This window comes from Mustela nivalis (genome assembly GCF_964662115.1).
Source record: "Mustela nivalis genome assembly, chromosome: 5".
In the NCBI taxonomy this organism is placed as follows: domain Eukaryota; kingdom Metazoa; phylum Chordata; class Mammalia; order Carnivora; family Mustelidae; genus Mustela; species Mustela nivalis.
In genome coordinates this window covers 44,400,091-44,523,384 of record NC_139024.1, presented here as the reverse complement: position 1 = coordinate 44,523,384, position 123,294 = coordinate 44,400,091, and the positions used below count along the sequence as shown (strand labels likewise).

The window sequence follows — 123,294 nt, the reverse complement described above, 5'->3', positions numbered from 1 at the left end:
TTTTGCAGGAAACAGTTATAAAATATTTAGTAGCTGAATCTGGACTTTTTAAAAAAGGCCTTCATTTTCTCCAGTAATAGAGACTTTTCCCATCTAGTTAAAGGAAAGATAAAAGGCACCTCCCGCAGGAGTGCAGCCAAGGCGATAATTTATACAAGATGCCTTTGAACAATTTCCACATTTTATCACCACCCTAATTTATGCTATCAAATGGCCAAGTTTATTTAGTAAAATGGTTATGTTTTTCCTGAAGTATTTAAAGCAAAGAAATTTCTGTACCTTCCTGAGTAAAAAATTTTATAGGGTCAAACCTAAGGCCTAACTGAAGAATGAAACTATTCTCAGCACATAAATTCTCTTTCACGTAGCAAATGTCTTGCAGGAGGGCTTTTAAGGGCTGAAGCTACTGATTCCTATAAAACAGGCTGTGGAACCATAAATAACCAGGAAGGGATAATTTTTAATTAAAGCAAATTGTTTTATAAAATTAAAAAAAAATCACAAGTCCATGTTTATTTCTTGTCCTGCTTAATTTGCTTATTTCATACGTGGGGAAAAATAAAAACAGTTTATATTGAAAAGTAGTAACAATAACACAACAGACCAAGGGTATTAAAGAAATAAAATGAACTTTTTCTCATGGGCTTTCTTCTCTATTTATATGAAAAAAAAAAAAAAAAATCACTCCTTTCCCAAGCCCTCAACACCAATGTACCATCCAAGTCTTACATATAACTTAACCTTTTTTTTTTAAGGAAAATACATAAGTTAGAAATCTGTAAAGCTGACCAAATTCCCTCTTCTCTATACATGAGTTTTTGAATTTATCAATGGAAAATATGAAAATTAGCTTTCTAAATAGTATTGATATATAAATATTATATAAATATTTAGCCTTCCAAAATGAGCACTGAAGACCTGTCTATCATAAGCAGGAAAACTAACTTTAATGAGACAAAAAGTGAAATTATTCATTTCACTAATAAGAAAACTATATAGAGGCAACATAATTTTCTTGTACTATGATATTGTTTAAACATTTGGAGCAAGACAAAAAATTTAAAATTTAACAAAATTTAAAAAGTGTTAAAACATAATTCCTTATGTTCTGTGTGTCCATTGAAACTTTTAAAAGTTTTAGGGTCAGGAAAAAAATAGTAGCAAGAACCACAGATGCCACACCTTGTAAAACAAACGGAAGGAAAAAGTTCATATCAAACCTAGCATTCTGACCTCATGATACCCAACAAGGGACTTAGTAGTTTATTTTCACCAATCCCACTGATTCTCTTCACTGACCATATTCAAATGCCTTTTCATTATGTTGACATTTCCCGAATTCTTCCTGAAAACTTCTCCTATGCATCTTATCAGCTCACTTCTATTTGTAGGTTTACTCACTATTGGTGTCTAACCAAATACACCTTTTAAAATATTTTTAAACATACTGCTTCAAAACTGAACCCACGGTATCCAAGCAGTGTGATTTCCCCTAGTGTCGAGAGCAGTGAGGTGTCTGCTAGGTCAATCCTACAGGAGAGCCTGGACACAGTTCCTGGCTGTGTATTCCTCAAACCTCAGAGCTGCCTTCATGGAGTTTCAGTGAGCTTTAATAAATGTATTCGCTGCTTAAAAAAAATAATGAAATGAAAGAAATGCTAGACCCTTAACAAATGCTATACTGCTACCACCAAAACCATAAGAAAATTCCATCAAAGCATTTCTCAAGGTAGAAAAGAAATCATCCCAAAGGCTCCCATTAGTCCCTCAGGAGTGACCTTCTCAGTTACTAAATTATTCAGCTTTTAGAAATGCCTCTGGACAGCAAAGTTAACCAAGGGCCAATGGAACATAGCAAAAGCCACGCAGAGTTGTTCTCACATTAAAAACATCTAAAAAAACCAATGATTTCAATATATCAGACAACAGGTATTATAGGAATACCTGCAAATCTTCCTACAGAATAAAGAATTCCAGAGGGAATTATTAGTGCTATTGTTAATCGTTTTGTTGATGTACCTGCACTAAATTAACGGCTACTCTATTCTCAATGCAGTTCAGCTGTATTTGAGTCCTTATGCTTCGTGGTGTTTAAACAATGTCCCTGCCTACAAGAAGATTCTGCAAGCACTTCGCGGTATTCTGAGAAAAGATCTCTGACTGCACCAGCCTTGCCCAAATAATCAGCTAGAAGACTAAAAATCTAGACACCAGCTGACCGTTCTCTCTCTACAATTTTAACTCAAACTGTCCCTAAAACAAAACAGCTGGGGCTTTCGACTTCCTGTAGAGGTAGCCTATACCAAGTTCTTGAGAATACCAAATTTTCGAGAAGTCTTAGAATAATTTCTGGAGGAAAGTAATAAAAATTTCTCAAATATTTCTTTTTAAAAGCTTTAAAAACATTTAAGTCAAAGCTTTACCCTGAAAAGGCATCTGGAGAACGTTAGTCTGTTATTACTCTCTATTACTATCAATACTTATCTTAGAAAATATTGCACCAAACTCTATTGGAATAGAATCACATCCATAAATTAAAAACCCATGGCACACAGACAACAGTGATCTGCTTTTTGATAAAAGTAAGAGTGGAATTCATTATGGTTGCTCTCCCTCCTTGTACAAACACCATAAAACACGACACAGAGAAAATAAACAAGTGTATGGCTGTCAGCACAGCCAAGACAAATTTGGAAATTAAAGAACATCAGCTCCTTTGGTAATGGGGCGTAGTTTAGTATTCTAGTTGGAAATCTGAGGGAACGGAGCCCCATCATATTCCGAAGATAGAATCAATAGATTGTTGTGACATCACTAAGTAAATTGAAGAACAACATCAGGTGTAGCGAGGCTACTGACTTGGAATATTGAAGCCCCAGGACCTGAAAGACAGGTTTCCTTAAGGTCCCTTCAGAAGTAGCATGCACTGTGCACCCTGAGAACTTGCATTTTTCACCCAGCATCCCACATCAAAATTCACCTTAGGAATGGGCAGGCCATGGCACTAAGCTAAAAAATAAGGTACATCCAAGGCCCAGCCATACCAACAAATTTTAATCCTCATCAGAAAATTATTTCAAAACTACGTCAGTGGTTAACTGTTTACCTTGTAATGGAAAATTCACAACAAGAAGTCGAATGTATTTATCAGAACCAGAATGTTCTTCACTAAGTCTTACCTGTTTCGCCCAGAGTCTCGAAAGCCTTTGGCAAATGGATTCCTATCTATCTTCAGACGAGTAATCTGCAGAGTACAAAAAATTCATATCAAATACTGTAAATGTCAAGTAAGGCCATTAAAAACAGAAATGGTGGAAGAACTACAAGTAATTACAAAATTACAAAATTATAAAAGCGTTCCTCTCCCCTATTTCTCAGGTATTTTATTATCTTAGCTGCAAAGCTAGAAGAAAATTTCAGGGGACGCCTGGGTGGCTCAGTTGGTTAAGCAGCTGCCTTCGGCTCAGGTCATGATCCCGGCGTCCTGGGATCGAGTCCCATATTGGGCTCCTTGCTTGGCGGGGAGCCTGCTTCTCCCTCTGCCTCTGCCTGCCATTCTGTCTGCCTGTGCTTGCTCTCTCCCCCCTCTCTCTCTGATAAATAAATAAAATCTTAGAAGAAAATTTCAGAAATCACCTAGAAAAATCACCTAGAAAAAATCCCCACCCCTATTTAAACTCTATAATTAAATCTGTTTTGCATTTAATATCACTAGAGAATGAAATTCTGAATCATCTGTTGATAACCTGTCCTTTTTTTGACAATCCCTCTGAACTAAAAGCTCTTTCCTTTAACTCTGTGATGTGGTTTAATGCCTGTTCCTCTTGGTAATGGGTAGCAGCTAATAACTTGTCAACTTCTACCTTGTCAAGTTCCTTATAACACCTGAATGCCATTAAGCCCCTGAATGCCATTAAGCATCCCTCTCTTCTTCAGAATTAGGTAATATACACTTCTTTAACTTTTCTGCCTCTGTAATTTTTTTTTTTGTCTCTCTTTGTATCATCTTTATGGCTCTCATCTGAAAATTTTATTCTTTCCTCTGTTTTCTGTTGAGTCCTGGACCTGGTCAGAGCCCTACAGTGAACGTCTAACCAGAGCTAATGACTACTGGAAGGCACTAATGAGATTAAATTTTATTCAGGTAATAGAAATAAATGTTTTAATTTAAACAGAAATCTGGCAGTGGGATTTTTACAAGTGGTCTAATCATCTCCATTAAAATATATTTTTAGTTATACCATCTTGTAATTGACACTAATAACATCTCATCTATTTCTTGACAGATCTCCACCTTGCCCCACAGAAGTTACAGCCTGTTCTCCAAGAAGCACATCATACTTTGTTTTCTATGCTCTTTGGTTTAGTGGAATCTACAAAGTTAATGAACATACTTCCGACAGTGCCATTTTGGCTTAGTACAAATGAACACTGTTGGATAACACTGAGGAAAAGAAAGGGTATCTCTGAAAAGTCATTCATAATCCCCCTCTGCTGTCCTGAAGGAATTCTTGTGAGTTCATTATAGCTTCATTCTTTGTTCATTTAAATAATATTTAAATAACATTAAATACTTTAAGTGTTCGTTTAAAATAGGATTTCAAAAAAGAGTAGAGATTTATACAATGGTGCCTTGCCTAAATAGAGATGTGTTACTATTGCCATTATTTTTATTACTGAGTGCATTCTGTGTACGCTGTACTAAGAATTTTATAAGCATATTTCATTTAATTCTCATGGCAACTTATATGTAGTTATTATTCCAATCTTATATTTTCTTTTAAACCAAGGCTTAAGTTTCCTGTGATCATAACGTTACTTGTCCATAGACCTAGGCTGGGACCCTGGGCTTCAGAATCCCCATGCTGTTAAACACCACCAAGCTAAGCTGCTTACCAATTTTCCCCGAGTCCTTAAAATAGGAGGCAGGAAGTTAAAAAATGAACATCATTGCATTTGGTCATTATCAATTTCCCTTCTTCTAATTTTTTTACCCTATTAATAGATTTGTCAGTTTGTCCATTGGTATTAGTCACCAAAATGTACCAACAAGCCCACTGCATCTTGTTTATTATATCGCAGAGGCTAGGAGAAAAATGCACATTTGACATTGTCAATCTGTTTGTGTTTGAGAGACAAAAAAAGAGATAAACTGAGGTTGCTTAAAAGGCACTGAATGTCTCTGCTCTTTTCTCCTCATGTGTTATGTTTTTCCTCAAAGAAAAAATAGTCATTTTTGCATCTAACATATTTTAAGAATATTTTCCTAATTATCCAATCCTTCTAAAGGTTAACTTCATGCTCCTTCCTCAAAGCCTATATAAAAGAATAACAACGTGAGAGAGAGGACTAGACGGCTTCCGGTGTGGGGCTGGCGGCTGCACATAGACGAGAGCAGATGCGCCTCCCAGCCCCCAAGGAAGATGCAGGGGACTGGATCCAAATCTCCTCATAAGCTTTAAAACAACAAAAACCACAGCCGAGAGATTATAAAGCCTTAAATTTTAACTGAGATGTAAATAAATGTAAAGAGAAGTGGAGAACCTAAAATACTTCTTCTGACCACTAAAATTTTAAAAAAAGGAAAAAAAAGTCTACCACAGACCATATCAGCCTCAACTACATCAGTATTTTTTATGAAAACTGGCCTTAATTGCATGGGCTAAATTGCCCTAAATCAGTTTTCCACCTATTTGACTCCGCCTTAAAGAAATACATACACTTACATATATTGGAAAGAAATATTTCACTTTTGAAATTATTATTAATTTTATGAAAAGATTACTCCACCACTGCTGATCTCTCAGGCTATAAACATATGTGTCATCCTCTCACAATTAAAGCGTACTTGAAGAAGTAGCCATTTTTGTATATATACCAAAATGACTATGTAAGATAAATGTTTCTGAAATATTTCTTATAATACATGGGTCACAGTTTTAAGACAATGTGAATTATCAAACCTTATGCTCTATGATACAATCCAGGTTTCATATTCTATATATCTATTTCCTAGCAATATACATTTTTTTTTCGGTTTTTTGTTTGTTTGTTTGTTTTTGTAATGAAAGAGAGAGAGAGAGTGAGTGGAGGGGAGGGGCAGAGGGAGAGGGAGAGAGAGAATCTTAAGCAAGCTCCTTCCCCAGTGCAAAATCTGACTCAAGACTCAATCTCAGACCCTGAGATCACGACCTGAGCCAAAATCAAGAGTCAGATACTCAGCCAACAAAGCCATCCAGGAGCCCCCTCATGATTTTTAATCTTAATTATGACATCATGATTCGACATCCCAAAATGGAAAGCAAACCTATACTATTCGTCACGAGACACATTCTTTTCTAAAGAAATTCTCACTAGAAGTAGCCTTACTTGGAGAATCGTGAATAAAAAAAATTGTTTATACACACACACACACATACACACACACATCCTGGATGTCTTATATGGCAAATGCTTTACTTTATGACACTTCATAACATTTAGATACAGTGAAAAGAATAGCTAGCTTTCCACTGACACCTGAAACAAAAAGTCTAGAAAGATAGTGATTCTGAGAACAATACCTGCTGATTCTGATAGGCAGTAACCGTTGTGAAGACAGTTTCTGGAAAGGAGAATGCCTTTACTCCCTCTCCAGATGGAACAGGTTTGATGGGAGAAAGATCATCCCCGCAGTCTTTACGGATGACATGGACCCGCGGTTGGTATTTGTGCATAGAATGAAGAATGATCTGTGTCAAGGAAAGAAAGCCAAATATATCAACAACTTCTGCCCAATCTCAACACCATGACTAAATATTTAATGTGTAAAATAAATCCCTGTTGGAAATGAAAATTTCCAAGGATGTAAAAGTGTCAATGTAACAAAGTATGTCAAAATTGGAAACGGAGAGCTAAGAAGTTATTTGTAAAATGTGCATGAAAATACAAAAGGAAAAAAATCATTATTTTGGTAGAACACTGTGTACAACCATGAACCCATGAACTTAACATCTAATTTTCTGTTTATGCAAATACAAGAATAAATTCATCAGCATTTTATTTACAGTGAACCACCTGGAACATAGGAGTCCAAACCAGTAAAACTAAAAATGAGATTGAGATGATTATTTAAATTCCATCATACCCATCACCTAAAAACAAGGGTTTCTTCAGATAACATTTTTCTTCCACTGGTGACAACAACATGTCTATTCAAGGGCAAAAGGAATTCTAAGGATACCCAAGAGTCTGCCTTGCGTGTGGCTTACGACATCCCTGGTTTGCCTGGAGAAGCCCAGTGTCCATGTCTGCATCAGAGGGAAACTTCCAAAACCCAGGCACCTAAGCATGGAAAAACTGCTGCACTCAACTCTTCTAGGGAAATCTGACTACTTTCTACCCCATGATTCCTCTTCTGAGAATTTATCCAAGAACGTATTTCAAATCCAAAAAAAAAAAAAAAAAAAAGCACTCCATGCAGAGAGATGGGCAGCGTACCATCTTACAGCAGTGGAGAAACTATAAACCACTTACATGAGTAGATTGGCTAAGTAACTGAAAATCCACACAATGGGAGAGATATTATTCAGCCATTACTAAGTGCTAGTTGGGACATTTTTAACCACAAAATAAAATGCTTCTTTTTAAACTTTAAGTGATCCAAGTTGTTTATAAACAATCACAATGACATGAAGACAGTAAAAAGGACCCACAACAAGATATAGTGATCATCTCTAGATAATGGGATAATGGGTGAATATTTTTCTTTTTTTTTTTATATTTTCAAGATATAGGAGATGGAATTAAAAAATATATATATACCCTTACCCAGTGAAATTGTCTATTTGCTCCTGGGAGTCCACACTGAGGTATTCATCAATGAGTTTAATTAACAGAGCTGTGACTTCCCTGAGTTACACGACTTGAATTGGGGAGTTGGGAGTGTCGAGGTGAGATCCTTAAACAAAGTCTAAAACACAGTGGTTGAACTACCTCATGTTTTTCAGGATTTGGGCAGTTTCACAAAGCCAAATTCTGAATATTTGGTCAGGCCCAAAACAAATAAACCTATATGTGGAGAATGTGTTTGCGGCCACCAGAGGATGTCTTCTCCCCCATCAGGCAGGTCTGGTGGGCACTGTCATTAGATCTGCTATGTGAGTGTCTCTTCCACTAATAGAAAATTTGAGGGTAAAAGAACAAAACAACAGACCACCATGCTCAATGGGAGACAGCAGAAGTATAAGGGAAGGAAGGATAAGAGAATACAATAGCCCTCCTGGTCATCTGCAGGTACACACATGGCTGTGGAACCTCTAGAAGTTTCTTTTCAGGTCTAAAAAAAGGAAAGAACTTCACTAAACCATTAGTGGCTCACAAACATCAATTGAAACGGTTGCACCTGGAAATTTTTTAAATAAACAAAATGATAAAGTAGAAACATAAAGCATGTTCCTTACAGTAAGGATAAGTACTGTTTGTTTGTTTGTTTGAGATTTTTATTTATTTATTTGACAGACGGAGATCACAAGTAGGCAGAGAAGCAGGCAGAGAGAGAGGGGGAAGCAGGCTCCTGCTGAACAGACAGCCCCCATGCGGGGCTCAATCACAGGACCCTGGGATCATGACCTGAGCTGAAGGCAGAGGCTTTAACCCACTGAGCCACCCAGGCGCCCCAGGATAAGTACTGTTTTGCAAAACAGGATCTGTTTTCTTTGTGTGTGTTTACACCAGGTCATAATGTAATATGAACATCTGGTTACGTGTGTCAGGTAAAAAGTCTCAAAAACATAGGTGTAAGATTTATTCTGATGATTCTAGTGATCAGCAAATTCCATAGTAGAAGAGAAACTGGAGAAAGCTACTTGATGTCAAACAAAAATAAGTACATAGCTAGTTTCAGAAAACTAGAATAAATTGACTTGGATTGAGGGAAACAAAAACTGACTTGGGTTTCTGTTTACTTGTCAATGAACACAGGTTCTTGTTTTATGAAGTCTTTGTTCTCTCAAGCAGATTTCTCCATATAGCTATATATACTTAAATTTTATTTCTTTCTGTCCTTACAAAATTTCCAAAATGACATAAGTTGGGGTATACTGAGGTAGGGTATAGAAATAGCTGATGTATGCCTACGTCTGCACATTAAAGGGCAACTGCGGACAGTAATGTGGGGATCTTTCCAGCAAAATAACAGGCTTTCAATATTACGTATAGGAACTTATTTTACCCCAGATGTTTTCTGGGAATGCTAAGCAAGCTTCAGTTCTCCTGTATAAAATGACATTATTTGCTTTTTAATGATCTATCAAACTTGTAATGATGAGTGGTCAATAACATGTCTAATAAAACAAGTAGAACTAGGAGAACTACAGGCCTTATAAATAAGGAGACCACAATGATAACACTGAAACTCAAATAATTTTTCTGATCTGCTTGCTCCATGCTCTCTGTTCCATTTAAAAGAAGGATTTTTTTTTCTTTTTGGCATTACCTCGTAACACAGATAGTCACATAGATTAATGTTTATAAACACAAGAATGCTGTCCCCTGTGCAAGTTAATACATGTTTTATTCACTATAAAGACAGCAGTTTTGAGTCAAAAGAAGCATGATATTATTTGTGCTTTTGGGGTTTTTTTTTTTAAGATTTCATTCATTTTTCCGACAGAGAGGGAAATCACAAGGAGGCAGAGAGGCAGGCAGAGAGAGAGAGAAGCAGGCTCCCCAACGAGCAGAGAGCCCGATGCGAGACTCGATCCCAGAACCCCGAGACCATGACCTGAGCTGAAGGCAGAGGCCTTAACCCACTGAGCCACCCAGGTGCCCCTATATTATTTATGTTTAATGTGAAGGGCCTGAAGTTGACAGACAAACCAGCTGTGCCTTACAGAACAATAAGGAAACATCACTTCCTGACTCTGGAAATTTTCTAGATGTCCTAAACGCCAGTGTGGGAACAAATCAAGCAAAGGGCCAAGGAGGAGCAACTCCCTGGCCTGTATTCTTGATGACACCTGGTGTTGACTCACTGTAAATGGCAGGGGTCAAGACAGTAACACTGGATCACAAGCTCCGTAGCAAGATGGTCTTGGTTTTGTTTCACATGCACTGTGTGTTAAACACTCCTTATACACATGCATGTTCAAGTTCATCAGCTCACCTGATTCACTCAGAATTCTCTGGTTCTAACACAACACATGAGAAAACCAAGCCTCAGAGACCCAAATTGATATGCTCATAAACATGAACATGTTGGATCTCCAAGCTATTACAAGTTCCTTACATCAAGGAGACCTTGGCAATCCCCCCTGTGATATCAACCCTCCCTACCTGATTCTCAAGGAGAAAGGGGAAGACAGTGAGGAAAAACTTAGAGCTGGGATGACTCTATGACACTGACTCCTCAGCAGCTGAGAAAGTCCCCTGACTGTGGCAGACTGGCCATGCCTCCTTCCGAAGCACCCCAGCACTGTATTTCAACCCTATGAGCCCTGCCAAGGTTTAAAGACACCATTAAATGTCTTCTAATTTTTTTAAAGATTTATTTTTTTATTTGAGAGACAGAGAGAGAAGGGTGTGGGGGGTGGGGGGAGATAGAGGCCTCAAGAGGGAGACAGAATTCCAAGCAGACTCCCCGCTGAGCATAGAGCACAACATGGGGCTTGACCTCACAACCCTAAGATCATGACCTGAGCCAAAATGAAGAGTCAGATACTTAATTGACTGAGCCACCCTGGTGCCCTTACTAATTTCTTAGGGAAATGCTCATCTAAATGTTTCCCTCCAGACAACAAATTCCAGATGAAAAGGGAAGCATGCACACGATCAGAAGGAGCTAGCTTATCCAAACATGCTAACTGTCTGTTCACTGGTAGCCCAAGGACCAGGCTTAGATTATATACAATCCAACAGAAAGCTGACTACAGACTCCCCAAGAAGTAAGCAGAGATGTTCAAGTCTTTACAACATTCAGTGGTTAGTTGTGGACTGATAGGACATTCCACTCGAGATTCTCACCAATATTCCTCTCTAAGCAATCCCCGGTATTTGGGAAGATGAAGTCACACTGAGGGAAACGCAATGTCTTATAAGTTCATGTTTCATATAGGTCTAGGTCCAGTCACAGCCCTGTGAGGACTTGATTCCTACATTAAACACATCATGTTTAATAAAAATCCCATGTCTACATGCCATTCTCAGGTCACTATTTTAATGCTTCTGTACCTTTCGCACAACATGGGGCTTGATCTTACAACCCTGAGATCATATCTGAGCCAAAATGAAGAGTCGGATGCTTAACTGACTGAGCCACCCAGGCGCTGAGAACTGGGAACTGAGAGTCCAAAAAAAGTAAGAAAGCAAGTTAGAAAGTAAATTAGAAAATCACTTCTCATTTAAGTCTACAGCTTGATTAATTAGAAATTAGTGGTGATTCCTTTAATATCGGGGGTCAGGAGACCCTCAACCATATGATGGCAGAGGGGTGAGTCCCTGAGAGTTTTCCACATCAGGAAATGATAAAACTGAATTAGAAAGTCCCACCAGAACAGGACTACCGTCTTCCTAGATGCTGAATCACATCAACAGTGGACTAAGAAACAAATTCCTAATCTCGAATCTAACCTCATTGGGGGTCATCAAATGGAGTAAATAAATACAATAGACACATTCCTCGTGAAACCTTCCCAGTCTCTCCTGACTGGGGTAATGTGGCGTCGGTAATTCTCCGAGCCAACAGCAGGATTATCTGAGCGCACGTCTTCTTTCCCCATCTAGACTAGATCACTGAAGGCAGAGACTATGGCTTTTTATGTTATACTACCTTTTACAAAGTCTCAAAAAATACATGTTTTAAATAAATAATGGAAAAGAGCATTTTTCCTCCTACATTCTCCTCTAGCATCAACTGATTCATACATTTTCACCAGTGTAAAAGCAATTTCCTTCCTTCCAAAATGGACAGGTATATATCTGTCTCTCCGTTTCTACACTCATTAATTACCTCCCTGTATTAAAGTATTACAACCTGCACCACAACCTTAAAACAAAAATTTAACTGACAGATGACACATTTCTCTAAATTTTGCCTATTTTCTGCTATGCTTTTTGTTTTTTCTAAAAGCCCAATGCAGGGCTTGATCCCAGGGCACTGGGATCATGACCTGAGTGGAAGGCAGATGCTCAACCAACTGGGCCACCCAGGCACCCCAATTTAAATTATTTAAAGACGTGTACCTTATTTATGACAGGAAAATTTTTTAGTCCCCGTTACCTCTTTAAAAGATAATGTCCTCAAACTGTAGAACTCAGAAAAGTAGAGGATATTTAAGCTTTTGATAATAAATCACATTTAATGGCATTATTTTTAAATTTTCTACTCCAAAAGCAAAAGACCCCCTCAATGAATATGCTGGCAAAATACAGCCAGCTCCCTCAATGAAACAGTAGAAACTAGTGTTCCTTCCCTGAAGTCAAGTGAAAAGCAACTGTTACTACTTGACTATTTACATAAAGAAAAAAAAAAAAAAAGAAATGAAGTAATGTACTAAAATATAGGGTATGGGAGTTGGATTCAGAAATGAAATCTACTTTGATACTTCTGTGATTTCATTTTAAATCATAAAAGGGAACAGACAAAAGCAATGTAAGATAGATGTATCTTAAAAATCCAGATACTGAATTTGTACCACAATGAAATTCATACTTGGATGTTTTTATTAAGGCCAATTGTTTAAGATACTGTCTAGCAACTTGCAAATCATTTCCCATTGTAACTATATTACTAGTTCATGACAGTTTGCATTTTTGTTTTAAAAGATTTGCTCATAAATATACTATATGTCACCCTTCGAGAAATGAACTAGTTGGCATATATGACGTGCACTAACTCTACAAAAGGCATTTCAATCCTGCCTCAACCAAAACCCTCTCAAATAACAAAAGCCTAATAGAAATGCTGGCTTACGATGGAAATCAGCGTGTATCCAGAGTTACTTATATTAACATAATAACGTAGAAATTTTGCCTAGGCATAATATTGCAAAACAAAAAGGGGTTAAAAATCACTCTATTATTGGAATGTCTGACTTTGACTTATAAATCATGTTTCTGCAGGTTTAAGACTAAAAGAAATTGTTATTGTAACATATTTAGACACATCAGATGCCATCACAAAACAGCAGGGAACATGCAGATGAAATACACAAATAGTGTAAGCCTGGGCCATTACTGAGAAGCAATGAGCTTCAACTAGGAAAAGGGCCTAACGCAGGCAGGACACAATAAACCATCCTCCCTGTTAATCCAACTGTCAAGTATTCACATTTGGAGCATAATAATTAGCACCTCATAGCCTTTCAAACAAATGTTTTGGCTAACAATGTCTGCCTGAGATTCTATGATTTCAATACAAACGCAGTATCTAGTTTTAACCTATCACGCATTTCATAGGAGACCCTTGTGGCAACAGTCATGTCTCTGTTGTGAAGACAACCTTGATTTTGCACAGATTAGACACATGCTGATCAACAAACTTCAGAGAGAAATTCATGCCCTTTGGTCAAACAGGGTATAGGTCTGGTGACCCCCCCCTCCATGGGGGCACATGAGGGAGGCCATCTACTCACATGGCCTTGGTCATCCAGTTCATTGTTGGTGAGCTTCAGCTTGTCAAAACTGATCACTTGTCTCATCCAAGTCTCTCCTGAGGCAGGTGAGTCTGGATGGATGTACACCCGTGGCGGCACAGGGGAGTCCGCGTTCCCCGCCACCATCCATTTAGAGCTGTGGTAAACATACCTACAAGGCAATGACAAGGCTCAGTGTACAGACTATTGTTTTCTGGTAATTTCCAAGTCCACTGAATCAGACAAACTGTGTATCTTTTCTTTTTAAGTCTGAAAAACAACAATTTGCTCTTTATATCCAATACATATAAAATAAGATTTTAAGTACTCTTCAAAAACTCTCTGGGGCAGCAGTGGCCTTCTGACCTCTCAGAGTAAGTGATGTGTTAAGGATTTATGCACACTATCACCCCCATAAATTCAAGTACCTTAATTCTTATGAATCACTTATTCACATTAGACATTCCATCTGAATTCTGGGATTTTCCATTTTACATCTGGATATTCCATTGACATGAAGAAACTACTGCTGTCAAGCTTAAAGTTGTCAACCTCACCTTTAAGTAAATCTCAAAAATACTTGAAAGTCATACCTTTAAGTGTCCCACTTCTTTAAGACCACTTTCCATTTTAGGCAATGTACAAACAAATTAGGTAGATGATAGAATGGCAAGGGGAAATTGTCAAAAGTTCCATAACTTTCATTTTCTTAGAAAAAGAGTTTTAGCTATGATCATTTAGAATATTTTTCTGATTCTATCAAAATAAAAATTGGAGATAATACATTAAGTTTAACTTAAAATTTTTGTATAATCCAAAAATGTAGGTCTTTATCTCCTAAATTTCTCTTTCTCAACACTTACAAGAAAAGTCTTTAGTTTGCAAATATCACTAATCAAATATACATCAAACTTTGAAAATGAAGGTATATCTGATTAATATTATTTTTCTAATTAAGGGACCAAACATCCTCTTCTGTTAGTTTATATGTGTCAAATATATTGACTCTACAAGAATAATACATTTAGGGGTGCCTGGGTGGCTCAGTGGGTTAAGGCTCTGCCTTCAACTTAGGTCATGATCTCAGGGTCCTGGGATTGAGCCCCGCATAGGGCTCTCTGCTCGGCAGGGAGCCTACTTCCTCCTCTTTCTCTCTCTCTCTGCCTGCCTCTCTGCCTACTTGTGATCTCTCTCTGTCAAATAAATAAATAAAATCTTTAAAAAAAAAAAAAAAGAATAATACATTTAAATAACAATGTTTCAGGTAATATCGTAATATTTAAATGTATATTCAGGTTATCATTTATTAATTATTAACTTAAAATTCACTAATTCAAAAGCTAGAAACTAGTATATGATGATTCACTTAGAAAAGGGTATAAAATGAAGTTATATACCTAGATGTTTTCCTTCCATTTGTATTTTAAGACATGACATACAATTTAAAGCAATAATCTGTGGATAGTCTCAGAGAATTCTACATATGTCATAGGCAAATTTCTTTTAAAAAACAGCATGAAACATTTTCATAACATCTCTGGTGAGGCCCTCTGTTTCAACTAATGTCACATGGTTCACTCTCTTTTGAGCTCAGTATCCCTTCTATTCTTTAATTCCTTTTCTTGGGGAAAAAATACATAATCACAAAATTGAGAATAATTTTTTAAAAAGCTTCCCTGAATTGCTATGGTGTAATTTCAGTAAATAAGTTCCTAAGTGCACGAGCTCCTGTGAATATTAATTTTGCCTCACAACAAATCACAAGCACTTTTAATTTGACCAAATACCACTCTTTGACAGCAGAGAATAAACCAAAAACTTATTTTTTACTACAGCTAAAAGTTAGAAAATAAAATAAGAATCTTAGAAATGCAAGGAAAAACTGTACTATAGTTATTCCCAAAATAAACAGAGTAAGATGCTCTATCGAAACCTTGAGAAAGTATGCATACTCAACAGTTCGAAAATCCATACCCACCAAGAGAATAAACGCTACATGTTACAAATTCTCTGTGAAACTTTCTAAATACAATTGCTAAAACCAAATTTCTTGGGAAGCATTATAAGTGAAAACAAACTTATGATTTACAGTTTGCTCTTTTAAAATCTGACATCTTAATACCAATACTTGACATTTTTCTTGCATTATGTGAGAATAATAAGAATCAACTATGTAAAATAAACCATCCAAAATACATGAAAGATATTTGGAGAAACAGGAAAGAAATTTGGAAGAGAAAGGACTAATGTCTAACCTCATTAAGAATTACATTATCTTTCGCAACACAAAACCCAGATTAGAATAAAGATTTTTAAACCAAGTATATTTCGAGATTAAACAGTGCCTTCTAGGTTCTGCCTTGTAATAGATAATTTTAGCAAACTCTCTAATGACTTATTTAATTAAAATAAGCAATACAATACAAAACACAAACAATAAAACTGTCTTTTTATTACCCATTTTTTTAGTATTCCATATGTGTCTGTACTAATTAAATCTGTATACTTTTGACACTGGTAAGCCTGTTTCAAACAAGGACCTCCCTAAGTTTTAAAAAGTGATAAAAATCAAATCTGACTTCATTTAAAAACTTACTAAATGCTCTAGCTGTTTATAAAAAGTAAAAAAAAAAAAAAAAGAAAAAAGAAAAAAAGAAAGAAAAAAAAGAAACAAGACCAAAATTTAAAGCAAGCACCTTCTGATCTTCTACTCAAAATTTCCTTTTTTAAATGTCAGCATTCTTAACTCCTCAGGAAAGTAAAAAGCATTGTCCATTGAAAGCTGCTGATTTGCTTACTTGCAAAAGAAAAAGAGCAAAGGTGGGTTTGAAACTGAAGAATGTGTATCTTTTCCAACTTTACTTGATATCCAGATAATACATCCTCTTTCAAAATCTAAATCTGACAATGTTCTTTTTTTTTTAATCTACTGTGGTAACTACTAACCAAAAAACCAACAGTAAATTAACAAATTCATGACCAGTTTAAAGATGTCCTAATAGCTAAATGAATTATGAGATTTTATTTTTCTAAATTCAAGAATTTCCCAAAATTAAAGGAAAAAAAACCTGCCAACAGTTATGATTTTTTAACACAACAAGAAAAAAGGGAATTTATTTAAAGTTCAAAATAATCACAAAAAAATGAAACATATCATTGAATATTACCTATACCTACAAACTTAACATTTCCTCCAAAATTCTAATTGAAAAGTGAATCATTTTAAAAGACACAGTTTAGCAACCCTAAACTAGCTTCTATTTAAAGTTCTCAATACTTAAAGGATATTTCTGTAACCATTAGAAGCAAAATAATAATTAAGTTTCCACATTTACTGCAAGAGAAGGCACCACGTGGGCTACTGGAACTGTCGGGGAGTTGGGTTATAGATCTAGAAATTCTACAGGCTTCTGGAAACAAACATCATGGTTGTCACAGATGAAATAGGCACAGCTTGGAAAATCCTAGCGTATTCTTATGCTGTATCCATCGGATCACTGTACCTGTATCTTTTGTTGTCCACTGGCACTATGTCCATAGCAATGTAATATTGCTGGTGAGGATCTAGTCCTGAGATCTTCACTCTCATTGCTGGAAACATGCGCCTATGCATACAGGGGGAAGGAAACAGGGTATGGGTTTTGTTTTTGTTTGTGATTAAGCAAGGAGAATGAATAAGCAAGCGAAAAAACCTCTGGAAACCTCTCAGTTTTTCATATGGACAAATTTAGAGCATTCACTTTGATAACGTTAATTCAAAGAATCAGAACACAGGATGCATCAAAACTGAGGCTTTTAAATGTAATTTGCTGCACTCTGTCATGCACTGTGTTTACTGAAATGTCAGTACAGCTAAAAAGAATTTTACGCTGAAGGAGTAATAGCATGAAAAAAGCAGTTTGTTTTTTAAATAAAAATCAATGAGCATATTTACTTCAATAATACAAATGATAAAAATGTTCCAAAAGTAGAAATAGAAAATCTGAATTTGTACAAGTGATAAAATATATTATAATGTGAAATTTTAAAAGGGTTATAAAAAACCACAAGGAGCCAATGTGCCATGCTATAACCAAACAATATGTTCTTTATTGAGACAGGACTTCCTGTCTGCAGCATGGTAAAGGTGAAGTGCAAAAGTTGCTCTAAATTTGAAAGGTATAGTAAAACTTCTTTATTGAAAGCAGAAACTAAACACAATGTATATTTACCAAATCATCCCTTCCCCCACTATACCCTGGAAATACTTTCCTATTTAACCACACTTACTCAAAACTTTGCTAATTAAAACAAATAAAAATCCACATTTCTTTAGGCTTCCCAGAGTTGCATATCAAAGGAGATGCTAAAGTACACAGGCTATCTTTTAAAAAAGACTCAGTAGCAAGAATCTAACAGCAAATTATTGTGTATGAAAAACAAATAGAGCAGTTCTTTATTTCTCTAATTTCTATCTAATGATTTATGTCTAGGACCCTTCCAGTTAATTTAATTTTTGCTAATTTAACCTTATAACACAAATTTTAGCACTGTTATTTATCAAAAACTTTTTCTATAACAATAATGCCACTAAAAACCACTTCCAGAGAAAAGAAAGTCCATTATTCCTAACTAGGCATGAGAACAGTTTAATATGCTGGCTGTTTTAGTGTTATTTCAGTGCACCTGTAAGATAAAGAGTAAAGGTCTTTAACTACATCCTTTATAAGACAACTGTTGCTTTGTGTTGTTGAAGACTGAATTTGGATCATTAATAAAAGCTCTGTGAAAACGTAGAAGGTAGCATATGGATTCAATAAAATATGTTTTTGTAATTTCTAATAAGTTTGGATACTTTTATGCTATCCAGGTTTTTGCCATGTGTACTCCCTGAAAGAGTTGCTGTGCATTTTTAAAGCTCCGTTTAAGGAAGATTATTATTCATAGATTTCACTGCACTAAACGAACTAAAAACTTTAAAATGCAAAAATTTCTGTGCTTCCTTCAGATTAATAGTATCTGGCCAACAAACCTATTTTTTACTAACTAATGAATGTGCAAATTTCACAATTTCAAAAAATACATATAACTTCCTACAATTTTTCTTCAGCAAATTGAGACGAATGTGTTGGATTTCATTTAGAAAAAAATAAATATATATAACAACGTAACTGGATCTACAAATGGAATGGTTTTTTAAAAAACGGGTAATTATTTTTGCAGGGATTAAAATGTATTACTGATGATTCCAGTAAGTTTTCATTCTAGTATAATATCAAAATAGCACAAGACATCACGTTCTTACATTGCTAGGAAATCTTTTGATAAAGAACCAGCCTGGAAGTCTGGAATCTAAAAAAAAAAACAAACCATAGTTTTCTAAAGAGTAAACTGAGGTTTCTTTCTTTCTTTCTCTCTCTCTCTCTCTCTTTTTTTTTTTTTTTTTTCCTTAAGGGGTGGGGAAGGTTAAGGGAAGTCATCTGTTCAGTAGTTCCAGAAAAGATAACTAGAGCCTAAACACATGCCTGGACGGACCTATACATAACCACGAATCTGAGATTACCCAGCACACGGAGTATCAGCCGCAGCCTCTGGCGCAGCGGCACCGGCGGCCACGCGGATTTCCCCTGACGTCCAAGACTGCGGCGGGGCTGTGCCCCTCGCCGACTGCACTCTGCTGTAGGCGGGCAACGCCAGTCTCAAAAGTGAACCACACCCCGGGCCTTGTCTTTTCTACACAAAAATGCTAACCAGAGACTCCACAGCTCTGCAGACCCTTCTCCTTCCTAACCCGTCTGGGGGATAAGGTGAGGCCAGGGCCCGAGCGTTGGCGACAGATCACCCTTTACCTGCCCGCCTTGGTGATGATCATCTCCGTGCCGATCTCGTGAAAGCGCTTCCAGAGCTCTGCTCCCTGCAGATCCACCCGCGGGGCCGGCGGCGAGGGCAGCGGGGTCCCCGGCCGTGCCAGGGGAGGCGCTGGGGACCCCTTCGGGGATCCTCCCGGGGACGCCAACGGAGAAGCGCCCTGCAGGAACCCGTCCTCACAGCCGCCTGGGCAGCAAAGGCAAAGAGGGGGTAACGGTGAGGGCTCGTGGAGGAAGTCGGGTGGGGAGACTGACCCCCGAGGGCGGCTGGGGAGACGAAGAAGGACCAGGAGAAAAGGCGAAACTTTCGTGCCTTCGGATTCTTCTAACAAACAGGCCCGGGGTAAACACCCGCTCTGCCAGCCGAAGGGGCTCGACGTGCCAGCGAGGCCTCCAAGGGCCGTGAACCGAGGAGGCATGAGGGCCGCGTCCACCCCTCCCTCCCGGCCTCCGCCGAGTCAAGGCCCCAAATAAGTTTTGCGCCGTCGCCGGCGTCTTGGATACGTGACCAGCTGAGGCTGAGATGGATTCCCGAGTCCAGAGCCCCACTGCAGACCCCGACACACCGGCCACCCGAAGCGCACGCAGAGAAACCGCCTGGCGTCCGGCTCCCCGTGCGAAGTGCCTGGGCCTCCTTTCCCGTTAGGCGTCCGAGGCCCCTCGCTTTGGGCCCGGGCGGAGGCATCCTCCAGAAAATTCTTCAGCCTCCGCTGGCGCCAAACTCCCCGACAGCCCTTAGCTCCCCAGCCAAGCAACGAAGGGGCGAGCAGAGCGCGAAAAGCAAGCCCACCGGGGCCGACGGCCTCGGCAGCGGGAATCCAGAAGGGAAGGGAAGGGCTCAGCTACCCCTCGGGAAACCACGTTTGCAAATACGCCGCCCTCTTCCTGGTTTGCCCAAACTGTTTAGGGCATTCGTTCCGGTTTCGGGGGGGTTATGCCGTCGCTCCCCCCACCCCCTTGCTTTTAAAAGTTAGGAAAGAAAAAAGAGCACCCATTGGCTGGAACCCCAAGGGAGGCAGATGCGGAAGGCGCAGACCTGCACCGCCGAAAGCCTCAAAGAGCCGCGGCCGAAGGCGCGGGTCGCCGAGGGGGCGGCGGCAGCCCGAAAAGCGGGAATAAGAGCGGCATTTTAACCGTCTGGAGGGCGACCTGAGTTGAGCGGCGATAGCGGCCAGGGCGGCTGTGAGCTTCGGGCGCGGACACCCAAGGCCAAAGCGCTGGTGCTGCACTGCCTCGGGCACCGAGGGGCACCGCGCGCGCGCGCGCCCTTAACTCGCAGAAGTTCAGGTTCCCCGCGGCCGTGCGGCCCCGCGGGACCGAGAGGGACGCGCCGGGAAGAAGTTAGGCGGGAAAGGGCCGACTCACCCGCGGCTCCGCGGGAGCCGCAGCTCCGTTCCAAGTCGGCGCAGCTCCGGGCTGGCCCGGATGCCGCCCCGGCCGGTGGCGGGAGTGCAGCGCCTTCGTCTCCCTCGGAGGAGCCCTTTTCCCCGGCGCCACCGCCGCGGCTGCAGCCTCCGTCATCTACCGCCACGGCCGCCTCTTCCGCGCCCAGCTTTCGTCGCTTCTTCTGAAGCTGTTGCTGCTTCTCCGCGCCGATCAGCGCCTCCACGGAGAAGGCGTGCGCCTTAAGGCTTAGCATGCTGCACGGCGAGCCCCTCCGCTTCTCGGCCATCCCCGCCGCCTGGCGCCCGCCCGCCCCTCACGCATATACACTCAAGCGGGCACACGTACACACTCGCTCTACTCTCCCACCAAAATCTGAACGACTCTCGGGGCCTCCCGCAGGCCGATCTGCCCCCTTCCCTGCCGCGGGCAAAAACAAATTTGGCGTTTCCTCTTTCTCGCTTGTGTTGGGATCCGAGGAACCAGCGACGCGCCCGCCAAGTTTCCTTCCCTCGGTCTCTCGCGCGCGCTCTCTCACAGATGCACTCCTTCGTTCCCACCCCCTCCACCTCCTCCTGCTGCTCCAAGATCTGCTTCGACTGATGCGCCAGAGAGGACTAACATGGGTAAAAAACACTCTGCGGACACAAATTAGGGATTGTAATTGAAATTTGTTGCCTTGATCTGTCAGCACTTCCAGGCAGGAGAGCGGTGGGAAGAACTTGCTCATTAGTGTCAATAAAGTGGCGAGGGTGGAGTCTGGGTACCTGTCAATCACCTGGAAGTCCAGCCAATCAGGCGGCGCCGACAGCTCACAGTCCGCGCCCACTTCCTTACAAGGTCTCAAAAGAAAAAAAAAAAAAAAAGAGAGAGAGAGAGAGAGAGAAAAGCGCCGCCGTCTGGCTTGGAAGTGCCAGCCCCGGGCGCTGAACCCGGTCAGTCTCTCTGGCTGCCACATCCCACTCCAGCCCGAGTCTCTAGTTTTCCTCACCCATTCCTAGGAAGGGTGAGGCTCCTGACTTTAAAGCGAGATATCACCAAGTTAGAATATCAAGAATCTTCCAAGAAACTTTAAACTCCAGTCCCACTCCTTTATCACTTAATATTGCTACAACTCAGAACATTTTTGAGTGGGGACAATTTACAGCCACCAGGCCCGTCTTTTCTCATTTAAACATTCCCTCATTTAGTAGCGCCCACTCTGCCAAGAATGGCATTAGACTTGTTTATTTATTTATGTTTCTGTTTTACTTAGTGTCTTTTTCTTGGGAAGGGTGTGGGAATTCACGGTATATTTAAATCCTTTATATTTAAGAGAGCAAAACTTTATATTATCGCTTAGTCCCTCATATTTACTAGTCTGTAAAAGCACACCCTTTTCAGAGCCTCCCTTTCCTTTCAAAGCATGATGATAATTTTAAAACGTTAAATCGTGGGATGTTACTTCTACATGTCTTCAACAATAAAGATTTAGCTTTAAATCTCCTAAAAACTTCGCAAGGTGAAATGTTTTAAGATACAATAAAATTTCTATTGCACTTAAAAAAAAAAAAATGTCTCTGTGACTTAACCTAACTCCATATTTGTCCTCCATTAAACAATTTGCCACTACTTTTCTCAGGCTTTTAAAAAGCCAACTTGTTTCTTTAAAGCAAAATTAAAAAAAAAAAGTTTTAATTGAATAACATCAATCATGCATCCATACAGTTTATAGTTTCAACTCGATTTTTTTTGGGGGGGGGGGTCAGGATTAACCCCCAAAATGGTTTTGGTGTAAATAGAGCAAATATAGTGCAGAAGAAAATTCCTGGTACATATTATTCTTAGATTTTTGGTATAAAAGACAGGATAAGGGTTGTCTTTTTCTTGCGCTCAATTCAACCTCCACAACTTGTTACCTCTGACTTCTCGCTAAGCTTTCAATGGAATGATAAGGAGTAGCCTCGCCACTGTGATCTTTTTACCATAGCTCAGGCGGAGCGCGCCGTTGCTCCGAGGTAAGGAGAAGAGCCCGGACCAAAGCACGAGGTGCCTAGGCGTATATCCACGATCTCGCCTCCCGACCCGGCCCCAGCAGCCTGAGTCAAAAACGCCTCGGTAACACCCTCGAGGAAGACGGCTCTTTTAAACTCTTGAGAAACAGATTCGACTGGAAGGATATGTTTTGCATTTGTAAAAGAAAGCTTTGCAAACAGTTTGGAGCGGGGCAGACCCCGGAGGGCGCCCCAGGCGGGTAACACAGCCTAAAATGTAAGCGCAAACCCGATTTCTGTAGGCTAGCGGAAGGGGAAGCAGGCTTGGGGGAGCAAAGAGACCACCCGGAGGGCTTGGGCTGGGAGTGGGAGTGGAAGGATGTTGGGCGGGGGGTCGGTTGCAAATTTCGCTGGAGGCTGCAGCTAGAGCTCCGCGTGCTGGGCGTCTGAAACCCGCACCAGCAGCCTGCAAGGTCTCAGCGCCCGGCTGCAGGCCCAGACGCGAAGGAGCGAAGCAAAGAGCCTTGGGATAGCCCTTGAGACCTTGGAGAAGGCAGCGAAGCCAATGGGTGGAGTCACCAGGTCCACAGGCCTGCACCGGTCCCGCCGCCCGAGAAGGAGCGGCTCATCCTGAGAAACTTGAGGCCGCCTGGGACGAACGCATTTTCCAGACGTGAGGCTTGCCTCATAGGTGGGTTCTTGTCCATTTATATGCTCTGTAGCTCAAATTGATATACAAGGGACTAGACGGCCTGCAAAGGCGCCCTCAGGATCATGCAGCTCAAAGGTCTCCTCTGTCCCTCTGCCACTTCTTTCACCTTTTCCCAGGGCAGAAGGGACCGCAGATCCCGAGGCTCACAGACACCGAAGTACTTATGTCTACATAGACTACAAGCTGGAAAACTGAGCCTCGCAGACACCCAGGATGTCAGATAGAACGTGACCCTTACGAATAATCCAGATGTGTGCTAGGTGTTCAGGGCAGAAAGAAGCGTTGGTCGGTTTAGTACAGGTCCAGACCAGGATTTGGGAACCCTAGCGATAGAGCCGCACGGCCGCTCGCCGCCCCGGATTCGCGCTTAATCTGTCCGGGCTTCCGGACCTAACAAGACCAGCTGCACCCGACCCCGCAAAACAGCTAGTTGAAGACCTCACCGCACTAGGACCCTTGCTCCAGTACAGGGAGCGCCCCACCCCTCCCAGAAGCCGGAGGGAAGGAAGGCCAGAGTTTGTAGGCAGGAGGATTCTTGGCCTTCGGTGTGAAGGCGAAGCCAACGCCCTTAGAAGGCGTTTTCTCAAAAGCGTGGCTTGCGCGTGTCGGGGCCATTCCAGGGCCTTGCACTTTACTTGTCGACAGAGCAAAAGAAACGGGACGGGACGCGAATTGGCAGAAGAAAAGCTCGGTGGAATACGTGTGCGCCTGTGCACATGTCTGTGCTTGTGTTCACGTGAGTACCCCCGTGCGCACTTGTCTGTGTGTGCACTTCTCTGTATGGGCCTGTGTGCGCGGATGCGCGTGTGTGCACCTGCGCACGTGTAAACGTGGAGGGGTGCCTATGTACAGAGAGCATGCGCCTCCTGTCACTTTAAGAGAGAAAATGTCTTTTCCCAGGTTGTGCTACATTAAGGAAATGATTAAAACTAAATTAAACTGTCAGCCCTCTGGCAAGACTAGCCAGGCTCTATTTCAAATAAAAGCCACCCAGGGAAGAACATTATCAGAGTAGGTCTGTCTCAGAGACTTGGCGAGAAGGGAAAGGAGAATGGTACCTAGTGGGCTGTATCCAAACAGATAGCAAAGTTAACTCTGGGGTGGGGGGTGGCGGAGAGGGAGGATTAAAAGGCATGTCTGGTTCCTCCTGTTTCTTTCTTTTCTCTCTTTTCTTTCGCAGTTTAAAATTGGATTCTTAGAAAGATTCTTTTTTGAAGCTCATTCTTTCTGTAGACTCTGTTATCTATGTTTAGATATAGCTTACCGTTTCTTATCTAGATAACTATTATTTATATTATTGTATTTTGTTTTCTATTTTTTATTTTTGTGTTTTGTTAATAAGCAATTGCTTATTTTTAATTCCAAATTTTAAAGTCCTATGTGCCAGGGTTTCATCCTCTAAATAGACTAATTTTTCTTTTTTGTTTTTCTTTTTTCTTTTGCATTTGACAATCGCTGTAAATTTCCAAACTCGTGTTTGATTTCCCAGAATAACAATTCGTCGCAGGGAGGTTTACCCTGGCATACAGGAGGGTCTGTGCTTTGCTCCCTGAACTCGAGATGCACCATGTAGTCTCTGAATTTCCAAATAGGCAAGATCTGGACTTCCTTCCCACGCATAGAAAGACATTTTATTATTCGCTGAAATACTAGCCTAGCAAGAAATAGAGTTATACATAGGAGAGTCGGGGTGAAGGAAGGCCCAATCCAAGCCCCAAGAGAGATAATTATTTGTCTGTGTTACTTTGTAACTTGATCTGGGAAGGAGCCATATCCTAATTGGGGGCCAGGGATGCCAGAAGCCTCCCCGAATCACAGGACCGCGCCACACACGTGGGCTAGGGCTCGCTGTCTCCTCCCATTCCCTTCCTTCTTGTACATACTCGTCTTCGTGCCTCTCCCTCTGATTTGGGTTAATAAAAATAATAAACTATAATCTGCAAGATTCCAAAGTCTACAGGAATAAATGCAGGCAGGCAGGGTCTGTCTGGCTGCGCTCTCATGGGCTTCTCTGCTGCGGGCTCCAGCTGCAAACCCAGGCCCAACGGAGAAAGCGATACAGAACCGCAATTCCTCACTGCAGCTTCTGTCGCAAATAGCACACACAGACAGCACCTTCGCACGGGTTGGAGCCTGTTTACCATCTTCTCTTCAACAACCAGTCTGTTCCATAATTCTGATCATCTGAGACTTGAGTCTGTCTACAAAAGAACTCCACCAGCCTATGGAAGAGCCCTTCAGGGCTCCAGGAAACCCAGAGAGATTCTCCTGTAGTGTTGGTTTTCAAATCAAGGCTCATTTCTCGCTGAGTCTTAGAGGAGGTGCAAAGGTTTGCTAAAGCCAAGGGAAAGTGTGCTCTGAGGTTAATCTTGTCTTCATTCCCCCTTCCTCCAACCTCCAAGTTCTCCAGCTTGGAGACGGGAAAGGAAGGAAGAGAAGAGAAGGGGCCTCTGACTTACCAAAACCGGGGTTGAGAGGTGCCCAGAACAAACTCACTGCACTGGGCACATGAGCTTCCCCATTCATGTCCTATTTCCAGCAGCATCTGCTCTGCCTCCAGAATATACTGCAACTATTTTTCACCCTGTGTTGAAAAAAATCGCTGCTTCACTTCCTCATTCACTGACCCACACTCCTCCCACAGCCATACAGTTAGGGGTTAGTAACAGAAATGTCCAAGAAGGCCACACTTTTTCTATCACTAAAACCTGATTCAAATATAAGGTGGCTTGAAGGAAGTAATGGAATTAACATCTAGATGCAAATGAATACACAAGGGTAGGTAGTTGGACCTCACTGATATCAACATTGCAACAGATTGATTTAGATATAAATCAAACTGAGACAGTGAGTGGGGAAATTAAATTATATCCTCAGATAGTTAATGGACATTTTAGTAGCTTATGCTATATAAAATTATGTTTAAATTGATTTTTAAATATGTATCTTCATGTTCTTTGAGTTAAATATGTAATACTATTTCCCCATAAACAAAGATTATCTTAGCCTGATGCTTTACTAAAATGAATTGAAAATGGAACTGAGCGTCCCTAACTCTGTTCCATTTAAGAATTACTAGCTAGGGTTTTTAGCTTTTTATAAAACTTATTACATACTCTAATTGGCTGTAAATTGGCCCTGTTCTCATTTTTCACAACTGTAGATACCAAAGTTCTTAGACAGTGGAAATTTTGTGCACATTTATATAATCTGCTGAAAGTATAAACAATGAAGAATGTGACTGGGATTTATTCATATTTTTGTACTGACAGATGAGACATTTCAATTTCAGCTGAATGAAAAGATTTTTAACAGTAATTTAAAGGTAGCACAGGAACTGCCCCCCAAAGAAGTGGGCTATTGAAAAATAGTATTAGCAGTGGGAATGAACCCTGAATTCAAATACGTGAGCAAAAAATTTGACAACAAACTCTGACGTTTCTGCATGAGTTCTGGTTTTGATTTCTTTTCATTTTTAACTGTGTGGACTCTTTCATCCCTTAAGAAGTATATCATGAACAACTGAGATCAATGAAAAAATTATGATCCAGTTCTTTTCCCTCTAAAAATAGAGGGAGAAATACAAAAATATTAAACTTTGTCTTAAATAAAATAATCTTCCCGGAATATATTTCCAACCCGGGTTTTCAGGAAGAACCAAATTGAGAATCTTCAAGCAAAAGCCTAAAGAATGGTATTTACAAGAGGAACTCTACCCAAACATTTTGATGTTTCAGAAATGCTGTTTGTAAAGAATCTTTGGCATGTACAATACTGCATTTCCAAATCCAGCCTCATGAAGAAAGAGGGAGGGAAAAAACCCATCTCAGGCCATTTGTAATAGGTGATGTAAATTCAGAATAACTAGCATTTCTAGAAAGACTTCTGCTTTTTTATGTTAACCTTTAGCCTTTGGTGCGGGTTCCTTCTCATATTACATAAAATGTACTTTAAGAAGCACTCACTACCTGCTACAGATGTCCAGGAAAAACTGAATTATGAAAGTCGGAAACATATGGCAGTTGCCTATTGCACAAGGAAGGTACATATGAAAGTTATAAATTTCTTTCTTTAAGTCAGCATTGTAAACGCATTTTATAGGGTTCACAGTATGTATTACATCTGTAGATTTAATTTTTGAAATATATGTGTTTGGAGATATTTGTGTTTTGGGATTCTAAGAGAAAGAACTCATCTTGATGTGTTAGAAATAAAGGGAAAACAAAAAACAAAAAAATAAACATGTGGAGAAGCAAATACATTTCCTTTAATTTCCCAGCTGGTTATACTGAAAGGACATCAGACCCTCTACTGGCAAAGGATGGCTCACAGCAGGGGTACTGCCCATCAGCAGAGCGTTCTGAATTTACTGACATCCCCCTTCCAAGAAGCAGAGATGTCAACTTGGGGAAATCCGGGTTGGGGTGGATATAAAAACCACCAAATTAAGAACTGAATCACAAATGTCAAAAATGCAGCAGTTCACTTTACTCTTGAGAAAGAAAAAAATGCCCAACTACTTGCTGATCTTTTCCCATCAAAAGCTTAGATTTAATTTAATTTCATTTAATACCTTTAAAGCTACATACATTGATTGCAATCATATTATATATTCAGTATTATCCGTGGACACCAAATACTATCAACTACCAAAGTATCATCCCTTAAGCCTTCAAAGTTATTTTAAAATAATCCTTCCAATTTTCTACCTGTAGCCCCCTGTGGTACCTTTAAATTTAATTTTAATTTGTGAATTTTAAAACTCACTGTTCTCTTGTTCAAGTTTATTTGGAGAAATGTAAAAAGCAAGTTATGAGAAGGACTCAGTCAAAAAAGGAGTTTAAACATACTTGTTTAAATACCCTAAAAGTGGGGCAAGTGCCTACAGGTAAGATCACTGTGGGTCAGGTCAAGAAAACCATCCTCAGAATTTCACTGTGAAAGTGGAAGGCTGATCTACCCTTTGTTGTGCTAGAATGAAATTTACTTGGGTGTAGAGATAATGCAGAATAAAGCAGACGCGCCCTTCCCAGCACAAGTTTTTATTTGGTTGTATTTTGAGTTTCCCTTTACGATCAACTGTTGAGTGGTCGCTTGGATTTTCTCTTCTTTTCCAGTTCCTACCTTACCGAAGGCTAGTCCTGCCTAGGTTTTAAACTACTTAGTCTAAGCGGGGGTGGTAAGAAATTGAGCTTTCATTACTAGGGGCTTGCCCCTATAGGCCGGCGGGGGGGAGGGGGTAGATCTGGAGGCGCAGAAAAGACTATCAGATTCTTTTCCATCTATTTACAGCATTTTGTGAACAAGGAGAGTGCCAGGGTAATTTCTGAGTTCCTTCTTTTCCAAGTGTTGGGTCACTTCTGAGCCCCCACCCAGTCCTTCCCAAACCGTTCGGCGCCCTCCCGTTAACATTTATAATTAGATCTCTTGAAGGAGACCCCCCCCCCAAACAGCATTTATAATTCATTATTGCTTAGTAACAAAAACAGCAATAACGGTTAAAAGGTATAAAGAAATCATTTCAGTTTCCGGGGCACCCTAGAATTTCTGGGACGGATCCAGCTGGTAAAACATTTAGGAATTCACATTCCCGATGAAGTTCCACGCCTAAAATTAAAATCCAGTCTGGGTTTCTAACGCTCATTTTGCTTTGGTCAATATCTGCGTTTTCTTTCATTTTGTTTGCGTTCCCTTCTGGGTTTGGTGCTTTCCCCCCCTTCATTGCCGAAGACAATCTGATTTACAGTTTGACTGAGAGTTGCATTTCTGTTTAGAAGGTGAAACGTCCAAGTCAGTTAGCCAAATTATTCCCCGACGGCTCCAATATTGCGCCAGAGTCCCAGAGTCAGTTATTTTTATGTCTGACTGTATTTCAAATGTGCAGGGTGATAAATAAGACCGGCCTCGAGCTGCAAACTATCTCACTGTCTTGAAGAACAATTGACAAAAATTAACCCAGCCAAAGCGTTGGGGTTTTCGCGAGCCGCTGGAGCATAAATCAGCATCGCCGGCGGCTTCGGGAAGCAGCGCGCTCGGAGCCGCGCGCCCGCAGCATGCGGCGGCGACTTTCAGCAGCCGCTGGGCTCGCCTGACCCGAGTGAGTGGGCTTGGTCTCGAGGATCCGAGCGGGAACAGGACTCGGTCCCAGGTTCAGAGTCATCCCAGAAGGGACACACTGGCGGAGAAAGGCATGGTTACGCCTTAGCGACCTCCTAATTTACCTTCTCGAATTCTCCAGTGGGGTGTGTGTGTGTGTGTGTGTGTGTGCGTCTATTTGTGTACGTAAATATCAAAGAAGACTAAGGGAGGCTAACTTGGCAAGGGTGTGTGGCGGGGAGTAACCTCGACTGTGTCTGGATCCCGGAAGAGCTTCTCTGCTCTAGTCACTTGAAAGGCATATTCGTCTTAGCTATTAACAATTAAACTCTTTCTACGGGAAATCAAGGGTGGAGGAAACTCTGCGGAGGCGCTGTAATTGCTCGGGGTCCAGAGCCCGCCTGCGCATTCACTTCCCAGTGCACACGCCCCATTCCAAAACCCCGGCTCCCGCCGAGCCCGCGCCCTCCTCCTCCGAGCGTGGTGGCAGGTCCTGGCGCCCCCCGGACCTGTAGGTCAGGAAGGCAGGGGGCGCCCGGAGCAGGCGCCGCCTGCCCTCGCCACCTGTTGGAATGGTGAAGCCGGGGACCTCGTACTGCCGGTGGCGGCGACGCGCGGCTACGGGCGGACTCGCGCTCAGCAGCCAAAGTGAATCCCAGCCGCGGTTTCTGTTGATAAGTGGAAAGAACAACCCTCTTGGTGATAAGTGCACAGTAAGTGAGAACAATCAATAGATCATTTCCTGGGGCGTCTGTTCTGAAAAGGCCCCCGCTGTTCAGTGGCTCCGGGAGTTACTGATGAGCGTGTGTGACCGTGGCCCCGCGGCGCCTCCCCTTGCTAGAGAGAACGGTGCGCAACCTCGGCCACCGCCCCGCACGGTCTCGGGCTCCTGGGAGGGAACGAATAGAATAATAAGGATCACTAAGCCCCTCTGAAACCTCCCCAGACCCTTAAAGCCGCACCACCCTACCCGGGCAGCCTTGGAGGCGAGGAGGATCCCAGGGTGAACAGCTATGGCTTGTGTGTCTGTGTGCGTGCGCGCGCCCCTGAGCGCGCACGCGAGCGTGCGTGTGTGGCTTCGTCTCAGGCTCTCCGTCTGGGTAACCGCAGTAAAGCCGAGGAGGGAATGGGGGTGGTAGGGGGAGAAGGCGATTCTTGTCTTCTATTTGAATTAAGAATTCAGTTTAAAAACTGGGTTTCGGAGCAAAATGAGAAAAAAACCTAAACGTCCCACCCACTCCCGCAGGGAGCTTTAATTATGGAGCGGGGCTCCAGAAGAGGCCACTCTTTTCGGCAGACCGCGCCCGGGGGTTGGGCGCCCACCGCACTTGCTGGCGAGGTTCTGCAGCCGTGTCCAGAAGAGCCCGGGCCTAGTGGCTCCGAGGCTCCGCGACGCACGCCCCTTCTCGCGCTCCGCCCCGCGGTTACGGGCCCACGCCGACCTCGGCTGCCGCGCCGCCCACCGCTTCCTCACCCCGGGGTGTAAACCCGAAACCACCGGGTCCTGGGGCATAGGCCTGAGTCCTGGCCGGTGGCCCGCCTTTCCGGAACATTCAGGGACGGGCAGGGGGGTGGCGGCAGACCGAGCTGCGCTCCCGACGCGTTGCCGCCTGTATTTGTTTCGTGACCTTGACCACGTCCCAGCCTTAACCTTCTCAAAGTTACAACTGGGATAGTAAACCTTGCGGGGTTCGCCCGCTGGGTGGTGGAGTAATTAATATATTCCGGTGGGGAGGAAGGGGGCTTGGCGGAGAGACTGTCAACTATCCCGCTGTATGTCTGTTTTCAGCCCTCCCCCCAATTTTGAGGTAATTCAGGCCCTGGCCTGCGACCTCCTCCAGGAAGGGGGCTCATGGGCGTTTAGGCTCCGAGGAGCCGGCGATACTGCAGGCGGGTAGGCGCAGGCGGAGCGCCAGGTGGGGGCACAGGGCGCCCTTGGCAGCGTCGGCTACATCGCCCCATCCCGGCCCGAGGAGGAGCAGCCTCGCCCCGCACTCCCGGAGGCTCGGGCCCAGCTTCGGCCCCGCGCCCGGTACTCCGCTCCGAGCTGACCCCGCCACCTCGCCGCCGCGGGCAGCGGCCGCGGAACTCCGCAGCCCCAGGCGGGAGCAGAAGCTGGGCGCCGGCCGACGCAACTTAGGCTGAGAGGGAAGTCGCGTACGTTGTGCGGATCTGCGGGGCGCGACGAATGCGACCCCGAGTCGCGCAGGAGACCTAGCCTCAGAGAAGGCATTGGCTTCTGAGTCTGTCAAACCTAAACGGAGAGGCTGTAAAGGAAGAAGTCTCCCAACCCTTCGCAAAAATATAAACCATCTGGAAAAGAAAGCATCTACTGGATGGAAGGAGACGATTGCAAATGAAAGGTAATTATAAGGAGGAATCTGAAAGGAAGAGCAGCACATGTTTTCTTTGCACTCAAGTGCAGGTAAACCCTAGTTTTAATTATATAAGGCAACCCTCAAACAGAAGGCTTACGTCTCCCCAAGCCCTGGGGCAGCCAGCAGAGATATCTCAGTCAGCTTCCCATTCCCATGACCTCTTACCAGATATGGGTTAAGAACGCACTTCTCCCCCATGGTCATTGCCATTTAAAACCCAGAGTACATCACCTAATAACTTTCTTGACTTCGCTCATTAATAAGATTCTCTTTTGTTTTGTTTTGTTATTGCTGTTTAGAAAGTCATATTTCACAAGTTTTTAAGTAGGTCAGCTGTTTCAAACGGCCCCATCTTGAATCCTCGCAGACCAAAAAATGAATGCAACCTAACCTGTTTATTGGGTAGTGATCTAAGACGGTTATGGGCTCTCAGTTGCATAGTGAATTCTGAAAAGACTTCATTTAAAAAAATGAAAAACATTTTGGGGCAGTTACAGTTACATTAGTACATATTGTGGAAGTAAGCTTGCAGTTAGAGAAAAACTATTAGAAACAGCTGTGACGTTAATATTTCAAAACCCAGAGTACTCAGTATGCTCAGTATCTACTTTTCATCGTAATTTTTTCTTGGGCATTCACATAATGCACTACTCTCTGTGTATAATATAAGACACTTGTTTAATAAAGCAAGTGATTGTCTGTGTCAGGGAGATTTGGTCCTCTCTCCCTCTCCCAGTCCATGTGCAGAGCAGATCAAAGACCTGAATTACCTCTCTCTTTCCAAAGACAGCCAGATGCTGTCTTGATTTTCTTCTTCTTCTTCTTTTTTTTTTTTTTTTTTTTTTCAGATTCGCTAGCAATAGAATTCAAAGGACTGAAGAATCTGTGTGATGCTACAGATGAAAGCTCTATCCAGGTAACATGTTTTAATTAATATCATGCCTACCTTATCTTATTCCACTTAAGTTTTGAGGAGTCTTGTGAGAATCCATCTAAGAAATAATATGAAAATGATGAATAAGTGATTAGAACAAGATAACATAGAAATCACAATCTTGGGTCAAGAACAGAAGAAAAAAGAACCCTGAGATGTATGTGGAGTACTAGACACGTATTAAAGAGCAACTTTAAATTTGTCTCTGAGCCTCCTAGGAGCAAAGTGAAACATGGTTCTCATTGAGCACAAGGAGAGATCATAGAAGTTCCTTACAATATGCAAGGTATTTTTCTCCAAGGGGGTGGTGGTGATGGTGATCACAATGATACTTGAACTTTCCATTTGTTGTTTTTTTTTTTAATTTTATTTATTTGAGGGGCGCCTGGGTGGCTCAGTGGGTTAAAGCCTCTGCTTTCGGCTCAGGTCATGATCCCAGGGTCCTGGGATCGAGCCCCGCATCGGGCTCTCTGCTCATCGGGGAACCTGCTTCCTCCTCTCTCTCTGCCTGCTTCTCTGCCTGCTTGTGATCTCTGTCAAATAAATAAATAAAATCTTTAAAAAAAAAGATTTTATTTATTTGAGAGAGAGAATGAGAGAGAGAGAGAGAGAGAGAGAGAGAGCATGAGAAGTGGAGGGTCAGAGGGAGAAGCAGACTTCCTGCTGAGCAGGGAGCTGGATGGGGGACTTGATCCAGGGACTTCAGGATCATGACCTGAGTCGAAGGCAGGTGCTTAACTAACTGAGCCACCCCAGGCACCCCTCAAATTTTCCACTTGTGAGACCAATTACCACCCCCCCCCCACTCAGACACTCGGGATATTTTTATTTTGTTACGGTTAAAATAAAGCTGTTTCTCTATATAGAGGCAGTTTGGTGTCTGGAAGAAGCTTGGGAATCAGAAAGACCTGAATTCAGTGCTGGCTTCTGCACTTAGGGTTCTGCTGGAACCCTTGGCAAGGCACTTAATCTCTCTCTCTGAGAGCCAGTTTTCTTTAAAAAACAGGGAAATCTATCCCATAGTCTTATAGAGAGGGTATTCTGGGGCCTGGCACTAAAGCGATTTCTTTTTTAAATAAGTGTTAGGTTATTACTGCTGTTTTATGTTGTCATTAACATAAAACAAATGTTAGTTTCCTTCCTCCTTTTCCACAGCAATATAGTATTCAAAAGTACTACTACTTTTGGCTTCAGATCAAGTTATAATACCAAAGTTTGGACTTGAAGATCTGTTAGTACAGTTAAATGAACAAGGTCTCTGAGCTCCCTTGCCCTCCTTGCTTGCCCATAGTGGGTAAATTTCTGGAAAGAGAAGAGGATGTTGGTAAGATAGGCCTTGCCCTATACCAGTAAGGGTAGGAGTGGGTCAGTCCCTGAAGCTGCAGGTCCCCTGGTGGGTTCTGTACAGCAGTCCCACTACAAATCACCCAGTGAATAGCAGCTGTCAGGATCACTTGATGTTGGGACAAGTCACTACATGATTGAGTTCCAAGAGGAGGTAGATAGATTTCTGAGTATTATGTTGGAGGGGGATGGGAGCATGAAGGTTTTACAGGTCACTACGGAAAGTCAATATTCCATTCAATATTGGGGGTTAGGGCCAGGAGCAAAATACCAAGTGACACTCAGCTTTCCCCCATCTTCCCTCATCCTGTTTCCTACGGTATAGACCTTCTAAACTGAGTACTTGCTGAGAACTCAGCATGTGTTCTAGGTTTTATGGAGACAAGTTCTCTGTCCTAGATCCACCAACTAAGATTATCCAGGTAACTGGCCTCTGAGATCTTCTCTTTCTGTCTGTCCCTCTTCCTTCTTCCCTCTTTCATCTGCTCAATACCCACGAAACTGTCACACTTCTCCTCCTACTAAATCTTGCAGGTTGATAATGGGCTAAATATAATCAATCTAGTGTATCTAAGTGTCTGTGTTTTCTGAAGTTAGTTGTATCTTAGAAGAGTACGGAAATGTACATTATGCGTTTGACCTGCTCTGCTAGATTATAAGCTTGCCAAGCTCATGAACTTCCCCAAGTTGATGCATTGATTGGCTAAATCTAGAACAGCAGGTGATTTGTTTCAGGCAGCCCCTTGACTAAGCTGCCAAGAAGCAGCATGGCACAGCCGGGTGGGCCTATACTCAGATTTGGAAGAAAGGGGCTCAAGGCTTTGTTGGCTCTGTCACTGGCTCTATGAACTTGTGTCATCTTCTAACATCCTTGGCTTTCACCTGAGGTATTTAGATGAAGTAGTCTCAATGATGCCACATGACATACTTTATGATTCTAAATCCAACTGCAAGTGATTTCATCTTCCTTTGAATGAGCCCTCACAGCATTTTGTTTCTCTACCTTTTGGACACATAACAGCCTTCTTGACATTAAACTTATTAGGAACTATTCCTTATCTCTCTATCATACCATAAGCCAGCTCCATGGGTGCAGGGACAATGTCTACATCAGTGTTTCCAAAAGAGCTATTCCAGTGTTTTGCACCACTATACTCGATAAATAATTTTGCATGAATAAGATCTTCCCTTTATGCATAACATCCACTACTTTGGTGTGAAAGAGGGAAAGCCACACCTTTGGAAGGCTGGTGACCATAGGCCTCCTTCTCTGCCAAGTCCTGCTGTCTTACCTTCATGCCAGCCTGGGTGCACAGGGAGCCTTGTGTTTCTCATTTGTGGGGGGACAGGCCAAATGATCTAGAACAAATATCCAGCCCTTGTCCTTGGCAGAAGCACAGACTGCGGCAGAAGGAAAACAGGCTTTATAATGACAAGAGCGAGAGGCATATGAGGAAGAATTTCTCCTCCTCATGATGAGTGTAGGTAGCGGGTATGGAGCAGTGTGGTAGGCAGCCAGCAATGTGGTCTGCCCGTCCCATGAAGTGGGGTGCAGCAAGGCCTGCCTCTTCCTGTGGCATGATTTTCTTGGCCATGTTTGCCAACTCCCTGAAGCTCTCCCAGGGAACGGGAGGTGGGAAGGAGACTGAGAAGACAGCCACCTTCTGCTAGAATGTGTGCATCTGGATTCCTCTTCTGGGTTTAACAGATTCCAGAATATGGCTATAGGCAGAACCAGCAAGCTGTCTTCTAGAACAGTCCTAGTAGGAGAAGGATACAGTAAATTCTCACAGTTTCCTTGAAACTTGCACTGTTTGGATCACTGGGCCTGCAGCCCTGCCCCTTCCTCAGTCCTCAATGCTTACCTTAAACTGGAGCTTCTCCAAGCCACCCTTCACGTGGTGGCCCTCCCAGAGCCTCAGCCTTCCCTAGCTGGCTCAACATTCCTGCTCTTCCACCTTGGAAGTCTGGTGCTTCTGGAACTTCTGCTGCTATTGCTCACTGCCCTCAAGTTACTGCTAGGCTCTCCATGGTCATCCCCACTTCTCATTGCCAGGCTTGGGTACACTCTTGGGTTTTGCACGTTGGAGGCCCTGCTAATGTTTGCCTTCTTATCTCTATTGAACTGAGCTATCGTGGTCCAGATGACTTGCCTTTTCTTCCTGCTGTGAACTCCCCTTCTTCCTTTTCCAGCCCCACCTCCACACAACAGTGAAAGTCCCTTTTCATGAGTTAGTGCCCTCTGGCTATTCCTTCTAAAGGCCTCTTCCTTGACTGGCCAGTCTAAGGGTGCAGAATGGTACTTCCTGTGCACCTCTCCTCTTTTGGGCCTTTGCAGCTGCAAGAAGTCCTCATTTACCCACATATAAAGTCTGGAATCTGTTCCCCTTTGGGCCAGTTAGGTTTCCTTGAGCTCATTTGTGTGCATATTCATCGCCATCCATTTGCGGTGCATTTATTATGTAACCTCACACTTACTTATTTTAGAAAATTTCAACATTCTAGAAGTTGTTTATTAGTCCCAGAAATGAACACTAACTGCAGTCTCAGACAATTCTGAATAACAGTGGGATAAGCCAATACTAGTTTACTTCTCACTTACTTAAGATCCCCATGTGGGTGAGGTGACATCTTTCTTCCAATTGGTGACTCAGGGACCTAGGCTGACCCCTTCTTGTAGCTGTGTCATTTAGAACTTGACTTCCAAGTTTGACGTGCAAAGGAAAGAAAGAATGTGTGGGGAAAGCATACCCATTCTTAATTACCTCAGCCTGGAAATGACTCTTGTGACTTCTGGTCACATTCTGTTGGCTAGAAATCAATCCCATAACACTGTGTACCTGCAGAGGAATCTGGGAAATGTAGTATTTCCTTTTTTTTTTTTTTTTCCAGGAACGTCTACTTGATCTCTAAGTAGCTTTTTCTCTGTCACAAGTTTTGAAGGGCAACTCCTTTCTTTTCTGGGCAAGAGAACTTCCAGACTAGTATGCCCCATACTCAAAGGACAAGGAAAATAGAAAACACCTTTTAATCAGGTTATAAACACTAAAGATGAATACCATAGGCCAATATTTGGATTTTGCTCTATGGAGCTAGTTCAAGGACAAAGTTCTCTTTGAGGTCAGGGAGAATTACATACTGTGAAATTGAAACCAGGTATCTGGAGGGAGATGGGGATATAAGAAGCCAAAGGATATCCCTTTATTGTGGAAACAGCCGTATCAGTGTGAAAAGCCCTAAATCCATCTATTACAGATTTCCATAGTCTTTTTATTACCAGAGTTGTTTCCAGTGCCTTGGAACTTGGGAAGGTTTAGCCAACAATCTGTGGTGATATTCCAAAGTCCAGGAATTAATCATGTCTTTTCTGGCCTTTTACTTTTAGGCCTAATCCATACTATCAGCACTCTCCCTTCCTTCTCCATCTTGGTTAACATTTTATTTGTATCTTTAATGATTTAACAGATGTCAAACTTTGTTACGGATTTGACAAGGGCTGACATTGCTCAAATGTCTTTGCCCAGGCCTGGCCCATTTATGAGGGGATAACAGACCACTGATGTCATTGTCATGTGCTTTGATGGAAGTTTTAGTGTCCTAACTCCCCTGTGGAAGGAGTTTTACACTTCTAAAGTGGCTGCAGGCTTCTTGTTAAGTTCTTTTCCCAACACGCTTTTGCATTTTACCTTCTCACTGAACAGTTTTTATAATACCATTTTAGGATATTTGGTTCAACACCACTCAGCTCAAATTTTCCAGATGAAACGTATAGTTAAGAGAAGAAAACTTGAAATCTTCAGCTTCTATGGGACATGATGGACATTGTACATTGATCTGTATTTCCAGTCTTTAGAGATTAGAAAGAAAAAAAAAAAAACCTTTGTGTTGTCTGTTCTTAGAACAGTTGCATTTATTATAGCCTAACATATTATTTTCATTCCTGAACTTATATGTGAGCAGGTCTTAGAAGTTCTGCCAGAACCTTAAAGAAACCCCTTGCTTAGTTAGTATTCACCAGCCATGTTTAAAGCACCGAAGAAAGGTCTAGCCAAAGAGAGGAACTAAATGGAGATCCATCGAATACCAGAGTTATGTTGTGAACTAGGCTGACCACAGAGAAGCCCTGGCCTTCACCTTCAAGAGTTTATAGCCACATGAACTGTGTGAAAAATTAAAAAAAAAAAAAATAAGTGCATTAAAAGGGCAGGAAAAGCATGGTCTGAGGTGAACCAATGAAAATACCTGAAGGAAACATAGGTAGAAGTATTTGGCTGATATTCTTTTAGGTGGAAGTATAAAGTATGTGCAATTAGGAGTCAGGGCCAAGTAAAGGAGTAAGAGTTGGGAGGTTGTTTCTGGTGCAGATCCTTTCACTACTGCTTGTGTGACTTCGGGGCAGGGTGAGGGGGTGGTTCTTTAACTTTTATGAGCCTTCTTTGCCTCAGCTGAAAAATAGAGCACGGTGGCCCCTGGCAAAACCATTAACTGATGGTGTGGATCTGATGACACAGCGTATTTGAGAATGCGTTAAAATGGTGAGGTGCTCCTTCAAGTAAGGGCAAAAAGAGACCTTCATTCTGCACTTTCAACTCTTCTTCATCTGTCCCCCAGCCATCGTGTACACCCAAACTGCGAGGACTCTTTATTGCAGCACAGGAAACAACACTTTTGGGTGGAAGTGGTATGGATGTCATAGTTTTTTGGTGAGCTATTTGGCACCACAAGTATATGTAAAAAGCATAATTTGGGTAAAGACCTTTTTTTCCCTAAAAATTTGCTTCCAGCTGCTGAAATCATTTACTGTGTGAACGGAAACACAATTTAGCTCCAGTAGTATGCGGCACTTGGTGGAGACACTAGATCATTTGTCTAAAAATCAATTTGCCACATTACCAATCGCAGGAAGCCAGCAGGCCTATATCCTTTACCCCGTGGAGGAGCATTGGTAAAGAGACTTTCCACCGGTACAGGTAGAGGCAGGGGCAGACATTCACTTGCAGAAATAGGAAAGGCTGTAGAGTGTGTTTAAAAGGAAGCTCATCCATTCACATCTGAATGTTGAGCCTTAGGGAATTGCTTCAGCATCTGAGATATGACTCACATGGGAAGTTGACAACTGAGCTACTCTATCAAATCACATATGAAAACTACTGGTGTGAACAATCACCAAAACTAAACTTTAAAAAAAATTCAGCAGTAGCTCAGTGAATTTAACAACTGGGTCAGACCGGTAGAGGGTGACCATCCATTGGTTTAGAAGAAGGTGGGTTGTGTCTGCACTGCTTTCCTCAGTGTGTGTGTGTGTGTGTGTGTGTGTGTGTGTGTGAGAGAGAGAGAGAGAGAGAGAGAAAGAAAGAACATACTGCAGTCGTGATTTTTAGGCAATGGGGATTTTCAAAGCTGGGTGAAAGTTAAGATCATAGTTTTCAATAGTGTATGCAGTTTGGAGAAGGATCCAGAATGGCTTTTAAGGCTAGGACAAGAATGGAGGCAAGTGGTGGGTGTGAAATGGCCCACAGAAGCTAAGTGTGTAGGTTCTATGTCACGAATACTGCGGTCCAGACACAGAGAGGCTGGTCACATTTCAGAAGCACACACAGTAGGTTTAGACCTCTGGTAAGAAGTAGCTCTGGAGCTCCCCAGTTGGTCAGAAATGGGGGTTGATGGCATCAGTGCCAGCATCTGAGAGCTGTGTAGGACCAAGGCAGTTGATGCTGGATCAGAAGCCAGGAACCTCAAGTTCTGGCCCCTGTGCTTCCTTTAAATTGATGTAGACCAGTGCTTCTCAAATTCTATATGAAGGACTCTTTTTTTTTTTTTCCATTTTCAATCCATTTAGGACTGACCCATGATTTGGTGTACATGACATACACTCAGCTTGTGCCACTATGACTTAACCAAATAAATGACATGATACTTGTACTGGTCTACATTCAATTCCGCAAGATGACTATATCAATCCTGGGTTTGCACGTCTCAGAAATGTCAAAGTGTTATAAATCTTAAAGTGTTTATTCTTGATTTTGATCATCTCTCTTTTTGAACTAATAAACAGTTTAGGGACTATCACTAGAATAGGTATTTTCAAACTTTTTTTCTACTTTGACATTTTACTGATGCAGATGTGGGAGGTTAACTCATCTTTCACATACTATGGTGCTTCTTTTATGGGTCACGGTTAGAGGATGAGATTGTGAAACTGCATAATGGGCAATGCTTCAGAAAAGAGAAATTTAAAATGCTGGTTAAGAAGACACTGGTTGTCTTGCCACCTCTATTTGTCCTTCCCCTTTGGTGGCAGAACCACAGTCTCTAGCTCTGGAAGAGAAACTGCATTTCCCAGTTCTTTGCCATAGGTCATTTGTTAAGTTCTGGGCAGTAGCATGTAAGCAGAGATGGTGTGACATCTCCTGGGAAGCCTGAAAGGGAAAGAACCAGAATATGGACATAATTGCTAGGGCTCCATCATTGCTATATGTATCTGCCTTGGGATTGGAAGCCCTGAAAAGCCCACCAAAAGGACAGCTAGAAACTATGTCCCTTTCTTCACGGACTCCATGTGCCACACTGGGCTGTAAGATCAGAATGGGTATATAGGAAAGAAATAAGATTATGTACCTTTTTTTTTTTAGTTTTATTTGCTATTTATTTTTTAAGATTTTATTTATCTGAGAGAGAGGGCATGAGCAAGGGGAGGGGCAGAGGGAGAGGGACATGCAGACTCCCCACTGATTGGGGAGCCTGACCCGCGGCTAGATCCCAGGACCCTGAGATCATGACATGAGCCAAAGTCAGACACTTAACCAACTGAGCCACCCAGGTACCCCAATATTCTGTATATTTAAAGACTATTATTTTGATATTTATTTGCTGAACCCAATCCTAAGCAATGTAAGTACAATTAAAAAGTCCTGATATTTTTATTATTTATTTAACAAACATAGCTTACTTTCTGAATTCTTAAGCTGAGAATTTAAAATGTGATTTAATCTTTGTATGATTAATAAGAATCAGAGCACCTGGCTGGCTCGGTAGGTTTAGCCTCTGCCTTCAGCTCAGGTCATGATCCCAGGACTCTAGGATCAAGTCCTGCATTGGGCTCTCTGCTCACCGGTGTGAGCTCTCTGCTCCCTCTGCCTCTGCCTCTCCTCCTGCTCTTGCTCTCTCTCAAACAAATAAATAAAATCTTAAAAACATAAACAAAAACAAGAATCACCACAAAAAGCTATGAATATATGTGCCAACATCTAGGAGATCACAACTACCTGCTTATTAGGACCGTGTTTATAGGATTGCTTACCTTGTTGGCTCTACCTCTCCCTGCTTTTGATGGGCCTGCATCTAGAAGGTAGAGCAATCTGTTTCACAACTTTTCCTGCCTCCAGATAGCTGCAACATGGAAATCAAACATATTAAAACTGGGTAGATCAATTCCACATCCATTTATTAAACACTTGCTAATGCGCCGAGCACTGAGCTAGATGCCAGGCATACACCGATAAATCAGTAAAATTCTTGCTCTCGAGTTGTTTAAAATCCAGTGGGACATTGTTAGGGACATCAACAAAGTATTTCAGGAGCATGAAAGAGGGAGCCACTACTTTGTCTGGTGTTGGAGTGGGGCTGTTAGGGGGAGTGGGGAAGGCTTCATGGAGAAGGTGACATTGGACCTGGGTCCTGATGTGGGATACTACCACAGGCAGAAGTGCTGATCAAGTCACTTGTAGGGACGCAGCTCAGGAGAGTCATGGCAGAGTGACTTGGCAGAGCATATTGGGACAGTAGCACAGGGAAGCTGGAACATGTAGCTAGAAAGGGAATCTGAAGCCACATTTAGGAGGACTTCAAATGTTTTATTTGAAGATTTTGGTCTTTGTGGGAAGTTGGAAGCATTGAAGTGTGTTATTTGTTTATTTGTGTGATATTTTTTTTGGTAATTTTCATTTTAATTAAATTAAATAACATATAATGTGTTATTGGTTTCAGAGGTAAAGGTCAGTGATTCGTCAGTCTTATTTAACACCCAGTGCTCATTACATCACGTGCCCTCCTTAATGTCCATCCTCCCACCTCCCTGCCCCCCAGCAACCCTCAGTTTCCTGTGATTAAGAGTCCCTTATGGTTATTTGTGTGATTCTAAGCCGGACACTCTAATCTTAGGGAAATAAATCAGACAACACTATGGAAAGATATATTGAATGGGAAAGAATCATAGGAATCTACTGCAGTTTATTATATACAATGATTATATACTATAATCTACTACAATATCAATGAGAACAGGACTCAAAACACTGGCCATGAGGGAGAGAGATGCTTTTGAGATACGTTTTTAAAGAAACATGAAAACTTGGTGGGTGTTGGTTGTATGTGTGGGATGAGGGAAAGGGAGGAGTCCGTTCCAATGTGGGGAATGATACTGATATTAGATTCAAAAGGAAAATCAATTTTAGAGAGAAGAGTGACTTTAGTGCATCAGAGCATGTTAGGATAATGCCTAAGAGACATCAAAGTTTAATGTTTTTTTCCTCTGCTATCCTTAGCAAATGGTGATGCTCAGTGGTGCTCAGTATAGTGGCTTCTGCACAGTAACGAAAGTATGCTGAATTAATGACTAAAGAATTTGACTACTAGAAAGGTCTAGGGAAGATATAGGGATTTGTAGGAGATAGCAACATCTGTGAGGCTTGAACCTGTGGGAGTTGATGGAATGAATAATCAAAAGCATGAACAGAAGTGAAAAGAGAATTTAGGAACCTTAGGAAATCTTACTAAGGAATAAAGAGGAGAGCTAGTGAAGATATCTCAGAAACAGTGATCAGATAAAAATGTGTTCTAGAAAACAAAATAAGACAGTTTCAAGATTAAGATAGTGGTGATTTCTACTAAGTGTCACCAAAGAGGAAAGTTTCATGAGGACTAAGGTCAACAAATTTGAAATTAAGAATGACAGTGATCATATCGATCAACTTCTACAGAGTTATCTCTGTAGAGCAATTTCTATAGCCACATACCCCCACCTTCATTTCTGATTCAGTTGGTGAGGGATATTTACATTTTTAGCAAGTTTGCAGGTAATACTACTGCTGCCAATCCAAGGCATATTAGAGAGAGAAAACAATTGGATTGTTTGAGGATGAAAGAGAAATCATTTCCTCCTAAACTAAAAGTGTCCGAAAAGTGGGAAAAAGGGGGGGGGGCATTCTACTCACTAATTAAGACTTCATCACTTCATCACTTCTCCTGGTGGAGAAGTAACAGAATAGGTTTTCCTTAAATATTTGAAGCTGAAGAATTTTTGTCAAGACACGTGACTTCTTTAAATTTCTGTTTTCTGTTTCGTATATAATAAAAGTAATAATAAACCAACCTCTGTGCATTGTTATTGGGAATAAATGAAATAATATGACAGTGATATGATAGCATTCAGCTCACTGTTTGGTGCTCAAATAAAAAATTGTTGAGTTGGAGCATATACATTATTTTTCCAAAAGCAAGATAGCCTGTAGATACATTAATGTATCTGGTTATAATTAAAATTAACTATACGAATTTATAGCGGCCCTCCAAAATATATTTCTGTAATTGGCTCTCCATTGCTATCTATAAGTTATAAATAGAGCAAGTATAAGGGGCTTGATGTCTGTTTTCAGGGACAGTGGAATTTAATACTACATACCACAAAACTTTTTCCTTCTTTCTCTTTGACCATGTGCTGTTCCAAAACTTCTGTCTCCCGAAATATTTTCATATGGTCACTTTTTAAAATAAAGCTTTAAGTTAATCATTTAATATTTATTAACTTAAGTGAACTTAAGTGATGAGTGAATATAAATCACTAAAATGTGTTTAGTAAAGACTGTGGAAATCTATATAAATAAAAAATGGGAATGTTTACTGAATAATTTAATAGGAAGCCAAAACAAATACTGTCAATATTCTTTATTAAACAAATGAAGTATTCCTTTAAGTCATACTGTGTTTAAGTAATGAATTCACAAGACCAGGTAAACAAACCAAGATCATGAGAAACAAAATTTAAATATGTCTTATAGATATTCTAAGCTAGTACTTTTCTTTAAGTAGGCAATAGTTATTGAATGTGCTTCTTTTGATTATAGAACAATGATATTTTAAAATTGTATATGCATATTAAGAGAAGGAAAATATCGATGATAATATCAACTTCATATAGTTGTTCTGAAGATTAAATTAAAGGATATTTATAAAATATATACATTACTTGGAACAAAGTAAACATGATAATAACAATGATAAACCTAATAGCTGTTGATATTTTTGTCTGAAGTTATGGTTAAGTCATTACTACATTTGCCTAATTTAATCACTATCACTTTACCATAATACATATATGTATTATCCTTAGCCTCATTTTACAGATGAGGAAAATTAAGACTTAGTGAGGTGAAGTAACATCCTAAGTAACACAACTAGTAAGTAGTGGAACCAGTATTAGAACCCAGAACTTCTAGACTCAGAGCTATCCCCCTCCTACCCATTACCACCACAATATAGCATGTCCATGTGATGGCTGTGTACAGGATGCATGAATCTAATAGAAATGTTAATAAGAGACTAATACTAAATATGTATCCAATGCATTTAATTTGAAGTATTTAATCACAAAGCATGCTTGAAGTTAACCTGAATATAGAAAATGTGTCTAAAAAGAGATGGTGATCATGTAGATAAATGGTAAAACTGGCCAAATAAAATGATACACACATTTATCAAATCATGTATCTGATAAGAGGCTTGTATCAAGAATAGATAAATAATTCTAATAACTCAATAACAAAAAGACAATCCAATTAAAACTGGGCAAAGAATCCAAACAGACATATAAATGGCCAGTAAGCACAAGAAAAAGTGCTTAATATCATTAGCCATCAGGAAGATGCAAATCAAAAGCACCATAAGATACCATTTCATATTTACTATGATGGCTAGAATCAAAATGTCAGAAAATAACAAGAGATGGTAAGGATGAGAAAAAATTGGAACTTTTGTAAACAGCTGGCGAGAATGTAAAAGAGCACATAGCCACTTTGGAAAAAAATCTGTCAATTCCTTCAATGACTACACAAGAGTTAACATATGACCCAGCAATTCTACTCCTAGATATGTACCAAAGAGAAATGAAAACATAAGTCATTCAGAAACTTGTATACAAATGTTTATAGCAGCATTATAATGGCCAAAAGGTGGCAATAATCCAAATGTCAATTTATTGATGATTGAATAAAAAGGGTAGATCCACACAGTGGAATATTATTTGGCTGTGAAAAGAAATTAAGTTCTGATACCTGCTACAACATGGATGAAACTTGAAAATACCATATTAAGTGAAAGAAGACACACAAAAATTTGTTTCTATACATGAACAATGAACTATCTGAAAAACAAATTAAAAGTCCATTCATTGTAGTATCAAAAACCATAAAATACTTAGGGATAAATTTAACCAAGGAGGTGAAAAAATAAATAAATTTAACCAAGGAGTTTTGTGTATGCTGAAATCTGAATGATACTGATGAAAGAAATTGAAGAAGACATCAATAAATGGAAGGGTATCCTGTGTTCATGGATTGGAAGAATTGATATTGTTAAAATGTCCATACTACCCAAAACCACCTATAGATTCAATGCATCCTATCAAAATTCCAGTGACACTTCATACATATAATGGAATATTATTCAGCCACAAAAAAGAAGAGGATCCTGCCATTTGTGACCACAAGAATGTACCAGGAAGGCATTAAGCTAAGTGATATAAGTTAGATCTAGAAAGAAACATACTGAATAATTTCACTTGTATGTGGAATCTAAAAAAGCTGAACTCATAGGAAAAAAGAATAGATTGGTGGTTTACAGGGGCTTGTGGAGTAGGAGAAGTGGGGGAAGTGTTAGTCAAAGGGAACAGACTTCCAGGTATAAAATGAGTAAGTTCTGGGGATTTAATGTATAAAAGGGTGACTATACTTAACAGTACTATATGGTATACTTGAAAGTTGCAAAGAGAGTAGATCTTAAATATCCTCACTTCTGCCCACACACACAGAGGTAACTATATGAGGTGATTGATGTAATTAACCTTATTGTGGCAATCATTTCATAATATTTACATATATCAAATCATCATGTTGTACACTTTGAACTTACAGAATGTTATATGTCAATATATCTCAGTGAAGCTGGAAAAAAACCAGTCAAAAAGACCATGTATTACATGCTTCTGTTCATATGAAATGTACAGAACAGGGGTAACTGTAGTGACTGAAATCAGATTAGTAGTTGACTAGGGTCAGAATGTTGAGGGGTTGGTGACTGGGTAGGGAGATGACAGCTAAGAACATGAGTTTCTTTTTGGAGAGATTAAAAGTTTCTAAAATTGACTCTGATGATACTTGTCCATATTTGTGAATATGCTAAAACACATTGAGTTGTACAATTTATATGGGTGAGCTGTATGCAAACTGTATCTCAGTAAAGTTGTTAAAAAATATTTGAAACACTATTTGTGTAGGTGTATGTATGTGTATATTTAAAAATATGTTGAGCTGGGGCACCTGGGAGGCTCAGTGGGTTAAAGCCTCTGCCTTCGGCTTGGGTCATGATCCCAGATCTTGGGATCCAGCCCTGCATCAGGCTCTCTGCTCAGTGGAGAGCCTGCTTCCTCCTCTCTCTCTCTGCCTGCCTCTCTGCCTACTTTGATCTCCGTCTGTCAAATAAATAAATAAAATTTAAAAAATATGTTGAGAGTAAGTAGACAGCACTAGACAGTGCCAAACATTTGACCACAATATTATTAAAACACTAAATACTGGTAAAATAATTTTTAGAATAACAGGATAGAGTAAAAAACCAAAACCTGATATTTAAAACTTAAAATATACTTCAGTCTTACAAGATAATATTTCATAAAGATAATATTTTATTAATTAAGATTTAGAAGAAGAATTCAGAGCCACACGCGAACAAAATAAACTTCAGGTGGAAAGTAGCACTATAAATGGAAAAATGATCAGCAAATATGGTTATTTGTCAGATTTTTAGAAAAATAACTGAAAGCAATAGAATTTAAATTAAAAGCAATAGAATAAATAAAACATAATGCAATAAATTGGATCTTATAAAATGAAACACTTCCTTAAAATAAACAATTTATTCTTTTTATGGCTGAATAATATTTCACTGTGTATTTTTACCACATCCTCTTTATCCATTCATAAATTAGTGAACACTTTGGCACCTTCCATATCCTGGCTACTGTAAATAATGCTACTATAAAGGTAAGGGTGCATGTATCCCTTTGAATTAGTGTTCTTATATTTCTTGGGTAAACACCCAGTAGTATGATGGCTGGATCATAAGGTAGTTCTACTTTTAACTTTTTTTTTTTTAAGATTTTATCTATTTATTTGACAGAGAGAGATCACAAGTAGGCAGAGAGGCCAGCAGAGAGAGACGGAGAAGCAGGCTCCCTGCGGAGCAGAGAGCCCCATGTGGGGCTCGATCCCAGGACCCTGAGATCATGACAGGAGCCGAAGGCAGAGACTTAACCACTGAGTCACCCAGGCACCCCCTACTTTTAACTTTCTGAGGAACTTCACTGTTTCTGCAGTGGCTGCACCAGCTTGCATTCCCACCACCAGTGCACGAGGGTTCCCTTTGCTCCCACGTCCTTGCCAACACCTGCTGTTTCTTACGTTGTTGATGTTAGCCATGCTGAAGAGTTCTTGAGCGAGACTAGAGATGGTACGTAAAACTGAAGAAGTGGATAAGCTCATGTGTGGATGCTGAGCCTAGCAAGCCTGGAGATGGGACCAGAGGGCTGTGAAACCAAAGATGCCAAAGTTGGCTGTGGAAGCAGGAATAAGGGCAAAGGCAAGAAAGCCAGAAGCAACCATCTTGCTTCATAATCATCTGAGATGATTATGTATATGGAGTACATAGAGCAATAGAAAGAGATTCTCTCTCAACCTTACAACAATCAACACACAACATACACATAAAGTTAACATGAAAAAAAATCAGTTTTTATGAAGCTATCATAAATTCTGAGATCACAGGGCAACCAATTAAAACCCTAAGGAAACACAGGTACCTCTAAGGAGAGACAGCACAGGGGCAATTAGGGTTCACTAATGCAGATCTTAGCAGACACTGCTCAAGCTGGTAAGAAAAAGTCTGCCAAAATCTTCAACAAATGGCTTAAGGCCAAGTATGGGAAAGCAAAGGATGCCTGGAAACAGAAGAAAACAGTGGAAGTAGCATCACTTTCAGACTCTGCTCCATAGACCTCAAGATGTGCTCCCCGAAACAGTGACAGCCAAGTGAAAGTCCTGATAGAAGCCATCCTGGGGCCTGGGGAAGGGGAAGAGCAGCCACAGTAGAAAGGTCATGAGGACCTGGCTGGGTCCTTCTTTTCTATTTCCTTTCTAAGGAACGGAACTCTGAAGCTGCTAGGGAGGGCAGCAACCCTGATTGCATTTTAGGGTATAGTGAAGACCCATTACAGCTGGTAGAAGGGAATGAAGAAATCTCTCTGAGGGAGGGGCAAGAACACTCCTATCCTAGACCATTACAGAGGTCTTCCACAGCTGGGAGTTGGGTCTTCTTCATCACCAAGAAGACCCCACCCTTGCAATCCAGTGACTCAGCTCGTGCCTAAAACTGAGGCTTAATTTTAGAGCAAAAGTAAACATTTCTCTCAACCCCTGAAATGCAGCTAGTAGCAGTGCACTGCCTGAAGAGGGACAAGGGTATGCAGAAAGACCTACCTGAGGTACAGGAACAAAGGAAAGACCTATGGTGAGGTTGAGGAAGAGCCTCTGGCAAACTAGCCACCACCCTAAATACAATGTCCTTCTATGGGAATTTGAAACACATGGTGCACTGAGTTGTGACCTTAGCAACAACATCCTCCACAGCTATTTAAATTTCTGACTAAATTCACTCAACGCCCCCCCAACACTAAAGGCCTAGCAGAAGAAAAGGTATGCCCATTTCCATGCATACAATCTATTTCCTTAGTTTTCAACAGAAACTACAGGGCCCACAAAGAAGTGAGAGAAAAATACAACATGATTTAAAGAGAAAAATAATGGACAGACTAGACTAAGATATAACAAAGATGTTGGAACAATTGGGCAGGAAATTTAAAATGATGAATATGTCAAAGGATCTAGCGGAAAAGGTGATAATATGCGTGATAAGATGGATAAATGAGGAGAGAGATGGAAACTAAAAGAACGAAATGGAAATGCTAAGAAAAAAAAAATCACTTCAAGAGAGATGAAGGATGCCTCCAATGCCTGCTTGAGTCATCAGTAGAATCAATACAGCCATGGGAGAAATCAAGGTACTTGAAGATAGATAAAAATCACCCAAACTGAAAAAGGAGGACAAAGAAGAGGAAAAGAGGAAGCAGAACAGAGCACTTAAGATCTGTGGAACAATAACAAAAGTCTAACATATGTGTAATTGGAATCCCAACAGAAAAGAAAGTGAATAGGACCCAAAATACCTGTTCTTAAGAATAAATAAAGACGAGGGTGCCTGGGTGGCTCAGTCAGTTAAGCATCTGACTTTTAATTTCAGTTCAGATCATGCATGATGTCAGGGTCATGAGATCGAGCCCCAGGTGGGCTCCACGTTCAGCGGGGAGTCTGCTGGAAATTCTCTCTTTAGAAATAATATTATTAATATTTTATTAATATTATTGCTAATAATCATATATTAAACAAAACTCTCAGTAAAATGGAGGAATAAACCAAATACATTTTCAAACATTCAGGCTCTGAACAATTTTATCCTGCATATGTTCTTTGTCAGGGAGATATGGAAGAATGTGTTCCATCAAACCAAGAAGCACATCATGAAATAGGGAATACTGAATCCAGCTAACAGATCCAGTAACAGAGGAAGGGAGGATCCCCTTTTAACCCAGAGCAAGAACAGTGCCTAGTAAAGTAACTAGTAAAGATTAGAGCGGGTCAGAAGCCATTGGGATACAATTCTGGTAGAAAGTGTGATGTGTTTTAATGTATTAAAAGGAGAATTTGACATTTGGGAGCAGATAAGCTCTCTTGAAATAACATTTATACGGTCATTATAATGTAACTGACTATGGATCTAACTAAAATATGATATAAATAGACTGCTTGCTTGCATTCTCTCTCTCTCGAATAAATAAATCTTTTTTAAAAAAAGAAATAATAGCCAATAATTTTCCAAAGTTAATCAAAGACTCCAGTTGACAGATCCAAGAAACTCAGAGGATATCAATCAGGTTAAAAACTAATATACTGAGTGCCTGAGTTGTTCAGTCTGTTGAGCCTCCGACTCTATGATTTTGGCTCAGGTCATGATCTCAGGGTTGTGGGATTGAGCCTGGCATTGGGCTTCCCACTCAGTGTTGGATCTGCTTGTCCCTCTCCCTCTGCTCCTCCCTCAACTTGCATGAGCTCGCTCTCTCTCTCTCTCTCAAATAAATAAATATTTTTTAAAAACCCACAAAATACCCCAATATAAATACATTATATTCAAACTACTGGAAACCATGGGCAAAGAGAAAATCTAGGCAGCCAGAGAAAAGAAAGATTATCTACAGAGGAACAAATCTAAGAATAACAGCAGATTTTTATCAGAAACTGCAAATCATGAGGTAAAAAGAGTCATATCTTTAAAATGTTGGAAGAAAAAAAAACTATCAGAATCCTGTACACACACAAATATCTTTAAAATATGAAGAAGAATCAATGACTTTTCCAGAAGACAAAAAATAAGAAAATGCGTTGCCAGAGGTCTGTGCTAAAATAAATCCTAAGGAATGCTATTCAAGCAGAAGGGATGTGACACCAGACAAAAATTTGGATATACATAAAGGAGAGTGCTGTAAATGAAATAAATGACGAAAAATATAATTCACTTTTCTTAATTCCTTTAAGACATAAATGATAGCCTAATGCAAGAACAGTGGCAATATACTATATGTATTATTTAAAAGTATTATATAAAATTAAAATGTATGACAAAAAGAACACCAAGGATGGAAGCTTTAGCCAAAGAATACTGTTGAGAGTGGACTCTGATTAGCTAAATATCTAAATTTTAAACCCTATGGAAACCATTAAAGCATTTTATACAGAGGTATAAAGAAAAAGTCAATAGTGAAGATGAATAGGGAATCACAAAAATTGTTCAATTAATATAAAGGAACAGAGAAAAAATGGAAATAAGAACAAATGAAACAAAAAGTGGCTAGTAGGATGGCAGACTATAATCCAACCATAGCAAAGATTGTATAAATATAAGTCATTTAATCATACCAATTAAAATACAGGATTCTCAGATTGGATACAAAGTAAGATTCAGTTCTATGCAGTCTATAAGAAACCTACTTTAAACAGAAAACATAGATTGAGAGTGAAAGAATGAGAAAAGATATACTGCACAAACTCTAATCAAAAGAAAGAGAGTGGGGGCACCTGTGTGGCTCAGTGAGTAGCGCATGCAGCTCTTGATTTCTGTGTCATGAGTTTGAGCCCTATGTTGGGGGTAGAGTTTACTTTAAAAAAAAAAAAAAGAAGAAGAAGCTGGAATAGTTATATATACATATATTTTTAAAAAGTGATCTCTACAACAAACTTGGGGCTTGAACTCATGACCATGAATTAAGCAGTTGCATGCTCTACCAGCTAAGCCAGTCAGGCACCCCTGGAGTAGCTATTTAATATCAGAGTAGATTTAAGAACAAGTAATATTATCAGGGATAAAGAGAAATAGTTCTTGATAATAAATTAAGGATCACTTCATTAAGAGGACATAATAATGATCAATGTTTATATACTCAATAACAAAGATTCAAAATCCATGCAGTAAAAACTGATAAAACTGAAAGAAGAAGTAAACATTTACAATTATAGTTGAAGACTTGACACTTTTCTTTCAATAATTAACATAACAAGTAGGAAGAAAATCAGTAAGGATATAGATCTGAACAATAGTAAAGACTAACTTATCTTAATTGACTTAAAAAAAAAAACCACTCCATCAACATCAGCAAAATGCAACCAACTACACTTAGAATATTTACCAAGATTGACTATATTCTGGATCAAAAATCAAACCTTAAACAGATTTAACAAAATTGACATTAGGCAAATTATGACCTCAGACCATAAAGAATTAACTAGAAATCAGTAACAAAACCAGATTTTTTAAATGATAATAAATTCTAATCTTTGCTTTGCTTGTTAGAATATTGTCATTTTACCTCATTCCTACTTCTTTTATATTTTAAAACTATTGGTTGAATAAGGTAGAGTCATCCCCTTTATAATGAGGGAGTCAACAACAGTTGGTTGGAAGGATTCCTTGTGTGGATGGAACAGTCGGTGATCAAGGACAAGCAGTTACATTTGGTCAGATAGAACAACAGTTCAGATATCCAGACAGAGGAGGAAAGAACTAAAAAGCATCATCAACCAGAGTTCAGAACTAGAAAGTCAGGACTTAAAATGCTAAGACCAAAGGCAATGGCTTTTTAAGGTTAAAAAGCAAGGTCAACCAACAGATCATCTTCAGGCTTAGCAATTGGATTCTGAGGCAGTGATTTAGCACGTGTCCTACTTTTCTTTAGGAAAAAAAAAAAAAAACTGGTCTCAGAGCTTGGTTTATTTGCCATGCAGCAGTTAATATCATTGGAAGGGAGAGAGTTTGCCTTCTTTTATTATAAATGAAAAGATTAGTGCCTTCTGGAAGTTTTGGTCTTAAAGAATAAACTTTGGGTAGAAGCTTGGACACAATAAATTGCAAGGGTAGTGTAAGAGAATTTTGAATAGTGTCTTCTTCTTATGGGCAAAGGGTCAAGTTACCCAGAGCAGCTAATGGGTTGATAAAGAGAAAACTGATCCTTGTGGGTTCTCTTCCTCCAAGTAAGTCTTCCAGTCCCTCTTCCATTTCCTTATATGTGAATCACCTGGGATCGCTACCATTAGGAGACATCTAAACATGCTTAGGATCTTATAATGGCTTCCCAGTGTCTGCAGAATAATGTCCAACCTGTGACCTGTACCCCACATTCCCATGCAAACATCTCATCAATGAAGGCATTCTTCACTAATGCCTGTATCACTGTCACACCAAAACTTAACACTTTGTTACAAAGATTGTGCTCGTTTAAGCCTCTATATCCTTCTGACCTGCTATTCCCTTTAACTCCTATTCTTTCAACCACTTTTACCCACCAAACTTGTATTTATCTTCAAATTGTTATCAATTGCAAGTTTTCTATGAATGTCATTGCTGCCCCTTTTCCCCAACAGCAATCATTCACTGTTCCTTAGATCTTTGTCCATAACTTATTACACTACATGCTTTTTAGATTTCAGATTTTTATATTCCGTTTGAATTTTTATAAAAGTGAGAAAAGCACATGAGTCAAAGATGCAATAGCTCTACAGGATAGTATGAAAATAGCAATTCACTGTTTTCACTATTTCTAATTCCCCAGTAAAAAAAAAAAAAAAAAAAAAATCAATTTTGGGGCTGATTACTTTGTACTTGCCTTCATCCTGCTAATTCTTTTTTTTTTCTTTTTTTTTAAGCCATTACCCTTTGTTCTTCAGAGTGGAAGATGAGAAATTAGGTCTCTTTCATACCTCTCCCTTCTCACACTTGCACACTTTATATCTCCACTCCTCAGAATATAGTTATATCATAATTTTAGTTAGATCCATAGTCAGTTACATTATTATGACCATATAAATGTTATTTTAAGTGAGCTTATCTGTTCCTAAATGTCAAATTCTCCTACATTTTCTACCACATTTGTATCCCAGAGCCTTCTGACCCGCTCTGATCTTTACTAGTTATTCTCTAAGCACTGTTCTTATTCTGGGTTAAAAGAGAACCCTTCCTCCCTCTATTATTGGATCTGTTAGCTGGATTCAGTATTCCCTATTTCATGGTGTGCTTCTTGGTTTGATGGAACACCTTCCATATCTCTCCGACAAAGAACATATGCAGAATAAAATTGTTCAGAGCCTGAATGTTTGAAAATGTATCTGGTTTATTCCTTCATTTAACTGAGAGTTTTGCTTAATATATTTCAGACTGGAGGGGCACCTGGTTGGCTCAGTAGTTTAAGCATCCAACTCTTGATTTCCGCTAAAATCATCATCTCAGGGCCCTGGGGTTGAGCCCAGAACTGGGCCCTCCACTGGTTGTGGAGTCTGCTTGAGATTCTCTTTTCTCTCCCTCTGCCTCTCCCCAGCTCTCTCTCTCTCTCTCTCTCAAATAAATAAATCTTTAAAAAATATATATGTACTTTCATGTATTTCAGATAGGAAACAAATCTTCCTCGAAATCTGTTATACCCATTGTATCCATTATTTATATCCATTTTCTTCTCTTTTCCATGTCACTCTTGATAAATCTAACTTGTTGATTTTTGATCCTTTGGGTGCAATCTATCTTTTCCCACTGGAAATTCTGTAACGTTTTTATTCCCAGTGTTCTGAAATTTCATGGTTACTTTGGTGTAGGTCTTTTTTTTTTTTTTTTTTTAATGTTGAACATTAGATTGACTCTTTCAATGGAGAAGGTCTAGTCCTTTAAATATGAAAATTTTTCTTGATTGCTTTATGGATTTCCCCCTTACCTTTATGTGCTTTTTGGGGGATCATTTTCTGAAATTCCTTTTGTGTGATAGTTGAACCTCCTAAACTGACCTTTTAACTTTTTCTCATCTTTTACTTCAGTTAATCCTTATGCTCTACTTTCTTGGAAATTTTCTAAATTTTCTTTTCCATCTCTCCTATGTGATTTTTATTTCTGCTATCATATTTTAATTGCTAAAAGTTCTTTACTTTTTTAAAATTTTTTCAATTTATTTATTTTCAGAAAAACAGTATTCATTATTTTTTCACCACACAAAAAAAGTTCTTTACTTTTTCTCTAAATATTTCTTTTAAAAATCCTTCTGTTTTGGTGTATGAATTAACCATCTCCTATTTATTATTATTATTTTTAAGATTCCATTTATTTATTTGACAGAGAGATCACAAGTAGGCAGACAGGCAGGCAGAGGGAGAGGGGAAGCAGGCTTCTGGCTGAGCAGAGAGCCCGATGCGGGGCTCGATCCCATGATCCCTGAGATCATGACATGGGCCGAAGACAGAGGCTTAATCCACTGAAGCACCCAGGCACACCCCCATCTCCTATTTCTTATCTTGTTATAGAATAGTAGTTATGTTCTCTGTGACTGTTAATAATAGATTTTTTTCCTAACGTTTTCATCTCACTGTACTATTTCTTCTAAGATGCTTTTTCCTCCCTGGGTTTACATCTGCTATGGAGGGAATTATGTCCCCCTAAAAATTGTATTTTGAAGCATTAATCCCCAATGGGACTGTATTTGGCTTTTAGGTAATTAAGGTTAAATGAGGTCATAAGGGTGGGGCTCTAATCCAATAGAACTGATGTTCTTATAACAAGACATGTCAAGAGAGTTTTACTTTCTCTCTATGCCATGTGAGGACACAGCTAGTAGGTGACTGTCTGCAAGCCAGGAAGAGAGCTCTCACCAGGAACCGAATTGACTAACACTCTGACCTTAGACTTCCCAGCCTCTAGAACTCTGAAAAATAAATCTCTATTACTTAAACTACCATTTTATGGTATTTTGTTATGGCAGCCAGAGCAGACTAAGACAGCATGTTTCATAACAGAAATTATTCTTGGGTATTTGGTAATCCTTGACTGCTCCAGCACCCAGATATGGTCTAATGGGACTTGATGCTCTGGCTTCCCAAGTAGCTGCACGGAAGGACCTGATAATATATCCAGAAGTGCTGAAAAGTTAACAGCTCTTAGGGCACTCTCTGACCAATGGAAGACAAGAAACAGAAATGAACCAGCAAATAAATTGCTCACTTTTCTCCCTCCTTCCTCTCAATAACAGACTCTTCCAAGTTGTTATGGTTCCGTGTATACGCTGGAGAAATACCATGTGACCAGTTATCCAGCCTGTACTTTCATGAGAAGTTGTGATGAATTAGCAATGCACCTCCTTGCGCTTGCTTTCTTTTTTCTCTGCCTCTTTCCTCAGTGGGATTATACTCTCTGAAAATGTGGCAGCATAGTAGCTTTGCTTCAGGATCTTTTACAGGTTAGGACAAAGGTACTCACATGTTAGTGTTCCTAAGAATTACCTGGGGAATTCAATAAAATTCATTTCTTCAGTATTCTTGGGGTGGGGCCTCAGATTCTGCATTTCTAGCAAGCTTCCCAGTGATGCCATTACTGCTGGTCCATGACCAGATTTTGAGTCACAAAACCATAGAAAGCACAGGATAAAACACCTGCTTTGAGAAATGTTGTAACAACCTCTGGTATGCTGTGGCATTACAATTATTAAATCTTTCATTTCTTGTTAATTGGGCTAAGGTGCAGGTGGATGACATAGCGTTAGGACATCGTGTCTCCTGTACTTTAACATTATGGGAACAATCCATAATTATAAGGATTGTGGTTTGCATGGCTGCTTTTGACATCACCAGAAGCCTTGCAAAAAAAATTATAGGCTAAAGACAATTTTTAACCTATGTCGTGCTGTGATAGCTAGAGGACCTAATTGCAGCTTTAGAGAAACTTTCATCTCCTGCAGCTGTAGGAGTGACTAGGCTGAAAATTGGACCTTTGATCTGAGTATAAGGGTATCAAGAATGCAAAGAAAACTCAATAGTTCTTCTATATCTAAATCTGAGGCCTGATAGAGAAAGAACTGGGATCCTGAGAACTGGAATGAGAATGTTCATGTGAATGACCCCGAGGACCATTAAGTCCCAATTTCTCTGAATGTCCTGGCTTTCTTGCCAGAGGCCAGGAGCCTCCTCTTCCCTGGACAGTATGCGAAGACCTCACCTTACAGATAATACCTCAGAAGATGATGCTGGTTGTCATTAAGGTCAACCCCCTACCATATTTCATTGCCTCCAGATAAGAATCTGGGCTAGCTCTCAGCACAGCCTGAGCAGGGAAGTACAAGGCTGCTTCAGGAAGAAGCATTCACATGCCAGCTGCACCATAGATAGCCACACATACCAGCAGGAGCATGGGAATACATTAGGATTTCTAGGGGACTAACTAGGAGAAGGTGCAGTAGATAAATGGGTAAGACAGAGTTCATTTTCATGGCAATCTCACATATGACTCAGGATTCAGTGTTTTGGTAAGTCTGCCTATCGCTGGTCTTAGTTTGCTGAGATGGCTCCTGAGAGATTTGGGCATGGCAATGGCTTACTGCGAACGAGGTATCAATGCTAGAACAAAGATCATGTCTTAAATCAATGCTCACCAAACTTATTCCATGGAAGGGCCAGATAATAAAAATTTTGTAGGCTATAAGGTCTCTGTTGCAACCGCTCAAGTTTGGTGCTCCAGCAAGAAGCAAAAAAGGTGCTTATTAGCAGAAGCAAACTATAGACTAGATTTTGAGCCCAGGCCTTAGTTTGCTGAACCCTGTATTATAGGAAATTAAAAGCAGCATGTGATAGAAAGAGCTTGAGTTTTACAGAAAAGTAGATCTGATTTGATTCCTAGTTCTACTTGCTACTGTGTAATTGTGCAAGTCATTCTATTTCCCAAGCCTCAATGTTCTCATTTGTTAAAGTGCGCCTTGTAACCTTTTGTATTTTTGTGATAATTAAATGATATGGTGAGATCATTTTTTGCAAAATATTTGACATAGTATAAGTTGAAGAATTATTTTATCTTTTTTTTTCTTTTCTTTCTGAACAGCACCAGGCACATAACCCAGAACATTTTAGATATTCAGTCAGTGCTGTTTAAACTTCTTTCTGCTCATGAAGGACTTTTCTAATATCTTTCCTCTCCTTCCTATAAATTCACAGATCATCTGTGTACGAACTGTATAGTGTACTTCTAATAGTAAATCATTAATTAGGATGTTGCCATAAATCAGTCTCATGGCTTTCAATCAAGTGAATGAGTTTTCCAAAAGTCTGATCACAAAAGAAGTTGATCACTAACTTTCTGCTTGGAGCTCTGCTGCTCAAAGCTATCAGGCTGCCTGAAGATCTTCCCTAGGTCTTCTCCAAGTTTGGGAGAGTCTGGGCTATTTTTGAAGTTTGTGGTATATTAAACAATAAGGAAATGCCAAATGGAGTTAAAATAATGTGATACAATGTATTCTAAATATTTGCATGGAATAAAGCTTTTAACTCTCAAAATTAAATGTATTACACCCCCTTTTTAGTGTAGACTGTCACGGGTCTGAATATGATGTCCATGAAGACTATGGGACTGGGGCATATCAGCTTCAGGATTCCACTTCCCTGAGCTTGACCCTGCTCAACTTGTAAGACTTCTAACTTGTTGGCACTTCAAAGCATTTTCAACAACTGTTTTATGCTTCTGAGAAATAGTTCCTCACTTCCATAAAGTGCATCTGGAAATATTGGTGCTTTTTGGGTAATAGCTTTCATATTTCAAAATTAGATCTGATAACTTACTCTATGCTGGAATGAGAAAAACAGAAGCTCAGCCAGAAGAAATACTATAAAATGCAGTTCAGGTTGATAGACCCAAAACTATGCATAGATAATAAGTATCATCCCACTTGGAGAAAGATGTTTTAGAAATAAATGCTACTCCTTTTATGAAGTTTGAAGAAATGATATATATACAGGCAGCATTAAAAGAAAATATCAGCGGTATTTTTTTAATGTGGGTTGGCATAAATTATCCTGGGAGTCCTCCAGAACTAAAATGCTTTGCAATAATCTTTATGAGTGTTCATGCCATCAAAACTGAGTAATAAAGACTATGGGGGCCCAGGCACAGAATCTTGTTATATACAAGGTGTTCAAGAGATGGCCAGGGAATGTGTCTCCCTTATGGTTACATACACTGAACATCCTTCTGGTTATAGAATTCTATTCTATCAACAACTATTTTTAGAGGATTGTATTGTGTCAGATGCCCTCATGAATGTTCATTTAAGGTCCTTGTCCTTTAGAAGGGTTACTGTTTCTTATTTATCACTGCAGCCATACTGCTGAGGACACAAGTAAGAGCTTGCTAATTATTTGTGGAATGTTTTTGAAGGCATATGCTATTTTATTTGATTCTCACATCAACCCTGTATGAGATACATATTATAAACCCAATTTTATAGAGTAATGCTGAATTTGCTAGTAAGTAGTGAAGATTTCATTTGGTACGAACTGTACTGAGATGTCAGAAAGGCAGAGTAGTGTGATACAAGCATCTGTGAAGCAGGAAAGTGAAGTTCTTGTCTCATGGAGGAGTCGAAGAACAAATCTCAAGGACCAAGAAGAGTGAGTAAAGCCTCCTTTGTACCTCTCCACTGATAATTCTCTGCCCTGTAGAGATCCAGATATGTATAATCTTACATCTCAGACTGATTTCATGTTCAGAGTGGCTCAGTAGGTATCTAGCTAAATTCAAGGGACCAAATGGAAAGGAGTCTCCAACTCCTCCGCCATCTTGAAACTTTGGGTTTTTATTAAGTGAGGATACAGGAAAAACTCTCAGGAGGGAGAGATACTTATCTCAGCCTCACAGGCCCCTTACTCATATGGAATTGGCTTTATGGGGCTTTCTTTGCATATAAAAAAGCACAGTATCAACAAGGGGGAGCTTGCCTCATATGAACTCTTCTTGGGCTAGAAGGATGAGTAAGTGGGTAGTTTTGATCCAATTGAATTTAAATGGTCATGATATTGTTATTCCAGCTAGCTATTCTGTATGAGACACTGGGATAGACAGCACTTTTATGTTGTCTCTAACTCTTGTACCTGTGATGTTTTCCTGGAAACTTGGGCCAAGATTTCAATGAGCAACCTGAAATGTTTAGATTGTTTTGTAATTATTTGCTTTTCTGTCATATTTTTCCTTTTAGAGCCACATCTTCAAGGGCAAAGACCATGTTTTTTTAATTTTATTTGACAGAGAGAAATCACAAGTTGGCAGAGAGGCAGGCAGAGAGAGAGAAGGAAGCAGGCTCCCTGCAGAGCAGAGAGCCTGATGTGGGGCTTGATCCCAGAACTCTGGGATCATGACCTGAGCCAAAGGCAGAGGCTTTAACCCACTGAGCCACCCAGGCACCCAAGGCCATGTTTTTAATGAGAAGCAGCATGATATGATCGAAGGAGGTGAGGTTTTGCAGTTAAATACATTGTCCCATTTTATGGGCAATGAAACCTAGGATGAATCAGATGGAGTAATTTGTCTAGTCACACTGCTGTAAAGCAGCAAAGCCTGGATGAGAATCCTGGTTAGTGTAATTCAATAACTCATAGCATTCCCTTCCTACATATTCCTGAGCAATGACAAAGGATCGAAGTATGTGATGGTAATGTTGTTTGGTGCTAATATATAGTTGGATCCTTTCTGCACTGGTCACAACATACATCTAGATTTATTGATGTCTCATATTCTTATACTTCAGATCTGGGAAGAATAAATCAGACAGTGAAGCACATTCAAAAGAATAACCAACAGATTAGTTGCTGTGTACAAATGCTTGAAGGTTCACTCATGTTAATTGTACTGTAAAGCTTGACTTTCTGTAAGTGGTGTGCTCAAATCCCCATTGTAGCTTTGACTGAAGCAGGTCCTTCTTCCAGATGGCAAAATCAGGCTTGTGTAGTTTGAGAAGTCCTGCAAAAATCCGACCTACAATACTTTCTAATCAGGTTGAGCTATAACTGATCATACTATCTGAAAGCTTTCTTTACCTTTTTAAAAAAATGACTTTATTTATTTATTTATTTGACAATGAGAAAGAGAGAGAGAGCACAAGCAGGGGGAGTAGCAAACAGGGAGAGGGAGAAGCAGGCTCCCTGCTGAGCAGGGATTGCCTCTGAGGGCTCAATCCCAGGACCCTGAAATCATGACTTCAGCTGAGCCACCCACACACCTCTGAGAGCTTTCTTTTCTTTTCTTTTTTTTTTTTTTAAGATTATTTATTTTTTGACAGAGAGAGAGAGAGAGAGAGTTCACAAGTAGGCAGAGAGGCAGGCAAAAAGAGATGGGGAAGGAATCTCCCTGCTGAGCAGAGAACCCAATGCAGAGCTTGATCCCAGGACCCTGAGATCATGACCTGAGCCAAAGGCAGAGGCTTAACCCTCTGAGCCTCCCAGGCGCTCTCTCTGAGAGCTTCTTTTCTCAGGGACATGGCAGGCACAGTTTTGTGGATCCTGTTAAAGGGATGCTTTAGGCTGACATGGAAGAACCACACCAGCTAAAGGAGACCTTTGGTAGAGTGGGCCCTTCTGTGGCAAGCAAGCCAGGTGTGGGGTACTCCCTGCAAGTACTCTAGATCAGTAATTCTGCTGTTGATTACTTTTCTGAACTTCTGTGGAGATGATGTGTGCAAGAATTCTACCCCGAGCGACAGAAGGCTAATGTTTCAATCTTATTGTGGAGCTCTGATCACAGACCTGGGTCCTTGCTGGGTGATCTGGAACAGTATTGTTCCAGTTTAAAAGAATGAATTGGATATTTGTCTGCATACACATTCATGAAGCAGTCTAATGTATTCTGGCAGAACTCACTTATAAAGGGCTGCATTCGGGAAAGCTAGTAGGAAACCCAACATCCAACCAGAATATTTAAATTTATTTAGCCATTTATTCTTTCATTAAATAAGTATTTATGGGCTGGCAACCATGTGCCAGGTGCTATTCTGAACCATCTCAAAGATGAATGAGATACAGTCCCTGTCCTCAAGCTGCTCACAGTCCAGTGAGGAGACAGATGTATTAACAGGCAGTTCTAAAACAAGGCAGGATATTATCGGCAAACAGAAAACTGTAGGAGATGTTATTGGAGCACCAAGAAAGGCCCTCTAAACAAGCCTGGTGTGCAGATGGGGTTTCAGGGAGACTTCTTGGAAAAGGTGGCTCTTAATTTGTCTTAAATTTGATGCTGTACTATAGCCAGCCAAATATAAGGGAGAAGACTAGTCCATGTAGAAAAACTGGGAGCAATTAAGCACCAAGCAGCAATGTGCCTTTTTTGAAAATGTCATGGAGTTTATTGTTGCCAGAGCCCAGTTAGGGTGATTATAATATGCCCGGAAGACATAGTATCTTCTTTGTTTAAATTCATAGCCATATCCGTCCCTCTTAAGTTCTAATCTGGTGTGATCTACAGGTATTCATAACTTGAATGATAAATCAGAGTACAAATAATGAAATTTGAGTGTCCAATAATCATTACCACAAAATAACCTGTGCTCTGTTTCTAGATAAAGATGCCTAAACCTTGGTAGGCCCCATCTGGTTTCTGCAAGGGGCCAGAGTGCTGAATTAAAGAGAGATATAACTGAAACCACCATCCCTGCGTCTTTTAGGTTTTAGGGATGGTACTAATTTTCACCATCCGGGCTGGTATGTGATACTGTTTTTGATTTACTATCTTGGTCCACGAAACAAGAGCAGTTTCAAAGGTTTCCATTTGGTTTTCTCCACGATGATAGCTCTTGCTCCAAAAGCCAAGAACCCAACATGGGGATTACTCAAACTCCCTAATGTGTCAATTCCAAAGATAAGGTAGGGAACTGAGGAAATGGCTACTTGGTGGGTCCATGGATCTTGAAAGTCAGACTTCGGCCATCACATAGCATTTATTACCTGGCATCTAACATGGGGACCATGATGATGTTCTGAGTCTCTGGGACTCAGTGTCACTTGAGACTCTGAATCCAGTAGCCTTGATAAGTTGCTATTTCCCTCTCCTCTGTGTACTCAGTCATCCAAGTATATGACCATAGATCCCATTGGGGAAGAACTGGGGAAAATCATTACATATGTACTTTTCAGAATGTTACAGTGTTCTTCCTTGTAGGGGCATGTTCAGGTCATGGGATTCTGGATCTGAAAACTGAGCAAGGAATTGTAGCTTTTCTTCCTGATTGTAGAAGTTAGGCACCACCCATGTTGACTACTGGTCCACTTTGTCCCTAGGGGTGCCATTAACCATCTCCATATAGATCAAGACCCCATGGAAACTCCTTTAGTCTTGCATGTCATTATCATTATGGCAACTTTTTTTTTCTTTTTTTTTTTTTTTTTAGTGAAGTGTAGTTGACACCTAATGTTACATTAATTTCAGGGGTACAATGTGGTGATTTGAAGACTCTATATGTGATAATATGCTCACTCTAAGTATTACTGCTGATCTGTTACCACAGAATGCTCTTACAATACCATTGACTGTATTCCCTATGCTGTACCTTTTATGTCATGACTTACTCATTCATACCTGGAAGCCTGTATCTCCCAGTTCCCTTAACCCATTCTGCCCATCCCCTTCACTCCTCCTCCCCTTTGGCAATCATCAGTTTGTTCTTTGTATTTATGGGTCTGTTTCTTTTTTTTTTATTTGTTTGTTTTTTTTAGATTTCAAATATAAGTGAAATCATATGGTATCTGACCTATTTCACTTAGCATAATACCCTCTAGGTCCATCCATGTTGCCACAAATGGCAGCGATCTCATCTTTTTAATGGCTGAATAATAGTTCATCGAATATATATACTACATCTTCTTTATCCATTCATCTGTCAATGAACACTTGGCTTGCTTCATCATCTGGCTAAATAATGCTGCAGTAAACGTTATGGTATGCATTTCTTTTTGAATTAGTGTTTTTGTTTTCTTTTGGTAAATACCCAGTAGTGGAATTACTGGATCATATAGTGTTTCTGTCTTTAATTTTTTAAGGAAACTCCACACAGTTTTCCACAGTAGTTGTACCAATTTACAGTCCCACCAGCGGTGCATAAGACTTCCTTTTTCTTTTTGACCTTGTCAGTACTTGTTATTTCTTGTCTTCCTGTTTCTAGCCATTCTCACAGGTATAAGGTGATAGCTCATGTAGTTTTGATTTGCATTTTCCTGAGTGTTAGTGATGTTGAGCATCTTTTCATGTGTTTATATGTCTTCTTTGAAGAAAATTTTTAGTTAGATTATTTATTTATTTATTTATTTTTGGTGTTGAGTTATATAAGTTCTTTTTATTTTTTGGATATTAAGCCTTATCAGATATATTGTTTGCAAATATGTTTCCCTGTTCAGTAGGTTGCCTTTTTGTTTTGTTGATGATTTCCTTCACTATGCAGAAGCTTTTTTATTTTGATGTAGTCCCAATGTTTATTTTTGCTTTTGTTTCCCTTGCCTCAGGAGACATATCTAGAAAGACATTGCTCAGGCTAATGTCAGAGCCTGTCTATGTTTTCTGTCTATGTTTTCTTCTAAGAATTTTATGGCTCCAGGTCTCTCATTTAGGTCTTTTTAAATTTTTTTAATTTATTTTATTTGACAGAGAGAAATCACAAGAAGATGGAGAGGCAGGCAGAGAGAGAGAGAGGGAAGCAGGCTCCCTGCTGAGCAGAGAGCCCAATGCGGGACTCGATCCCAGGACTCCGAGATCATGACTTGAGCCGAAGGCAGCAGCTTAACCCACTGAGCCACCCAGGCGCCCCTCTCATTTAGGTCTTTAATCAATCCATTTTGAGTTTATTTTTGTATATGGTGTAAAAAAGTGGTCTAGTTTCATTCTTTTACATATAGCTGTCCAGTTTCCCAGAATCATTTATTGAAAAGACTGTCTTTCCTCCATTGTATATTCTTGCCTCCTTTGTCATAATTGATTGACCATATATGCATGGGTTTATTTCTGGGCTCTCTATTGTGTTCTATTGATCGATGTGTCTGTTTTTGTACCAGTACTATGCTGTCGTGTTTATTATACCTTTGTAGTATGTCTTGAAATCTGGGAGTTTGACACCTCCTGCTTTGTTCTTCTTTTTCAGTATTGCTTTGGCTATTTGGAATCTTCATTGTGGTAATTGCAACATTTTGGTTTTTGATGGTTAAATACCTAGCCTCCAGTACTTTAAAGCTCCATTATCTCCCATAAATATTAATGAGCTCAGTTCTGTGATTACCTCTTCTTCAATCAGCCGCAGCATACAGAGGAGAGCTACTGTGAATTCCTAGTGATGGTCATGCCCCTTCAAGCACACGTTTTCAATGGCCTTAGTAAATGATATGTTCTCTAGAATACTGTCTTCTGGCCTTCTGATATATTCATTCTAGCATGCTTACTTCCCCAAAATGAGAAGACACACAGTTCCAACAGTCTCAAGAGGGCGCTGCAGAGGCAGTATCCTCAGATGCATCCATCCAGATGGCTCTAACCTATATTTCACGGTCTCAGTTTTTCCCAAGCAGGGTCATTAGCATAACAGACGTGTCCCGGGTAAGCATTCAAGCCATCTCCGAAATTCTGATACTCAATTATCAGAGCTCCAGGATGCTGCTCAGCTGTGTCTGCTCTTCCACTCCGGGAAATAAGGGCCTCTTGGTAAGCTACCAGAGATATGTTCTGGCTCTCATACTTGGCTTTTAACTGTCTTCTAATGGATCCCAGTTTCTCATCATCCCTCTCTAGGACATCAAAACAACCTAGCAGTAAGTGATCACCTCCATAATTCTTGTAGTTACTGCTACCTCACGTCTTTCAAACGCCTGGATTGCTTCCTCTGCAGGGTGTTTACTTCCACTCATTTTCCCAGATAAATAGTTACCTGGGAAACCACTAGTTGAGCTGCTAACTGGTTCAGGGACTATCTGTGCCCTATTTATTAAAGAGGGCATTTGTTGTGATGAGCACAGGGTATTGCATATAAGTGATGAGTCACTGAATTCTACTCTGGAAACCAGTATCAAACTAAAATTTACATTAAAAAAAGAAAAGGATGGCATCCTCTTTGCCCCCAGGTGATGAATTAAGCCAGGCTCCTGTTCTCATCTCACCACTTGTTTTCTCAGACCCCCCCAATACCATTTACATTAGTTCATGCCTATTGAAAGCAGATGCCAGGATGGAATTAGACATGCAAGAGATTTATTGGGAGAAACTGGAGAAGGTGGAGAGAGGCTTCAGACCACATGCAAGTCTGACATCTATGGAATGAAAGAAGGAAAGAGAGAAGGAAATTGGACTGGAAAAGAGTAGTCTTGAACTAATGAAGCTAATGAGGAGTGCTCAAGCAACATCACCCGTGGGGAATCCCCACCTCTTGCTGGGTTGGGCTTGCTTGAGTACCCCCCCTGTGTGCAGTCATCATCAGGGAGGAACCCATGGGAAGTGTGTTCTTGGTGTAGAAACAGCCCAAAGAGCCAACAGTGGAAGGAAGGGCATCAGCCAGTCATGCTCCCAACAGTAGTAGGTTTGAACAGTGCATTTTTTTTTTAATTTTTTATTTTTTATAAACGTATATTTTTATCCCCAGGGGTACAGGTCTGTGAATCACCAGGTTTACACACTTCACAGCACTCACCAAATCACATACCCTCCCCAATGTCCATAATCCCACCCCCTTCTCCCAAACCCCCTCCCCCCAGCAACCCTCAGTTTGTTTTGTGAGATTAAGAGTCACTTATGGTTTGTCTCCCTCCCAATCCCATCTTGTTTCATTTATTCTTCTTCTACCCACTTAAGCCCCCATGTTGCATCACCACTTCCTCATATCTGGGAGATCATATGATAGTTGTCTTTCTCTGCTTGACTTATTTCGCTAAGCATGATACGCTCTAGTTCCATCCATGTTGTTGCAAATGGCAAGATTTCATTTCTTTTGATGGCTGCATAGTATTCCATTGTGTATATATACCACATCTTCTTGATCCATTCATCTGTTGATGGACATCTAGGTTCTTTCCATAGTTTGGCTATTGTGGATATTGCTGCTATAAACATTCGGGTGCATGTGCCCCTTTGGATCACTACATTTGTATCTTTAGGGTAAATACCCAATAGTGCAATTGCTGGGTCATAGGGCAGTTTTATTTTTAACATTCTGAGGAACCTCCATGCTGTTTTCCAGAGTGGCTGCACCAGCTTGCATTCCCACCAACAATGTAGGAGGGTTCCCCTTTCTCCACATCCTCGCCAGCATCTGTCATTTCCTGACTTGTTGATTTTAGCCATTCTGACTGGTGTGAGGTGATATCTCATTGTGGTTTTGATTTGTATTTCCCTGATGCCGAGTGATATGGAGCACTTTTTCATGTGTCTGTTGGCCATCTGGATGTCTTCTTTGCAGAAATGTCTGTTCATGTCCTCTGCCCATTTCTTGATTGGATTATTTGTTCTTTGGGTGTTGAGTTTGCTAAGTTCTTTATAGATTCTGGACACTAGTTCTTTATCTGATGTGTCGTTTGCAAATATCTTCTCCCATTCTGTCAGTTCTCTTTTGGTTTTGTTAACTGTTTCCTTTGCTGTGCAAAAGCTTTTGATCTTGATGAAATCCCAATAGTTCATTTTTGCCCTTGCTTCCCTTGCCTTTTGCGTTGTTCCTAGGAAGATGTTGCTGCGGCAGAGGTCGAAGAGGTTGCTGCCCATGTTCTCCTCAAGGATTTTGATGGATTCCTTTCGTACATTGAGGTCCTTCATCCATTTTGAGTCTATTTTTGTGTGTGGTGTAAGGAAATGGTCCAATTTCATTTTTCTGCATGTGGCTGTCCAATTTTCCCAGCACCATTTATTGAAGAGGCTGTCTTTTTTCCATTGGACATTCTTTCCTGCTTTGTCGAAGATTAGTTGACCATAGATTTGAGGGTCTATTTCTGGGCTCTCTATTCTGTTCCATTGATCTATGTGTCTGTTTTTGTGCCAGTACCATGCTGTCTTGATGATGACAGCTTTGTAATAGAGCTTGAAGTCCGGAATTGTGATGCCACCAACGTTGGCTTTCTTTTTCAATATCCCTTTGGCTATTCGAGGTCTTTTCTGGTTCCATATAAATTTTAGCATTATTTGTTCCATTTCTTTGAAAAAGATGGATGGTACTTTGATAGGAATTGCATTAAATGTGTAGATTGCTTTAGGTAGCATAGACATTTTCACAATATTTATTCTTCCAATCCAGGAGCATGGAACATTTTTCCATTTCTTTGTGTCTTCCTCAATTTCTTTCATGAGTACTTTATAGTTTTCTGAGTATAGATTCTGTGTCTCTTTGGTTAGGTTTATTCCTAGGTATCTTATGGTTTTGGATGCAATTGTAAATGGAATTGACTCCTTAATTTCTCTTTATTCTGTCTTGCTGTTGGTGTAGAGAAATGCAACTTATTTCTGTGCATTGATTTTATATCCTGACACTTTACTGAATTCCTGTATAAGTTCTAACAGTTTTGGAGTGGAGTCTTTTGGGTTTTCCACATATAGTATCATATCATCTGCGAAGAGTGATAATTTGACTTCTTCTTTGCCGATTTGGATCCCTTTAATTTCCTTTTGTTGTCTGATTGCTGAGGCTAGGACCTCTAGTACTATGTTGAAAAGCAGTGGTGATAATGGACATCCCTGCCGTGTTCCTGACCTTAGCGGAAAAGCTTTCAGTTTTTCTCCATTGAGAATGATATTTGCGGTGGGTTTTTCATAGATGGCTTTGATGATATTGAGGTATGTGCCCTCTATCCCTACACTTTGAAGAGTTTTGATCAGGAAGGGATGCTGTATTTTGTCAAATGCTTTTTCAGCATCTATTGAGAGTATCATATGGTTGTTGTTCTTTCTTTTATTGATGTGTTGTATCATATTGACTGATTTGCGGATGTTGAACCAACCTTGCAGCCCTGGAATAAATCCCACTGGGTCGTGGTGAATAATCTTTTTAATGTACTGTTGAATCCTATTGGCTAGTATTTTGTTGAGTATTTTCGCATCTGTGTTCATCAAGGATATCAGTCTATAGCTCTCTTTTTTGGTGGGATCCTTGTCTGGTTTTGGGATCAAGGTGATGCTGGCCTCATAAAATGAGTTTGGAAGTTTTCCTTCCATTTCTATTTTTTGGAACAGTTTCAGGAGAATAGGAATTAGTTCTTCTTTAAATGTTTGGTAGAATTCCCCCGGGATGCCGTCTGGCCCTGGGCTTTTGTTTGTTTGGAGATTTTTAATGACTGTTTCAATCTCCTTACTGGTTATGGGTCTGTTCAGGCTTTCTATTCTTCCTGGTTCAGTTGTGGTAGTTTATATGTTTCTAGGAATGCATCCATTTCTTCCAGATTGTCAAATTTATTGCCGTAGAGTTGCTCATAGTATGTTCTTATAATAGTTTGTATTTCTTTGGTGTTAGTTGTGATCTCTCCTCTTTCATTCATGATTTTATTTATTTGGGTCCTTTCTCTTCTCTTTTTGATAAGTCAGGCCAGGGGTTTATAAATTTTATTAATTCTTTCAAAGAACCAGCTCCTACTTTCGTTGATTTGTTCTATTGTTTTTTTGGTTTCTATTTCATTGATTTCTGCTCTGATCTTTATGATTTCTCTTCTCCTGCTGGGCTTAGGGTTTCTTTCTTGTTCTTTCTCCAGCTCCTTTAGGTGTAGGGTTGTGTTGTGTACCTGAGACCTTTCTTGTTTCTTGAGAAAGGCTTGAACCGCTATATATTTTCCTCTCAGGACTGCCTTTGTTGTGTCCCACAGATTTTGAACCGTTGTATTTTCATTATCATTTGTTTCCATGATTTTTTTCAATTCTTCTTTAATTTCCCGGTTGACCCATTCATTCTTTAGAAGGATACTGTTTAGTCTCCATGTATTTGGGTTCTTTCCAAACTTCCTTTTGTGGTTGAGTTCTAGCTTTAGAGCATTGTGGTCTGAAAATATGCAGGGAATGATCCCAATCTTTTGATACCGGTTGAGTCCTGATTTAGGACCGAGGATGTGATCTATTCTGGAGAATGTTCCATGTGCACTAGAGAAGAATGTGTATTTTGTTGCTTTGGGATAAAATATTCTGAATATATCTGTGATGTCCATCTGGTCCAGTGTGTCGTTTAAGGCCTTTATTGCCTTGCTGATCTTTTGCTTGGATGATCTGTCCATTTCAGTGAGGGGAGTGTTAAAGTCCCCTACTATTATTGTATTATTGTTGATGTGTTTCTTTGATTTTGTTATTAATTGGTTTATATAGTTGGCTGCTCCCACATTGGGGGCATAGATATTTAAAATTGTTAAATCTTCTTGTTGGACAGACCTTTTGAGTATGATATAGTGTCCTTCCTCATCTCTTATTATAGTCTTTGGCTTAAAATCTAATTGATCTGATATAAGGATTGCCACTCCTGCTTTCTTCTGATGTCCATTAGCATGGTAAATTCTTTTCCACCTCCTCACTTTAAATCTGGAGGTGTCTTTGGGCTTAAAATGAGTTTCTTGGAGGCAACATATAGATGGGTTTTGTTTTTTTATCCATTCTGATACCCTGTGTCTTTTGACAGGGGCATTTAGCGCATTAACATTCAGGGTAAGTATTGAGAGATGAATTTAGTGGAATTGTATTGCCTGTAAGGTGACTGTTACTGTATATGGTCTCTGTTCCTTTATGATCTACCACTTGTAGGCTCTCTCTTTGCTTAGAGGACCCCTTTCAATATTTCCTGTAGAGCTGGTTTGGTATTTGCAAATTCTTTCAGTTTTTGTTTGTCCTGGAAGCTTTTAATCTCTCCTTCTATTTTCAATGATAGCCTAGCTGGATATAGTATTCTTGGCTGCATGTTTTTCTCATTTAGTGCTCTGAAAATATCATGCCAGCTCTTTCTGGCCTGCCAGGTCTCTGTGGATAAGTCAGCTGCCAATCTAATATTTTTACCATTGTATGTTACAGACTTCTTTTCCCGGGCTGCTTTCAGGATTTTCTCTTTGTCACTGAGACTTGTAAATTTTACTATTAGGTGACGGGGTGTGGGCCTATTCTTATTGATTTTGAGGGGCGTTCTCTGAACCTCCTGAATTTTGATGCTCATTCCCTTTGCCATATTGGGGAAATTCTCCCCAATAATTCTCTCCAGTATACCTTCTGCTCCCCTCTCTCTTTCTTCTTCTTCTGGAATCCCAATTATTCTAATGTTGTTTCGTCTTATGGTGTCACTTATCTCTCGAATTCTCACCTCGTGGTCCAGTAGCTGTTTGTCCCTCTTTTGCTCAGCTTCTTTATTCTCTGTCATTTGGTCTTCTATATCACTAATTCTTTCTTCTGCCTCATTTATCCTAGCAGTGAGAGCCTCCATTTTTGATTGCACCTCATTAATAGCTTTTTTGATTTCAACTTGTTTAGATTTTAGTTCTTTTATTTCTCCAGAAAGGGCTTTTATATCTCTCGAGAGGGTTTCTCTAATATCTTCCATGCCTTTTTCGAGCCCGGCTAGAACCTTGAGAATTGTCATTCTGAACTCTAGATCTGACATATTACCGATGTCTGTATTGATTAGGTCCCTAGCCTTCGGTACTGCCTCTTGTTCTTTTTTTGTGTGTTGAATTTTTACGTCTTGTCATTTTGTCCAGATAAGAGTAAATGAAGCGGCAAGTAAAATACTAAAAGGGTGGCAACAACCCCAGGAAAATATGCTTTAACCAAATTATAAGAGATCCAAAATCGTGAGTGGGGAGAAAGGGGATAAAAAGAGGTTCAAAAAGGAAGAAATAAAAAAAAAGCAAAAAGAAAAGAAAAGAAAAGAATTTTTAAAAAAAGAAAACACCTTTCAGAAAGTGGTTGTTTTTCTGTTTCCAGAATTGCTGTTCTTCTTCTCTTCGATCTGCCGATGGATTTTCAGGTGTTTGCAATCTTTAGATAAGCTATCTAGCTGATCTCCGGCTAGCTGAAGCAGTCTCAGCTTGCTACTTCTCCGCCATCTTGACTCCTCCTCCTGAACAGTGCATTTTTGTTCCTACCTTGTGCTTTTTACCACAAAGCAAACTTCCAGCAGTCATCAAGGGGGTGGCTGATGAATCAGAGCATTAAGAGTTTGGGGAGACACTAGCTGTTTGGGTTTGAAGTAGCTCAAGTGGCAGGCAAGATAAAGAAGGGATGGGGCTCAGCAGGATCGCAGGACTAATGGTGTCCTGATTTACCTCGGCAGAACTACAGCAGACGTTAGTGGTGGTTGATGAGCCATCAAAGGTGGGCTTAAAGGCCTAGTAGCACCAGGTCTGCCCAGATTTGCATTTTGCCTTCACCCAATGATGAGTAGTTGTATGTCCTGAATAAGTTACTGTGCTGCATAAACACCAATTGCCCCTCCAATCTATTCTGCATTCCACCCTGCTCTGTATCCTAGAGGCTGGCCTCTAGGGACTATATCACCAAGTACTCTTGCCCTCTGGTTTTCCTCTTGGGTCAGCCAAAGGAAAATGCTTTAGGAGATCAGAGAGAGGGAGGAGACAGGTCAGGGTATTTATTTCCAGCCACCTGCCTGCCAGGTCACAGATTGAGCATGATTGTGTCTTTCTGTCAGAGGCTTCAGTTTCTGCTGGCTGGCCTTGTAATATTCCACCCAGGGGTAGTAAAAACTTCCTGATAGGGTTAGGCCCTTACTATTATTTAACTTTGCTCACAATTTTGTCAATAACCTCTTTATTAAGCTCTATTCGCCCCTTTTGAGGATGCCATCTTTCCCTGCTTGGAAGGATCTTAACTGGTACAATCCTTTTTTATCTCTAAATCTATTTCCTCATTTATAAAACAGTGATAATAATAGCACCTATATCACAGAAGTTAAGTGAGGTAATGTAGGTAAAATTCTTGGCAAAGCGCATAACACATAGTAGTAAGTGCTCGATGAATGTTAGCTGTCTTTATCATTATATTATCATTGTAATTATTGTTTTTATTCAGGACCCAGTCATTGGGACCAAGATAAGGATGCTGAAAGTTGGAGTTTCCCACCCAAAGCTGCACTCGAGTCAGGATACTTGGCAACGTATAAGTGCAACAAAAGTTTGGGTCCCGTTAGACCCATTATGCGATAAATTCTTCTTTGCCAATATCTCTGTGACTGATAAAACTCCCAGCAGGATCGTTCTGATCATTATTTCTGAGTGCATTTGTAAGGCCAAAGGTTAGTATTCCTTCCATTTATTAATCCCTTGCTGCAGATTAAGCTAATTTAGAGAAGAAATTCTTTTTTTTTTTTTTTTTAAGATTTTATCCATTTATTTGACAGACAGTGATCACAAGTGGGCAGAGAGGCAGGCAGAGAAAGAGAGGGAAGCAGTCTACCTGCTGAGCAGAGAGCCCAATATGGGGCTTGATCCCTGGGATCATGATCTGAGCCAAAGGCAGAGGCTTAACCCACTGAGCCACCCAGGTGCCCCTAGAGAAGGAATTCTTAATCAATAGCAAGAGATAGAGGAAAAAACTCCTAAAGATATAAAAAGGCACTACTGCAACTTAGGGAAGCAAGGCTTATTTCATCCTAAATACTTTATAATTTCCAAATATGGAATATACGACAGTGGAAAGAAAGCACTATTTAAAAGAAATGCTGCAATTTGTATGATTATTCTCATAGCCTCACTGTGGCTTAGATCAGTTAATTTATTTGGTCATTTAAGAGATAACAGCCTTCATGAAGCTGGGTTACAGATTATATCTCCACATCGGCCTCATAGCACAGAGGAGCATTCTTCTGCATGACTGAAATCTGTACTCATTGCCTGATGTTCCAACTTGCACGTGAATGATGATGATCACAAGAACAATGGAAGGTGGGGGAATGTTTGGTACCAATCAATTCACACGAGAAGAAGAAAAATCCAAGTGCATGGTTTGTCTGAGTGGGTAAATAGTATTTTTTCCTATGCAAAAGGCTGTTTTTTAAAATGTGATTGGACTAAATTGTCATGTGAAGAAAGAGCGATTTAACAAACATACAAGTTCTAGTGATGTACCATTAGTGTTTGTATTAGTTTCTTAGAGCTACCCCAAACTGGGTGGCTTAAAACAACAAAACCCTATTATCCCACAGTTTTGGAGGCTTGAAGTCCAAAATCAAGGTGTCAGCAAGACTATGCTCTCCCTGAAGTTTCCAGTAGAGCATCCTTCCTTGCCTTTTCTTAGCTTCCACTGGTTGCCAGCAATCTTTGCCTTTCCTTGGTTGTGTCTGTCTAAATCCAGTCTCTGCCTCTGTCTTCATGTGGCCATCATCCCTGTATGTCTGTGTCCAAATTTCCCTCTTTTTATAAGGACACCAGTCATATTGGATATGGGCTCACCTTACTCTTTATGACCTCATCTTCCTTGATTCTATCTGCAAAGACTCTGTTTCCAAATAAGGTCATATTCATAGGGTTCTGGTGGACATGGATTTTTTTTTTAAAGATTTTATTTATTTATTTGACAGAGAGAGATCACAAGTAGGCAAAGAGTCAGGCAGAGAGAGAGGAAGGGAAGCAGGCTTCCTGCTGAGCAGAGAGCCCGATGCGGGACTCGATCCTAGGACCCTGGGACCATGACCTGAGCCAAAGGCAGAGGCTTTAACCCACTGAGCCACCCAGGCACCCCTGGGTGGACATGAATTTTAGGGGGACACTATTCAATCTATTGCAGTGTCTGTTGTGCTAACTACTCAAGAGTTGGTTCACATCTAAGTGGCTGTTTTAAGCTATTTTTTTTCTTATCTTCTTTGATAGTTAATTTCTATCTTTTTTAGCCTCTCTTCTTTTCCTTATTTGACTTGCTCATCTGGGGAGAGAAATTTAAGTTACATCATTTTGGCCATTATACAGCAGACAGGATTTGTCTGTGGGACAAGTGGTTTGTCACTCCCCACCCCTTCCCCATGTGGTATAAAGTGATATTTTCACTATCTCTTTGCTACATGAGGGATATGGGTTGTTGAGGAGAGGAGATTGCTGTGAATGATGAGCCATCAGCAGTCTTCTCCACTTAGTGTTTTATAGTCCATAGACCTCAATGAGATGCCCTGCCCAGTAATTCCCAGTTCTTTGCTGCCTACCCCACAACTACCTCCTTCCTTGCATTCTCTTCCTTGAAGTTACTCCTCAGAGGACATCCTTGGCAAACAGACTTCCTTTCAGCCCCACCTAATATATCACTTTAAAAGAATCCCACAGTTCTTTCCCATTTCCCAGCATATGTATTTACCATAAATGAACATGTAGGATGGATGGTTTATTGGGCAGAGAGGAAACATGGAAGCAGAGAGCAGTAGAATCTTACACATTTCCAGCCCTGGAAATGTATAAGGCTGTCTGCTTAGCCTCGTCCCTACCTTTCCCCAAGTGAGGAAGAGTTGCTCAGCTGATTGTTTGGTCTGGGGTGAGTAACTGGTGGTCTAATGATCAGAGTTCTCGTGTTCAGGCTCACACACTCATAGACACTCTTCTTTGGTCCTCCATTGTGCTCCTGGTGCAGTGAGAAGTCCAGACGCTCTTTTGTTGCTCCATCAAATCGTGCCTCTGCTTGCCAGACATTACTTCGATTTCTGGACCAGATGACTGGCCAGAAGATGCTACGAGCCTAATGTGGATTGGTGGTTGGAGCTAAGAAGAAGCTCTACTTAGTTGCTCAGAGGATGCTGCATACACCATCCAACCTAAGTGTATCTTCACTTTGCACTGGAGGTAATTGGCTAAGCTAATGAAAACCAACACTCCTAGCGTTTGCACTTGGCTTCCCTGTTACATATGTGCATGCTAGCACTCGTGTCTCAGCAGGAGGAGTGATTGTTGGAGAAGAATATGCATATTTTGGATCCTTTAGCCAAGTATCCCGAACAACCCAGCAACACCTCTCTAACAAGTCTGTTATAGACAATGTCTAAAATAAGAGAGCTGTATTGTTGAGTTAATATACCTAGGCTGTTTATTAGTTCGAATGATTGGGAACTGGCCACATTGTGGAAGCCCACGCGTGTTCACAGGTAGGCCATTGCAAAGGTGAAACTGTGTTCGTCAGTTATTGAAGATATGCAGCATGTACTTTGGAAGTGGTTTTGCACTAATCTATTGCATGGATGTACAGCAAAAGAGAATATAATTCTTCATGGCTCAGGCTAATGTGTTACTAAGTGGTTATTAGACACTAGTGCTTATGTCTCTGTATAAAAACTTCATTTTTACAGGATCCCATAAGTTTTTATTAAACTTATTCAGTGAGAAGCTTGGAAATTGTGGCAATATTTTAGAACCTGGCATTAATTGACTATATATAGGGATCTAGTTCTTTGTCTTATCAAAGAGAAAGGTTATTATAATTGTGAAGACTATCATTTATGAAAGGTCTGTTACAGGATCATTGGCTAAATCAGAATTTAGAAATGAGGCTCACTTTTTTTTTTTTTTTAAAGATTTATTTATTTATTTATTTATTTGACAGACAGAGATCACTGGTAGGCAGAGAGGCAGACGGTAGGGGGGTGGGGAGCAGGCTCTCTGCTGAGCAGGGAGCCCAGTGCGGGGCTCGATCCCAGGACCCAGAGATCATGACCTAAGCCGAAGGCAGAGGCTTAACCTACTGGGCCACCCAGGTGCCCCAGAAATGAGGCTCACTTTAATTTAAGCTAAAATATACATTTAACTGCAGAAGCCATTAAAACCAGCAGGATTCTTAACCATCTTAAATGGATTGGCTGAACAAACCTAAATTTAAAAATCTTATGGCGCCTGGGGGCTCAGTGGGTTAAACCCTCTGCCTTCAGCTCAGGTCATGATCCCCGGGTCCTGGGATGGAGCCCCACATCGGACTCTCTGCTCAGTGGGGAGCCTGCTTCCCCCGCCCCCGCCTGCCTCTCTGCCTACTTCTGATCTCTGTCTGTCAAATAAATTTTAAAAATCTTTAAATTTAAAAATCTCTATATACAGCTTTGGCCTAATAAAATAATTGTTTGCTCTATTTAATAAGAGTAAGAGTATTATATATATATATATGTTTTTTTTTAAATTCTATTTATTTATTTGACACAGAGAGAGACATCATAAGTAGGCTGAGAGGCAGGCAGAGAGAAGGGGGAAGCAGGCTCCCTGCAGAGCAGAAAGCCTGATGCAGGGCTCGATCCCAGGATCCTGAGATCATGACCTGGGCCAAAGGCAGAGGCTTAACCCACTGAGCCACCCAGGTGCCCCAAGAGTATAATATTTTTAAAAAATTAAAATTTTACTTATATCTAAGTTAGCCAGTTTGTTACTCATTTAACATTTCTTTTGTTCCAAAGGAAGCCAGAGTGATATAAATAAAGATTAAAAAAATATATAAACAAAACTATTAGAAATATTTTGTCACAGATAACATACAGTTATTATTATTATCATGGCTGACAGACACAATATAGGTAAAAATTTTCAGTAAATTCAGAAGGAAGAGATAACTGTGATTTCATGGCGCCATTGTTCCAGAACTTAAGCGTACTCTTTGATGGGACAAACTGCTACTTGTTTTTACCTACAGGACATGAAGATTTGTTGCTCTGATAATTGTTGGTAAAAGTGCATTAGTAATTGCTCATCTATAAAGTTATCTTTGCTGCAACAGACGGCAAAGTTCTTATGTAGCTTTTATTTACAAATATACACGCAACTCCCACAATGTGTCAAAGGCAGCATATCTTTAAGTATATTTTGCTTCTTTATGATTTTGTCAGTGAACTTGCAGGAAATGACAGAGTAGCTTCCTTTTGAGCCCGAGGAAGCAATGTCTATAACCAGAGGCCAAAGAGAGTCCACTGGGGGGAAACTAAAGCCCGCAAAAATTAAATACTTACTCATAGTGACCCAGAAAATCATTAAGCACAAATTCTCTGACTCCCGAGACAAGCTCTTTTTTGACCCTCTTTATGACGTCACATGCCTCCCTGTGGCACCTTCTGAACACGCCTCTCCTGGTGTATGCTTTGGCACAGCTAGCTTTATTGAGGCTGTTAACCAGACCTTGAAATGCGCGTTCCACTTGGCAGTGCTAGGCGGTTTCAGATGTAGGATCTGAACCAGGTCCTTACCACCACATAGCGACTTCAGTCCTTTTGGACAACTTCAGTGGAACAACACTAGAAATTCCTTGCACAGATCATGAGCTACGTGTGACCCCCCAGCTTCTTCTCAGTTCATGTAATCTTTCATCTCTTCTAGGGTATCTGGCCTGGATTGTTGTTCCCATTTATGCTGCCTCATCTCTCAGTGGTTTAAAGAAATGGTTAACTATGCAAACATGAGGATTGCAACAGAGAAATATTCAAAAAGTGTTTGTACCGCTTGCTTTTTTTAAAAAAAATTTTTTGGCTTAATTGCTCAAGGTGAATTAACGAGATGGCTACGAACTCATTGCGAATGAGATCGTGTGAAATCTGTCAACCTAGTCCAGTCTTGCTTCCGGATCCTGTGTTCTTCCCAAGGCCGAGGCATCGTTCTTCCTTGTATCCATGGCTGTGTCTGTTAAGACCTTTCATACAATAGCCTCAGAACTCTGGTTGCAATTAGGGTTTTGATTAGCTGTCAGTGATGTCATAGCCATGGTTATTTTAAATCCACTGTGCTAAGTGTTTTCCTTTTCTTAATGTACTGTAGAAATTCCATTGCTTGACAGCAATAAGACACTTCAGGCACTACATTTCAGGGCCAATATTGCACTTCTCATGGAGTTAAGACACTTGGCCTTCAGCCTCGTGACTTATAACACAATCTGAGTTATGCTATAATCACCCAGATATATACATGGCCTGTTGTGTTTTATGGCTTAAATGGAACCTGTCCCAGCGCCTCATCAACTGACAAGGTGGGAATATAGCCCCGAATGACTATTCAGATTCCCACTGGGAGTTGCTTTTGGTCAGATCTCCTTTTGCTGTTCAGGGGTTACATTGAAACTCTGGAGGCCTTCGGTATATTTACCACACAACAGAAATCAAAACTTCCAGCATCTCAGGTCTCCCTGCCAGACTGCCCAACTTAGGTTGCCAAATATCTCCCTCTCAACACATTTATTGAACTTTAAAACGGCAGAACAGCATTGAATGAAGTCCAGTAATTTTTATAGGATATATTTAAGTCACTAAACTTTGAAGACTATTCCAACATTAATTATAAAGTTTCTGTGTCTGGATAACATATTGTTAACAGTTATTTTGCAAGTGCTAATGGCAAGATGGAAGATTTCCAATAATTTTATTGAGGAAGTAGCAATTAAAATGTTGAGCACTACAGGGTACATACAAAATAAAAATAATTTTGCAAACATGGCATTGTACATCATGACAGAGATGGAGATGTACTCTTTCTTTTCACATAGATATAATGATTTTGCCTTTCCACCTGTTTTTATTCAGAGAAGATCAAGAGGTCTCTTTTTTGTTTGTTTGTTAATATTTAAAGGCAGTGTGAAATGCCAGCGCTCCAGGCTGGCTTGATATTATTTACCACAACATCATGAAATGATTTTAAGACAAGTTGTTATCCATATTTCTTTCAATAACAAATATCATTAAAATGAGATCATTGGCTTTGTGTGACAATTTATGACTCTGGAAACGCATGAGCTGTCTTTTCTAAAGACTTTCAAAGACCTCATCTAGCATGGTTTTCCTCCAGAGCTCTCTTGGGTGACCACCCAGCTTCCAGACTCACCCTACCACAGTCAGCCAGCATCTTCAGGTCATTAGCCTGTCAGAACCCTGACAGCAGAATGATGGACAGCAGGACGTGGCAGGTGGGAGGGAGAGCCCTCGAGTACATATGGTGTCGGGCAAGACCTAGAGGATTAAAAGGACTTGCCCATGGTCACACAGCTGGGGAGCAGTAGACAGTGCATGTGGACTTGGTCCAGGAGTGTGTCATCTTTACCATTGATTGCTTCCAATCATTTTAAATTTAGAGTGAGAATTGTCAATTGTACAATCAAGACAGAATAAAAACAAACTAATTTTCTGTCAGTTTGGTGACATTATATTTTGAAAGGGATTTTAGACCAAGAGCACAGCTGCTTTCCAACTTTACTTGATCACCACTTTCTTTTTTAGGCATATTCTGATTGCTGTATAACTTGGGCCCAGGTTTCCCTCATTCATTTGGTAAAATAATTCTTTTACCTGTATTTTTAATTTTGGTTTAGATCTATAGTTGGAATGCTTATCAGGACTGGCTGATGATATCAACACTATGCTATAATATCACTAAAGGAATTTTTCTGCTAAAATATTTTATTAAGGTTCTGCTTTTGGGGGATTGATATGTACTTCCCTTGGTTTTCCTTTGTGGATCATTTGTTTAAAAACACCTTTTCTCTGAAGGATCACACAAGAGCAGTAGGATCAGGAATGAGTTTTTCTTTTTTCATTCAAGAAAAATAAGCATACAGAAACCGAAGTTATCTAGGAATTTTTCACCCATTTTGGCTAAATCAGAGGGATTTTTGGACACATTTTTATGGGTCAGTCCTCGGAAAGAGAGTAGTTCTTATTAATGGGGTTTCCTCTGTTTTAGCTTATATACTTATGGAATTAATTCTTATATTCTCATATTACCTTATTTACTCAGTCTTACGAATTCTAAATATTAAAGTAGATTATTAGATTTATAATTAATTTTCTTAACTATTTTGTTTAATAACCTATCAATATCAAGGGCATATGAATATCAGTTGAGTAATGCCTTCCTAGAGATTCATAATCCAAACTAAAATACTAAAATACAACCTAAAATACTTCTTTAAGTTGCCATCCTATTAAAAGATTGATCATTAGTTGCTTTATTGCCTCTTATGAGAGGATTTACTATTTGTTATTTATTCCTTAGTAGATATTCTTGGTTCATAGTGAGTGAATATATGACCACCCCACCTTAGTCTCACAAGGGGCAAATATGTCCTTTCTTCTTATGCCCAATGTGTTATGATCTCTTCACTTAATGGATGTTCAAAAAACTTCTCACAGTCAGGTGGGCAGCTGAAGATATGTATTTAATTCATATATTTTTTCTTCAAGAAAATTAATCCCGATTTTTGAGTCACAGAAACCCTTGTGTTTAGAAAAAAAATTATTATTGATTATACGTAGATGACATTGAATATTTTTCTGATTTTTTCCAAGTGATTTTTGAAATTTCCAGACCATGAAAGAGAGTGAGGCTTCTGCTTAAGAACCAATATCAGGGATAGATAGTAAATGTTCAGTGAATTTCAGCATAAAAATATCACTCTTCTATTTTGCTAATATACCTCAAAGAACATGTACAAAATTGATTTTGAAAGACAAGTTTTTAATGCTAGAAATAAAACTTGTATAAATAGAATTTGGTTACAAAGGTGACTCTAGAAAATAAATAACCTTCCTGTTAGTGGTTGGGCCCCCTGGGAGCCAATTAGTGAAATCTTAGTGAAAATTTTGTGTCAGGTTCTGAAACAGTTAACGTCTGAAAGATGTACATTTATTCCCAGGATGGATGTAAGTGCATCTGATGGGATGAGTGTCGTTAAAAAGAACTTGGAATAACTGTTACCTATACAGGAATTACTGGAAAAAACACAAGTTACCTGTAACTGAAAGCTTTTATCACCAATACTCCGGAATTCTTGCTTCTTTCCTCTTGATTTTGTTTCATGGCCTCATGATGCTGTAGCTGTTCTATCAGATATTAAGCACCAGGGTTTGGACTAGACCCAGTGTAGCCAATGAGAGGCAGTATCCTCTAGAGTTCGATGGTCTGGGCTTTGAAGACTGACTGATGTGGGTTTGGTTACTGTTTCTGCTTTCCATCTGTGTGAAGTTGGAAAATCCAGGTGTATATGACTTCCTCTTACTATATTGCTTCTAACCAGAATGGTAAGACAATTACAGGGACTGAAAGGGCAAACACTTTCAGAATATATTAAAAATATGCATTTTTTAATGGAAAGGGCTCTTTATTTCAATAACCCCCCAGTCTTGTGATCTTGTCAAATTATCTATGAAGACAGTTTTTGATGATGTTCTTATTGAAAGAAGACTAGCAGTGGTGAAGACTTCTAGATGATCAACCAAAGCTTTTCTTCCCTTTCCAGGGCACACAGCCAGATGACGCTTCCCAGACTGTCTTATACTGAAGTGTAGCCAGGTGACTGGGCTTTAGTCAGTGGATGGAATAGCAGTGATCTGTAGTATTTCTGAGCTTGGTGCATAAAAAACCTCCCATGATAGATTCTCTGTCCTCTTTTCCTTCACAGAAATTGAAGTAGAGGAGTATGGCAACATCAGAAGTTGTGTGTTAAAGCTGGTGGAGCCACAATATGGAAGGAGCCTAGGATCCTGAATCAGTGCCCAGAGGTGAGCCACGGTTAATCAGGAATACTCATTTTGACTGTGCATGAATGAGAAATAAGTGCATGAGGCATTAGAAGCTTTGTTTTTGTTTTTTTTCTTAATACTAGTGTATATTACCTTAACTAATATTCTGTATAATTAGTATCTCACATAGAATTTATTTTCTTTCATAATTTATTACATGTTAATATGAGGAGTTCTGCTTATCAGCTTTCAATGATGTCATTGCAAATGAGTGAAACAGTTCACATTGAATAACTATGTTTATCCATTGGACGATATCATCACTATACTTATTTTTACTGTGTTTTTTTTTGTCATCCCTGAATTTACCAAAATACATGGGAAGCTTGTCCAATTTCAGTTTTTCTTTTACTGAGGCCATGGATCCCTCCATCCCCACCTTGACACTGGAATTCTGCCTAAAATGAAACAGCAACAGAACAGAGGTCAAGAACTTGGAAGGATTCATGTGGAAGAAACCAGGTACAGCTTGATTTAATATCAGTATTTCATGTGTTCAGAGAGTGGAGTTTCAGGCTACAAGATAACAGCCCATCATTTTTATGCCCTTCCATCTGTGAAAAGCTGTTCCTCAATGCACAGCGTATGAACAACCTAGCAGCTTTTCATTTTAGGCACTATATTCTGAAAAAAAGAGAGAGAGAGAGAGAGAGTAAGAGAGATCTTTTGATGCATAACCAAGAACACTTGAAATCTATGGAGTTTTAGAGCCAGACTCATAAAGAATTCAGACTTGCCCCTGAAACATATTGCTAGAGAAAGGTACAGAACACAAATCTTTAAAACGCTGCCTGCTGCATATACAAAACAAAGGTTACGCCCTATACCATCTACCAGTGAAGAAACAAGTGTGTGCATTAAGAGATAATAGAATAGGAGGAGCCACAGGAATAGAATAAGCATTTTAAAGGAGGGGTTTGGCAGGGGGAGGGATAAATAGATGGAACATAAGATTTTTAAGGCAGTGAAAATACTCCGTATGATATTACAACAAGGGATACGTGCCATTGTAGATTTGTCCAGACCCGTAGACATAACACCAAGACTGAATCCCAATGTAAGCTATGGACTTTTGGTGATTATGTGCCAATGTAGGCTTCATCACTTATAATAAATCTACCACTCTGGTTGGGGAGACTGTTAATGGTACAGGCTATGCATGTGTGGGTGTAGGGAGTAGATGGGAAACTTCTGTACCTTTTCTTAATTGAACATAAAATTGCTCTTTAAAAAAGTCTTTAAAATTTTTAAAGAAAAATCCAAGATGTAATATATTAACATTTACAGGGTGAGGTTTTGTTTAAAAAGTATGAATAATAATAATAATAATAATAATAATACAGATAAATCCCATTAAAACAAGTCCCATTGTAAAACAGCAAAGCATAAAATAAGAGGGACCCATATTCTCATATTTCTAACAGAACTCCTGGAATAATGCAAGGCAATAGAAAAACCAGAGGTTTCTATCCCATTCTGTCTTCCTCTCATTCCTGTGGTATTGTATACATCAGTGCAAACCTTGGACTAGGGTATCTTAGGTACCATCCCAGGTTAGGGACTCATTAAGCAGGGACCTAGCCTCCCATTAAGGTATCCAGTAGTACCCATAAGCTATAAAACACTGAAGGACCCTGTCGCAACAAAAAGACCAATTAGTCTGAGGATGGCTCTCTCTCTCTCTCTCTCTTTTTTTAAAGATTTTATTTATTCATTTATTTGAGTGAAAGAGAGCACGAGCAGTGGGGAAGGGGCAGAGGGAGAGGAGAAGCAGACTCCCCGCTGAGCAGGGAGCCCAAAGTGGGACTGGATCCCAGGATCCTGGGATCATGACCTGAGTTGAAGGCAGACGCCTAACTGACTGAGCCATCCAGCTTCCCCCGATGGCTCTAATAGCTCCAAGCCTAAAGACAGGATTGTTGCCCCTTTTAATGTACTTTTGTGATCAATCTTTTCCATGGGAAGGCCTTTTTCTGTGAACTCTTTAGGAGTCATAGGAGCGACTTTTCAGAAAAGTAGCACTTTTGTTGAGTCATACCTAAATCATAACAACATGAAAATTTCAACGAGTATAGCTTTTTAAGTGAGCCACCTTTCTCCCAAAGATGATTCTATCACATCTCTTCTGTCTCATCTCTCAGTGTAGGAATTGCAAGCCTCTTCAACATGTGATTCAAGTGAATCATGATATGTATCTTTAAAAAAAACTCTTAAAATGTAAAGAGATGTATCTCTGAGATGGTCTTTTGAGCTGCCATTCATTCATTCATTCATTCATTCCACTTTAACTAAACACCTGCTATGTTCTAGGCCCTAAGTACTATAAAGCCCTAAGGAATACATAAACAAAAAGCCAATCAAATAAAAACCAAAGCATCCAACAGTTCTTGGATGAAGAAATGAAGTGTTGAAATGAAGTGTTGAATGTCCATCATTTTACTTCATCCTCCCTGTAAGCCTACAAAGGAGGTACTAGTAGGATCCTTATTTTTCAGATGAGCAAACAGGTATAGAGTTGTTAAGTTGCCCATCCAAACTGGGAAAGGGCGAGAGCCCAGGTTTGTTCTACCCTAGCATGTGTGCTTCAATCTCCAAACAATAGTGTCTCCCATGGACTCTAATCTGGGATACTATTGTGTATTCTACTGATGGGGATACATGTGCAAGCAAGTAATTTTAACACATCAAGGATATACAATGTGATACCAGAGCACAGCAGGGAAAGAGAATAAATGTGCACTGGGGAAGTGGGAAAAAGAAGTGCAACGACATGGGAGTTGCAGGATGAAGATTCCGGGACAGACACTCTAAGCAGAGGGGAATTGTGTTCAAACCCAAAAAGGCATGAGCTGGTTGAACGCAGATGAGATTATCAGCATGGAGGTTAGGCTGAGCAGGTAGAGGCCAGAGGCCAGATTTTTAAGAATTCTAATTGTACCAATAAGCACTGGGTGATGTATGGAATTGTTGAGTCATTATATTGCATTCTTAAAACTAATATAACACTGTATGTTAACTATACTGGAATTGATATTTAAAAAAAAAAAGAATCTAAATGCATAGTATGTTGAAAAGGTCCTTAAGCAGAAATATTAGGTGGATGGCCTCCCTCACTGCCCCTGTCCCCTGCAAACTTTTTGTACTGTTGGAAATGGAAGAATAGGGCAGTGCTGATGGGTAGACAGAAAGATGACCTTTGTACTTTCATTTTTTGTTTTCATTTCTGAGGCTTTATTTTAGATCAAGGAGTGAGATTTATGTCTTGTAGAAGGAGCCATATATACATAAATCCTGATGACATCTTCCATGGCTTCCTTGGGATTCTATGATTTAGTTGCTATGTTGGAAACTTTGTATATATTATTTTATTAATCCTCAAAAACATTTTTTAAAGATTTTATTTATTTGTTTGACTGAGAGAGAGATCACAAGTAGGCAGAGAGGCAGGCAGAGAGAGAGGGGAAGCAGGCTCCCCACTGAGCAGAGAGCCTGATGCGGGGTTTGATCCCAGGACCCTGAGATCATGACCTGAGCCGAAGACAGAGGCTTAATCCCCTGAACCACCCAGGTGCCCCAATCCTCAAAAAGATTCTTGAAATGATGCTGCATTTGCATTCTACTGGTAGATATCTATGGGACAAATCTCCATTTCATTAATAGGAAAATGGAGGCTCTGAGACTTTAAAATACTTGCCCAAAATAATAGGACTACATGTAGCAAGGAAAAAGAAAAAGGAGTACCAGTTATATTCTCAGCAAGGAAAATAGAGTTAGATGATATTTGCAACCTTCTAAAAGGCTTCATTGAGATGTGTAAGTCATGGCATATCTGTGTTCTTTTTTAGAAAATTTCAGTACTTCTGTAATCACACTTAATATTTTCAGTCTCCTCTCTAAAGAAAAATAAATTTTCAATTAAACTATGAGCTCTAAGGGAAAAATACCATGGGCAAACACAAAACAACTCTCTTGGATTAATAGCAATTTACATAGCAAATCTAAAGAGATTGTGCAGTACTATCACATAATTTTTTTTTTTTTTGTATTGTTGTCTGGAACCATACACTGACTGCTTGCCATTCTCTGCAGTGGGAGTTCAGGCAGCATCCAGCCAAAGTAAAATAGATTTTATAAAATCAAATTGATTTTTTTAAAAATTTTTGCTGTTTGCCCTCAACATAGCACCATTTCTCATATACTTGAGGCTGACCTAAGGTTGGGAAATTTGCCAATCAATTGTTCAGACTTCTTTCTTTATTTTATAATCCATAGGATACTATTGACCAACACAGGAAAACATCTGCTATAAAGAAAGCCAAAAGCTACTAAGAACTTAATAATAGATGGTCACCTTGTCCTTTTTGTAGGCACTCCAGAGTTGGATATTAATTTCAATCAACCGAGTTATATTTAATTAATTACATTCTTCTAGAGGTTGATGCCTCACGTTGTTCAACTTTTTACAAGGCAAATAGGATAATTTGCCTAACGATTCCAGCATTTGGAGTAGAGCTGGGGAGGGAGTTAACAGATACAGCACCACTCATTTTCACTCCTTAGCAGAGGGTTGAAGTTCAGCCAGAGGTCTTGTAGAATAGGAGTTTTTAGAGGATATTTAGTGAGGTCCCCATTGGAACATTATCTATATCGCAAACAACCGTACATCATTTGGTAATCATGGGCAAGTTTCAGCTTTGGAAAGACCTCATGTTCATTAGCTTTATGTAAAATGGAGAGGTCCCAATTTTGAGAATGCCAGCATACTTCTAGCCTATCAAATCCCTCATGTCAGGCAGGATTATCTAGTGGAGGAGTAGAGAGGTAGGGGAAAGGGAAAGAAGCTCTTGGGCCATGCCTGGACACCAGGAAGTTTTCACACACCCTTCTTGGCAAGGATATCAAATGAAGGTTCCATGGCTTCCAAAATCTCTTAAAGCTTTAACACACTCTGCTCCTAAGCTCTGTCATTTGCTTTCTCAGTTGAAAGCAGGGATTTAGCTGTCCAACCTGCATGGTGGGGGAGAAAGAGGTCCCAAAGAGCTACCTGCTGCTGTTGTCATGAATTCTCCTTGCTCCATACATTCGGGTGTGGCCAATGGGAGCTCAGGAAGCAGTCACGTGTTCAGCTAGCCAGAGAACTTTTGTTAAAAAAAAAAATATTTTATTTATTTATTTATTTGTCAGAGAGAAAGAGAGAGAGAGGGAGAGGGAGAAGGAGAGAGACCTCAAGTAGGGGGAAACAGCAGGCAGAGGGAGAAGCAGGCTCCCCAAGGAGCAGGAAGCCCCATGTGGGACTCGGTCCCAGGATCCTGGGATCATGACCTGAGCTGAAGGCAGACACTTAACCGACTGAGCCACCCAGGCATCCCCAGAACACTTGTACAAATGGCCTGACCCTCCAAGCTTGGCTGTAACTATCCATTTCTATTACTTCAGATCTTGTAGCAAATCCTCCTTGCCCTGCTCATTCACTGGCTTTCAAACTCCTGAGGACACAAACCCATAGTAAAAGCCAAAGATATTTGATACGTAACTACGTACAAACATACAACTTATACAAAAATTTCATTAATAAAAGTCAGGCAGGAACAGACAATAGTCTTAGCCACAGTTTTATTGTAAATCTGTGTATCATTAGCAGAGGAATGTACATTGACAGGTAGCTTTGTCCAATAAGAATGCATCAATATAGAAGAGAAAGGGATTTGGAGAGAGAGGGGTTGAGGAACACATGAGAAAACTGGATCCTAGCTTAACTCACAGATTTGAATGACACCCACTGTGGAGAAGCAATGCTCAGAAACTGTACTTTCTGGAGGGGTTGCTTCAAGGGTTCAATCATTAAAACAAACTTCATTTTACCAGTGGCTCTTGAAGCATTGAAAACAGGGCAGATGAAGTCTTGCTGGAATTTCATGCAAGTTACCATCTAACCTCTCTGGTGCTGTCTCAGTATAACAATGAGAAGACAGAGAGAAACAGAAAACATTCACACAGATCCTGCTGGAAGAATGCTCACCCAGCTAAAAGACTGATTCATTGGGAGCTCAAATAGCCAGCCCAGGATGCTATGCAGAAATAAATCTCCGTGGGGAAATGGAAATTGGCTATCTGACACATTTACAGTGTACAATTTGGTCTCTTTATTGGAAGAAATTCATAAAACTCCATTAGAAGGCTCAGAAATAGGGATCTACTTTAGCTTAAATCTTAAACAATATCAGTAACATGGAGAGTTATTAAAGAATGTTTACCTTCCAAAGAAAATAAATGGGTTGCTCAACACTAAAGTCAAACGCCTGAAACAATATGAAGAAACTCAAATTTTGTAGTAATAAAAATTTTAATTTCCAGTAACAGCTAGCAGCCACTCTCTAGCTTAATAGGATTATTATTATTACCATGAAGACCAGTTTGAGTGGAGACTGAGGGACATGGATATTCATGCTTATCTTGCTTTTTCATGGGTGAGCCAATGACTTATACCTACATAAAGATGTTTATTCCCATTCTTGCAGCATTTCAGCTTCTAAGAATGTATTTAACCCAAGCATATAACCATAAATGTGTTCAAACATTGATCTATAAAGATGTTTCTTGCAGCATGGCTTGTAATAGAAATAGTACAAAAAAGAAGCAGAACAAATTTTACTTTGGAAGGGGCTTATATGGCTACTCTCACACCTTTACCTGGTGGATACCAGCCCAGTGCGTCCACCTTAGCTCTGAGGTGCTCCCCACCATCATCTCTTACCTGAACTACTGTCACACACCCTAACTGGTATTGGGGCTTCCACAGTTGTCCTTCTCCAAGACATTTTTCAACAGCAGCAACACGGATCTTAAACCATAAATCAGATCAATGTCATTCCACTGCTTAAATGGTCTTGGGGGCTTTCTGCTGTGCTTGAAATAAAATCTAAACTTGTACCATGTCTTCAAGGTCCCTGCAGGAAATGGTCCCATCTGTTCTCACTTGTTTGTGCCCCCTTTGTTGTTTGGTTTTCATTTCATATTGAAATATAACTTAGAGTAAATGCACAGACAGGTGTGGATAACTTGAAATTTTTTTCATACTTTTTTAATTTTTCAGCATAACAGTATTCATTATTTTTTCACCACACCCAGTGCTCCATGCAATCCGTGCCCTCTAGAATACCCACCACCTGGTACCCCAACCTCCCACCACCCCCCCTGCCACTTCAAACCCCTCAGATTGTTTTTCAGAGTCCATAGTCTCTCATGGTTCACCTCTCCTTCCAATTTCCCCCAACTCCCTTCTCTTCTCTAACTCTCCTTGTCCTCCATGCTATCTGTTATGCTCCACAAATAAGTGAAACCATATGATAATTGACTCTCTCTGCTTGGCTTATTTCACTCAGCATAATCTCTTCCGGTCCCAACCATGTTGCTACAAAAGTTGGGTATTCATCCTTTCTGATGGAGGCATAATACTCCATAGTGTATATGGACCACATCTTCCTTATCCATTCGTCCGTTGAAGGGCATCTTGGTTCTTTCCACAGTTTGGCAACCGTGGCCATTGCTGCTATAAACATTGGGGTACATATGGCCCTTCTTTTCACGACATCTGAACTCCTCAAACTCAACACACACAAAACAGACAATCATATCAAAAAATGGGCAGAAGATATGAACAGACACTTCTCCAATGAAGACATATAATATAATTATATAATTATAACATAATGAAGACATGGCTATCAGGCACATGAAAAAATGTTCATCATTACTAGCCATCAGGGAGATTCAAATTATAACCACATTGAGATATCACCTTACACACCAGTTAGAATGGCCAAAATTAACAAGACAGGAAACAACATGTGTTGGAGGGGATGTGGAGAAAGGGGAACCCTCTTCTACTGTTGGTGGGAATGCAAGTTGGTGCAGCCTCTTTGGAGAACAGTGTGGAGATTCCTCAAGAAATTAAAAATAGAACTTCCCTATGACCCTGCAATTGCACTCCTGGGTATTTACCCCAAAGATACAGAGGTCGTGAAAAGAAGGATAACTTGAAATTTGACAAATGTATCATGATATAGAACAATTCTGATACCCCAGAAAAAAATACCTTTCTTATTTAACCCCTGACATACTTCCTAACAAGGGACTATTATCAAGATTTCTATCAAGATAGATGAATTTTGTCTATGCTAGAATTTCATATAAGTAGAAGTGTATGGAATCATCTTTTTTGTGTCTGGTTTCTTGCAAACCACATAATGATTTTGAGATTCATGTATGTTGTTAGTTCTAGGAGTCTGTTCTTTTTTATTGTTGAGTAGTATTTCATTATATACCCCAAGGTGTTAATTTCCTGGCTACCTTTGATAATAGTCTATAATACTCCTGCCTGTACTCATCCATCTCCAGCCATGCTGATCTTTGCTCTCTTGAACAAGCTTCTTTTGAATCATTAGGGTCTTTGCATCAGGCGTTCCTTGTGCATGGAATGCTCTTCAATCATTCTTGGCATGGCTGTTTTCTTCTCATTTCAGGTCTCAGCTAAAGTCCTCCCTTCCCAGAGAGGCTTTCTCTGGCTGACCTTTATAAAGCACCTCATGTGAGTTTTTCCTATTACTCCTTTTTTTTCTGGTATAACACTGATCATAATTTGCAAGTGTTTTATTTATTTTTCTAGTCACTAGTTCTTTGTTTTCCCTTCCAAAATTTAAGCTCTCTAAAAGCAGATACAAGGTCTCTTCTTCATTACTTGTCCCCAGCACTTATTGGAGTATCTGACATATGGAAAGAATTCAATAAATTTTGGGTAAGACCAACTTGATTCAAATAAATATTAATTATTTAAATTTGAATTATTATTTCAATAGCCACTAATACCCTTGAGGAAAAATATATTTTATAGAATATTTAGGTTAGAAGGCAGTTCAATAGGTAAGTTACATAACAGTATGCATTGCATAAACTCATTTTGATAAAAGTAAAATTTATATGTGTCCGTCTATAATTAAAACATTTACTCTTTCTCTCTAAAAAAATAAATAAATCTTGAATAAAGGGGCACTCTGGATGATTCAGTTGGTTGAGCTATGGACTCTTGGTTTTGGCTCAGGTCATGATCTCGGGGTCCTGAGAGTGAGCCCCACATAGGGCTCTGTGCTCAGCAGAGTGACTGCTTGAGATTCTCTCTCTCCTTCTCCCTCTGCTCCTCCCCCAACACTAGAGTGCACTCTCTCTCTCTAAAAATAAATAAACAATCTTTTCAAAAAAATACCTAGTGGTGTAATTTTTATCTTCTTCATCACGCTTTTTATATTTTCCGGAGTCTATGCAATGAATATGAATGATTTCAATACTTGCAATAAACAATTTATCTTTTTTTTTAAGATTTTATTTATTTATTTGACAGAAAGAGATCACAAGTAAGCAGAGAGGCAGGCAGAGAGAGAGAGAGGAAGAAGCAGGCTCCCCACTGAGCAGAGAACCCGATGTGGGACTTGATCCCAGGACCCTGAGATCATGACCTGATCCGAAGGCAGAGGCTTTAACCCACTGAGCCACCCAGGCATCCCAACAATTTATCTTTAATCAGCGGCTTTCATCTCTAGTTCAGTGCCCTGTTGACCCCTGTGTCTTCCTGGGGCTGGATTGCATTAGGCAGGCACAGGTTGAGTCCTGATTAGAAGGAGTTCATTCTGGGTATTTTGTGAGAGTAGAGGGTGGCCTTTTCAGAAACAGAGAAGTCTGAAAGAAACAGAGAAGTCTCCTGTCTAGTGAAGGGGGTCACCACTTTTATGGAAAAGACCAGACAGTAAATATTTTAGGCTTTGTGGGACATTCAGTCCCTGTTGCAATGAGTCTGTTGTGCCTTAGTGTGAAAACAGCCAGAGAAAAAAATGTAATTGAATGGGTGTGGCTGTGTTTCAATATAACTTTATTTACAAAAACAGCTAGATTTGGCCCAGAGGTCCTGGTTGGCTGACACCTGATCTAGTGTAACATCTCAAACTTCATCGGTTCTGTCTGGCAGAGTCCAACCATCGGGCTGTGCTATTCACAGGCACGAGCTCAGCTGAGCATATTACTTAGGTTTCATGTAAGTTTCGGCTTTCATGTTATAAAAACAAGGATAACACTGGTACCTATCTCAGAGAAGCTTTTGGACATTTAGATAAAATAATCCACCTAAAGCACCTAGCCCAGAGCCTGGCATACAGGAGGTGCTGGTTCTGTTACTGTTCACCCCCACGTCCATCCTCAGGCCTGCTCTGCCCGGTGCCTGCTGCTGGCATCTCCCAACCCCTCTCGCTGCCTGGCCCCCACTTGAGTAGCCCAATGGGAGGTACTGGCCAGAGATTGCAGATCAGGAGGAAAGAGAAGGTTTGAGGTATGCTTTCCCTCTTCCTCCTTATTTCAACACTGCTTTTCCGTCCGCAGCTGGGTTTCTCCCCATGCATGGCTCCCATGGCCCCAGCTCTTTCTCAGTGAGCTCCAGCAACACTATTTCCTTCCCTTGACCTTTCAGACTTCCCACTGTTGCTAGTCTCTGGACGCCTTCACATCCTTTGCTTATTCCCAGTGTCTAGATAAAAAGTACCTTCGCGAAAGTGTGTTTATTTGAACCTTGCAAGTGAATTGTCATTTGAACCAGTTCTGTTCTCAGCTGACACCCTGACTAAAATCCTGCTTTTGGTTAGGAACAAGGAGGGGAGTGTTAACAATGGTGATTACTGTGGCATTCTTATAATTATCGACTACTTCAAAACTTTTTTCAAGTCCTAGTCTTTGAATTTCTGGCTTTCAGTATACTAACTATCCATTGTCCTGCTTCTGAGTCTTCCCAGTGTATCTTCTGCCAACTAACACTGTGATGCTTGGTACTTGGTTCCTGAGGCTCGGAGAAACCTTGAGTGGTTGACTAGTTTATTTTCTTGCTTCAAGGTATGAAACCTGTTTCAAGGGCAGACAGGAATCTACACTGCTATGCCTTTCATCCTCTTCATGTAGGGCGAAAATACAGTAACATAAGCCCAAAAGTCAGTTTTCCAGCAGTATGAAAATCACTCATCATGTACAGTGGCGTACCTATTCTCATGTCACTCTTCTTCCAAGTGATGGACAGGAATAGGGTAATGGGCAAGGGTAGGATAACAAATCCTTGTAATGCAAGACTTTTTAGAGCTAGAAGTCCCTGACCAGGTTGTTTAAGGAAGTAGTCACAGGTCTGGGGCAGCTAACCTATCTGTGGATTGGGCCCGCTATAGAGGCTCTGAACTTGGATTATCTAGGAGGCTTCTCCCTGCTACCTTCCTGAAACTGGGCTGATTACCATAGTGGCTCCTTGGGGCTATCTATATTTGACTTCTCTTAATTAGCTCCAGATATTTTGAGTTGGGTGTTTTACTGTCTTACTTCTATTTTTCAAAGTAAGTCTAAGAGAAACTATATTTTCAATACTATGCATTTAAGTAACAGAATATAGGACATAACCGAATTTGACTTTTGCTTCAGATCACACTGTTGACCACATCTGCGAACTGGCCAATAGGTGTCAAGAAAATCATAGTATTTTAAGGTTATAAAATGAAACCTACATGATCATATATATGCCCACATACATATTCACACACACACATATTTATTTTGTCAGCCGCGTTTTCTTGGAAAGGATTGTCCTTTACTCTCAGATACCTTCTGCTTCTTTGGTGTTAAAATGATCTTTCTTTTATGAAGTTATAATAATGAGTATAATAACCACACATGCCAGGCACTGTGCTAAGTGCTTTGCCTGCAGCGTAGCCGGTAATTCATCTGTAATTTTTAGGAGAAGCCTCTGAGAGGAGTACAGCTGTCATCCCCATTGTAAAGAGACTCTAGATGAAGCATAGAGTAGAGAATTGTCTTGTGCACGTGTTGTTAAATGGCTACTTTGGTTACAACATAGATGGTGTGGCTCTAAGGTACTGTTTTCTGATATTAGGTTGCAGTTGTTTTTTGTTAATGCTCTTATTTGGGAAAGCTTACTTGTCTTGAAAAACTCAAAGTCTAGGAGCCACTAGACTCTCCTCTCCATTCACCAATACGGGCTCCAGTACCACTTTGTACGTAGCTCTGGCAGAAGGGGATAATGTTGGCGGACGCTGGGGAAGCCACGTCTGGATCTCCGCTTTTCCCAAGGGGTCAGCACAAGGAATGCAAAGCTAGGTGAGATTCTGATAAGACCACAGAGCTGCGGGAACAAAAGGGCTGACGAGACAGGGTTTGTGGCTTTCATGATACCATGGTGGGGTGTTTTACCTTGGGCTGTCACCACCCCCATTGCAAAGAACACCACCATCACCATAAGAAAGCAAACCTTACTGAAGCAGCACATGCTGAGAAAATGTGGCTATGGTCCAGGAAGCTGTTTCTAGAAACCACACCCAGCTGAGAGCCCTCACCCCAGCTGGAAAGTCTGGTTATTGTTTGGATCAGCTCATAAGGTCCCTGTGGGACTCCTCTGCTCTGTCTCATGGTAGCCGGAGAACACAAGCTTTGGGAAGTGGGGTCTCTCATGCTGCTACATCCCTCACCTACTATGGTGCAATGTACTCTTGCCAGGTGTGATGTTGTGAGTATGAAAGGTTACATTGTCTCAATTTATCTGGGCATACCCCTAGAGTTTACCCTAATAGAGGAAAGATATTGTAAGTGAAGCTTTTCCTAGAGTTGGGGATCGAGGGGAATTTGGAAGCCACCTCCTCCACCCTGCCAGAACAGAGAAGTACATCTACACTAAACCACAAATAAATGAACTAAAATCCAGGCAGAATGTTGGTTCTCTAGTTACATAGAAACATGAATCATCAGACCAAACAGTATAATACATAGCGCAGAAAATTCTGCTTTTCAGTCATCGTCCACGTGGGTCACCAAAAGGGCAAATATATACATTGAGCAAATGCCTACATTGTATGTGAAGACAGCTCTTGGGTTTCCAGCGCTGCACTCTCACCCGGGAACGTACATCCCCTTATTCAGATCTAGCCATGCTCTTTTTATTGGCGTACCAATAATGCACTGCTCAGAGCTATTCTTTGGTGTTTGCTTTTATTCCACACCAATCATGCAATGCTTGAAGCTGTTCTTTAATGGACCTTTTTTATTAATAGTAGCTGCCATTGACCAAGCTCCTGCTTTGTGCCAGCACCATTCCGAGGAATTTACACTCACTATCACATTTATTTATTATAACAGCTACAGGCTGCAGGAACTGTATTCCCATTTTAAAATAAAGAAATGAAGCTGAGAAGTTATAATTTCTCTAAGGTCGTGAGGTCAGGACCACAGCTGGGATTTAAACTAAGCAGGTCTTGCTTAGCTCCACTCTCTTTCTACTACACGAAGCCGCTCTCTTTTCAAGCCATTATTCTCCAGTCTGTGTGAAATGCTTTTCTTTTCTTCACAGTGCAGCTATGAAGGTATCCTGAGATGTCCCTGCCCCACGAGTCCTGTGCAGCATACGGGCTGGGTCACAGGACTAAGCCTGGACTCTGGCTGCTCAGCAGACATTGGTTAAGATTCCAGATCCAAAGCCTTAGAGATCTGGTTCTGCCAGTTAGTGACAAGTAGGTGTTGGCAAAATTGTTCTTATGATTGCTTAAAGAAACGCGTTTTCTCATTTCTCAACCGAAGAGAAAGTTAGTTGATAGAACTTTGGTTTGAGAACAACTATGTCACATGGAAAGCATCTTGATTTTGATGCTTTAGTTTCATGTCAGTTCCCTATTGGGAAGGCTGATCTTACAATAGTGGAGTTGGGCTCCAGATCTAAACCAAAGGAAAATTGGGATGTGTGATGGGTTTCAGTGAGTCAGGTTGGTCTTGGTCTCCTTCCACAGTACAAATTTGTTTTTCTGAAACGATCCATGCCTTTGGTCAACAGCAGATAATCTAGATAATAGGCTTGAGAATCTTTGATGATGCTTATGTCATGCTTAAATGGAAGATTTTACTTTAATTTGGAAATATAACCTAAAAGCAGACAGGGGACAAAATTGATAATAGTTCCTATGCTCATGGAGTTTATAGCCTGTTGCAGGAAGATAGACAATAAGCAAATACTTAAAATACATGGTATATCCAATGGTGCAAATACTATGAAGAAAAGGAAAGCAGGAAAATGTGGAGAGGAATGATGGGGTGGAAGGGATATTGCAATTTTTTAGTTGGTTATCAGTGAAGGCCTCACTGAGAGGGTGACCCTCGAGCCAAGACATGCAAGAGCTGAAGGAGTGAGCCATGTGGATATTGGAAGGGTATTCCAGACAGAAAGCACAAAAGTACCCAGGCCCAGAGAGGGTGGCTGGCATGTTGGACAGTTGACGGCTAGGATAAACTGGGCAATGAGAGAGTAATAGGACAGTGAGAGAGGCAATGGGGGGTCTATGTGGCTTTGTGAACCATGGTATAAACTTTGGCTTTTGCTTTGTGCTGAGGAAGCCACTGAAGGGTTTTAAAGAAAGAAAGTACTTAAATATTAACAGGATTCTCTGGCTGCTGTGTTGAGAACAGATATTATGGGGAATAGAGGGCAATCAGTGTATTAATTTAATAGGCTGTGTAACAAATTACCACCGAGTTACTGGCTTGGAGTAACATGTATTTATGATCTTATCTGTGAGTCAGGAGAGGGCAAGTCCAGCTGGGTCCTCTCCAGGCTACAGTAAGATGGCAGCCAAGGCTAGGTTCCCATGTGGAGGCTCTGCTACGGAAGAGTCTGTTTTCAAGCTCCCTCAGGTTGTTGAAAGAATTCACTCTCAGCTGTAGGATTCATGTAGTTGTCTTCTTCAAAGCCAGTCATGGCGGAAAAAAGAGGGAGTGAGCAAGGTAGACAGACAGACTCTAGAGCAAATTCCACTAGCAGTATAGAGTCTTACATAACATAATAAGAACATGGCCGTGACATCCCCTTACCATGTAAAATTCACTGGTCAGGAGCAAATCGTAGGCCCTGTCTATACTCAGGAGGAGATTACACAAAAGTTGAGTGCCAGGAAGTAGGGGAAAATGGAAGGTACCTTATAGTCTGTCATCACAATTAAGAAAAACCAATTAGGAGCCTCTGTGAACAACCCAGGCAAGAAATGTAAGAATTTGACTAGATTAACTAAAGGATCCATTATATAATCTTTACTGATTCCTCTGGTGCTGATAATGGCTTGGACTGAACAAGACTAATTTGGTTGTGATAAGGTTTAATTAGATACTTCTGCAGTGTTGATAAATGAAACAGAGTCCTTTCTCATTCCCAACCCCCCCATGTCTTCTGAATTCATCTTCATGCTAAATCACATCATTTTTCTACACTCTGGTCTAAAGTTCCATTGTAAATCTGAGGGTGCTTATTTGATTAGGTCACTCAATAGCACAACACAAAAACTTTGGGCCGAACCTTGCCTGTAGACGTGTGAGGTAACTGGAATATCTCTATCTGTACGTCAGTCAGGGCCAGAATTGTTACGAAGCCACCTGGCTTTTTTCTCTGTAGCCTCTTGTCTTTCCACATAAAATGAGTGGTGATTTTAGTGTTTCTGGAATTTTGTGGTATTTCTACAGGGCTCTCTTTCTTGGGGAAATATACATGACTCTATTCATTAGCACTTCTGGTCAAGACATTTTAGTTAGTCAGCCAGCAAGTCTGTCAGATCCGTTTACCCTCTCTCTTCTGTCTGTCTTCTCAAATTCTTCACACCTTTAAAGTTTCTTAGAAATATTTTTTGATTCACCTCATCCACAGATCTAATTGCTTCATGCCCACACAGCCCAGAATGTTTGCATGGAGACGGCTCTCTCTTATAAAATCTTCCCACAGCTTGTAGCTCCTTATGTTCTGTAGTCAAGAACATAAATCCCTCTGACCCCACACCTTTATATCCCCCAGCTCTCAGTCTGTTATCCCCAATCACCAATCAAATGATTATTTAATATTTCTCATAAACATACAAGGCTCAGTGGAATAGACTGTGCCAAAGCCTCTATGAAATCTGTGTCCTGAAGATTTCCCATTCTGATGTCTCTCTGGTTGTTATAAACACATTAGGACAATAACTCCACGTTGGTGCCACAGAAAAGTACCATCCAAGAGGGCAGCTTTGCTTCCAGACTTTTTAGAAGGGGCTGTTTTAGTCATGTAGCTCATGTGAGTCAGAATTCAGACCCTTCATGGAACAGTCTGCACCAAGCAGATCTGCCCCGACACACTGCAGCTCTCCTTTAAGCCAACGAGCGCCTCTGGGCTGTGTGAGTCATTCTTTTCCAGGTTCTTAGGGCTTAGATAGAGATTTGATAAAAGACAGTCTAAGTTGCTATAGCTGGTTCACTTAACCCTTCATTTGCAAGTCTATCAGTGCAGAGTTTTCTAGCTCTTGCCAGAAAGACATCCCAGCAAAGCACATGGATGTCTTACTGGAGATGTAACGAGGCATTTAAATAGTACTGGATGAGAAAAGGGAAATTTTGCAATTGTTTCCTCAAGTAGCTTGAGAGAAAGAATAAAATAAAAGGTGTGAGCTTTGGGGGCTCCTGGGTGGCTCAGTTAAGCATCTGCCTTCAGCTCCAGTCATGATCTCAGGGTCTTGAGATCGATCCCCGCATCAGGCTCCCTGATCGGCAGGAAGGCTGCTTTTCCCTCTTCCACTACCCCTGCTTGTGTTCCCTCTCTCACTGTGTTTCTCTCTGTCAAATAAATAAATAAAATCTTTAAAAAAAAAAAAAAAGAGTGTGAGCTTTCTAGACAGTCAGATTGACATTGGAATCATAGGTTACTATGGGCAAGTTTCTCATTTTCTCTAAGTCTCCATTTCGTTTGTGTAAAATGGGGATAATAATACACCGCTTATTCTTTTTTTTTTTAATATTTTATTTATTTATTTGACACAGAGAGAGAGAGAGATCACAAGTAGTCAGAGGCAGGCAGAGAGAGAGAGAGGAGGAAGCAGGCTCCCTGCTTAGCAGAGAGCCCGATGCGGGGCTCGATCCCAGTACTCTGAGATCATGACCTGAGCCAAAGGCAGAGGCTTAACCTACTGAGCCACTCAGGTGCCCACCCCCCCGCCTATCATTCTTGATAGAACTAAATATGAAACACACCCTCAGAGAGTCCAGAAACCTCAGAAAGCATTTGCCACTTGTGACATAGGCGATGATACTTCTATAATCAGAACTCATCTGCTAGGCTGCTTACATGAATGCTTCATATTTGAGCGGAGTCAACATGCTTGTGTCAGTGGCCTTGCTTCTGGGAGTAATACAAATTCAGAATTTGTCCTGCTGTGTTTTGCTTCCTCCAATCTTGGATAAAGGAAAGCAATAATACTTAAAATCAGTTTTAAGCCTGCTCATAAAATGTGGAAACATTCAGGAACTGGAAGATTCTTAAATCTGCTGGGAACTAAGACGGAGGCAGCAAAGAGAATTAAAAAAGAAAAAGAAAAAAAAAGATGCACAGCTTAGCTTAGAAGCCACCAATATGGTCAAACCTGACTCATTCATTCTTTTATAAGAAGATTCCTACAGATAATGTCCAGGAAGGCACGGCAGGATATGGGGCTGTATATTTCAGGTTTTCTGGGCCATGCCAGTCTTCTCAGTTTTCTCTCTATATATTTTCATGTGTTGAGAAGCTGATGTCAGGAAGTGTGTGGTGTGTGGTGTGTGTGTTGGGGGGGCTGTGGCCGGCAGTGTATTTCATTTAAGAAACAGTAAGGTGTAAAACAGAATTAATGATTCATTGCTTTGTATCTTATTCAGTGCTTAAGCAGTCCATATTTTCTGCATTATTGTCTTGTTATCTTGGAATTATAATCTAAAGAACTTGAATTGTGCACCATATACAATATCTTTAGGTAACTAAATGTTATATGACCAACTACAAGAGAAATATGGAAAATCGCTGGTATTGATTGTTGATTTTTTTTGAACCAAGAAGTAAACAAACAATCTTAAAATAATCTGAACTGTGTCTGAATCTCACTTTGGTTTAGAAGTATTTTTTAACACGTTATTTAAAGGCAGCTATCAACTGGGTGGTCTTTTTATTGTATTTTCTTTTCCAAAGTTAATTGGCTATAAATTTACTTTTAAAATTCTTGCTATATGTTTAGCCTTAGCATAGGAAAAAGAAAAAAAAAAGAACCTTCTATCTGACATTATGTCACATTATTAAGATTCATGACTGGTCAAACTCTACTCATATCTGAAACTTATAAGTCCTACTGTCATTTCTAAACAGTTGCACATGAATGTACAAGATTAGCAGCTTGCTATTAAAAGGAGAGAGCTTTCCAAAGAAGACACTTAGGTGGCCAAGAGACACATGAATAGATGTTCAACATCATTAATCCTCAGGGAAAAGCAAATCAAAACCACAGTGAGATATCACCTCGCACCAGTTAGAATGGTCAGAATCAAAAGGCAAGAAATAACAAGTGTTGATGGGGACATGAAGAAAACCCTAGTGCGCCATTGGTGGGAATGTAAATTGGTGCAGCTACTATAGGAACCAGTAGAGACATTCCTCAAAAAATTGAAAATTAAAAATTAAATTAAATTAATTAAAAATAGGAATATCACATGATCCAGTAATTCCACTACTTGGTATTTACCCAAAGGAAATGAAAATACTAATACAAAAAAAAAAAGCACCCCTACCTTTATTGCAGCATTATTTACAGCCACCAAGATATGGATGCAGCCCAAGTGCCCATCGATAAATCGATAGATAAATGGGTAAAGAAGATGTATGATAGTATATATATATAGTATATATATGTGCATATATATACTATATGTATGAGACATATATACATACATAAATATTAGATAGTTTATATATAGTATATATATAAAAAACCTGAATAATAAATATATATAATATATAATGTAAGCAGTCTAGCAGATGAACTCTGATTGTATATATATAGAGATACTATCTATCTCTATATATATACTATATATACTAGAGATAGATACTATCTATCTCTATATATATACTATATAGATATATAGATATAGTATAGTATAGATACTATAAATAGTAACTATAACTATGTAGATACTATATAGTAAATATATAGTTATAGTTATAGTATCTATAGTATCTATATAGTTATAGTATCTATATATTATATACTATATAGATATAATATAGCTATATTATATCTATATAGTATATACTATATCTATATATCTATATAGTATGTATAGTATCTATAGTATCTATATATAGATACTATCTATCTATATATATATATATACACAATCAGAGCTCATCTGCTAGACTGCTTACATGAATGCTTCATAGCTGAGCAGAGTCAGCATGCTTGTGTCAGTGGCCTTGCTTCTGGGAGTAATACAAATTCAGAATTTGTCCTGCTGTCTTCTGCTTCCTCCAGTCTTGGATAAAGGAAAGCAATAATACTTAAAATCAGTTTTAAGCCTGCTCATAAAATGTGGAAACATTCAGGAACTGGAAGATTCTTAAATCTGCTGGGAACAAAGATGGAGGCAGCAAAAAAAAATTTTTTAAATAAAAAAAAAGATGCACAACTTAGCTTAGAAGCCACCAATATGGTCAAACCTGACTCATTCATTCTTATATAAGAAGAATTCTACAGATAATGTCCAGGAAGGCAGGGCAGGATTTGGGGCTGGATATTTCAGGTTTTATATATATATTTTTTTAAAATATATTTTTATACATATTTATATATAAATATATATATATTTATTATTCAGGTTTTATTTATATATACTATCTAATATTTATGTATGTATATATGTATCATACATATAGTATATTTATATGTATATATATACACACATAATGGGTATATTTATAAATAATGTATATATGTGTGTCTGTGTATAGATACAATGGAATATTACTCAGCCATAAAAAGGAATGGAATCTTGCCATTTGTGACAGCACAGATGGACCTGGAGAGCATTATGATAAATGAAATAAGTCAGGCAGAGAAAAACAAATATATGATTTCACTTTTATGTAAATTCTAACAAAACAAAACAAATGCATAAACACATAAATTTAAAAAAAAAAAACAGATTCTTATGTACAGAAAACAAACTGGTGACTGCCAGAGGGGAGATGGGTTGGGGGAGGGTGAAATAGTCAAACTTCCAATTTTAAAATAAATAAGTGATGGAGATGAAAAGTACAGCATATATAGTCAATAACATAGTATGGTGACAGATGGTGACTACACTTATTATAGCGAGCACTGAGTAATATACAGAATTGTTGAATCGATATGTTGTACACCTGAAACTAATATAGCGTTGCATGTTAATTATACCTCAATGAAAAAAGAGCGAAAGAGCTTCATACTGATTCTGTTTTATTGTTAAGCATCTAAATGACACGTGAGGTATAAGACAAATTCCACAATATTTGTAACAGCTTCAGATATTAAATGAGCTAACATTTTGGGTGGTTCTAACTACTGATGTACGTTTTTGAGTCAATAAGAAAAGTATTGCTATTTCTATTTTAAAGAATGTGTCATTAGAATTGATTTTTTAAATGGGGTCACAGATGATGACTCTTTAGTTACAATGAATGTAAACCCAGACAACAGCCAAGAGCAAACAGATTACCAGCTCGTGCCCCCCAAGTGGTTGTTCTCTTTAAGACCGTCTTGAAAAATCTAGTGTTGAGGGTCAGAAATGTTAGAATTGGGAAAAAATAAATCCATCAGGTGAAGGAACAAACTAGAAACCTGAAACCTAGAATCTAGAACAAACTAAAAACCCGAAACCAAATACCTAGGTATTTGGAGGATTGTGATTTTAAAATAGCAGACAATATATTTTTTTAAAGTTTAGAATAAAAACCTGGAGTATATGTGTGGCCATTCTGTGTTCAGCCTAAAAATTCATCATTAAAGAAAGGAATAAGAGAGGATGGAAGGGCGATCTGGCTGTAACATCTGTCACCCCATTGATGGCCAGGGTTGACTTGGCTGATCTGGCTGGCCAGGCGGGTGTCTCCTCCCTCCCTCACCACTCCATGTACATCCCTCCTGAGTCTGTATGCTCAGTGGAAGGGGACGACCTTTCTGGATAGAGGAGGAATATTCCTCAGTCAAGGGTACAAAAGTAGCTGCACACCCCTGCTAGAATCTCTAAACAAGCTTTCCAAGTCCGTGTGTAGGAGAACATAGGGTAGTCAGGCTTCCAACACTCCAGACACATCCAAAGGAGCTACTGCATGTCTACCTTTCTTAAAAAAGGAAGAAGAAAATAAAAGCCAAAAACAAACAAACAAAAAGGAGAAGAGAATCATAGGAAGAAGCCATGAAAAATGATCCCAAATTCATCTCAAGCCTCACACCAGGAACAACGCTGTAGACATTGTCCCCATTTAAATCCTCCTGGGTAGCAAGTCACAATAACTCTTTAAGTTGCTCCCTGCAATATTAAGCAACTATTACTGTCAGAAAGTTCTTCCTTATAGCTAACCTCCTTTCTCATGGTGTGTGTTAGAAACCATTTTCTCTTGTAGTTTTCAGTGGAAATAAAATAGGCCAGATTGTAACCTCCATGACACAAGGAGAAAGGACTGAAGGGGAAACAAAGCTTAAATGTTGTTGAGAAGGGTGCCTGGGTGACTCAGTGGGTTAAGCCTCTGCTTTCAGCTCGGGTCATGATCTCAGGGTTCTGGGATGGAGCCCCGCATCAGGATCTCTGCTCAGCGGGAAGCCTGCTTCCCCCTCTCCCTCTGGCTGCCTTTCTGCCTACTTGTGATCTCTCTTTCTCTCTCTCTGTCAAATAAATAAATAAAGTCTTTTTAAAATAAATAAATAAATAAGTGTTGTTGAGAGTGTATTTCCATATGTGACGAGCTTATTGGTAGTGTCCTTCATAATGATAGTGTCCTTCATAATGGATTCAGAGCAAAGATAATGACTTTGGACCACAAGATTTAGTCCTGTATCTCAAGAATTACCTGGGTGTCTGACAATCACTTAGTGTACTTGTGTACAAGCTGGCAAATTCAAGGCTGTGCAGTAAGCAACGCCTTCATAGATTTTATTCAGTCAATGTGAACTTTTATTTACTTGATGCCTACAACCAAGTGAGAATGTTTAACTGGAAGCATGCGATTATTCAGATGCTCAACCTTAGTTTAAAAATATATATATATATGAAGTAGGTATGTGCTAAGAAGGTAGGCTTGGGGTTCTTCAAGGTCCAGAACTATTGGTTAACTGGGGGAGATACCATAAATCAAAGGGAAAAAAGAAAGTACTTATGGGTGGCTTCAGGGTCCTGTGTTCTGGAATGGCCTTGACTATATGCTAACATTATACTGGGATAAAGGCTTTACATCTGCTGCTACCTCACTGTCATATTCAGAAGAGGAACAGTGCTTTCTATAAAGTATTTCAGTTCCTGCAGAAAACACCACATAAATATATGGTAATGTATTATTATCATTATATAGAGCAGAGGCCAAAAACATCTTGCCAAAATGATCCTCTAAAATTTTACACCTATTTCATGCATTAAAAAAAGAAATGTGCAGCATATGCTTTCACTTATTTTACGATTAGCTCATCAAATTTGTGTTCTGTGAGGACACAAAGCCAAAAAGCCTGTGTCTCTCAAGACCTTCCCCAGCCCCTATGCTTGCCTCCTCATCCAGCATTGTTTTTTTTTTTTTAAAGATCCGGTCTCACAGGTCCTCAGAAGCAAAATTAAATTCAAACAAAATAATAATAACCTGCATTCGTGTTGATCTTTAAAGTTTACGAAGAGCTTTCGCATAATCTCATTTGATGCTCACAACTGCTCTCTGGGGATTGCAGGGCAGGGAATAATAGTCCCATTTTATAATTGTGGAAACTGATATGGAGAAGAAAGCCTCATGGCTTCCTTCAAATTATGCAGTTAATAACCAGCAGAACTGCGTCTTAAACCCAAGTCATCTGGACAAATCAGTATTACCTTCTCTGCTCTGACCAGGCTGTTGTGGTAGATGGAACTCTCAAATGACCCTTAATGGGGCGCCTGACTGGCTCAGTTGCTTAAGGGTCTGTCTCTTGATTCTGGCTCACCGCATGAGCTCAGGTTGTGAGACAGAGCCCTGCATCAGGCCCCATTACAGCATGGAGATTCTCTCTTTCTTGAAAAAGTAAATAAATAAAAATAAATGAAATGAAATGATCTTTAATGGCCCTCACCTTTATAAAGCCCCCTCTCCTAGAGCATTCATAGAACCTGGAAATAATATTGCTCCAGTGACTATGTTACTTTATATGCAAAAGGGGTTTTGCAGTTGTAATAAGATCCCAAATCAGCTGACAGTAAGATATGGAAATTGTCCAGGTGGGCCTGACTTAAACATAGGAGCCCTTGAGATATGGATCTAGAGGTAAGAGATGGAAAAACTCAGAGAGATTTGTAGCATAAAAATGATCTGATGGGGCGCCTGGGTGGCTCAGTGGGTTAAGTCTCTGCCTTTGGCTCAGGTCATGATCTCAGAGTCCTGGGATCCAGCCCTGCATGGGGCTCTCTGCTCAGCAGGGAGCCTGCTTCCCCCTCTCTCTCTGCCTGTCTCTCTCCTACTTGTGATCTCTCTTTGTCTGTCTCAAATAAATAAATAAAATATTTTAAAAAATATTGTTAAAAAAAAAAAAAAGATCTGATGCATGGGAGATTCTCTGTTGCCGGCTTTGAAGAAACTTTCCTCCATGAGCTGGAATTCTAGCAGCGTCCAGGAGCTAAGAGACCCTGCTGATAGCTAGCATGAAAATGGGGACCTCAGGAAGGCCCTGGAAGGACCTGAACTAAAGGAACTGAACTCCATCAATAGCCTAAATGAGCTTGGCAGTGAATTCTCTGAAGCCACTAGATGAGAAACCAGGCTGGCCAACATCATGATTTTAGCCTCATATGCCATGAACAGAGAACCCAGTTACACCAGGCTGAACTTCGGATCTACAGAACTGACATCAGATCTACGTCAGATCTACAGAACTACAGACATCAGAAATGGGTATGGTTTTAAGCTGCTAAACATATGCTAATTTGTTACACAGCAATAGAAAACTAATAACCCGCCACTCATAAGTATTTACTGAATGCTTATTACATGCAAAGCAGTCATTTTTATTTCAGATTTATTTTATGTCTCTGTCGAGAACTCAGTTTAGACAAAACCAAACAAACAAAAATCCCAGACTTGCTGTGGTAATATTAATATTTCTCCTTACTTGTGGAATATTAAGAATTGCAGTCCTCTTGAGGGTAAGCAGGACTGTGTCCCTTATTCTGTCCATGGAGGGAAATGGACATAGATATCTCTTCCAGAACAATGGCTTCAATTCTCCATGTTCTCTTTCCCTGCTGCAGCAAACCCAGAAGCTCTGGATGAGCAGGAAGTGTTCTATGACGAGGAGCCCCTGTCTGCCTGGGTCTGGGGAACAGAACTTCCCACCAATCTGCTCTGAGCATATGGAGCAGCTGAGATATAAACGTTTGTTCTTTCCAGCCTCTGTGATGGCTTCATTGTTTGCTTGTGTAACACAACCTCTCCTATCCTGATTGACACGTTTGCCTTGACGGTACTGGACGAACCTGCAATACTGAACCTCACAAACCCTGACGACCATCTTGGTACATTAGCAATGGAAACCAAGTCAGCCGTTCTCAGGACCTTCTGTTGAATATATTTTGGGTAAAGAAAAAATAGAGCTGTATATACCACCGTTTTACCCTCCATGTAGGTGAGAAATGAGGAAAGGGAAGGGAGAAGTGGGATAAGACCCAGGAGAAAAGGAAATCAAGAAACAGCTTGTGGCTCTCTGACCAAGCAACTATGACTGACTGACTGGCTACAGTTAGACTCTCTGAGGTCCCCCAATATCCGTAAAGACAGACCCACTTTCCATAAGTCATTGAAACAAGTCAGCCATTAGTGTAGCAATGGGTTAAAATGAAGAAATCATTTTGTTGATTAAATGAAGAAATATTTTCAGGTAGATTTGTTCTCTAGATTTGCCGGAACACACTATCCTGCGTTGGGAGAAAGAAAGCAGGACTGTAAGCAATCTTTTATATGGGTGTTCATACTTCACATTTCTAGGTTTTATTTTTGCAGAAGCCCCACAGTATAGGTCTGTACAATAGCTAAGTTGAAGAAGCAGCTTTTATATTCCTATCAGAACACAGTCACTAACAAAGGTAACAAAAGTCTTATCATTTTGTTTGCAACTATTCTTATAATCATTCATCAGCTATCTTTGTTTTTTAAGCAAAAGGGTTAGATAAAATATTTCCTTCTTGTTAAGCTGATCATTAACGTTTAAGAATTTTAAGTGAAGAAGTTGGTCTTCTTAACCATACACAACAAAGTTATTTTGAAAATAACTTTTTTGGGGGTAAATTCCATATGACTGCTAATAAGTAAAGGTCAGAGTAAGCATCTGTCAAAAACATTATTTCAAGAAGTTTTGATATGAAGCAGGAAAACTCTACATAATGTTTAAGCTCTTAGTTTCCAGGCTCATTTCATTATCACTATTTCCCATTTATTCACTAAACAGATTAATCAACTCTGTAAGGAGTTTTTTCATCTGTTTGTGAAGTTTTTCTTTTTTTAAGATTTTATTTGTTTATTTGACAGACAGAGATCACAAGTAGGCAGAGAGGCAGGCAAAGAGAAAGAGAGATGGAAGCAGGCTCCCTGCTGAGCAGAGAGCCTGATGTGGGACTCGATCACAGGACCCTGTGATCATGACCTGAGCCAAAGGCAGAGGCTCTAACCCACTGAACCACCCAGACACCCCTGTTTGTCAAGTTTTTCAAATAGGTTTTTCTTTTTTCTTTCTTTCTTTTCTTTTCTTTTTTTTTTAAAGATTGTATGTATTTATTTATCTGGGAGAGAATGAGAGAGAGAGAGCACGAGAGGGGGAAGGCCAGAAGGAGAAGCAGATTCCCTGCTGAGCAGGGAGCCTGATGTTGGTAGGACTCGATCCCTGGACTCCAGGATCATGACCTGAGGCAAAGTCAGTCACATAACCAACTGTGCCACCCAGGCACCCCTCAAATAGATTTTTCAAACTAAAAGAGAGTTTCTTTAGAGACTTGAGAAACTCTTTTAAAACTGTTGATTCTAGGAACCCAAAACAAATAGACTTTTTTTCTTTTAGTTACTTTTTTTTCTTAAGGTAGAAAAAAGAGAAAGATAGTCTCAAAAGCATGGTTTTATTTTCCATACCTTTGTGAATCAATTTTTTATATATCAATGTAATTCTGAAAAAATTAAAAATTGAATATCCTTCAAGATCTCTCTCTCTAACATTACAAAACTAGAATCTGCAATGGAAGATATGACTTCCATGGTATAATAAATGGGTATAGATTTTGAATTCTGAGGACACCCTCAACTCCAAATGCAGAGAACATTTGGAGTAAGGAATGAGCCTTACCAAATCCAGTTTTTGGCCTGAGGAGGGGGAAGGGTACTTCAGAAGGATAAAGGAGAGCAAGACTGCATACATTTAGTATCTGGTACCTTATGAAGTTTCCCATACTTTCCCTACTGCAATGTTCAAGTTCTTCATTAGCATGGGAATTTCAAACTAACAGATGATTTTTCCTTAAATGATCAAAATTTCCATTCGGAAAATACGTGCAATAACTAACCCTAATCTGGCCACGAAACAAGAGTACCATAGAAGGCATAAAGGGCCAAGCTTTTAAGTGTGAGTTTTTTTTCCTTTCCTCCACAAAAGAAACATACATTTAGTATTTCTTTATTTAAAGACATGCCCGCCCACAAACATCTGAGAAACATCTGTAGACAGAATGCCAAAATGCATAGTCGAATTTTGACTCACACCTCACCACCCACCAAGACCCCTGTCAACTCACAATAAACACCTTTCTAGCATCTGCCCCAGAGAAAGAAACGCCACATTACCCAAAGGTCAGAGCAAACAGATGTCACTTATTGCAGACCCTAATCATATCCATATCCAACCTTAGGAGGTCTGTAGTGAAAGCCGACTTCAGGAGCAGAGGTTCCTTCAGCTCGAGGCACTCATCCCTCTGTCTTCCCCCCTCCCTCTCTCTGGAGCAAGGGGGCCTTCGAAGCGATTGTCTCTGGGGCTGTCCCGCACCCTGATGATGCATCCCATGATTGAGCACAGAGGTAAGAGAAGCAGCAGGAAATTCTTCATGGTTGGCCAGCGCCTTAGCAGTCTTCCTGCTTCTCATTTGGACATCTCTGGAATACTCTTTCAGGGAAGGTCCCGCATCAATCTCTTTGATTCCCTGTGGCAGACTTAGGACGGCTCTTCACTGTTCTCACAGCCTTTTGTATACATCTCTATACCTCCATTTAAAGACTTCATCTTATGAATAGCATCAGTTTACATCTCTGACCCCCCATGAGACTGAGTCTCAGTTGAAGGAAGAAAGAAGGGAAGGAAGGAAGCAAGCAAGCTAAGGGAGGATAAAGGACTTATATGAAGAGGCTTAATGAAGAGACAATGTCGGCAGTACAGTTTAGCGGAGGTTTTTTGTTTTGTCTTTATAAACCAGTAAAGCATAAAGCTCAATTCAATAATGATACGTGTAGTATCTGTAAGAGACATTTATTTATCTATTGATTTATTTCAAGATTTTATTTTTTAAATTAAGCTCCACACCCATGATGGGACTTGAACTCACAACCCCAAGTTCCAGAGTCACATGCTCCACCCACTGAGCCAGGTGGATGTCCTCTGTAAGAGATTTTTAAAAGAAGACAAATGTGGATATATTTTTTTCTTTTTTTGTCTTCTGGTTTCTGGTTGAATTTGGCCAATGAGAGACAATGGGAGGAAGTTAGAGGGTAGAAGGCATGGAGGAAATGAGATCAGGATATAGCTTCCGCTTTAGTTGCTTGCAAACCTCTACTGAAGGCCACAGTCTCTATCAGATGACCCCTACTTACTCTCTCCTTCCCTTGTCTCTTTAGCCCTATGGGTGGAACCAGCTTCCCAACATTGCTAGTCCCCAAATACTGACACTGTCCCTTATTGATTTTCCTCAACCTTGCTCATATCTTTGTAAATAGCCCTTTATTTCATTTGACTCCTATATTTGCTTGGGAGTGCCATTTGCTTTCTTATGGGACCCTGACTGAGATAGTAAGACACATTCTCTACCCTAAGAGTTATTTGAGTAGTCCAGTGAAGTTAAATGCACAAGTCAGGATCTTCAAGCAGAAATATAGTGAGGAATCATAAATAATTTAGAAATTAGAAGACATGGAAGTTCAGATCTCATTATATAAGCCTGTACTTGAAAGAACTGAAGAATTCCATCTCATGACTGCAAGTAAGAATCTGGAAAAAGTTTATCGTTGAATGTGATACAAAGATAAAGCAAAAAAATTGAGAAACATAGCTCACTTTTTGCAACAACTTTCAGTCTGCCAGTCTCAAGCTCAAGTAGATGCAGAAACAATATGGCTATAGCCTGGAGAGTCAGCTCTTCCCAGTTTTTTATCTGTCCATACACAAGGGGCTCCATTCTAGTGACTAAGATCTGGAGGCAGTTATGCTGTCATAAACCTAGTACCTGGTGATCCTGGACTGGCTTCTGTGCTCCCGGAAATCTTCTCTCTATCCTTATGACTGAACATCTGTTTTCTGTGTTTGTGTACCAGCTTTTCCCTACTTGGACTAAAACCTGAGTCTGACCCTTAGACCAAAGATTGGGGCCTTCCAACAAAGTCTTGTCGACTTCCCTCCCCGTGAGACAGAATAGTGCTCTAACAATGGGCTGTGCTCCCACAATGAGAGCAACCACTTCTACTTATTATCTATTTTTGCCAGGGGGTCCTTTTATATTATTGGTAAGTCTCACCAAAACCATCCAAGGCAGGTAGCATCTTTCTGTTTTGCAGAGAAATCACAATTCAGAATTAGAGATATCTAATGACTTATGATATGACTAATGACTAATGATATGACTAATGATATGATATGACTAATGACTAATGACTTAACCAAAGCTAAATGGCTAACAAGTAGAAAAGGCAGGTGTCTCTTATTCTAGAATTTATGATATTCCCACTCTATTTCACTGCCTCCTGTCTGGAACTTTGACACTATTCACTCACCACCACATGGGATAGTCAGAGAGTCAGAGATCAACGCCAGAACAGACTGGACCTGGACTGGGACAACAGGGGAAGAAGCAGACTTTGCTCCATTGTCCCAACTCCAACTAGAGCAGCTTTATTCTCCTTGCAGACATTAAGATTTCACTTTAGATCATACAGTATTTTTATGACAATCCTATAAAGCTCCAGCATTATCCCAAGGGCTTCTTTAAATACATTTTAAAATAGATGCACAAAAATGTAGGTAATTAGGGATGTTTTTTCATACAAACATAAGTACTCTGAAAGTCATTAATGTTGATTTTTAGAGAAGTTTAATTTCATGCCTGATCACCAGAATTTATAAAAGTGAAGTATAATATCCCTAAGAGCTTGAAAATTTTATTTAATTGTAAGCAACTCTTGTTTGCTTGAATTAAATGATCCCATTGAGGGATCATGGGGCTCTTGCTTTCTTTCCCTTGCCTTCTGAGTTTTTCAAGTAAAATCTATCAAATAAAAATAATTATCCAGGGGCACCTGGCTGGCACAGTCAGTTAAGCATCTGCCTTCAGCTCAGGTCATGTGGGATCAAGCCCCATGTCGGGCTTACTATTCAGCAGGGAACCTGCTTCTCCTTCTTCCTCCCCCTCCCTGCTTGAGTTCCCTCCTTAGCTGTCTCTCCGTCAAATAAGTAAATAAAATCTTAAAAAAAATAATTATCCAAGGGGGGGGGAGAGTTGGAAAAAAATCCCTGTAACATAGTGTTTCTATGTACATAGAAATATGTACATAGTATTGGTCTTCACACAGTATATCCAATTTTCCAAATATCCAATAGTTGTTTTTATGACTCTTGAGATATTTGTTGATTATTTGGAAAAATAAGAGATGTCTTTTCTGAATGCAAGTTTCTTTAAAAGAATTGATGAAGAGTCTCCTTGTTCCTTCACATCTCTTTTCTTCAGGTTCCTATGTAAAAGTGATTTCCAGGTTTGCCCATTTGTAAGGACTTCTCTGAGTCCTTTCAGTATGAGGAAAGACCTATTACCACCATATATAGGCAATACTGTATACAGGCAAAGCAATGCTAGCGGCTATAACAAAGAGCCAACATGTATGATGGTTCAAATACAACAGAAGTTTATTTCTCACTGACATAAATTCCAAAATAGATGTGTCTGACTGGCAGATGCCTTTCTTTTTTTTTTTTTCAAGGGGCAACATAGGGGCCCAGGACCATTTTTTTCTGGGCCTCCGTCATGTCATATTCAACATATCAAAGGTGTCCACGCATATTTGCCTCAAAGCAATGGAAGGGGCATAGTGTAAAAAAGGGTACTGCAAGGAAATGGTAAAATCCTCTGTTTACATCCCAGTGCCTGGAACTTGGTCCTAAGGCCATATCTAAATACCAGGGAGGCTGGGAAATATAGTCTAGCTGTGGGTCCAGAAAGAAGGGGAAATGGGTTTATTGAGTCTATAATGTAGATTCAGAGTCAGACAGACCAGGATGAAAATTCTAGCTCTGCAAATACTTTTTAATGTAAGTCTTCATGCTTCAATTTCCTTACCTTTTAAGGGATAATAAAACCTATTTCATCAATTGTTGCTAAGCTTAAATAAAATAATACATCTACAATGATTAGCACATAGTATTTTTAGTGGTGTCTGAAAGGCCAAGACATATTTTGTATTATGGTGATACAGTTCTGTAAATTTATGGACTTTTACCTGGTCCCCAAAAAGCTTTGTGATATCAAAAGGCCCTCCTTAATATTTTGAAAATTCAGCAATATGTTACAAATGCATCCATGTTACCTAGTAACCTCTAATTAAGTACTAAAGAAATGCCATAAATTATTGGTAATGTATCTTGTATTGATTATCCATATTTCAAGTTACCCTTACAATATTTTATAAATTAAGCTAAGAAATTGACTTTTTTTCTATTTCACCATAGTTGTTTTGGTGAATGGATACAGTTTGGGGGAAATACAAATAATGGTCACAATTTAGTTCAATCATGATGATGGCTTTTAAACCCTGTGACCAAAGTAAGGGGATAACCTTTTAAAATTCTCTTCAAAGGTGAAAAGTTTGCCAGTCTTACATGTTAAACTGTCACATATAATCCAGGTTCAGAAAAGCATTCTGCCATTTCAAAATCAGAAATCACCCAAAAACCAAAACTTTAGCATAAATGGAAAGAATTATCAGGATTACTTTTCGATAGGCTGTTCAAATCATATATATTCACCCCCCCTTTATTCCCTAGATAAATTTTATTTTTTGTGTTTCTTTATCTTATAATTTCTTTTCTTCTCCTCCTCCTTCTACTTTTTTTTTTTTTTTTTTTTTTTGGTACCAGCAGCAGTGGGATTTTTGCCAGAATTGAACTCAGCCGCTTCTCTGGGAATGTTGTCCAGTTGCTAATTTCACTACCGGAACTGTGTTCCTTTGCGTCCTGGCCTATTTCCATGCATGCCTGCACTGGAATAAAGGGTCTGACAGTTCTGTGGATAATGGTAAACATATGTAGCCAATGCTGTGCAGTTCTTTTAGAGCCAGAAAGCATTAGTAGGTATTTCAGTTGCTGGCAACAACAACAACAAAAAAACCAATGTAAAGCACTTCATCAAACACCAGAACCCAAAGAAAACTACACATCAATGATTTTAATACACAGCAAGTTTCTTCTTTCATTCTTTCTTTTCTAAATAACTAGTTAATTAAAAATGAAAGTCAGACTATTATGACAACCTAATTCCAAACTTTAAAACTACAGGGGGAAAGGCTGGTTTGAGGGGGAAAGAGAATATTACAACTTGTTTATTTTGGATACTATTCCCATTTCAAGTTAGGCTTTTTGATTCTTTAAGTGTACAAGAGAACTTTGACTTTCCTGAATACACAAGGGAAAAATCACATATTGTGATGTCATTGCCTTGAGGATTTCCCATACCACTGAGTACATTAGTCACACTGTCAATGTCAAGGAGATATAAAAGCAAAAGGGGAAAAAATATCTTCCTATGAGAATCAGTAATATTTTTTCTTTGGATACATTTATTCCAAATTGTTTCCTAAATTCCAGTGGAATTTAAGAGAGCTATCTTAAAATACATTATGACATCTGTAGTAGGTCATCTTGTGGTGTTATTTTACCAGCTTGATAAAAACATTACTATGTAATGGTAAATAAGAATTAAAGGAAGATTGCTTCGGGTGGTGTCTTATTTGCTATATAGCTCTGACCCTTTGAGTTGTTTTATTATTCTATATTGTATATTGGTGATTGAAGGAAGACATATTCTTCTAATTATACTAAAAAATGGTAATCCTCCGGGGTGCCTGGGTGGCTCAGTGGGTTAAAGCCTCTGCCTTCAGCTCAGGTCATGATCCCAGGGTCCTGGGATGGAGCCCCGCATCGGGCTCTCTGCTTAGCAGGGAGCCTGCTTCTCTTCCTCTCTCTCTGCCTGCCTCTCTGACTGCTTGTGATCTCTGTCTGTCCAATAAATAGATAAAATCTTAAAAAAAAAAAAAAAGGTAATCCTTCAAGGTTCTTATCTATGGTATTAAATGGATATGTGTGTCCCTGGCCCCTTGATTATTTGCTCTTGTCAATCCAGCTTAGCAGCTGCCTCCTCATTTGCCTAGAAAACCATCTGATGCCCCTCACTGTCTGCTTTGTTTCCTGACTTCCCGCTGATTAGAGTCCCTTCCAATATAATGGAGGACCTGTCTGCCCGAATGGTTTTAAGAGATGGGGTTTTAAGAGATGGGGTATGGTGATTCAACCTGAAGCATGAGCTTTTCTAAACTTAGAACAAATCACCCGAATCAGACCAAGAGGTGAAGAACCAGTTGTAGAGACCCAATGAAAAGAAAAGAGATATTTATTTGACCAAGAAGAATTCTACTCGGCTGCAGTTGAATCTAACATTAAAATGTTCAGTTGGCTCAATTCCCTGGAGACGGACAGAGTGTAAATAGAGAGACTTACATATACCTATTCAAACTTTTTGATACAATGGTGTAAAGCAAGTCAGAAACTTGAATTTCATTCTAATCACCAGTTAACCCTAGATACATGAGTGGGATAGAGAATAAGCTTCAAAAGAGTTGAACCATTTCACAGTTGCCCAATATTGAGTTAGATGGGGGTTTCTCAATCTTGGCACTATTGATATCGAGGCCAGATAATTCTTTGTTGTTGGGGATGAAGAGCTGCCCTGCGCATTGTAGGGTGTTGAGCAGCAACCCTGGCCTTGTCCCACAAGCTGACAGTAGGACCTCTGCCCTCATTGTGACAATCAAAAATATCTCCAGATAATGCCACGTGTCGCCTGGAGAAGGAGAACAAAATGGGCCGTGGTTAAGAAACACTGGATTGGACATGTCTGTGTCTGGAGTCTTTGAACAGAGTGGCCAGGAACTGGCCTTTCGCTTAAGCCATAGTTTCAGACTGTAGGAGTAGTGACCAGAATGCTTGACCATTGGGAAAAGAGAGAGAGGCTGTGAACTCCTTAGAATGGGGCCACTCACAAAATAAACAAGCAAACCAACTGTTCCCCTTACTCCTTTCGACCTCCCTCTTCCCCAAAATAAAATGACTGGTTTTCCCTGGAGTAGAAATATTCTGGCGATAATAAGTGCATCCATTTAATTCTTACACATTCCATCTCTCTAGAGCCGCAGTCACAGAGATACAGGTATAGGTCAGCAGACACAAACAGTTCCTGAAGCACTTTCCTCCACAACCTTAAGCGATTCTCTCAACTACCTATAAAGTCAGACTGGCTGGTGTTTTGGTGACTCTCATTTCTCCTCCAAGGAAACCAAGTCTCAGAGAGTTTAGGTAAGTTCTTCTAGATTGTAGAGAAGAGTTTGTTTCAAATCCCTGATTTCTACTGTTCCTCCTTCTTTAAAAAATGAAGGTTAAATAGAAACAGGGGGCATATGCTTGGGCCGTAAATATATTTAGTTATGTATCCCACGACCAGAGGAAGAAAAGCATCTCTTTCCCTGTGAGGGAGGAAGAAGTTTCAGTGTGTATTACCTAAGGTGACCCTTGGATTATGTACTTGGTGGAATTCACATCAACTATTTATCCATGGGGCTCTGGGAGAATGTTCTACCAGAAATAAATAAAATAATACCTAATTCTCTCTCCCTCAGCATCTAGATTTTGGATCGAATTTGAAGAAAAGGAATCATTTTCTCAACTGTGACAATGTTTGAAACAACTTCTTGAACTCATTTAGCTGCCGCTGCCGCTGATCCTATTGTTTTGTTTTTTACATCATCAGAATTTGATCAAAGGGTTCACAAAAATTAGAAATACAGAGAGCAGAACACGCTGTGCGTCAGCTGCTGTAGAGAACAGATGAAACAAACCCCAGGGTTTATCGGGGGCCTGGGACTAACCCAGCCAGCAGCTTCCAATAGAGCAAAGTCGCAAATAATTTCAAACCTTTTTTTATGAGCTTTTGTGAAAATAAATCTGGGTGCACACTAGATCAACAAGCACTCTCCAAGATGCAGGACAACCCAAAGAAGATCCTGTGATCTGGCTACATCAAATGCTGCTGCTTCAACATTAGATTGTATAATAAATGTAAGTGACAAAATAAGGAATGAACTTTTTCATGAGTTCTGAAATGATTCTACTTGTGTCATTTTCTACCATGATTATCAAGGAGTGTTGTCATCTCATTTGTGGAGGTTTTACAAGTGTTTTTTGTACAACTAATGCCTGTTCTTTTTTTTTTTTTCTTTTGAAAATGGACAGTACAGAGAAGCAATTAGAAACCGTCAATGACCTTTGTCTCTAAGAATGTATATTGCTAATTTTGAGATATTTTATTCTGGTATTTTCACTATAGATTGTCATATACAGTTAATGTTAAATGTAAGTATGTACTATCTGATATATAAAAAGCATGTAAGCCATGAGGTTTAATAATAAAGTGCATCCCTGAAAATAAACCAGGGACCAACGAGTCATTGCTAACTTGGCACTTTCCCCTGGATTCCTCCCCTACTATTTGCCTGCTTTGCTCCCTAGTCCCAAACCTAAGGGTAACCTTTATCCAGAGGTTCCCATTTGGTGACAATTTTCTCTCTCAAGAGACTTTCTGCAATTTTGGACACATTTTTGGTTTTCGAAAGAGGGCTGGGGTTTACAACCTGTATCTAATGAGTAGAGACCTGGGCTATCGCTGAACATCCAACAAGGCGTAGGTCAATCACTGACAGCTAGGTGTTACCACTTCCAATGTCAATGGGACTAACGTGGAGAAACCCTGTCTCTTCCTGTGTGTTGGATTTATCACGACCCTGCTTAAAATGATCTAAGTAATTTGTCATTTAATTTTGCTGGTTTGGGGGGCACCTGGGTGGCTCAGTCAGTTAAGTGTCTGCCTTTGGCTCAGGTCATGATCCCAGGGTCCTGGGATCAAGCCCCACATCAGCGTCCCTGCTCAATGGGAAGCCTGCTTCTCCCTCTGCCCCTCCCGCTCCTTGGGCGCTCTCACGCATGTGCTCTCTCTCTCTCAATCTGTCAAATAAATAAAAAAATCTTAAAAAAAATTTTTTTTTGCTGGTTTGGGATTTTATAAAAATAGTATCATACTGCACGTAGTATTCTGTGACTTGCTTTTTTTCTCCTTAACACTTTTCTTTTAGTTTTCATTTATAATTTTACCCATTTATTTTCACTGGTGTATACTACTTCATTGTGTGAAGATGCCATAATGTATTTTTTATTCTGTCATCAATGAGTATGTTGTTTTGTTTGTTCATTGCATATATGAGCAATGCTTCTAAAACATTTTTACGCAAATCTCCTTAAGCATATATGGAACAATTTTAGTGAAGTGTGTATCTAGGATTCAAAACTCTAGGTTGTAGGGGATGTAACCATTAAATGTAAAGGATAATGCAAATTTCGATGGACTATTCTGATTTATATTCTCAGAGGCAAGGTTCATGATTTTGCCTTGCTCTACATTTCTCCAATATTTGTTAGGTTTTGCTAGTTTTTGCCAATCTAAGGAGTATTGAAAGGTAAATCAATGTGGCCTCAATTTACATCTCCTGAATTACTGGCAAGATTGAACATCTCTTTATATGTGTATTCACCATGTCTGTTTCTTCTCTGAGGATCTTGCTTTTCTCTGAAGTTTATTAGTGTTTTCCATCTTATTTGTCAGATGAAAAAGCCTTCCCCATTGGTTTGTGACATTTCCTTTATTGTGGAATATGTTCTTCTATATACTAGTCTGTTCTAAAGTTATCCATTTTGTTTCATTTATCTGTCACTTCTTTGCCAATATCATATGGTTTTAATCACCAGAATTCTATATTACATTTTATTATATGGTAGTGTGAGTGTGACTTCAATATTTCCTTTTTCAGGATTTTATAACCCATTGTTATATCTCTACTTTTATGGCCTAGGTTAATATTAAAATCATTTTTGATAAGCTAAAAATATTTATACATTTTGATTGGTAAGTAATTTATCTTGAATATTTAGTGTCATTCAGAAACATGGCATGTCTTTCTCTTCTTTCATATCTTTTGAATTACTTCTGTGGTTTACTTCATAAAAGTCACACTTTTTGCTAGTTTTTTCCCCTAGCTATTTAATGTTGTAGGTTACTATCATGAATGGAATTTTCTAACTGGTTATTACTCACATAAAGAAAATGTATTTTGGATATTTATCTCATACTTCACCACTATGCTGAATTGTCTTCCTTATTTTAAGAATTTTAGGGGTGCCTGGATGACTCAGTCAGTTAAGATTCCTACTATTGATTTCTGCTCAGGTCATGATCTCAGGGTCCTGAGATCGAGCCCCACATCTACGTGGGATTCCCTTCCTCTCCCTCTGACCCTCCGCCCCTCATGTGTGTTCTCTTGCTCTCTCTCTCTTTCACTCTCTCAAAATAAATCAACAGCATCTTTTTAAAAAAAGAATTTTTAGCTAAGTCCCTTTAGTTCTAAGCCTAAAACAATCGACACGCATATGATAATCTTTCTCTTCTCTTTAGGCATGCCTTCTATTTCTCAGAATTGTCTTACGGCATCAGCCAGAAACTTAAACCCAAATTTACCAGTAGTAACAGGGAGCAGGGTCTGGTTTGTTCTGGTGATTCTTGGGCCCTTGCCATTGTTTCACCATTAAGTATGGTATTAGCTATAGAACTAATGTAGATATTTTTTTATCTTGTTGATATTTCTATCCCATTTGTAGTTCTCTAATTAGGAATGAGTGAAGAACGTGATACTTTCTTTATGTCAATGGTTCTGGTATAATTTAACAGAAATGACTCAACAACTCTACAGCGGGTCAAGTAAGAGAGAATATTTAAGTTACGGTATAGCAAAAGCAGATACGTGTATTTCCAATCTGCTAAAAGACATTTCCGTTTCTCTGGAAACTACCTGCAACGCCTGCATGCTCCACTTTTCTAGCTTAGCACTCGGGATGTCCTCGGGACTTTCCGATATTGACCTTGGCTAGCCAACAGCCACTCCCTCTTCTTCCAGTCCTACCTCGTGGTTACTTGATTGTACTTGGTGTTATCCAGGACTAATCCTGCATATTCATAGTCTCAAAAAAATCTCAGCCAGAAATAACATGATACAATAGTCCAAAACAATTCAAACAGAGATAAAAAACTGAGGTTTAAAAATTATTTCTATAACACCATTTCAGTTTGAAGTGCTGAATCTATCTGGTTCATGTAATTCACCATTTACTTCCCTTAAAAAATATATATATATAAAGGCAGGTTTTTCCTTATGCCCTATAACGCAGCCTTTTATATTATTATTTAATAAAAGAAATAAAGAATAATGCTTGTTGTATATCATACTGTTTCTACTTCTTATTTAAGTCTCATTCCATGTAACAATCTTATTAAATCTATCATAAATTGAATTATAGGGAAAAGATGCCCATATTATGTTAGATACATTAGTAGGATATTAATATGTATCTCATAATAATTCCTCTTCATCGAAAGATACATTATTTTGGGGGCACCTGGGTTGCCCAGTCAGTTAAGCATCTATATTCGGCTCAAGTTATGGTCCCCGGATCCTGGGATTGAGCCCAGTGTCCGGCTCCCTGCTCAGCTGGAAGCCTGCTTCTCCCTCTCCCTCTGCCACTCTCCCTGCTTGTTCTCTCTCTCTCTCTCTGTCAAATAAATAAATAAATAAATAAATAAATAAAATCTTAAAAGCAAACAGAAAGATTCATTATTTTTAGACAAGAAGTACATTTTTTGCGTCATTTTGCACAAGGTCTCATTTTCTGTGTCGCGTGGGTATCTAATTTTCTCCCTTAAATGAGAGAAGAGATGTCCAGCCTAGGAATTTACTGTATCCAATTATAACTTTATTCAACCTTCTTTTTAGTTTTGAAAATTCAGCCTGTGTTTGACCACCAATTTTCAATTTCTAAATCCTGAGACTATGCACAAGGGGCTCAAACATGATATTTTCATTTTGCATTTAATAAATGACATTTAAAAGAAAATTTCCCCTTTTTTATGATTTCCTCCCTCCGCCCTCCAAACAAAACTTCTTACCATCCATTCTCATTTCTTGTTCTCTCTCCCTCGCTTCCTCTCTCTCTCTCTCTCTCTCTCTGTCTCGCGCACCGCCCCCATGCACACACTTGCATGCGTACTTACTGAATAGTTCCAAACCCTGTTGACCAGTTTTGACTTTAGACAGCAGTTAAGAATACAGCGCATGAGGGGCGTGGGGGGTTGTCTGGAAAGAGGCGCAACTGTGTGTGCAAGCCCGAAAGACTATAGTAGAATTTACGTGAAAGAAGGCAGGTTTCCGGGGCACCTGGGTGGCTCAGTGGGTTAAAGCCTCTCCCTTCGGCTCAGGTCATGATCTCGAGGTCCTGGGATCGAGCCCCGCATCGGGCTCTCTGCTCCGCAGGGAGCCTGCTTCCTCCTCTCTCTCTGCCTGCCCCTCTGCCTGCTGGTGATCTGTCTGTCAAATAAATAAATAAAATCTTAAAAAAAAAAAAAAAAAAGAAGAATACAGCGCATGAGTCATGTTCAGAAGGCACTGGGTCAGAGCACCAGATGGCAAATCCTAGCTCCTCCCCCTACAATGCTTCCTAACCCCTCTGTGCTTTATTTCCATAAAATACTTAAAATGGAGCCTCGATTTTGTTAAATATTTGTAAGAGGAATCACTCTGAATAATTTTTCTGATGATCAGGTAAATTGAGTTGCTAAATATTCAAAACATTGATCAGTATGGCAAATGCCTAATGAGTGTGGTTTATTTGCATGATAACGTCATACTAAAGAAATGCCTTTGAAGGAAAGGAGGACAGGGATAGTTTCGTCTTTCGAATGTCTTTAAGACAAGTGCCTGGCACTGGAAGCTTATCAACCATATATCCTAACTGTGGCAGAAATAAAGTGCTGACAGACACGATCTCTTGAAACTACCACGATTGAGAATGGTTACATTAATGTCCATCCCTAGAAAACCAGCAACATGTATGGATAGAGATAAAATGTACAGTCATCCCACTGATACATTTTGTTGTTAGGAACCCCATAACAAATGTAGAAACAACATTGGCATAGTCTCCGCTTAGTTGGGGGGAATTTATCTGCGACTCATTAATGGTTCTTACCAGCCATCTGGCTGTAAGGTAAGTTAAGGATGACATTCACCTCTGTGTAACATAAACCCCAAATATAGTAGCTTGGCCACTGAAGGATTTATCTTTTCCTCAGATGATAAGCAAGATGGTCTTATTGCCAGACGGGCGACAGGCAAACTGGCAATAGACCATCCTGGGCTGGGCGGGGGCTCCACTGGGCAGCAGCGTCCTTAGCTTCATATTTTTGCTCTCCCGTCCTTAGCATACAGCTTTCATCCTCATGGTTGCAATATGGTGGCTTCCCCTCCAGACTCACACTGAAGTTCCAGGCAGGAGGAAGGACAGACAGCTACCAGTAGCAAGAGAGCCAAAATTCGCTCAGACATCCTGACAGACTTCTGCTGAGATTTTTTTTCTTTTAAGTCAGAGCTACGCTATGCCACAGGACACCCTTCATTGTGGGGGCATCTGAAAATGTATTTGGCCAGGCATAGTGCCCCTTTTAACAAAATGAGGTATCTGTTAAGGAGGGGGAAAGAGAGAATGAACACTGGGCATATTCCTAGATGGAGTGGCTGCCCGTGTCTTCCCTTTCACATAGTTGTCAACATCCCAAGGTCACAATTAAGAAAACTGAAGCTTAGAGGGTCGTACAAATATAAAACCATAGACATACGCTGGAATTTAGGTCTGATTGATGCTAAAAGTAATGCTCTGGAAAAAGTGGGTCTTGCCATGCCTCAGCAATGAGCTCACATGGACTCAGGTCCCATGGCAGCCCCTCAATTACCATTGTGGAGGCAATGCCAGCCCAGGAGCTTGGGCCACCCCAGTGTGAACGAAGGAGCTGACCCACCAGGAGAGGCAAAGGTCCTGCCTTTTTATCCTTAGTCATAGTGTCAAGAACCAAGCCCCCAAGAGCTATCCTAGACTTTACATTGTGCTAGAGCAAAATTTGTTTAAAGGAGCTCCTCTTTTCAGATTTATGACTTAGGTATCATGTTTTCTCTATCATCCTTTCT

General features: G+C 39.9%; 1 protein-coding gene and 1 long non-coding RNA gene across 4 annotated transcripts; one reads left to right on the top strand and one right to left on the bottom strand.

Annotated features, from left to right (window-relative positions):
- Positions 1-3,132: 3,132 nt before the first annotated feature.
- On the bottom strand, positions 3,133-21,223 carry TBX18 (T-box transcription factor 18). Its single transcript, XM_082730397.1, has 6 exons — positions 20,822-21,223; positions 19,439-19,643; positions 17,114-17,215; positions 13,611-13,782; positions 6,564-6,731; positions 3,133-3,244 (listed from the first exon to the last, which is right to left on the bottom strand). Exons 1-6 carry the CDS (start codon positions 21,126-21,128, stop codon positions 3,176-3,178), a joined length of 1,023 nt encoding a protein of 340 aa, XP_082586523.1. The 5' UTR covers positions 21,129-21,223; the 3' UTR covers positions 3,133-3,175.
- An 8,840-nt stretch (positions 21,224-30,063) lies between these two features.
- LOC309864986 lies at positions 30,064-119,018 on the top strand. 3 transcript variants are annotated; one of them, XR_014311891.1, is made up of 7 exons: positions 30,064-30,333; positions 31,410-31,983; positions 32,856-32,914; positions 82,352-82,451; positions 82,798-82,934; positions 116,309-116,476; positions 116,797-119,018. It is a non-coding gene; the product is annotated as an uncharacterized lncRNA (long non-coding RNA). The 3 variants fall into 3 exon arrangements; XR_014311890.1 differs by lacking the exon at positions 116,309-116,476; XR_014311892.1 differs by lacking the exons at positions 116,309-116,476; positions 116,797-119,018 and adding an exon at positions 107,011-107,033.
- Positions 119,019-123,294: the final 4,276 nt, after the last annotated feature.

Bases quoted from the DNA above. Each gene is read 5' to 3' on its own strand.
- TBX18 (XM_082730397.1), bottom strand. From the start codon at position 21,128: ATGGCCGAGAAGCGGAGGGGCTCGCCGTGCAGCATGCTAAGCCTTAAG. The intron at 19,644-20,821 runs GTGAGTCGGCCC...TTTGCTGCCCAG, and splicing joins CGGCTCCCGCGGAGCCGCGG to GCGGCTGTGAGGACGGGTTC. The intron at 17,216-19,438 runs GTAAAGGGTGAT...CTGTATGCATAG, and splicing joins ATCATCACCAAGGCGGGCAG to GCGCATGTTTCCAGCAATGA.